The 144,179-nt window shown below is 44.4% G+C and overlaps 1 protein-coding gene and 3 long non-coding RNA genes across 4 annotated transcripts; 1 reads left to right on the top strand and 3 right to left on the bottom strand.

Moving 5' to 3' along the window:
• Positions 1–14,444: 14,444 nt before the first annotated feature.
• Positions 14,445–16,227, bottom strand: LOC147582580 (uncharacterized). Its single transcript, XR_015249312.1, has 2 exons — positions 16,138–16,227; positions 14,445–15,871 (listed from the first exon to the last, which is right to left on the bottom strand). It is a non-coding gene; the product is annotated as an uncharacterized LOC147582580 (long non-coding RNA).
• A 65-nt stretch (positions 16,228–16,292) lies between these two features.
• On the top strand, positions 16,293–21,725 carry LOC147582579 (uncharacterized). The gene is made up of 3 exons (XR_015249311.1): positions 16,293–16,679; positions 17,093–17,178; positions 17,344–21,725. It is a non-coding gene; the product is annotated as an uncharacterized LOC147582579 (long non-coding RNA).
• Positions 21,726–66,190: 44,465 nt separating this feature from the next.
• On the bottom strand, positions 66,191–69,453 carry LOC147582578 (uncharacterized). Its single transcript, XR_015249310.1, has 2 exons — positions 67,924–69,453; positions 66,191–66,941 (listed from the first exon to the last, which is right to left on the bottom strand). It is a non-coding gene; the product is annotated as an uncharacterized LOC147582578 (long non-coding RNA).
• A 6,265-nt stretch (positions 69,454–75,718) lies between these two features.
• On the bottom strand, positions 75,719–143,088 carry MRPS9 (mitochondrial ribosomal protein S9). The gene is made up of 11 exons (XM_086701445.1): positions 142,931–143,088; positions 131,373–131,552; positions 110,347–110,409; positions 110,231–110,261; positions 98,317–98,396; positions 88,353–88,438; positions 87,219–87,294; positions 84,500–84,668; positions 83,398–83,506; positions 79,153–79,322; positions 75,719–76,926 (listed from the first exon to the last, which is right to left on the bottom strand). The coding sequence occupies exons 1-11, from the start codon at positions 143,045–143,047 to the stop codon at positions 76,835–76,837; spliced, it is 1,173 nt and encodes a 390-aa protein (XP_086557571.1). The 5' UTR covers positions 143,048–143,088; the 3' UTR covers positions 75,719–76,834.
• Between the last annotated feature and the right edge of the window lie 1,091 nt (positions 143,089–144,179).

Raw genomic sequence — 144,179 nt, 5'->3', positions numbered from 1 at the left:
GTCGGTTAAGTGTCTGACTTCAGCTCAGGTCATGATATCATGGTTTGTGAGTTCGAGCCCCGGATCAGGCTCTGTGCTGACCTCTCAGAGCCTAGACCCTGCTTCGGATTCTGTGTCTCCCTCTGTCTCTGCCCCCAACCCCCCGCCACGTCTGTCTCTCTGTCTCTCAAAAATAAATAAACATTAAAATGTTTTTCTTTCAGTTTTATTGAGATATAATTGTCCTACAGCACTGTGTAAGTTTAAGGTGTACAGCATAATGACTTAACTTACATGTATCATGAAATAATTCTCACGATAAATTTAGTTAACATTCTTTGGGGTGCCTGGGTGGCTCAGTTGGTTGAGCATCGGACTCTTGATTTCGGCTCAGGTCATGATCTCACGATTTGTGAGATTGAGCCCTGTATCAGGCTCTATGCTGACAGCGTGGAGCCTGCTTAGGATTCTCTCTCTTCTTTTCTCTCTCTGCCCTTCCTCCACTCATTCTCTCTTTCTCTCTCAGATAAATGAACTTAAAAAAAATTCTTCATCTCATATAGATTTAAAAAAAAAACACCAAGTTTTTTCCTTGTGATGAGAACTCTTAGGATTTATTCTCTTAGCAACTTTCAATTATACCAAACAGAAGTGTTAACTATAGTCATCATTTTGTACATTACATTCTTTGTAGTTATTTCTCTTATAACTGGAAGTTGGTACATTTTGACCACCTCATCCAGTTCCCTCACGCTTCAAACCCCTACCTCTGATAATCACAAATCTGATCTTTTTTTCTGGTGTATATATGAAAATATACAAAAAATATCTATCTATCATCTATCTATCCATCCATATGTTAGATCATACAGTATTTCTTTTCATAGTCTTTCTCTGGTTTATTCCGTTCACATTTAGTTGTTACACAAACTGCAAAACTATTTTCCTGAGTGTAACATTTCACATTCCCATCCGCAATGTATGAGAGATACATTTTTTTCCACCTCTTGCTAGAATTTGATACTGTTCATGTATTTTATTTATCTGTTTTGATAAGTGTGTGGTGATAGCTCATCAGGGTCTTAATTTGCATTTCCTTGATGGTTTGTGATGCTGAATATTTTTTCATGTGCTTATCTGCCATAAATATAGCCTCTTCAGTGAAATGTCTCTTCAGGCAACTTGTTTTCTAGCAAGATTGTTTTTATACTGTTGACTTTTGAGAGATCTTTATGCATACTAGATAAGAGTCCTTTGTCAAATATGTGGTTGCAAATATTTTTTTTTTCCTGTCTGTATCCTGTCTTTTTAACTTTTCAACAAGGTCTTTTACAAAGCAAACATTTCAAATTTTGATGTAGTCCAATTTATTGATTTTTGTCTTATGAATTATGCTTTTGGTGTCATGTCTAAGAATGCTTCACCAAGCGCTCCTATGTTTTCCTCTAAAAGTTTTATATAGTTTGGTGTTTCACATTGAAATCTGTGATCCATATTGAGATAAATTTTGTGTTTTTTTGGTTTTTAAAAAATTTTTTTTTTAACATTTATTTATTTTTGAGACAGAGAGAGAGCATGAACAGGGGAGGGCCAGAGAAAGAGGGAGACGCAGAACCTGAAACAGGCTCCAGGCTCTGAGCTGTCAGCACAGAGCCTGACACAGGGCTCGAACCCACGGACCGCGAGATCATGACCTGAGCCAAAGTCGGACGCTTAACCAACTGAGCCACCCAGGCGCCCTGAGATAAATTTTGGATAAGGTATGAGTTTTAAGCCAAGGCTCTCTCTCTCTCTCTTTTTTTTTTTTTAACCCGTAGATACTCAATTGCCCTAGCACCATTTGCTGAAAGAACTATCTATCCTTCATTGAATTAATTTTGAATCTCTGCCAAAAATCAGTGCTAGGCTTGTGTCGCACTTTCCGGGGGTTCTATTCTGTACCACTGATCTATGTATCCATTCTTCTGTGAATACCACAAAGACTTAAATAGTCACACCTGTATACTATCTTCAAATTGGGTAAACTAATTCCACCCATTTTATTGTCTTTTTTCCCCCAAAATTGTTTTAGTTATTGTAGTTCCTTTTCTTTTCTGTATAAATTTTAGAATAATTCTGTCTATATCCACAAAAACTCTTCCTGACAGAAATTGTATTAAACACGCATATCAATTTGGAAAAAATAGACATTGTTACGAAGTTGTATCTTCCAGTCTAACCCAGTACGTCTCTCCAGTTATTAGATTTTCTTTCATTTCTTTCATGGGTTTTGCAGTTTCTAGCATGTAACTGTTGTATATACATTTTTAAGATTTATACCTAAGTATTTTATTTTTTTTAGTGACTATAGTGTTCTATTTTTTGTTTTAGTTTCCAAATGTTCTTCACTAATGTCTAGAAACGTAAATGACTTTGGTTTGTTAATTTTATGTCCTGTGATGTCACTTATTAGTCCCAGAAAAGGTTTTGGGAATACCTTGGGATTTTTTACGTGGAACATTGATGTCATCTGCAAATAGGGACAATTTTATTCCTTCCTCTATGATCTGTGTGTCTTGTATTTCCCTTTCTTTCCCTATTACATTGGCTGGAACTCTCACTACTGTGTTGAACAGGGGTGATGAAAGTGGACGTCCTTGCTCCCATTAGGGCAAAAGCACTTTCACCATTAAGTTCAATGTTAGCTGTAGAGTTTTTGTAGATGTCTTTGTCAGGTTGAAGAAGTTCTCTTCTACTGCTTGTTTTCTGAGAGTTTTAATTGTGAATGGGTATTAGACTTCGTCAAACACCTTTTCTGCATTAATCGATACCATTATGCGATTTTTCTTCTTTAAACTGTTAATATGGCAGATTACACTGACTGGTTTTCATATAGTGAACTAGCTTTGCATACCTGGTATAAACCCACTTAGAGATGATACAATTCTTTTTATATATAGTGGATTTCTATTTGCTAATACTTCATAAAGGGATTACGCACCTGTATTCATAGGGTTTGTTTTTCCTTTTTGTACTGCTGTTTTCTGGTTTTGATATCGGGGTAATAATAAATTTATAAAAATAATTGGGAAATGTTCCTTTCTCTTCTGTTTTCTGGAATATATTTGTGTCTAAGTCTCCCCTCCTTCCTCTCTCTTCCTTCTTTTCTTTCTCTTCTTTCTTTCTTTCTTTCTTTCTTTCTTTCTTTCTTTCTTTTGTTCTTTCTCTTTCTTTTCTTTCTTTTTTTAATTTTTTTTATTTAAAAAATTTTTTTGTTAACTTTTTTTATTTATTTTTGAGACAAGGAGAGACAGAGCATGAACAGGGGAGGGTCAGAGAGAGGGAGACACAGAATCTGAAACAGGCTCTAGGCTCTGAGCTGTCAGCACAGAGCCCGACGCGGGGCTCGAACCCACGGACCGCGAGATCATGACCTGAGCCGAAGTCAGCCGCTTAACCGACTGAGCCACCCAGGTGCCCCATCTTTCTTTTCTTTCTTTCTTTCTTTCTTTCTTTCTTTCTTTCTTGCTTTTCTCCCTTTCTTCTCTATTTTCTCCACTATTCAGATTGGGTAATATCTATTAACCTATTTCAAATTCACTGATTTTCTCCTCCCTTTCCTTCACTTTGATGTTAAGTGTATCCACTGAGATTTGTCTTCTACTTCTCGTGTTTTTTAGTTCTAAAATTTCCATTTCATTTTTATTTATATCTTCTATTTCTCCCTTGAGATTCTCTCCTCCATTTGTATCAAATGTGTTCAGAATTGTTCAGACCATTGTTACGAGGACTGGTTGAAAATCCTCATCAGGTGATTCTAAGATACGTATCATCTTAGTGTTGGCATCTGTTGGCTTGATTTCTTTCACTCAAGTTGAGATTTTTTTGATTCTTCTCGTTATGAGTGAGTTTTGATTGAAGCCTAGATGTTTTGAGTGCTATGCTATGAGGCTCTGGGATACAAAAGGCAAGATAAAATTCAGGGAACTCACCACCACGTCCTTCTTCAAGCTTTGAGGTTTCCAGTGGGTCTCCCTCCATCTCTCCACTTTTCAGAGTTTTATGTTTGTTTTATACCCAACTCTCAGTGAGTTTTATCTCTACTTAGCAGAAAAGACAAGGATAATTACTTACACTCTATCTTTCTGGAAGCAGAAAGTCATTTTTCTTAATTAAACCATATTTCCCCTCGTTTTAGGAGTCATATCTGGCTCCTTCATTTCCCTCCATTCCCGATTTTGGAACAACATTTGAAGATTCCACCCCCTCAATACTCCGGGAGTTAAAAGTATGTCCCTTTCCATGGTCCACGCCTTTGTCCTGTTCAGAAACTGTTCATTAGCTCTTGCTGGAATTATTTAAATGGCTCCCCGATTGGTCTCTAAACCGACAGTCTCTCCCTTTCTTCCAGTCTCTACTGTTCTACAGATTGTGGCCAGGTTTATTTCCTTAGGCATAAATCATTGTGCTTTCTTTCTCTTCCTCCATGATCTTAGACCACTGGCTACTTAGTAAAACTCAAACTCCTTAGCTTGAGGTTCAAAGCCATCACTATTATGGCTCCTCTTCCTGTTGACAGCCCGATCATCCTCTGCTCTCACACATGATCTGATGCTGCAACACAAAAGGATCACTTCCAGACCCCAGATACCTGCTGTGCAGTTTGACCCTAAGCTTCCATTCATGCCTTCCCTCTGCTTGGAACGCACCCCCTCACCCACTTGGGTTGGGGTCTGTCGCCTCAAGGAAACCTTCCTTGACCACCCAAATCAGAACCAATACCTCCTCCCATCAACAACCACAGCCCTTTGCTCACAGTTCTCTTTAAACGTATTTTCCATCCATTTCACAGAGACGAGACAGAATGTATGGTTTTTGCAGGGTCTCTCCTTTTGTATAAAACCAGGCCTTCTTGGCTTAGTGGTCCAGGGAGCAGAGCAGGCCTGTCAGTGGGTGGCGAGACTGGAGCTGGCTTCATCAGGAAACAGGAGGTGTGTCGGTGAAACATTTGCTTACTTCTAGAAAACGTGCTGATTTCAGGAGACTCTGTTCTGTCCTGGGCTCCTCTGAAGAGCCGGGGAAGGAAACTTTCGAGATAGATCCACCATGGTTGTCACGAAGTCACTTTTGGAGACATTCCAGATCAAAGGTCCCTTGCCCTTCATTAGCTCTACCTGTCATATCTGTGGTATGGACAGTCTATCCTTTGGGGGGCTGGTGTTTTCTCTGTACAGGGGGTGGAGGCAGCAAAAGGAACAAATGAAAAGAGGAGATACTGGGATTTAAGTCTGAGCTCTGCCCCTTCCTAGCTGTGTAAATTCTGGACCTATTCTTTAACTTCTTTGTACCTCAGATTCGTCTGCAAAATGGGGATAATTATAGAACCTACAGAAAATCACATAAAAATGCCTCGAACAGTTTTGGGCACTCCATACGTGCTAGCAATGACCATTTTCAATGTTTTCCACCAACGTGCCCGAAAGAGTAGGGTATTTGTGAGGCTCGGGACAATGCCCCAAAGTAGCCCCTATTGGCTTGAAATTTCTTTTAGGTATTCTATTTCACATTAAATATTTATGCAAATAGGGGCGCCTGTGTGGCTGAGTCGGCTGAGCAGCTGACCTTGGTTCAGGTCATGATCTTGCGGTTTGTGAGTTCGAGCCCCGCGTCGGGCTCTGTGCTGACAGCTCAGAGCCTGGAGCCTGCTTTGGATTCTACGTCTCCTTTTCTCTCTGCCCCTCCTCCATTTGTGCTCTGTCTCTCTCTATCAAAAATAAATAAATGTAAAAAAAAAATAAAAAAAATATTTATGCAAATGTTGCAGTCTACTCAATTAGGTAGTTTGTTGAGTTTGTTTTAGTATCTGACTATTTCTTTTGCAGATGTATTTAAGAAAAGTGTATACTCTAGAAAGATCATTCTATGTGCTACCCTTGGCATGGGGCAGAGCCTCTCGGTGACATACTCCTATCGTTTGAGATACACAGTCCCAGCGGGCCTTGCTTGAGCCAAAGACACAGAAGACTGAAGCCGAGGCCAGCACCGCAAAGTGTTTCTCACTGATGAGTTCTGTGTGGGGTTCATCCAGCCCCTATGCCCTCCTCTACGGACCCTCCCTAAACTAAGAGTCAGAGCGTCAGGCCATCTTTCCTCATGCGGGAGAATTGGCCCCTTGTTGGATATGTGAAATGTAAGCAATGTGGGCACAGAGATAAAAATCTTGGCTAGTATTTCCCAGGCTATGATCATCAATAAAATAGGGCAGAAGAGAGCTATAATCTAATGTACTATATTACTGTAATTAGAGCTTCATGCATAGAGCTCTCTCCCGCCCTCCCTCCAAAATAATGAAACCGTTTGAAATAAATAGTAGTGACTTTATTCTCCATCATGTGGTGTTCAGTGATTGGGTAATTATGGTAACAGCATACAGTTAGTGGTTGAGTTCAGAATGTAAGAAAAGAGATTTGGGGGAAACACAAGGGATGGGAGCACAGAATTGTAGCATTGCAGAGCTGGGAGGCGTCCTGGCAATTGGTATCTAACATCCCCACCCTTTCAAAAGAGGAAACAAAAGAGACGCAGAGGTTGCAAATGTGAGACGCTTAGACGGAGTGGAGTCAGAGCTAAAACCCGGGCTCCTCTCTCCTGTTCAATGTTCTTTTCAACTCACATGTCTCTGGGAAACCACTTAAGGCAGACTATTCTAGAAAGCTTTCTACATGGCAAGTAGACTTTGCTCCCCACACCTGCTGAGGTAGAAGACAACGTTTCTGTGACTTAGGCTCTTGTCTGTCTTTTCATCTTCTCTGGACCCCAAAAGTCATGGCTACTGAACATCAACGCAAGTCAGCACTGAACATTTGAAACATTTTTTTGTTCTATCCCTTTTCTTCCTTTGATGGAATGGAGAGGAAAAATTAGCAAGCATACAAATTAAGATTTTGTTTAGCTTACTCTTGATGAGGCTAATTGTTTATTTTCGGTTAGATTTTATTTCTGTTATTACATTGAGAACATCAGATAAATAGTAAACTTTCTCATAAGAATGCTTACATCTCTGTACATTTCCATGTAAGAAATTCAGGAAAGGGCAACGCTTTTTGTACTGAAGGCACAAGGGTTTCCCGTGAAAACAAGCTAAGGGTCCTCATGGAACAAAAAGGAAATGGACTCCAGCCTACAGATGCGTAAAACAGGTTCCGAATGACACAAACGTGCCCCGTTGGGACATGAACGTAACCCATGAACTCATGAACCTGTGAGCAGAAACACGATCACGGCCAAAGTCACCCACAGGCTCTGCCTCTCATCTCCTTCTCCATCCTATAGAAAAGGAGAGACTGATTCAGCCGGCGAGAAAGGCATGAGCTCATCTCTGCCACTAATCCCAACTGACTCTGTCATTTGCTCCTCAACCCCAGGATAGCCACACCTAGGGCCTGGGGTAAGCCGTCTCCCTCCTTCCCACCCTGTCCAGTAGCCATCCAACGACACTCTCACCCCACCGCTGCCAGAAGCTAAGCCCAACCTGAACAAGGTGGACGTGGAAAATCCAGTTCTGCCCATGATGGGACTTGGCAGCACCCCGGAAAGAGCAAAGCCGGAAGTGGTCACTCGGCAGGAAGCAGCAATGCAGTTGGGAAACATTCTCTACAGAAGTAAGGTCCACGCCATTACGTGCACGGAGAGACACAGACAACACTGAAAAGTGAATTTCTCATAAAAGATAACGTCCTCTATGTTCTTCCTTGCTCCAATTCCAACCCTCCCTGAACCTTGAAACAGCAGCTGGGGCTCCTGTGTCTTGATTAACAGTCATTCAGATGTCAAGGCGAGATTACGAAGATGTCAAGAGGGCCACTGAGACGGAGGACATAAACATGGGAAGACCCCTCTTCGTGGGCACCTCTGCCTTCTCCTTAGGGTCACCGGACGGTGCCACCAGCACACGGCCCACTATATAGGACGTGGAAGTGCCCAGGTGACTTACTGCGGCCATATGCATTTCCAGAATCCTTTCCCATCATAAGGTGTTTTCTCAGTCAAAACTTTGTTCACTGCCCAGTGGTAATGTAGGTGCCATTGTCTTCACTCACTTGTGAGGAGACTGAAGCACAGGGAGGCTGGCACACAGTCAGGGAGGGGATAGAAGACACTAGAATAATGTATGCTAAATTTCCGAAAGGCTGCTCTGTTCCGGACACTTAGTGCCTGACCTAATTGGTCTTCTTGTCTGTAAAATGGGTCTGAGAATGGCATCTCCCTCATAGAGTGTGGTCAGGATCCAAGGAAATAACACAGCAGAAATGTCTGGCTTGGTGCTTGACACAGGAAGTCTTCAGTTTGTTAGCGGATCCCTATAATATCCTTACCAGTGTCTATTATGATCTCCACCTTATAAATCAGGAGAGTAGGGCACAGTCAGGAAAGTGACTCACTCAATTAACCAGCATGTTAGGCCTCAGACGTAGATCCACATGACTCCAAAACCTGTCCACTCAAGAACACAGACATTCCAGAACTCAGGCTGCCTGTTCCCAAGTTCCATGCACTTTCGCGGACCTGTTCATCCCGATTTGAGACAGTCTCCTACCGAAAGTGCTGTGACCTGGTTCGACAAGCAAACACAAAGCCTTCCGTCGTAGAAAATACACAATTTGCCATCATTTCCACAAAAACCCAGGCCATCATTCATGTTCCATGAAGACTTTGATGACATGAACAAAGAAGCTCATGGCAGAGCCCGCAGAGGAACTAAGCAGTTCTGAAGCCCAGTTGGATGTCTGAGGCCAATAACGAATATGAAAGTCGAAAGAATGTTCTCATCCGCATTCCCGCGATTTCACAAATTCTTTGTCTTTATTACCTAATTTCCAACTCACTTCCTGTTTTTGGTAAAATGTTGAGGAGCTATAAAAAAGGTAATTGGGGGGAAAAAAACCCTTTCTTATATCTATGGCTTCTTGCGTGTAGTACGCATTCCACAAATGCTTGCACGATGTATGGATAAACTGAGTGTGAATGAATGCATCTATTTTCTTCTTGTGAATCGGCTCCCAGGGCCAATCCTACAGGGGCTGACAAAAAACTACATCCCTGAGAAGTCACAAGTGCCCAGTAATGCTGCGCTGAAAAGCATTACTGTCTTTACGTTTTCAACGCCCCGGATGCAAGGATATCCCCCACGAATGTGGCCACCTCCTGGGTGGGCCAGTGCAGCCAGCGCTCACAGCTGCTTTGCAAGCATTCAACCTGAACTTAAGTAGGAGGCTCCCACGCTCATGCCAGGACCCACAGCATAGGCAGGGAGCGTGCCTTCCTTTGGTGTCGTAGCCATTATGTGCCATTTGCTGGCGACTGGCCAGTTCTGATCCCATTTCCACCCACCTGATGGTTCTTCAAAAGAATCCACATATTCACAAGATCTGCGGGCTGACATCTCTGCAACGCGACACGGGGAAGCTCTGCGGGGAGCTCCACCACTGACAAGTTCTCCGGTGGGAAGCACCTGCTGTCGTTGGAACACCTGAGTCACAGTCTTGGCTCTGTGGGTGCAGCAGGGAACGTTTCTCCTCCCCGCCCTTGTCTATAAAAGTAGCCAACGAAACAGAACTTCTGTGTCCAGAAAAAGTTTGTGAAAGCGCTTCATAAACAACAAAGAGAGAAGCTGGCCCATCGCCAAAGACCATTACCACCAACAGAGGGACAGACTTGGAAGGAAAAATAGCTCCTGATATACTCTCAACAGCTAGCAACTTCAGATTGCATTTATGCACCCCACTCTCAGATATACTGAGCTGGAGTCACCCTACAGTTGGCCATTTGGGTACCTGCCATATTCACAAATTTTGGCCATAGACAGCTGAGTCTCGCCTAGGTTATAATTTACCTAGTATTTCTTCTCACATCAGATTTAAGTGTTTTATTTCTGCATGGTTTCATCTCATTTTAATCAATAAAGCACAGGTTTGACATGCCAAGTAACATGCGCTCCTGTGGTGCTTACCATATATGGGGAAACACTGTATTAAGTGAAAGATCACTGCATTGCCTATTCAGACAGGTGTAGGAAAGGGAGCCCGCCGAAACTTTTTGTGGGTTGGCACAAGGGATGACTTGGATGTCTCCAGAGCGGAGCAAAAGAGCAGTCCTAACACGCTGAAAAAGCCACCTGAAACTATAATCCAGTGTCTATCCACATACAGTAAGAATTACTTGCCTTCCTATAGCACTTTACAGTTCTAACAACACATTCATTTTCATTTTACAAGGGGTCTTGACCCCAAATCTGGCGGCAGGTGGGGTGGCCAATACCATCCTTTTGCACAAGGCTATATGAGATCATGTTAGAAATAAGGAGCAGCACCATTAACACCTCTGTCTTCAGATCCTTTCACTGTACCCTCCTCGGGGGGGCGGGGCGGGATATTTTTACAAGGATTGCTTTTCCCTCTTTAGACAAGACAACTCTTTCATGCCACTTTGTATCCATCTACTCTTTCACCTGAACATCCAGTTATCCATCCATCCACCCATCCATCCATCCATCCACCCGTCCAACCATCTGTCCACCCGTCCATCCATCCATCCATCCACCCGTCCATCCGTCCACCTGTCCTTCCATCAGTCCACCATCCATACATCTGTCCACCCACCCACTCACCCACCCGTCCATCCATCCATCCACCTGTCCATCCGTCCGTTCATCTGTCCATCCATCAGTTCACCATCCACCCATCCATCCACCCACCCACTCACCCACCCATCCATCCCTCCATCCATCCATCCATCCACCCACCCATCCATCCACCCATCCCTCCACCCATCCCTCCACCCATCCCTCCACCCATCCACCCACCCATCCACCCATCCGTCCATCCGTCCATCCATCAGTCCACCATCCACCCATCCGTCCACCCACCCACCCATCCATCCACCCACCCATCCATCCGTCCATCCATCCATCCGTCCACCCGTCCATCCGTCCATCCATCTGTCCATCTGTCCACCCACCCACCCATCCACCCATCCATCCGTCTGTCCATCCATCCATTCATTCATCAATCCACCCATCCATCCATCTGTCCACCCGTCCATCCATCCATCCGTCCATCTGTCCACCATCCACCCATCCATCCATCCATCCATCCATCCATCCATCCATCTGTCCATCCGTCCACCCATCCATCCATCCATCCATCCATCCATCCGTCCATCTGTTCATTCATCTACCCACCCACCCACCCATCCATCCATCTGTGCATCCATCCATCCATCCATCCACCCATCCATCCATTCGTCCACCTGTCCATCCATCCATCCATCCATCAGTCCACCATCCACCCATCCGTCCACTCACCCACCCATCCATCCACCCACCCATCCATCCATCTGTCTATCCATCCACCCACCCACCCATCCATCCATCTATCCGTCCATCCGTTCATTCATCCATCCACCCATCCATCCATCTGTCCACCCGTCCATCCATCCACCATCCACCCATCCGTCCACCCACCACCCATCCGTCTATCCATCTGTCCATCCATTCACCCACCCACCCATCTGTCCACCCACCCATCCGTCCATCCATCCATCCATCCATCCATCCACTGTTCTACTCATCTATTCTTTTATCTGCCCTTCCAAACATGTATCCACGTCCTTGCATTCATCTACCCATCCATCCACTGATCCATCCAACCACTTAGCCACTTCCCCATCCATTCATCCACCCAGTCAATATTTGGAGACCTCCTCTGTGCTCCTTACTCACTATACAGAGCACTGGAATAAAAACCACCAGTTTTTATTCTTATAAAATGAAAAGTGTTCCCTGTGAACTGAGGTAGCAATAAGAGTAATGTCTACATCTATTTCCTCTGATTTGAAAATCTACACAGATTTTCCCTGATGGTAGCAAAACATAGTAATGTGCTCTACTTCCTCCTGTCAAATGAAACAAAATACTCAGGAGTATAACAACAAAAGAAGCAGGAAAAGACCTAGTTAATAAGAGTCCTCTCCTTCTTAAGTGCGTTGGAAGTACAATAATTATGGTTATGTTGTTGGATCACTTTAGATGAAAAGGGCACACTTCCAATTACTTCACATGAGTAACAAGTTCAAATAATTAGACATATATCCCTGATAGAGCCTTGGAACTTTTTGGAAGAGCTAATTTAAGCATCTAGGTGTTTTTTCGGCTGCCATTCAGAGTCGAGACTCACTTATCTTCATGATTGCACTCTGTTTTTGGTATTTTAATTCCTCCATTTCAGAGTTGAGGGCAGCAAACCAATTATCAATGATGCAGGTGGCCTAACATATTGAGAGCCCATAAAGGGATGTGTCTCAAAGTAGATAAAAACAGAACTTCAGAAATCATGTAGAACAGAGTGAGACAAAAGAGGAATCCATTACCAACTAATACATAAAAGAGACACATTCAAACACACAAAAAAATAAGTCAGTGAAACACTGGAGATTCGAAATAAAAAATAAGGCAAGGTTTAACACTCTTGGTACATTTTTTAAAATTTACCCCAAACAGGCTATAACTTCAACGAAATTGTTTTCGCCACGCTCTCCAGTCACCAATGATTTCCTTATCGACGAATGCAACAGAGCGACGGTTCTCAACTCCAATGTACATCAGGACCACCTGGAAGGCCGGTTAAACCACAGATGGCTGGGACCCACTCTCGGAGTTTCAGATTCAGATTCAGTAGGTCTGGGGTGCAACCCAAGAATGTGCATTTCTAAATTCCTGGGTGCTGCTGCTTCTGTGGTTAGTCTGGGGACCCCACCTCGAGAAGCACCACGACAGAACACCTCTAGTCCTTGTCTTGCTTCTTAGCTGTGTGTGATGCCGGGGACCACTCCCCAGAACTCTGAGTGCCTGCCATCTCGCCTTCTCCTTTTTAGAATCCTAGTGTTCCTCAGGATGCTATGCCAGGCTTCTGTCTTTTCACTGAAATCTTCCTGAGCAACCTCTTTGACTCCGAAGCCTTCAGTTAACTGCGTACATCTGGTAGACCCCGGGCTGCAGCTCGGGCCTGATATAATGTGAGCTTTGCAAGGGCACGGTGCCTTGTCTTGCTCACAGTGCATCCCAAGTGACCAGAGTGTGCCTGGCATGTAGAAAGCGCCCGATAAATATCTGTTACAACTTCCTGGTAGATATTTCTACCTGAAAGTTCCACAGGCTCACTAGCAACGGAAATTAAATGTATTTGGAAAGAAATATATCAAAGAAGAGTATTACACAAGCTAGAGTCTTCCCCCGTATTTCTGATGGTACCATCATCCACCCATTCTGTGAGATCTAAGAAACCCAAAGGTCATCCTTGAACCCTTGTGTGTCAGGTCCATCCATTTCCCCCCAGTCTCATTGCCACTGCCTAGTCAAGGCCACCGCACCCTCTCACCTGGATGCCCATGGCAGCCTCCCACCGGGCCCCTCCTATAATCTCCGCACCACACAGTCAGCTGAGAGATCAGATCTCATTCTGCACACCTGTGACTAAAGCCTATCCAGCGACTCTCCTTGACCTTAGAGCAAGGCCCAACCCCTCCCCATGGCCTTAGTCTTTCCGACTGGCTCCCTACTGCCTCTCCAGCTATATCTCCCATGCTTCTCCCCAACCCTGTACTTCCGTCCTCTCCGACTTGTTTTTGTTCCTTGAATACGCCGTGCGTTCTCATTTCTGAGCCATGGCTCGTGATACTTCCTTCCACCTGGAATACTCTTTACTTTTCTTCCCCCTACATGTTTTAGCTGACTACGTTCTACTCATTTCTCAGTTCCCAACTGAAATATTCACATCCTCCAAAAAGCCTTCCCTGCTCCTCTCATAAAAACAAAACAGAATAGAACAGCCCCCCAAACTGGGCTACGGCTTGCCTTGAGTTCCTATGACCTTCTGCATCTGCGTATACAGTATTACCCCTGCCCGTTTAATTATTTGCCTTCTTTGCTCTCCAGGAGAAGGCTCATGCCTACACAGTGCTGGGCCCAGGGCCTGGATTCGGTCATCACTGCTAAAGGGAGAGGCCAACCAGATTTAACAGGGGGAAATTTAAAAGAAATTATTTTTTGTATGTTGAGAGCAGTCAGACGAGCAGTTATGTCTGGGAGGGACATGAGGGGACACTCCGGGATGGTGAAAATATTTTGTATTTTGTTCAGGTCAGAGGTAATGTAGGGTAAACATAGATAAACGTATATAATACAGGGTAAACATAGGTAAAAATTCACCAAGCTGTACAGTAAGGAGCGATGCATTGCACATACGTAAATCAGACTTCGATAAAAGAAATGAATTATTTTAAAATTGTGGTATAATTCATATGGGGATATCAAAATTCACAGGGGTTAAAACAGCTCACGTGGGTGTAAGACCAGAATTCAGCAACAACCCAGGGCATCGAAGTTCCTTAGGATGCTAATATTTCCCAAAGATCCAGAACTAAAAACACGGTGAAGGAATTCTTTAAGTCTTTGTTCTAAAAATGTCACTGCTTTCAATCGACTCCGCCTTACTTAAGTTTGAGGCCCTGAAGTATTTTTAGAAAGGCAGATAACTTCAAAGTCACTCTCCACAGAATCACATATACTAAAAAGCCCCATTTCCCCAATTAGACAGGTTTAAGTTAATGACGTACAATTATATTTCAACATTTGAGGTATTTTAACTCGGGCTACGAAAACTGCTCAGTTGGGTCCACATTATTGTTAAGACGGTCACTTTTCTTTTTCTCCGAGTAGGAGAGGACCCAGGGCAAACCACACGTGTGGCTCATCACCCTGTTTAACAGGAACCTTGCCACGCTGACTGTCCAAGCATACCAAGCAATTTAGGACCGTCTAGCTGCCTTTCTCGGTCTAGAATGTAAGACACGGAAAGGTCAAGACTCCTTTTTCGCCCTAGTGGGCCAAAATGCAGAGCGTTTAGGATCTTGTGCTCCGTAAGGTGCTTTTCACAAGAAGATCCCTGTGCTCTGTCGAGCTGGGCTTCCCAACAATCCCTCTGGCTGGGTTGATATTTGCTCCCACGGCTCAGCAGTCCCTTGGACCAGGTGAGTGCCAGCTTTGAAACACAGCAATTTAAACATTCTTCCGGTAGGGTGCAAAGCACTTAGGGGCCACTACATGCATCCCAAATAAGGACATCTACAACCGCTACCCACGAAAAGGGCACTTTCTGCACTTGAGACGAAAGTCATTGCGTTCGGCCGTCTTGGGTGATTTTCCTACAGACATACCTGTTTTGCTTCTATTCTTGGTATGATTTTAGTCGAAGTTTCATTTTCCTTAGCTTCTATTTGCTACTGGCATTTTGCCATTCAATAATCAAAGGAGAGGAGAACTGAAAACTCCGGGTTATTTAACCCAGTGAAAATACCACTTTACCATATGAACATCTCTCTCACCATATGAGAGAGAAAAAATGTAATCTCTAAAACCCTTTCCGGCACCGGATTAGAAAAACCGAAAGCTTGCCGGCCATCACAGGCTGACTGTGAGGAACGGAGCACCCCTGTGGTCCTTTTCCTGATGGGAAAACTGAGGTCGCGAACGGGCAAAGGAGAGGCGCCCGAATGTCCCACAGCAGAGGTACTTATTCCTAATTTGGAGCACGCTGTCGCCGTTTCAAAGTATCACCCAGGAAAAGGAAATAATCTGGTAAAGTTGACGTGACAGGGGGGAGATGAGAAGGGAGGGGAGGTCCGGGACAGCTGGGATGGGCGACGGGCAGGGATGGGGATGGTGATGGTGGTGATGGTGATGGTGATGGTGATGGTGGAGGCGATGGTGGCGGCGATGGTGATGGTGACGCTGGCCGGCTCCTCTCCCGTTTCTCCATCACTGCCTGTCCTCTCTGCCTCCTCCGTCCCCGCGTGGCCTCTGCCCGGAGAAACACAGCCGCCAGGATTTGCACCCACGCCGCACGGCCTCGGGCACAAGGCTGCGGCGCCCCGAGCCCCGCGCCCCCCGCGCCCCCCGCGCGCCGCGCTCCGCCGCCCGCACCGCCTCGCGGGGCGCGCACCGGCCCCGGCTCCCCGCCCGCGCGCCCGCACCGCCCGTCTGGCCCGACACCCGCGCCGGGAGCGCCCGCGCCCCCCGGCCCGCTCCCCGCCGAGCCCCCGGCGGCCCGGCCACCGGTCACTTACGCCTGCGCCGGGCCCCGCCGCCCCGCGGCCCCGAGACAAAGGCTGCGCGGCCGCTGCGCCGCCGGCTGCTCCTCCAGCCGCCGCTGCCGGGGACCCGGAGGAGGGGGGTGGGGGGGCGGAGGAGGCGAGGAGGAGGGGACGGCGGGGAGGGGCCGCCGCGGCGCCGGCCACCCGGCTGCAGCGGCCCAGACCCCAGTCCTGCGAACCCGGCCCGCAGCTCTCCAGGGCGCCGTCCTCCCCGGGTCGTGGGCCCGAAAACCTCCCCCAGGGGACCAGGGGACCGCCCCTTGAGGGGGGGGTGGGGGAAGAAGAAGAAGGAGGGGTGTGTGTGTGTGTGTGTGTGCGTGCGCGCGCGTGTGTTCCTTCTTTCCACTCCTGATCTCCTCCATCCACCCCCGCGGCCCCGAGCCATCTCAGGAAAATGCCAGACTCTGCCTCCCCTGTACAACTCTGGGGGCGCGCCCACGGACCTCCTTTCCGTCCACGCACCTGCCCGCCGGACGTCCAACCATTTTGTGGAGCGCAAAACTGAAACCTGGAAGGTGAGGTGCCCAAAGACGCCAGGTGGGAGAATGCCAGCCTCGCGAACCCTTCGGGACCCACACGTCTCACTTGGTTTCCTTTCCCGGGCTTAGTTTAGCGCCAATTGCTTGAGCCCCCCCCCCCCCCCCGCCCCTCCCGCCCCAGGGACCGGACAGGCTGGAGTGCTCCCCTCCATGCTCCTGCGGGGGAGTCGGTAGGCTTCCCTTTCTGGGAGAAGTACCACTTTCGCTTGGCTCAGGCATCTACATCTTGTCAAGAACAGTGGCTTTGATTTAGTTTTATTTTAAAAACTTTTCATTATGGAATTAAAAAAAAACATCAAAAGTAAGATGCCCTAAGGAACCCCTAAGTGGTCAGCTCCAGCTTCAAAGATGGTAATACTCTCTCCATTCTTCTTTCATTTATCCCCCAGCTCTTCCCCCATCCCAGAGACTAAGGACTTGAAAAGAACGCGATCACGATACCTTTACCCCACCTTATCGAATTGAGAATAATTCCGTAAGTATCATCTGCCTGTGGCTTGTTACCAGCTCATGGTTATTCGTGAAGTAATGGTTATTGCCGGGTCTGTGTGGAAGGGCCTTACCAATGCCGCTCGGCTTGGGCGTGGGCCCTCAGTGTCCCCAAAGCCGGTGGTAGAGAAGGTTGTCTACCTTGTTGCAGGCCTGCAGTGACTGATGGAGCAGGAACAAGGCACTGCGGATCTAGCGAGGGCCAGATACTCCTTACCGGTCCCAGGCCCCTGGAAAACTGTGATTGAAGCCTGTCCTTCCAGGAAAATGCGCCCACAGGATTCCGGGGGTTTGATCTCACTTCTCACCGGCCGCCTGAACCCAAGTACGGGTTACAAACTACAGAGCTGGGCTGAAGTGTTCCTTGCAAGCCCCTGGAGCCCCGTAGATGGGATTCTGAGGGTTCTGCTGGGTTCCCCTCTTGTTTGCTGAGAGTTCTGGGGCCCAAGGACAGCGAGGGAGTCACGACTCGGTTGGGGGCCTTTCCCCCCTGGGAGAACCCTCAGTATTTAAGTCCTATGCGAGTGCGGCACGGGAGTAGATTCTTAGCTGTCGCTCGGGAGAGCCTCTTTCGAGGATGAAGAGACCTGAGTTGTGCCAAGGGCGTCGAAACACTTGGCTGATCTAACCTTCCCGGTGGCAAAGCCGGAGTCCACCCCTGGGTGCCGGGCTTTGCAGGGAGGGGTTGTTAAGCGGTGGGCCCATCGGAGCAGCCAGGGTGCACGTTCTGGACTCTGCCCGGCTTTGAAGTCAGTACCTCTTGCTAGCCTTGTGACCTCGGGCAAATTACTGGACATCTCTGGGCCTGTTTTCTTATTGGGAAAAAAAAAAAAAATAGGGTCGTCGTTCAGACCTGTCTTGTTGGGCTGCCGGAAGTGGGGGGCGTTTACGCAGGTTCAGTGCCTGGTTCAGAAGGGTTGAAAAGGTGCTCAGAGCATTCGTGCTGCCTTGTGTCCTCTAAGTGGGAGAGCCGGTGACTGAGACCCAGAAGGACCTCTGCTGCTCCGAAGGATACACAGCCGTGGGGCGCCTGGGTGGCTCAGCCGGTTAAGCATCCAGCTCTTGATTTCAGCTCAGGTCATGGCCTCACAGTTTGTGGGGTCAAGCCCCATGTCAGGCTCTATGCTGAGTGTGGAGTCTGCTTGGGATTCTCTCTCTTGCCCTCCCTCCCTCTCTCAAAATAAATAAACTTTGCCACGTAAGATTCACAGCCACAACTGAAGCCGACAGAGAGGGCCCACGGCTGCTTTCCGGGGCAGCAGAAGCACCTGTGACAAAGTGGCTCTTCTCTCGATTACTGGCAGGCCTCGGCGGAGTTCCTGAACACTGCGGGTTTCCCTAGGGACCTGGGTCCAGGAAATGATCTCCGAGATGCCAAAGGGGCGCGTGTAGTCTCTCTCCGCTCACCCCGGTCGGACTGGTCTTGGTCAGTGGAACCTGACGTGCCCTCTCCTGCTTCTCCAAGCCTTACTTTCTCTGTGAAGTCTGATGACCTCAGGCAGCAGAAAATCTCCCCCATCTGAGCTCTTGGGCCTGTCCTGCGTTAGTGATTCGCGCGGTCAGTTGCTATGCCTGTTGCGTGGGTCTGCCTCGACGGCAGATGTGTTGAGAGCGGAGATTGTCATCAGCTGCCCCAGCATTGCCCATAATACCCTGTTCCTTGCCCAACCCAGCATCGGAGCAAAGAATGCTTCCCGTAATGTATGCAGATTATCGTTCTCCCAAGAGGGTTCCACCCAGGCCAGGATTTCCACGTCCCGTGGCCAGCCCAGCAACTAACCAAGTAGCTCAAATCTGCTCACCTGCCAGCCCTGCCCCAGGGCAGGGCTGGGTCTGAGGATGAAGGGGCGTGTCCCTGGGCTGGGGCATCCCAGTCACCTTGATTATGACACTCTGATTCCTAATCTTCATCTCCTGCTTGCTCTAGAATCTCGGTCCTGACCTAGAGAGCATTGTCTGCTTCCCTGGTGTGGCTCTGGATTTCGGTGACCGTTTTCTGGAGAGAACCAACCTTTTGCTTCTCTCTGTATCTTCCCCCATCTCTGCACCCCTTCCCTTCCCTCACTTACAAATCTCTTCCTTTCCTAGCTCGTAATATGGATCGTATTGATTTCTCTTTTTCTTTTTCTTTGTTAATTTCATTTACTTATTTTGAGAGGGAGTGAGAGAGCCCAAGCTGGGGAGGGGCAGAGAGAGGGAGAGAGAGATTCCCAAGCAGGTTCCGCACCGTCAGCGCAGAGCCCCACACGGGGCTTGATCTCACAAACCGTGAGATCATGAACTGAGCTGAAATCAAGAGTTAGAGGCTTCACGAACTGAGCCACCCGTACTTGGCCCGCATCAATTAGGGAGAAGGTAGGTGAGGAGAATCTGGACTGAAGTTTACATAGAATGATACGAACAGATGAAAGGTAGCGTCTAGTTGTGCTCCGGGGAGACGTGTTCCCGTGGAGGTCTTCTTACAGAATGTAGAATATTTTAGGGAGACTCAGACCTTGTGGGTCTTCTCGGGAATAAATTTACCCGAGAGCCCTCGGGTTAACACAGAACCCAACAAAGAATATTATTGCCATCCGTTTGCTCTTTGTGGACAATCCGACACTCTGTGCCAGCTCTAAGAAAAAGCTCTATAAACTATTAAAATGACAAAGAACTTCAGTCCTGCTAAAGAAATAGAGTTTGGCTTAGCTAAATGGAGCACCAGACAAATGCGAAGGACGGCTTGGGGTGATGAATGGATTCACGGCAATAAAGATGAACTTACAGAAGATTAATAGAAGGAGAGATGGATAATATCGGGGCTTCCAGCTGTTGATGAATGCTAAACTTATTGACATTGAAGATAAGCCTAGATAAAAGGCATTCAGTCCAAATGGAGAGAGAATGCTTCAAAAGAAGCCTAATGCTCACAACTAAATTAAGGCAGTAAATATATCTGTGGTTCCAGCCCATTTGTTATGATAGAGACTACAGATCATTACAATGAGAGGCAGATTATTAACCACAAAGGGCCCCGTGCATCACAGGGAATTTGAGCCACCCGCTCCCCCACGTCCCAGAAAATCCACTTGGTCGAGAAGGAAGCCTTCTTCATACACTAGTTGGAAACTAAGACGATTGAGAACGTCACGTGGGGGTGGTTTTAAACCCTCAAGAGGTGCGGTCTGTGTCCCCTCCCACCCAGTCTGGATGGGCTTGGTTCAGCTTCGCCAACAGGGCAAGGCGGAGGAGTCCATATAGGTGATCTTCTGGGGGCAGATCATCAAAGGCATGCAGTTTCCTTCCGGCTCCGTTGGAAGGCTTGCCCTGCGGTGCTCCCTCTTGGGGTAGGCCTACCCAGAGCTTCCAGATGATGCCGGTGCATATCCAAGAGCAAACAAAAATACGCCAGGTGACTTAGGAGGTTTTGCCTGCAAAGGGTTTACGGTCTCAGCAGAGATCAGCGGGATATAAGCTGGACCAGAAGGTTGGGGTCTCACTGAATTCTGGGCTGTACTCTGCCCTTCCCGTCTACGTGGGAAAGTGGTGGTCTCTGTGCCCGGTGTCCCTCCCCCCGTAGAGTCAAACAGTTGTGAAGAGTGAATACGCATGAGGCATTTAGAACATGATGACTATCCCATAGATGGTAGCCGTTGTTAAGGTTATCGTGTCCCGGGACACTGTGACGCAAAGCAGAGAAAGGGCTCCCGGACCTGCTCACATCATCAGGTGATTTGTTATTCAAGAAAAGCAGATGTGTATAATGGATTTGATTAATAGGCTCTATAGTTTTATAACCAATTCACAGCCGCTTCCTTTAAATCAGGGCTTTACCATCTTTTTTGGACTATGACCCACGCTAAGAAATACATTTCCCGTTGTGACCTGATACACACAAGAATCCCCCCCCCCCCATCAAAGCATATAAACATCTTCATTGGGCAACACACTCTGGTATTTTCGATTCTGTCCTCTTTCATTTTTCAAAATCCACTAAGTCGATCCCCTAGCCCATTAAATGGGTCAAAATCTACAACTTGAAAAGCGGTGCCTTCCGTAAACGACTTTTATATGGCTTCCTTGCCCTAACCTTTTCACTGTTTTTCGCTTTGTCGCCCAGCTCTTCTCCACTTTCTGGAAGTCTCGCTTGTCCAGGACGACCGGTCTACTGCCTCCCCGTCCTGATGGGCGGCCACGATGAAGCCGGACCCACCGGTCCCAGCACAGAATGTGGCACGTGTGGGACAAGGATTTTTGAACTGAGTTTAGAACAGGGATTCTAACTCTGTTTTTCTGCTCAGGTTTTAAGTGGGCTAAGCACTTAGTTCTCAGATGATTTCTAGGTTGCTGGTAACGCACTGTAAGTGTCAGGGAGAAGAGACTTGGCTGGCAGCCCTTTCTCAGATGTTCCAAGCAAACATGCAAACGGTTCTCAAACCTTAGCCTGGTCTCAATGCCCGTCTTCCCTGAAAGCTGTTTTCGCTTTATAACCACAGGACGTTTCAAATCAAATTCCAGAAAATGCCTCGCAATTAAAATTTTACACTGCCTGTCGCTACGTGCCAGCTTCGCTACTGCTTTTCGTCACTGCCCATTATAAATAATGACCCTGGCATGCGTTTTGTTACTAGAGCCATTAACCCAACTAACCGTTCCGCTCACATGAAACAAGCCGTGCATCTGCTAAGGTGACTTGGTGGGTAGATTTCTTTTTCCTTTTGTTTTTTGTTCTTTGGGTTTTTTTTTTGTTTTTTTTTTCCTTCTGCAGAACCCGATGACACACAATAAAATGAGCAAATGGAAATTTCAGGGAAATGTACATCAGAGCTACCGATCCTTCATGGGGTATCTACGTATGGCTTATAGCACGAAACATTTTTGTCCACTCTTGGGGCTGCCGTGTTGACAAAATGAGATTGCTTTTGCACAGGCGTGTCCCACCTTAATCTCCTTTTATCTGCAGATAAAAGGAATTACCTTCTCTTCCCGGGGAGCCCATGAAGGAGTAGAGAGCAGGTGGGGTTTGGTTTCACACAGACTAGGGTGTTGGCTTACAGCTCTGACATTCATTAACTGAGCAATTAGAAGCTTCAGATCTTTGCGCCTCATTTCCCTTGTCTGTAAAACGGGAATAATAATGCAGATAATAATATACCTCTCAGCGCCGTGAGAAAAGCTCACCACAGGCTGGCCAGTGGCCATGGCATGGCCTGACTAAAAAAGTCACTAGATAGTGATGAATAGCCCCAATCAAGTAATTTAAAAAATAACTTTATTCGAAGAAATGAGTACCCCAAAAGTCCAGACAGTGGGTGTGGCAGACAGAATAACAGTCCCCAGAGATATTCATATCCTAATCCCTTGAGTTTGTGAATATATTATATTTACAGACGTGGGTAAGTTAAGGGTCTGGGGACGGAGCGATCGCCCTGGGTTATCCAGGTGGACACCATGTCACCACAAGAGTCCTTTTAATCCGGGGGTCAGAATCAGGGAAGGGGATGTGAGGACAGAAGCAGAGGTTGGAGTGATGTAGAGCCACGGGCGCAGGGCTGCAAGCAGCGTCTAGGAGCTGGAAATCCATCGTCTCCTAGAGCCTCCAGAAGGGATGCAGCCCTGTCAACAGCTTGATTTTAGCCTGTGAGATGCATTTTTAGACCTTTGATGGTCAGAACTATACAATAATAAATTGGTGTTGTTTTAAGCCACTAAAGTCATGGTACCTTGTTACAGCAAAAACTAATCTGTCAATGGAGGAAGGGGACTGTCATGGGCAAGAAGTATACAAGGTCAGGTGGGCTTCTGGGGGGAATGGCCTCCTCCCGAGTTCTTGATTTGGGTTGGGGGAACCCAGACAAATGGGTATTCAATTTATAACTCCGTGTTCAATGTTAGATAAATGCTATGCATCTTTTTCTTCATGTAAGTTACATTTCATAAGTTAAACATAGTTCCAGTGGCTTTTTTACTTGGAAAAAGCTGGGATCTAGCAGAAAATAGAAGAGACCCTCATACTGGGTCATTGAGGAGAGTTTACAGAAGCGGATAGTTACCACGTTGTGGCCAAGGTTAGAGAAAGAAACAAAGGCCAGCACACTGGCCTGAGACTAGCAATGGAGGGAAGCCATCACCACGGGGCTGGAAGAGGCGAAGGAGAAGGACGTTCCAGAGCCTGAGAGGAGCAGCTTTGTGGAGAAGACTGCCAGACAGGAGCCGTCAGGGGAGGGACCTCTCAGTGGGGGAGGGAGGGGAGAGTTGCAGCCCACCGGCCAGCCCCTGCGGCTGCCTCCCATTGGCCGATCCCACCTAGAAGCCAGAGCACAGGGCCTGGTTGACGCCTCCCCAACGCAGAGCAAGGTGGAGAGAGTTGCAAAGTGGGTCTAGAGGGCCAAAGGAAAATATCCTAGACAGTCCATCCCCTCTTGTCATTTGTGTAAAAGAAAAATCATGGTTTCCACAGAGGGGACACGCACAGTTTTATCAGTTGTGATATCACCATAGGTGAAGTCAATTCAGCCATATACCCATGGGAAACCTAACATTTTTGTCCTAACAGTGCTCTTCCTATACTGAAACGTAGGTGGTGGGGAAGAGGGAGAAGGAAAACAATGAACAGAAACAGATCTGCTGCATATTCTTTTTCCGTGGCTGTGATGATGAGGCGTAAGTGGCATTATTACGCGACTTGCCCGTCTTCCCACACTATGTCCCTCTTCCTCTCCACCAGTGTCTCAGCTGGATGAGGAGGGTCTCTGATAAGTGATAGTAACCCAAACCCTCATACCTGAATGACTGGAGTCCTTGACTTCACTGCAGCTTTCCTTGGATGAGGACAGCTGGGGAGAAGTACCAAGAGGCTATATCCCCAGGAATCTCTTGGGCGAACCCCCTAAACCTCCCTGACCCGCTGTGTAACGATGATCCAATTTTTCCCTGGTAATTGAGATCCATCACTCTGCTCAGCCGAGTGACCTCTTGTAGGCTTTTGACTCAACAGCATGAGGAGATTCAAGTGGCCAGGGGGCAGTCTCGGATTCTAATTTAACAGTGCTATGAGTGTGTTCCTTGGTGACATGGTCCTCTGTTGGGTTCTAGGACTTCCAGCCTCACCAGTTTCAAGATCACAGGATAAGATGGAAAAGTCTCCGAATGGGTTTTGGGGGGATTAGGTATAAGAGACTCAGGGACACTGCCCTCTCCAGCCTTTGATTCCTAGACGCATGGATCTGGATAATGGGAGAAGCCACTAAACATTAGCCATAGGTCAGAAGCACATGCTAAATCCTATAGGACAGCTTCCAATAATTTTCAGGGTATTCCTCTCATCTGTTACCATGACTGAGCCTTCAAGAGGCTATTCCACTGTTCTATTGATGCCGCTTCTGGGTGGTGGTGGGCCATGGGGTAAGACTAGCCCACTTCATGAACCGCCATCATCGGAAAATGTGCCCTGGGTGGAGTGAAAGTTGTAAGGGTTATTATGACTACAAATGAGGAATTCTTCAAGTCCACGTTTGGGGATCTGGCAGAGCACTGAAGACAGAAAGCAAATCCATACTCAGAGTGTAGGTTATCATTTTGAAGACAGATCACTGCCTCCTCCATCGTGAAAGAAGCCAGTGTAATGAATCTCTTCAAAGGTAGCTGCTCTGGAGAACAAGTGGCATATCAGGGGCTCCATGTTGGCCTCTGCTGTTGGAAGTAGCCAGATCCTTGTCGGTGAGGAGAAGACCCTCTGGCCGAATGCTACATAATCCCCATTTCTGCCACCCGGCCACACGGTCATTGTACCGGGTGGTGGGGAAAGGGCTGGCACCTACAGAGCACCTCATCTTGTACACCTGATCGTGGAGAGCCTTACTTTGGGTGAATGACTCTTGCGAGGATTTGCAGAGAACGTAAATCGCTCCACATTCCATGGAGGTTGGCCACATTCCAAGAGGTTACCACATTCTTCTAAGAGCTCCTTCCACCGGTTCTTCAATTTTCCTCTTTCCCAACCCCCACCGGCAACTCCTCTGTGAGTCACAGCTCACGAGTCAGTGTAGATCCAGATCTCTTCTTCCGCACCGATGGACAACAGCAAGTTTTGCCCACTGTGGGGCGATTCCCTTCACCGGTGATTTTTAGGACCATCCCTGAGTGTGACTGCAGTGTCATCTGTCTCTAACTATCCGGCTCCCAATTATTCCCATTAAGATCGGGAAACCTATTCTATTGCAGTATCTCCCACCCTGACCTTTAGCCTACAGAGGACACCACCACAGAGTCCTCCAGGGGTGCTGACGGCCCATTTCTTTACACTGTGGTGAGGAGAGTGTCCCTTAGACCCTCCCAGGGAGTGTGCTAAAAAGATGGATGTGTGGGTTGCACGGAATCCATGCTTTCAAACTTAGTCACTTCCCTGACCCTATGAACTTCTTTTACTATGGGCCATCTGGGCATTCTGAGACTTTACCCTTACTAACTGTAGGCGTTACGGAGTCCGTGGAGGAAAGGGATGATGGTGGGAAGTATTAGTGTGGCTCTGAGAGTACTTTTTCTCACAGAGACAGAGGCCCAGTAGAATCTGGCAAGACACTCCTCCCTGAATATACATGGAGAGCATGTTTTCTGGGCAGGGCAAGGGGTGGACTGTGATAGACATGGAGAATGGCTCTTCCTATATGGCACCATCTGTGCCCAGTGTGAGGAGCATGGGGTGCAGACAGCCTTTGCTCATCAATCAGCTCCTTGATAGTCCACCTCAGCTGCAGAAAGCCACCTAGCCTGAGGTCACAGCCATACAGATGAGAGCCCTCATCTGGCGACTGAATGAGGTGGAGCACGAAAGTACGGGTATTCTGTGATTTTGGTGAATTGTTCCTGCCCCAAAGCTCCCTGCCAGCTTAGCTAAGACTTTGGGGGGTTTGCATGGTGGTTGGGCTTCTCCTCTGCCTGATACTTTTTCCTCCCCTTCACAGGTGTTGACCTCTATTAGTCAGCTTGGGCTGTCATAACAAAATACCACAGACTGAATGGCTTAAGTGACAGAAATAAGTTTTCTGACAGTCCTCGAGGGTGGAAGTCCAAGATCAAGGTGTCAGTGGGGATGGTTTCTCAGGAGGCCTCTCTCCTTGGCTATAGATGGTGGTCTTCCTGTGTCTTCATGTTGTCTCCCCTCCGTGTGTGTCTGTGTCCTAATCTCCTTTTCTTATAGGGACACCAGTCATATTGGATTAGGTGGCACCCTAATAACTTCACTGTAACTTAATCACCTCTTTTGAGACCCTAACTCCAAATACAGGTCAAGTCTGTGGTACCAGGAGTTAAGGCTTCAACATAGGAATTGGATTTGAGGGGGAAGGGACGACACAGTTCAGCCAATGAAAATCTCGATTGAACGTCTTGCGCCCCAAGCCCCATCAGCATCTGCTTCTAGAAAATCCAGCCTGGGACACCTAGCTGACACATTAAGCCCTAATTCCCCATGTTAATCGGCTTAGCCTGATGGAATCTTTGATTCCTTCCATTTGGTCTACTGCCCTTGTAGTGCACCAGCCATGCTCCTGCTGTCTCCCCTTCCCTCTTTCCATATAAAAACTACCTCCTTCTGGAACAAACCGTCACAGATGAAGCCTTGCTATGTCGATCTTAATGTTAATGTCTTAATACTTATTTAATGTGTCTCCTCCATTCCGTGACTACTGCCTGGGTTAAATCCATTGTCATTCTTAGCCTAGGTTTTTGCAATAACATCCTAAATGGCCTGTCTCCCATCTTGCCCATGTTTAATTCATTTCTTGCACTGCATCCTGAGTGATCTTCCTGAAGAATTCTGCAGGCATAATCTCTGCGTGATATTAAATAGATGCATTTTTCCTTTCACGTAGGTGATGTAGGCTTTCCTTCCATTGAATCAGTGGCATTCAGAGCTTGAGAGGGAGGCTAAAAACTCCCTAGAAAAGGGGTACGTGCTTGGGTCTGCATGACAAATGAGATATTTTAAATATGTGGCAAGAACGTATTCTTATAAGCCTGGCTGAAGGGAGAAAGAAAAATGTTATTTGTTTTTTATTTCCTTCCATGTTTCAAAATTCGATTCCCTTGGAAACCAAGAGCCAATCGAGAGTCGAGAGTCGTGAGCAGGGTTTGCTGAGGACATAGAGTAGGGGCGGCCTGGGACATGAGATTTTTCCCACTGGGGGGCTGCAGGGGAGTCCTTCTGGAGCCGGAAGGGGAGCTCGTAGGAGAGAGGGTAGGGCAGGGGTTCAAAAGTCGAGACTCTGGGTAAGACTGGAGTTAATTCACCCACACCTGAAACTTCTCGACAGCTTTGGAGGAAAGTACTGGACGGGGGAGATCTCTCTTCTGTCCACTGAGCACAGCCTGGGAAGGCAGGAGTCCGGGCAAGGGTTGGCCCCTGGTCCCCATTCATAGTTTGCGGGAAGAGGAGAGGCCTGAGGGAACTGAGGACCCCGGAAGGGACGAGCCCCAGGGCCGAGAGGAGAAAGTCTCCAAGGTCCAGGGTGTCAGCGAGGAGGCTGGATCAGGCCGTGGATTTGGGCAGCTGCTGCCGGCCAACACCCGGAGCGTAGACCGGAGGGCCTGCCTCAGTGACCAGCAGCCTGGGTCACACTGAGGAGTGACATGCTAGAGAAGCCACAGAGGGAAGTGTGTGGACCCCAAGCTTCTCCTGCCAACCCTGGGGAGGGGACCTCGGCTGCTCCCTGGGCCCAGACCCTGTCTTCAGAACTCGGGGGGATGAGGGAGATGCCCTCAAAGGATAGGAACTGCTAGAAGGACATTTTCAACTTGGTCAGGCAGAATCTGCCTCCTCCCCTCCCCTGTGGTCTCTCCATCAGTGAGAAGAGAAGACGCAACAGGTAGTTGTTTACGGAAAATGTCCTTTCTCCTTGCTTCCATTGTTTCTTCTCTCTCTCCCTCCCTTCTTCTCCCCTGTCCCCTCCTTCCTTCTGTCTCCTCCCTGTTTCTCTCTCTCTCTCTCTCTCTCTCTCTCCCTCCTCCTTTCCCTTCTTTTCTTCCCCGCCCCCCCTTCAAATTTCAGTTTATTATGTAAAATCTGACCCTTCTCTGAACCACTTCTGATCATGTCGCTTTCCCGCTAGGGTCCCCGCGTTCTCTGCCAGTGGCAAACCCCAACACAAACCTTTGCTCCAAAGAAACTGCCCATTGGCTCTGGGGCGTCTATAAAGGAAGGTGCACAGGGGAGAAGGAAGCTGGGAAGGACCATGGTGAGCGTCTTCACAGAGATCCCAGTTTACCAAGTCAGGTCGAGGACACACAATGCGGTTAGACTCCGGGAGGGAAGACCCAGAGATGCCCCTCGGGGCAGGTGGCTTCCAACTGTGTGACCGTTGGAACTGTGCACGCTTTAGCCACTTGGTAATAATTTGCCCACCCTGGTGGACAGACTGGTTATACATATAATCGTTGCGGTGATCAAACTCTAGGATGGGCCCCCCACGATCCTTGCCTCGTGGTGTATAATTTGCCCCCCTTGAGTGGGAGTGGGACCCGTGCCAAGAACTGAAACTCAGGGTCGGCTGGGAAGGAAAGATTAGAAAAGCAATTCTTTGCACCCATGTAAAGCACTCTTTCTGGCGGTGAAGGCTCCTTTCTAGATATTAGCAGCACGTATTATACTTGACCTAAGACAATGGGGAGTGAGCAGGACACCGGGGATGTCCGAGGAAGCCAGCACTCCCCGAACCCAGCTTCAGGCGAAAGTCTGTGCGTGTAGACGGCTCTCCATCTGTCTTCTGTCAGAAGTCAGACCACCTGTCCCCTGGGGCTAGATTTTGGCTAAGGAACGGGGCTTGGAACACTTTTTCCAGCTAGATGCTTATCCTGTGACTCATTTATTTTGTCTGAATTGAATCCCCCGAATATTAAACATACACATAATCAAATGGAAGTACAAGCCCACATTTGAAAGTCAAATATAAAAGGTTTCTGGATTTGTATCATTTTGCATCATCCAGGCTTCTGCTTTCATCCATGAGAATGAATAAATAGGAGTTGTCTGAGACCAAAATAATTTTCTGGGCAAAGCGGAATAAATGTATTAAAATGAACGGGGGAGGGGCGGGAAACCCCCGAAGATGAAAAGGTTTTCACCCAAGATTGAGCTGGGAGAGATCGGATCTGCCTGTTATTTTCAATTTTGATCACTCGGCCTTTTATTATCAAGGTAATGATAGGGGAGTACAAGAACAGCCCTGAGGGGGAGAAAAGGAAGCCACAAGGAAGGAACGGGGGCTGTTCATCAATTAGCCCCAAGCAGGGGCCGCCGGAGCCCCTGCCACCACCCTCGGAAAGTATTAGACCCTAATCAGTTCTCCTCGAGGTTCTAATCAGATTCCTTTTTTATGAAAATCAAATTTCTTCTGATAACTTAATCAGTACTTTCAGAGGGAGCTTGGGGAAGCAACCCGTTGAAGACCCCAAGTGAGGGGGATGCTCATGCAGACGAGGGAGGCCCTCCATTCCGTTTCATCCTTCCATTCTTAGAAAAGAGTAGACATTTTACAGCTGGAGGAATTTGGGAAGCCTGCTCGAATGAGGAGAGAGCACTTATTATCTTTCAGCGCTTAGACTCTTTCAGCAACGTGGTATTTTTCATCTCGGGTTATTTAAGAGGCCCTGTCTCTATTTTTGAAAATGGCTTTCGCGATAACATTTGTGTAAGAATCAGTTCTATTTTTAACTACGCACGCATCTCTCCTTGTTAGATTTAATAGGCGCTTTGATTAGAAAAATGGAATCAGTGGCCTGAAAGTATTTTTAGAAGGGTCACTTGGATTGTGGCTGCTTCTCGGAACACAGAGGTTGCAGTTTGTATTGTGAACTATAACATCCGTACAGATGTGTGACGTTTAACAGACCCTTCCAAAGTAAAGAGCAGATATAATCACTACCTGGATCAAGAAGTGGAGCGTTATCAGCACCCCCAAAGCCCCCCACCCTGGGCTCCCTCCTTCACCCACAACCACTGACTTCACTGACAGGCATGTCCTTACATTTCTTTGTATGTTTCCATCCTACATATGGATCCCTAAATAAAGATAAGCTTCTCTCTCTCTCTCTCTCTCTCTCTCTCTCTCTCTGTCTCTTTGTCTCTCTCTCTCTCTCTCTCTCTCTCACACACACACACACACACACACACACGCTCAAATGGTCCCAGTTTGACCAGAGAAAGCCCATCAGGTGCCTTTTCCGTCCTTTTAACTTCCCGGTTTGGTCTTTAAAAAACCAACCTCACCGTAATAGTATTTACAGAAAATGAAATGCACCCATGGTACCTGTGGAGTCCGGCAGCTTTGACAAAGGTGTGTACCTGTGTGACCTCTGCCACCATCACAGAGACAGTTTCTGGCACCCACAAACTTCTCTCGCACCCGCATTATCTGCTTTGATCAGCATTGGCCAGTTTTGTCTTTCTCGAGTTTCACATCAATGTTGGAATCCAGTGCGGGTTCTTCTGCGTCTGTTATCTTTCCACTCCGCGTAGGGTGTTGGAGATTTATTCCCATTACTGGGTGAACCCGTGGTTGATTCCTTATTATTTCTGAGCAGCACTGCCCTGTCGGATACACCACAGTTTGTTCACCTGTTGACTCGGGTTGTTTCCAGTCTGGGCTTCGGGAGACTGAAGCTCTATGAAGTTTGCATACCCAAAAGTCTTGATTTGGATGTAATTTTCATTTCTTTTTTTTTTTTTTTTAATTTTTTTTTCAACGTTTTTATTTATTTTTGGGACAGAGAGAGACAGAGCATGAACAGGGGAGGGGCAGAGAGAGAGGGAGACACAGAATCGGAAACAGGCTCCAGGCTCTGAGCCATCAGCCCAGAGCCTGACGCGGGGCTCGAACTCACGGACCGCGAGATCGTGACCTGGCTGAAGTCGGACGCTTAACCGACTGCGCCACCCAGGCGCCCCTGTAATTTTCATTTCTCTTGGGTAAAAACTCAGGCACGGGATTGCTGGCTTGCGTCTTTGGCCAATAAGCCACTGGCACAAGGGGACCCAAGTTCATCTTGTCCGTTCCCGGCAAAGCAGCCATTTCTCCAGTGAGTCCAGATTCCTTGCCGGCAAAGAGCAGTATTTGGCAATCAGGATCAGGAGCTGAGCACGCTGATTGCTAGCAGCAGTGCGCTGCATGGGCAACGGCCGTACCGGTAACAGCGTCGCTTCTGGTGGCGTAGTTTTATCTGAAATACCGTTTCCCTTTGTCCCAACCGTCGTAGGTCACCCTGCATCCCTGGCTTCCATGCAATAAATGCCAGGGTCATCTCCCAGTCATGAGAACACACACACACGCGCACACACACACACACACACACACTGAGAAAGCCCCTGCACATTTTCCATAAGGAGGTACGACCCCTGTTAAGAGGCGCCATTCTATCTACAGCTTTCCTACCATCAAATGGACCTATCGATCTGCATGGACACCGATGTGTTCTTGGGTCCCTCCTGTTACGACAGAAGAAGCGAATCGTTTCCTCCTCCTGTCTTCTCATCTCTTACATCCCCAGGGCTTCTTTTCAGCATCTTTAGCATCACCTTCCCCAACATCTACGCTTTCTCCTCTGTCTTCACTTACTCCCCCATCCCATTAGAAGTCAACTGCGCCCAGGCCTCCCCATCTCAACGCAAAACCAAACCATCCTGGGGCCCCACGTCCTCTTCGGCCACAGCCTTCCCTCTTGTTTCCCACTGCCTGGCCCCCTACTCAGATCCTCTCCCTCCCCCCAGCATGGCTTCCTTCCCCCCACCCAATGCACCTGTTCTGGCCAAGGTCGCCAACGATCTCACTTATACCAAATCTAGCTGACACTCTTCAGTCTTTACTTCTCTTCTGCCCTGAGTTGACCCTGCTGATCCCCCCTCTCCCTTCCCATGGAGGACTACCTATCCTTGACCTCTGGGGATAGGATCTACCTATCCTTATTCTGTCTCTCTGGCTGGTCCTTCAGACCCTTCCTCCTCTTCCCTCCCCCCCCCTTCCTTGTCCTTTAAATGGCACTGGACCTCATAGGTCTTTTCTTTTTCACTCAACATACTCCCCTCTCCTGAGAGATATCATTCTCCCTCATGGCTTCAGATACCACCTGCATGCCCTCCCCACCCCAATCCAGGTATCTAGCTCTAGCCCTTCTCCGGTGCTCCAGACCCTTCCCTCTCTGCTCATCAGACGCCTGCCCGTGGATGGCTTGGCAAGCGACCTCCATCTTTCTTTCTGCCACTCTAACTTCTAATCAAAGTGGCAAGATTGACAGACTCTACCTTCTAGATCATCTCTCCAGGCCGCCACTTGGTTCTGTGGCCGCTACTCCAGCCTGCACCGCCTCCTCTGGGACTCACGTGATCCTGGGAATTACACTAAATATACATGGTCTTCTCCCTGTGTCTGGCGCAGGGCTCCTAAAACCCATGGGGTTTCCTAAGTGACAAAGGGGTCTTCTGTTGTCTGTAAGGAGCCCCTTTTGAGCACACCTGAGTTTACGTTAATGAGGTGACAGGGTAGGGCCCCAAGATCTCCTCAAGGATGGGGCTGGTCTCTAGAAAGACCAACCCGTTGGGGGGTTGGAACTTCCAGCTTTTCCCGCCAACCTCTGGGAAGGGCTGGGGGCCCCACATTAAGCTTTGTAAAAATTCCTGAACAATGTGATTTGTTGAGCTTTCCGGCTGCTAAATGCATCTGCATGCTGGGAGGGTGGTATGGCCTAGTTCCACAGGGGCAGCAGCTCCTGTGCTCTTGACCTTTCTAGATCTCACCCTGTGTACCTCTTCATCCGGCTGCTCATCTGTATCCTTTATAACATCCTCTGTAAAGAACTGGTAAAGGTAAGTGTTTCTTTGAGCTTTTTGAGCCTTTCTAGAAAGTTATCAGGCCCAAGATGGGGGGGTGGGTGATGAAAACCCTGATTTCAACCAGTTGTCTAAACATGCAGGTGACAAAGCGCCTGGGTGGCTCAGTCTGTTAAGCGTCCTGACTCTTGATCTCAGCTCAGGTCTTGATCTCACGGTCTGTGAGTTCAAGCCCCGCTTTGGGCTCTGCACTGGGCATGAAGCCTACTTAAAAAAAAAACAAAACCAAAACAAAACAAAAACAAGACGTACAGGTGGCAACCTGGGCTTGAGATTTGTGTTTGAAGTGGGGGCAGTCTTGTGGGGCTGACCCCTTTACCTGTGGGATCTAACGTATCTTTGGGTAGCTGGTGTCAGAACTGAGTTAAATTTGTAAGACACCCATTCAGTGGTCACTGGAAACTGGGGACTTGCTTGGTAGTGTTAGAAAACACACCAGGATATGCCAGATCTTCAGAAAAGCTACCGATCACAGTACTTAATACTATTTGCAATTACCACATTTATTTGTGAGCTATTTTTAAAAAGCAGTGATGAGGGGCGCCTGGGTGGCTCAGTCGGTTGGGCGTCCGACTTCGGCTCAAGTCATGATCTCACGGTTTGTGGGTTCAAGCCCCACATCGGGCTTTGTGCTGACAGCTCAGAGCCTGGAGCCTGTTTCTGATTCTGTGTCTCCCTCTCTCTCCGCCCCTCCCTCACTCATGCTCTCTCTCTCTCTCTCTCTCTCAAAAATAAAGGAACATTAAAAAAAAATTTTAAAGCATTGATGATTTATTTCCACTACTAAAATATAGGCTCTGTGAGAGAGGGATCTTGCCTGGTTTACTGATTTGGTCTCAGCACCAAGAACACTGCCTGGCATGGAGGAAGGGAGAGAAGGGAAGGATGAGGAAATACAGAATGATGTCTGATTGAGTTTCTCAGGAAAAAAAAAAGAAAGACTGAAAGTTTCTTCCAGGTATGGCACAGAAGAATCTGGAAGAGTATGAGGAAGTTAAGTGTGGAAACTGAGTGATGGGCTCAATTCCATCATGAAATTATATTTTTCATGACTCAAAGATATACCTCTTGCAACAAACCTTCCTTGGTGAATGGTAACTACATTTGAAACTTACCTTGTCCTCCGATGTCCATTAAGTCCTCTCAGCATGCATGCATATTATATATTTATTTTTTCTTATGCAGTAGTGGGAATTTAATAGAAATTTGTGGAACTAAACTGACTTTTGTGTTTTACACATCTAGGTGAATATTATATATAAATGTATCAGGTATGACTATGACTCCGTGAGACTAATTCTTAAGGAAATTTATCGTGTATTACTATTCAAAAGATTTTATGTCATGGGGCACCTGGGTGGCTCAGTCGGTGAAGCATCTGACTTCAGCTCAGGTCACAATCTCATGGTTTGTGAGTTCGAGCCCCGCATCGGGCTCTGTGCTGACAGCCCGGAGCCTGGAGCTTGCTTCCCATTCTGTGTCTCCCCCTCTCTCGGCCCCTCCCATGCTCATGCTCTGTTTCTGTCTCTCAATAATAAATAAACGTTAAAAAAAAAAAAAAAGAATTTATGTTCTGTGTGTTAATGAAACAAACACCTATTGGCTCACCACCCAACTTCGTCAGCCCATTCCCAGTACTATCAAACTCCGTGTCTGCTTCTGACCGGTCTCATCCCCCTGCCCTCCCCAGAGGTCATCGTACCTTGAGTTTCGTGTTTATCACTGAAATATTTCATCAGCAATCATGCCAAACATAACCTAGCCCATGAGAGTTCACCCATTCAAAGTAGTCAGCTCACCCCATTCAGAACATTTTCTGTTGTCCCTTATGGAATTACCTTAGGAGTCTCACCCACATACTTTGAACATCCTCTCTTACAAGGATTTAATTTTTCAAAACAGTAAAGCGCTAACAATGCACGCTATCATTTCTCCAATATTTATTATATGTCAGGCTCTATTCTATGCTCCCTGGATTTATAGCTTCCTTAGTCCTCACTGTGTCCCCGAGTCTATTTTGCAGCTAAGCAATGGAGACTTCGCTCGGTGAATAACTCCTCCCGAATCATCTGGCTAGTAAGTAGCAAAGCTGGGTGATAATCGGTCACTGTGAAACCCCATCCTACTCACTGCCCCATGACCCCGGTGACCCTGCAAAAGCCAGCTTATGAATAAGGAGAAAGGTAGGGTTAATCAGGACAGGAGATGCCATCTGTGATTTAAAAAAGGGGCGCCTGAGTGGCTCAGTTGGTGAACCATCTGACTTGAGCTCAGGTCACGATCTCGAGTTTGTGAGTTCAAACCCCGTGTCGGGCTGACACCTCCGAGCCTGAAGCCTGCTTCGGATTCTGTGTCTCCCTCCCTCCCTCTGCCCCTCTCTCTTTCAAAAATAAATTAACATTAAAAAAATAATAAAAGCAAGACAACACTAGAAGTACTGATTTTCTTCAGTCCTCCTGACTGTAAAAGGAAGTTCACAGAAAGGGCTCAGGGTTTGAGAAACAGTCTGAAGTTGACTGCCTTAGAAGGGCTCAGCATGGGTTTGAGGCTTGTTAAACTGTAACACGATGCACACAGACCTGTCTGACCGTCTTTGCTAGAGTGCCCCTCTCCTGCTACATAAACCACCTTCACTGGCAGTCCAGCACCTCGCACGGACCTTCTGTGTTGATAAAGAGGAGGACACAGAAGGAAAACACCCAGGATTTGATCTTGGATTTCTCTTCAGAAACGAACACTGCCGCGCAGGTCTATGATCAAACGATGGAACTCTCTGTGACCAAAAGCACAAGAGCAATTCACTGGAGGAAGGATGGTCTTCTCGACAAACGGTGCTGGGCCATAGGACACACACAGGCAAAAAAAAAAAAAAAAAAAAGGAGCGGACCTTGACTTGACATCACACCTTATACAATGAAAACGTCCTCAAAATGGGGTCACAGGACTTAAAAAATGCAAATGTAAAGACTGTGAAACTGTCGGGAAAAACAGGAGAACCTCTCTGGGAGAAGCGTTCTTAGACTTGACATCAAAAAAAGGACCCAAAAAAGGGTAATTTGACCCCATTGAAAGGCAGGAGGTCACGTGCTTTGCTCTCTGAAGGATATCCCGTTACAGGATGAGAGGACAAGCTACTGAGTAACAGAAGGCATCAGCAAACCACGTATCTGATAAAGGTTTATAGCTGCAATAGATAAAGAACTCTCAACAGTCAACAGTAAAAAGCAAACAATCCGACGAGAAAAGGGGCAAAAGACATGAATGGAGTTATGACACGTCTTCATGGGGGAGAACAGACAGCTGGCAGAAGAGCACGTGAGAATGCGTTCAATGTCATCTGTGCCATCGGGGCAGTGCACATTAAAGCCACAAGAGGATATCAGTTCACACCTACGAGAACGGCTGAAATTTAAAATAGCGACAACACCAAGTGCCAGCAAGGATGTAGAGAAACCGGATCACTCATGCACTGCTGGTGAGTGACACAGCCACTCTGGCAAGCAGTTTGGCAGATTCTTATAAAGCCAAACATGCAGCTGACCCAGCAATTGGGATCCTGGGCCGCTGTCCCAGAGAAATGAAGACTTAGGTACACATAAAAACATGTGCACGGACACTCAGCATTTTCATGCAACCTCAATTTGCAGTAAAGGATATTTTAAGTCAGAGAAAAAAATTAACATCGGCCATACACATCAGTGCTTGCAAAACTAACTCCCCTCCCCACTTCATACAGTCAGTAGCTAAAAAATGGCTTTCATAAAATTCTTTTCTGCTTTGTTGATGGTGCAGATCAGTGGATGATCAGGGACAGTTCTTATGTGAAAAGAAGGGAAGTTTTCCATTTAATTTCTTAATACTCTAAGAGGAGTTCCAAACACCTGAAGTGGCTTTTGAGAGAAAGGAGTGGAGAGCAATGCCCCGTGGTTTAAATTCAGAGGCTCTGCCAGACCTCAGCCAAGAGCGGCACGTTTCCTCCCGGACAACACCCTAACTCCTCTTGCCACGTAGATGAATCGTCAGAAATTCCAAAACCCCAGAAACTTTAAATTTTTTGCTAATGTTTTTTTTTTTTTAATTTTTTTTTCAACGTTTATTTATTTTTTTGGGACAGAGAGAGACAGAGCATGAACGGGGGAGGGGCAGAGAGAGAGGGAGACACAGAATCGGAAACAGGCTCCAGGCTCTGAGCCATCAGCCCAGAGCCCGACGCGGGGTTCGAACTCACGGACCGCGAGATCATGACCTGGCTGAAGTCGGACGCTTAACCGACTGCGCCACCCAGGCGCCCCTTTGCTAATGTTTTTAAAACAAACCTTGCTATCTTATTTGCATAACATCAAAATATTGCTTGAAATCTCACGCTTATCTTGGTTAACTTCAAGCTCGGAGACACGAGCACTGAGATGAGTTAACACCTCCTGTGACTCTATCTACTCTACTCTGTGCAATCCAGGCCCCTGGGCCGGACACTCTTTTCATCACTGCCCGGGACGCCTGCGAGGCGGGGAGAAGGGTCTCCAACAGACAAGCCTGTGCATTATGTCTTCCAGGATTAGAGGTATTTCTCCCTTGGTTTAGGGCCAAGTCAAAGACTTACACAGCTTACCAGGTGCCAGACCCTGTTCTAAGCATTTTATATATGTTAATTTTTTCCTTATGACCACCCTATGAAGTAACTAGTATTCTTATCCCACTTTACAGATAAAGAAAGTGAGGCACAGGAAAGCAAATAACCTAAGATCACACAAGCCGGTGGCAGAGATAAAATTCAGACTAACCAATTCACATCTAGACTCTTAGCTATGCTGCCTCCCAGATGAATGAAAGAGTAGATGGCTGGCTGGCTGACTGTTTAGATGGATGGATGGATGGATGGATGGATGGATGGATGGATGGGTGGTTGGATGGATGGATGGATGGATAGATGGATAGATGGAAGGATGGAAGGATGGAAGGATGGATGGATGGATGAATGGATGGATAGATGGTTGGGTGGTTGGAAGGATGGATGGATGGATAGATGGATAGATGGAAGGATGGAAGGATGGAAGGATGGATGGATGGATGAATGGATGGATAGATGGTTGGGTGGTTGGAAGGATGGATGGATGGATGGATGGATGGATGGATGGATGGATGGATAGATGGTTGGGTGGTTGGAAGGATGGATGGATGGATGGATGGATGGATGGATAGATGGAAGGATGGAAGGATGGAAGGATGGTTGGATGGATGGATGGATGGATAGATGGTTGGGTGGTTGGATGGATGGATGGATGGATATACAAATGAGTGAATGAACAAATGAACAAGCTTGTCCCCCCAAATAGAATCCCCATTAGCCTGGGATCTCTATGGTTCTCAGGGCCTATCTGTGGCCTTGGCATGTCTGCATTTGGCCTTGTTCCTAGCCCAGGACTTTATTTTTCATGAATGCCATAGCTGTCAAAGTATGACGTCAGGATTCCAGGATTAGGAGGCAGGAAACCTGGGTTCTTATTCTGGCTGCACCACCAACTTGTGTGTTTTCAGGTAAATCGATGACCTATTTTCCTACCTGGAAATGAGAGAGTTCAATTAGAATAATCTCCAATATTCCACAATTCCATGTTTTGAATCGTCCAAATGAAAGTCCATCAACAAGACCAGATATATAGGAGGTGGACATGAATCAAGTATCACAGACACGGACAGTGAGGCACTGGAAAGCCCTGCAGAGGCTGAGTGTTGTCCCAGTTCATGGTCCAAGAGACCACAGATTACTGTTGTATGGTTGCAGCTCAGGAAGAGGTAGCAGATGAGGTCAGGAAAGGTGAGCTGAGACTGATCCTCAAGGACTTGGAGCACATGCTGTGGTGTTGCAACTTTATAGGCAGTGGGGAGACACTCAGATTTTTTTTTTCATTGTGGTAAAAAATACATACAATTTTTCTTTTTAACCATTTTTATGTGTACCGTTCAGTGGCATTAAGTACGTTCATATGGTGCAGCCATCACCACCATCCATCTCCAGAACTTTTCCATTTTTCCAAACTGATTCTGTGCCCATGAAACACTAATTCTCCATTTGCCCACCCCTCACCTCTGGCAGTTACCATATGACTTTCTGTCTCTAGGGACTTGACTATTCTGGGTACGTCATAGTAGAATCACACAGTATTTGTCCTTTTGTGACTGGTTTATTCTATTTACATAATGTCTTCAAGACTCATCCATATTATATAGCATGTGTCAGAATTTCCTTCCTTTTGCAGGCTTAATAATATTTCTATCACCCGTATATACCACATTTTGTTTATCCATCCATCCATTGATGGCCACTTGAATTGTTTCTACCTTCTGGCTATTGTGAATAACGCTTCTAAAAAGGCGGATGGATAAATATGTTTGAAGTGAAGGATTTTGAGTAGGCTACAGGTGGGACCAGATTTTTCCTTTAGAAAGTTCTACCTGGCAGTGCAGAAGATGATGATGATGATAACAGCAATAAACATTAAATGAGTGCCTACTGTATGCCAGGTACCGTCTCAAGTACCAGACGTGTACTGACTCCTGTAATCCCATCTCACACCTACTCCCTTGAGGTAGATGGCTGTTATTTTCTCCATTGCATGTGAGCAAATGGAGAGAAGCTGAAGAAGCTGCCCAAGATTGCACAGATAGCAGAAGATTGAGTGACTGAATCCAGAAAATCCACCTGTACAACCTACCTGCTCTCATGATGGACTGGGAACATGGGCAACAGAATGGAGGCCATTCGTGGTGCTGTTGAAATAATCCAGGCAGGAGCTGACAAGAGTTGTGGAGCGAACTCAGGAAGTGGTGAAGGAGGGACATGAGGAGAGAGACTGGAGAGCTTTAGGATGTGGGATGGACAAGCTCCTGGTGGCCCTGGCTGCGAGGAAGGGGAAAGAGTCTGAAATGACAGACAGCTTCTGACCTCGATCACATAGGTGGGGAGTGGTGTCATTCATTACGAGGATGTGAATAAACTGGCAAGTAAGGTGAGGAGGGAAATGATGATTCTATTCAGTACCTGCTGAATCTGTGGTACCAGCAAGACCTTCAGACAGAGGTGTCCACCAGGCCCCCGTAAGGTAAGAGCCAAACTCAACAGAAAGACCTTTTTGGAGGCACAGATTGGGAAGCCATTAGCCTAGGGGACAAGTACGATCTTGGAAGCAAATGAGCCTATTCATGGTTCATGTGTAAAGAAGGAAAAGAAGACAGAGACTGAATCCAGGATTGGGAATCACAAAGCCAGGGTAGAGGACACACTAGGGTTTGTAAATTTTCGAACCAACATGACAGCATAGAGACAGGGTGTGATGCCCCATTGCATTGTCCTATGTACCATTTATCTCATTTGGGGGGAACACCAATGGTTAAGGGCTGGGTCCACAGAGGGAAGACAGCAGACATTTGCAATGAAGCAGCAGCACGGAAGGAGGACGTGGAAGCCAAGGCGGGAGAAAGCTTCCAGAAAAGTGGTATCAAATGCCTCACAGAGAGCAAATGAGAAGTACCTCCAAGATGTTCACTGACTTTTGCAGTTAACATCACCGGCAACCTTAGAAAGAGCCATGCCATTGAAGAAGTGGGAGCAGGAGCCACACTGCCTGGAGTGAGACATGAAGGGGAGGTTGGAACATACACAGGGTATGGAAGCACACCCAGGGAGGAGACGGAACAGCCCTCGGGGCTGCTGGAGGGCCCCTGGGGAAGTGTGGGCACATTTACAGAAAGAAGAGGAACGGTTCTGAGGGTAACCAGAAGATAACCGGGGGACCTGGCCTGGGAGGTCAGGGCATGGGGGCTGAGATAAGGTATACACTCTCAAGGTGAACACCCCCAGAACAGAGAAGGGCATTAAAGAATGGCTGCGTGTCCGCTGGGCAGACTATGTTGGAAAGCTGGAGCCTTCTGAAAATGAAAGTGCTCAGCACCGACGTGGACACAGTGCAGCTGGCACACTCATGGGGGTGAGCGGCAGGTTCCTTTTGGGAAGTTGTGTGACACGAGGTATAAAGTCACAGTGCATGCCCGTTGACTCGATAAAGTCCCTTTGGGGAACTTCCCCTCGGGATAAAGGAAAAGAAAAAGCACGCATTCAACCATGCTTGTGGCATATTATTTACAGTATTATTTTTAAAAAGCGCATGTGGCTAACGGTATGGAACCTGGTTAATTATGGAACATATGCTCAATGGATGGAATATTATGAGGTCATTAAAATCCTAATTATGATGCTTAGAGCTGCACAGAAAAGTGATGATGACAGTAATGGAAAACCAGTTTTAAGATCCGGTATGTAGAGGTCTCATTGCAACTACGTGAGATAGGCTTTCACGCACAAGTATACGACAGTAGAATTCCTAAAACTGAGACTAGCTGTTGGCTGGGGATATTGGTAAGATTACGGGTGATTTGTTTTTTCTTTCCCCTGTAGTAGACTCCTTCTGAATCCTAACGCTACAGTGCTGCTTGGAAGGATAAAAATGTATCCTTGTATCTTATGAGTTATTACCTTATTCAAAAGAGAACATCGCTGATTTTCCCCCCCCTATACTCTGATGGTACTGAGGTTCAATAAGATGGGTTTTAGGATGCCTGGGTGGCTCAGTCAGTTACGCATTGGACCCTTGATATTGGCCCAGGTCATGATCTCATAGTCAGAAGATGGAGCCCTGCAATGGGGCTCTGTGCTCGCGGCTCAGAACCTGCTTGGATCCTCTCTCTCCCTCTCTCTCTGTCCCTCACCCACTCACGTGCACATGTGCTCTCTCTCAAAATAAATAAACTTTAAGAAAGATGGATTTTTTGTGGTGTAGTGACTCCATTAGAATACCCCTCTCATCCAGTGTCAAGGTTGACTGTTGATAGTAACTAATGTTGGGGGGAAGGGGAACTCCTCCCTACCAAGGCAGCGTAGGTCATCAACAGCCCACAGCGTATTGGGGTGCTTTGCATAGAGAACACGCTAGCCCCACTTTTTAAAAAAAAAAATTTTTAACGTTTATTCATTTTTTTTTTTAATTTTTTTTTTCAACGTTTATTTATTTTTGGGACAGAGAGAGACAGAGCATGAACGGGGGAGGGGCAGAGAGAGAGGGAGACACAGAATCGGAAACAGGCTCCAGGCTCTGAGCCATCAGCCCAGAGCCCGACGCGGGGCTCGAACTCACGGACCGCGAGATCGTGACCTGGCTGAAGTCGGACGCTTAACCGACTGCGCCACCCAGGCGCCCCTCCGTTTATTCATTTTTGAGAGACAGAGAGAGACAGAGCGCCAGTGGGGAAGCATCAGAGACAGAGAGGGAGACACAGAATCCGAAGCAGGCTCCAGGCTCTGAGCTGTTAGCCCGATGCGGGCTCCAACTCATTGACTGCGAGATCATGACCTGAGCTGAAGTCGGACACCCAACCGACTGAGCCACCCAGGCGCCCGTATGCCAGCCCCACTTTGAACGACATTCTCAGTGACATGCCAGGAGGGGCTGTGGGTGGAAAGCAGGAAAGGGAAGAGAGGACTCTCTTGCCAATCCGGGATCCACAAACCGTTTTCATTCTGCGGGGGCAAGACCTTGCTGTCACCAACGCTCTCATTTGCTTCCCATGACCCTCTCCCCCAAGCCTCAGGATGGAATGCGGTCCTTATGCCTTGGTTTTGGGTCTCAGTCTCTTACCATTGGTCTTCTTCTTTTTCTCTCTTTTTTTTTGTACACTAACAGAGAGTTTATTAGCCGTTCCAAACGTTGATGTAAATATACATTTTGAAATGGCCCTAGAAGGCCAATGGTAGCAATTCTTTGTTGGGGCAGCTTGAGGTGGAAGCCATGGGTACCCGACCTCCGTGTGCCAGAATGTTCTCTCATTAGAATAAGCTGCTGCTAAGTACAATTTTGGCTTCTAGTCTTCTCTAACAATTTACCTTGTATGAGAAGAAATCAATTTAATAAGTGAGATAACTGTAAGTTCAACATGTAAGCATAAGAAAAATCAGAATTTAGAAATTTATCTGCAGTAGATGAATTTTAAAATACAATTAATAGGCCTGATGTGTTTCAAGAGGCGTTACAATGCACACGAATCACCTAGATTAAATTCTGGAAGGGGGCAGAGTTCCATTCCCCTGCCTCTCTCTGCATTGAGTTGCTTATTCGATTGTAAACTACTCCATCTTGTGGTTGAACAAGGGTACTCATAGCTAGAAATGACCCTTGTCACAGAGAAAATCACTGTATTCTTTCCCGTTATAAAAACGATGAATGAGCTGTAAAAAAAAAAAAAAAAATCCAAACTATACCTAAAAGAAAAAAGTAGCATTTATCAATAATTTCCTTGTCTAGACATATCTACACACATATAAGTCAAATACGGGGACATAATACTGGTACATTCTTTCATGTAAGACATAGTAGTTACTGTTATGCCCAGAATTCGTGATCCCCAAAGACCACCAGGGAGCCGAGTCCGTTGCAAAAGCAAAAGAGCCTTTATTCGAGCTAGCTCGAGCTCAATCCCCTACCTGCACCGACGCAGCGGTGAGATACCAGGGAGAGAGAGCGAGTTTCAAAAGCACAAAGGTTTTATAGGGGTCTAGGGGCAGCTGATTGGCTGGGGAAGGGGCGTGGCCTCGGCAGATTGGTTGGGGAAGGGGCGTGTTTTGATCAGGAAGTTTGAATGGGTGAGCGGGAAGTTACTCAAGGGGAGGAGGCGTGGTCTAGGTGAAGGACACACAACAAGATGGAGTCGGCCGGCGTAGGCCCGCCCTTTCATTCCCCCCTTGTCATGTAGCTTATGGACCCAATCATGGGACCGGCTGCATTTATGGTGACAAGGGGAACAGAGTTTGGAGGTTTTACGCTAAGTTCTGGGAAGCATGTATCCCTGGGGTGGCTCTGGGAGGTCTGATTAAGTATTGTCCCTGAGCTGGTGTCTATGATCTGCCAGGTGATGTTTTGGGGGGTGTGGGGACTCCCGGCAGCATGAGCAATGACAAGCAGAGTTGACAGAGTTACCAATATTAGGTGGGTCAAATGCGCTGTAGCTTGAGCTTGAGCGGGTTGTGTTGGTCCCGACTGATGGCCCATCGTGTGACGAAGTCCTTCCGGATCGAGGAGGGGTCCGCTGGCCAAACGTGGGTGTGATGGACCCAGGTCGCGATGCCATCTACTTTGAGAGCGGTGGGGGTTGTCAGCACCACGATGTAGGGTCCCTTCCAGCACGGCTCGAGAGTCTCTCGGTGGTGCCTCTTGACATAGACCCAGTCTCCCGGCCTGTAGTGATGAGGTGTCGGGGTCGGGCCAGCCTCGTAGATGGCACGGAGGCGCGGCCAAATGTCCTCATGCGCCCTCTGGAGCCCTCTCAAGGAAAGAAAAAGTTCTTGATCTTTAAACTCAGCGATAAGTTCAGCTCGAAGGCTGGGAATAACAGGGGGTGGCCTGCCAAACATGATCTCGTAGGGAGTAAAACCCAGAGTGTAAGGAGTGTTTCTAACCGGGTAAAGGGCGTACGGTAGGAGAGTCACCCAGTCCCCGCCAGTCTCCATGGTTAATTTGGTAAGGGTCTCTTTTAGGGTTCTATTCATTCTTTCTACCTGTCCTGAGCTCTGGGGCCTATAAGCACAATGTAATTTCCAGTTTTCCCCCACCGCCTTGGCTACTGCCTGTGTTACCTGCGAGATAAAAGCTGGTCCATTGTCTGATCCTACCATGGCAGGAAAACCATACCTGGGTAAGATGTCTTCTAGAAGCTTCTTAGCCACCGTCTGAGCCGTTTCATGCTTGGTTGGGTATGCCTCCACCCAGCCAGAGAAGGTGTCTGTAAATACTAAAAGATATTTATAACCATACTTTCCTGGTTTGACTTCAGTGAAGTCGACTTCCCATTGGGCTCCCGGTCTGGTGCCTCTGAGCCTGGTTCCTTTTTTATTTGATGTGGCTCTCGCGTTGGTGAGTTGGCAGGTCTTGCAGGCAGATACAACTTGCTCTATTTTGGTGTCCTGTTGGTGAATCTTGATTCCGGCATGTCGGATTAAGTCTTTTAATTTTGGGGCCCCCATGTGAGTAGACCGATGCATGTGCTCTAATATTGAGACTCCGAGCTGGTCTGGCAACACGAGCTCCTTGTTATGTGTATACCACCATCCCTTTATCTCCTGGGCCATGGGGAGTTTCTTGATCCGCTGTAACTCCTCCTGGGAGTACTTGGGCTGGTCTGCTAAAACTGGGTCTCCCGGGTCTGGTAGTTGTATGGTCATGGTGGGGACTGGAGTAAGGGCTACTGCCTTGGCTGCCTGGTCAGCCTTTCGATTACCTCTAGCTACTGGGTTATCAGCTTTTTGGTGCCCTTGGCAGTGGATAATGGCTAGCTTGGCAGGAAGCAATAAGGCCGTAAGCAGGTTAAGTATCTCCTGCTTATTTTTTATAGTCCGTCCTTCTGCCGTCAGTAACCCCCTCTCCTGATAAATTGCCCCATGAATATGAGCTGTGGCAAATGCATAACGGCTGTCTGTGTAGATGTTAAGCCGTTTTCCAGCTCCCAGCATCAGCGCCTTGGTGAGGGCTATGAGCTCTGCTCGCTGGGCTGACGTTCCAGAGGGTAGAGCCTCCGCCCATACGGTGTCCGTTTCGGTGACCACCGCTGCACCCGCATACCTGTGTCCGTCTTGCACAAAGCTGCTGCCATCGGTGAACCAAGTAGCCTCGGCATCGGGGAGGGGCCGGTCGGTCACGTCTGTCCGGAATCCATGTACTTGTTCCAGGATTCCCGCACAGTCATGTAGTGGAGCACCCAGGTCCTCGTGTAGTGCCTCGTCGAAGATGGTGGGTGAATTTTTGAATCCCTGAGGTAGCCGTGTCCAGGTGAGTTGCCCACTGTAGCCCTCCTCCGGATCATGCCACTCAAAGGCGAACAAGGGTTGGCTCTGGGGTGCCAGCGGCAGACTGAAGAAGGCATCCTTTAAATCTAGTACAGTATACCAGAACCTGGAGGGTGCCAAGGAGCTCAAGAGAGTATATGGGTTGGGAACAGTTGGGTGTATGTCCGCGACCCTCTTATTTACTTCCCGGAGGTCTTGTACCGGTCGATAGTCATTTGTGTGAGGCTTTTTGACCGGCAGTAGGGGGGTGTTCCAGGCAGACTGGCAAGGAACTCGTACCCCTAGGCTTCGTAGTCTCCGGATGTGTGGCTGGATCCCATTCCGGGCCTCCTGAGACATGGGGTATTGTTTGATCCTTACTGGACTCTCTCCTGGCTTGAGCTCTAACCAGGACTGGGTTCCTGTGAGCGGCTAGTCCTATCCCCCCCGTCTCTGCCCAAACCGAGGGGAATTCTTGTAGCCATCTGTCTATATTATCCTCTCTCGGGAGCGCCTCCTGGTGGAGGAGGTATTCATCCTCCAGTTTCATGGTCAGGACCTGGATGGGGTGGCCCTTGCCATCGGTGACCTGAGGCCCCCCCTTGTCTGAAAGTTATCTGAGCTCCAGTCTTGGTCAGTAAGTCCCGTCCTAACAGTGGGTAGGGGCATTCTGGTATTACCATAAAGGAGTGGGATACCCGGCCCGTTCCCAAATCTACCGTTCTTCGGGTAGTCCATGAATACTGGCTCATACCAGTTGCCCCTTGTACCCAGGACTTCTTGTTGGCTAGTTTTCCTTGTGGGGTGCAGAGGACCGAATGTTGTGCTCCGGTGTTGACAAGGAAGTCAATAGGGGTCCCCTCCACTTTAAGAGTTACCCTGGGTTCGGGGAGAGGGTCCGAACCCCGACTCCCCTAATCACTTAGTTCATCTAGCTCTAGGACTTTTACTCGATCAGTCTTGCTTCCCTTCCTGCCGGCCCTTTTTGGACAATCTCGGGCCCAATGCCCTATCTCCTTGCGGTATGTGCACTGATCCTTCTGCAGCCTCTGCTTCCCCCCCCTTGGTGGTTCCTTTACCTTTTCTTGCATCATCTGCCAGCTGCCGGAGACGGCGGTCTCGTTCCTCGGGGAAGTCAGCAGTGGTAGCTAGTAGTATTCTGGCCAGGTCTCGAGTCTGCTTACTGCTGGCAGCCGCCATGGCGCGAGCCTGCTTGTCCTCAGGAGGCTCCCGGTTATTATATACCTTTTCGGCTACCACCAGTAAGTCCTGCAGACTTTTTTCTCCTAGTCTATTTTCTGTAATTTTCTCCTAATGTCTATGGCCGATTGGTTTACAAAGGCCATGATAACAGCTGCCTTGCTTTCCGGAGCCTCTGGATCCATGGGGGTATAGGTATGGAATGCTTCCATGACCCATTCTAAAAAGGCAGCCGGAGATTCATCTTTTCCCTGTTGTACATTTCCTACCTTGGCCAAATTGGTTGGCTTTCTAGCAGCCATTCGGAGACCCCCCATTAGAGTCTGGCAGTAGACCCGGAGCCTCTCCTTACCTTCTGCCATGTTGAAATCCCACTGGGGCTGAGTTAAGGGGAAGGAGGCATCTATCTGAGCCTGGTTGGTGGTGGGATTCCCGTCTGCGCCCGGAACTAGTTTTCGGGCCTCATTGAGGATTATTTCTCTTTCTTCAGTCATGAACAGGACCTGCAAAAGCTGCTGGCAATCGTCCCACGTGGGCTGATGGGTAAAAAGAACAGAGTCTAATAAATCAATAAGCCCTGCCGGTTTCTCGGAAAACTTAGGATTCTGAGCTTTCCAATTGTAGAGGTCACTAGTGGCGAAAGGCCAATAGTGATGGGGCTGATTCCCCTCCGCGTCTGGGGGTCCGGTGGCTCGCGGGGCAGAAGAGTGGAGTCGGCAGCGGAGGCGGATTGCTCCCTCTGAGCCCTTTGTCTGGTAAAGGGCGGGCTTCCCCCTGGAGCGTTTCCGCCTCCCGCTCTCGGAACAGCATCTGCCTCCCCCGGAGGGGGAGGATGGTGTTCTTCCGGCATCCTAGAGGGGTTATACGGGGGAGGAAAAATTAATTCTTCTTCAGTACCCCCCTGTAAGACAGGGTAGAGGGGTGCTGAAGGCTGGATAAGACTTTTCTTCTTCTTTGACCCCTGCAAAGCAAGAATAGGTTTTGGCTCTGGAGGGAGGGGGGCTAGGAAGGGCTTAAGCCAAGAGGGTGGGTCTTCTACAAGGTCCTGCCAAGTGATAATGTAAGGGAGCTGATCAAGATGGCCCGTCTTAGGCCGAGAGATGATACTCCTGACTCGGTGGATGGTAGGGAGGTCGAAGGATCCCTCTGGTGGCCATCCGACATTGAAAGTTGGCCACTCGCTAGAACAAAAAAACTGCAACCGACCCTTTCGGACTTCCACACTGAGGTTGTTAGCTCTTCCCCTCACATCCTTAAAGTGATCAATCATAATACTTAGAGGAGTAGTCTGAGTCTGTCCCATAACGTCCGTCCAGTAAGTCCACAGAACAAAACAGAGAAACACAAAAACAGACAAACAGAGGGCCCCTAGAAAGTCTTCCAATTCCATGGAAGCAAAACTGCAAGCTAGCTTAGACCTTTGAGGGGATTCCATGTCCCTCCAAAACCGATGAGGGGATTCCATGTCTCTCCAAAGATGACGGCCTCACGCCGACCAGCGGGAGCGACCCGCCTCGTCTTAGACCTTTGAGGGGATTCCACATCCCTCCAGAAGGGAGAATCGGAACGTCTTCCGAAACTCCCGGCCCGTGGTCCTCCAGTGCATTCACTTAGACCGCGTCGGGCACTACCAGAATTCCAGAAATGAGCTCACACAGAAAAGACAGAACAAACAGACACTAACTGTGGCCAGTCAGGCTCTCCGGGTCGGGGGTCCCTCGGGGGTCTTGGGGATCCCGGGCCGAGCCCCCAAATGTTACGCCCAGAATTCGTGATCCCCAAAGACCACCAGGGAGCCGAGTCCGATGCAAAAGCAAAAGAGCCTTTATTCGAGCTAGCTCGAGCTCAATCCCCTACCTGCACCGATGCAGCGGTGAGATACCAGGGAGAGAGAGCGAGTTTCAAAAGCACAAAGGTTTTATAGGGGTCTAGGGGAAGCCGATTGGCTGGGGAAGGGGCGTGGCCTCGGCAGATTGGCTGGGGAAGGGGCGTGTTTTGATCAGGAAGTTTGAATGGGTGAGCGGGAGGTTACTCAAGGGGAGGAGGCGTGGTCTAGGTGAAGGACACACAACAAGATGGAGTCGGCCGGCGTAGGCCCGCCCTTTCAGTTACCATTTCATTTGCTTGTTTTCGCCTCAACGGAATCACCATCTCAACACGTTTCAGGAGAGAGCTCATCAGTGTTTGGTTAGCAGGTTGGAATAAAAACTGAATATTTTCAGGGGCGCCTGGGTGGTTCAGTAGGTTAAGCGTCTGGTTCTCGATTTCTCCTCAGGTCATGATCTCACCGTTCAAGAGATTGAGCCCCCGGTCAGGGTCTGTGCTGAGTGTGGAGTCTGCTTGAGATTCTCTATCTATCTTTCTCAAAATAAACATTTTTTTTTAAAGCTGAATATTTTCCTAACAGGGTAACCACAGCCTCCATGGGCCTCGGCTTCCTGATCCATCACAGGAGGAAGGGGAGGGTGTCAGAGGCTGAGTGCCAGGGAGTCCCAAATCTGGCCCCCAGACCTTCTGGTGCCTGTGGTCTCACACTGTTCAACATGTTTATGTTGCCTCCCTGGGGAAGTGTTTGGTCTGCAACTTAAGAATTAGTTAATGGTTCTTGGGGCACCTGGGTGGTGCCTCCTGCTTCGGCTCAGGTCATGATCTTGCACTTTGTAAGTTCGAGCCTCATGTCGGGCTCTGTGCTGACAGCTCAGAGCCTGGAACCTACTTCAGATTCCGTGTCTCCCTCTCTCTCTGGCCCCTTTCCCCCGCTTGTGCACTCTCTCTCTCTTAAAAAACAAAAAACAAAAAAAACCTTAAAAAAAAAAAAAGAATTCGTAAATGATTCTTACGTCCGCTCCACTTGAGACATTCAAGGGTTCTGTTCCTAGCTTTGAGAACTAGTGGTTCTCAAAGTGCGGTCCCAGGACACTGGTATCATCTGCCTCAGAAATGCAAATTCTCCGGCCTTTTCAGACCTACTGAATCAGAAATTCAGGGAGGTGGGAAGCTGGATGCATCCTAACAAGCCTTCCGATGATTCTGGTGCTTAAGTCTGACATCAGTGAAAATGGGCCGTCCGTTCCTATTCACTTCTCTCTCAGCTCCTCATTATTAATTTTCAAATTTTCCCCTCCACACAAGGATTGGGCTACTTCAGTTCAACTGGTTAAAATGTGGGCTATACTATGAATTGGTCTGGCGGGTTAGTGGCAAGAGTGTCGCTGATAAAGTAACAGGACAGAGTAACATCAACTTTCAATAAATCCAGAACGGCTTGAATTGGGACTTGGCTTTCAAACTCCAGAGGCTGCACCTTTTCTCCACCTCCATTGCTAGCACCAGGTCCAAGCTAGCATCATATCACCCAACTTGGCACAGAAGCCCCCCACTTGGCCTCCCTGCCCTCCCTCCCCATTTCCTGCAGTCACTCCTGGGTGTAGCAGCCTCTGCATAGAACGCTCATGACTCCCCCGAACCTTCAAAAGAAACCACTGCCTTAAATAACTTCAAGGCACCATGCTCTGCCCCTACCATGGCTCTGACCTCACCTTCTACTATTTCTACCCGCCCTCCCACCCTCTGCTCCAGCCATATCTGCCTGTTCCTGATCTCACCTCAGGGCCTTTGCATAAGCCCAGCCCTTGCCCGGAGCCCTCTGGTCCCAGAGGTACCTGTTGCTCACTGCCTGGCTGCCTTCACGTCTCCGCTTCAACGACTCCCCCCTGACAGCCCTGTTCAAGTCACAGCCTCTCCACCCTCACCCCTACCCCCTCCTTCCCTGCTTCCTGCTTCCTGGCACTTTCCACCACACGCAACACCACGCACCTGATTTTTTTTTTTTAATTTTTTTTTCAACGTTTATTTATTTTTGGGACAGAGAGAGAAGAGCATGAACGGGGGAGGGGCAGAGAGAGAGGGAGACACAGAATCGGAAACAGGCTCCAGGCTCTGAGCCATCAGCCCAGAGCCTGACGCGGGGCTCGAACTCACGGACCGCAAGATCGTGACCTGGCTGAAGTCGGACGCCTAACCGACTGCGCCACCCAGGCGCCCCGCACGCACCTGATTTAATTTATCGTCGGTTTCCCAGCTGGAGTGTGAGCCCCATGAGGGGCGGAATTTTGCTTTCTGCTCGGGAACATCCTCAGGACGTCCACGGGGCTACAGGTAGTAGTGATCGCTAAGCATTTGCTGGATAAAGAAAGAGCGTCTGGGGAGCTTTGGCTGAGGGGGGTTCCCACTCCTCTCGAGATAGGGTCAGCCCATGAACAATAGGAAGACCGAACTAGACTAGGGAAGGAAGTGCTACCATGACGCTTGTGCAGTGGGACTCTTTCCTGTCCAGCTGAACTTGGACTCAGAATCCTCCCAGTGCAGAGATCCAGGCAGCTGCACCGAGGCAATCCATCCATGCGCCATATGCCTACGACTTTGGCCAGACTTTCATTTTTTGTTAGTTTGTTTTGGTTAAAATTCACACATCACCAAATCAAATCTTTCCTTCTGGAAATAAGTCTTGATTGGTGGAGCCATTTGGAAGGTGTGAAATTACCCCACACAAGCTCTTCCCTCAGGCCACCTGCCACAGAAGCAGCCCAAGAGAAGGCTGTCTCCCTCGGTTTCATTTGGGAATTTCAATGTACGGATCTTTCCCAGAAGGCCTTGCCTCCTGTGACTCCATGATGTATTTGGACCTCGAGGTCTGGCGCCAGCTTGACCTCATTCTTTCCAAGACTCTGGTATAAAAGTAACAATAACATATACTCCATACACACCTGTGTTAGTTTTGTACGCCAGCTGTAACAAATTACCACAAGTTTAATGGCCAAACACAGCACAAATTTACTGTCTTTACAGTTCTGCAGATTAGAAATCCACCTCTGAAGGTTTAGTCTCACCAGGCTAAAATCAGGGGGTGGGCAGTCTGCGTTCTTTCTGCAGGTGCCCACTCCCCCTTAATATTAAGGCTAGGGATTTATTTTGCTGATTAGATCAAAAGTATAGACTATGACCTCAATGATTCAATGTGTAAATTCTCTTATTTAGTTTTTCTGACTTAAAGGAAATGGGTAGATTTACGGAGCCACAAGCAAGTTTTTCTTACCCTGCAAATTGAGCTCAGAGGTTAAGCAAATTGTTTTGACAGTACTCGGAAAGAGTTGAGTGCTATAATGAGTACTGACAGCCATATACTAGGTATGTTAAAAAAAATTTTTTTTAATCAAAGTACAGTTGACATGCAAATGCCCTATCACTCTGTGTACAACACAGTGACGCCACAAGTCTATCTGTCATGCTGTGCTCATCGCAAGCGTAGCTAACGTCTGTCACCATACATGCTATTATCGTGCCATTGACTATATTCCCTAAACTGTCCCTTTCATTTCTGTGGCCTTTTTTCATCCCATAACTGGAAGCCTGTCCTTCCCCCACTGTCCTTCCCCCACTCTGCCCATCCCCTGCCTGCTCCCCTCTGGCAACCACCAGTTTGTTCTCTGTTTCGTGGGCCTGTTTCTGCTTTTCCCTTATTATTTTGTTTTGTTTTGTTTTTTAGATTCCTCAGATAAGTGAAATCGTGTGGCATCTGTCTTTCTCGGTCTGACCTATTTTGCTTAGCACGATACACTCTAGGTCCATCCATGTTGTTGCAAATGGTAAGACCATTCTTTTTTAGGCCTGAGTGATACTCCACTGAATGCGTATTAGGTGTGTTAGAAATTAAAAACACCAGGGCGCCTGGGTGGCACAGTTGGCTAAGCATCTGACTTTGGCTCAGGTTATGATCTCATGGTCTGTGAGTTCAAGCCCTGTATCAGGCTCTGCATTAACAGTGAGGAGCCTGCCTGGGATTCTCTCTCTGCCCCTCTCCCACTCATGCTCTTTCTCTCGAAATAAATAAATAAAACTTAAAAAAAAAAAGAAGTTAAAAACACCCATCAATTTAGTCTCGAGCCACTAGTGTCTGTCACCCTCCTCCAACCTCACAAGCCCTGGGTCATGCTTCACATGCAGTATGGCCTCTCAGCTCCCGTTTTAGTGTTACCCATGAGTGGGCTCTGTTGTGTGGAAGGAGCTAAGTTTGTAAAGATCTGCTCTGGAGTTTTGGGTGGCTTACTTTTGGTCTTCAAATTCTCCCTTCAAGCCCTCTGAAATCCAAAAGGGTCTCTACCCATCAGCCAGGCAGTTCTAGGAAAGGAGCGGCGTGTGGAGACAAGGGTAAAATGCTGGATGGTGAGCTGCCCCTTTGTCTGACATACCGCCATTCGTTCATTCAGATCCCAAGTTCAGAGGCAGGCTGGGTGGGAGGCAAGTGGAGGAGGGAATCTGGGAAGTTTGGGACCAGGAAGAGACCTCAGATGGCGATACCATTTGGACAGTCAAAAACACCTATCACGTACACGTGATGGTTTCTGGGGCTGGTATTTAGGAAGCCTATAGACAAAGGCCAAAGTCAATCCACTGTGCTTTTTTAAACAAGCATTTTAAAGGTAGGAGCAAGAAAATCAGAAATTAAGTAAGTTGACCTTACGATTTTGAATTCGTCCCATCTCAGTAATGAACTCAACGGGAATTCTTAGCTTGGTGGTGGGTAGAAGCCCCAGTCCCCAGGTGAACCTTGGGCTACTGTGAACCTCTCAACATTTTTGTATGGTATTGCCAATTCATGACGTTTTTCCAGGGCCAGAGTCCTTTGCTTTCATCTAATCCGATTACTCTAACACGGATCAGTAGAATTTTTATGTGGTTTAAATTCACATTGTTTGGAAAGAAATTGAGCGCTGACAGCGTGCATGATGGCCTCTAGCGGGGACAATATTTGTTTGCAAAGATGTCGGTAGAGAAAGCCTCCAACACCTGTGTGTCTGGCCACAGCTGACAGGCCTTTCATAGTTTGTGAGATAGGTCAAGGCAAAGAGAAACAAGAAGAGAGAACATCAACACGAACTTCAAGCCAAGTAAAGGCAAACCAACTCACATATGAAGAAATAATCATAGCATGGTCCGCAGAGACCCAGTGACACATCAAGTCAGGATTGTTTTCCTATCGATTCTGTTCTCAGGAAGAGGCCCAGAAAGAATGAATAGCCACGTCACAGGCTTCTCTAAATGCTCGCTGCCGGTCAGGGCTCACTTTTCCCCCCAAAAGCAGTTTTGACTTTTTGGGTCAACACTGGTAACATCTGTAGGGAAAAACAAACAAACAGAAAAACCCACAACTGACTTTTCTTCCCTTTTAGGCTTTTTTGGCTGGCCCAATAATTACATTGACACAAAACAGATTAATGGGAGAAAAACAAGCTTTAATTTTGTCCATATAAAAGCTCGCAGAAATATGAGATCCCTTGAAGTGACCAAAGCCAATAGCTTTTGGTATCTTTTAAACAGAGAAACACTTATTTGTGAAGAATTGAGAAGGGGTTTGGGCTTGGGGTAGCAAATAAACGAAGACGTTACGAGGTTTGTTTATAAAGCCTTGGTGGCCCTGAATGCCCTATTTTGGGGATAAGGATGCCTTCCACCCTCCAGGTGCAGGGAGGGTAGCCTTCACATGAGGAGTATTTCCTGCTTTCAGGGGACAAAGGAGGGTCGAAGTGTCCGTTTTGCACTGTTTCTTAAGTAACTGTATATATTTTTAAACTTTATTTACTTATTTTGAGAGAGAGAGAGCGAAGGCACAAGTGGGGAGGGGCAGAGAGAGAGGGAGAGAATCCCAGGCAGAGGCTCAATCCCATGAACGGTGCGATCATGACCTGACCTGAAATCAAACGGTCGGATGCTTAACCAACTGAGCCACCAGGCACCCCTGTTTCTTAAGTAACTTTGATGCAAAATGATCAACATACCAAAGTGGCATATTTTGGGGTGGCCAGCCCTGAATCCCATCAGTTCCCTCATCTGAAACTTCCCAGGAAGTGCACACATTAAAGCTGAGCTGATGGTTGTAGAGAGCAGAATCAGGTTAGTAGCTGAGTGGTAAGAGGTCTGTGAAGGAAGAAAAGAGTGTAGATTAGAATGAGGATGGACAGATAAGAACAATGGAAGTAATTTTGTGCGCAACTCATTAAACCACCTCCCAGTCCTGGGACTTGATCAGTGCAAAAAAATGGCTGTGCTTCATTTAGCTGATGCACAGAGTTCATCTTCTCTTTCAATAGATGTACATTAGACGCTACTTGTCCTGTTTGATTTACATCACAGCAGCATTTTTCACCGATGATTGCATATGCTACTCCTCGCTGGACAGTGAGGGCTGGATGAACGTGGAGGACAGCAGAGGCCAAAGCTGTTAACTTCTGACTGGGTAGCTCCCAAGTTCACGTGATGGCGTTGAATTCTTGTTCTATTACCATGGAAAGGTTTAAGATCACCTTTTCCAATTCATAATTCCCACAGCTTGGGAATGAGATCCTCAATGCTACAAAGACCTTGCAGTGGTGATACCCAAGCAGATTTTCTACTCTGGGATGTTTATGTGGCCTGACTTCATGAACAAGGGGGCCCAAGTCTGCAATTTGACCAAGACTTAAAAAATTTTTTTTTAATATTTATTTTTGAGAGAGCAAGAGAGAGAGAGACACAGAGCGCGAGTGGGGGAGGGACAGAGAGAGGAAGGCACTGAATCTGAAGCAGGCTCCAGGCTCTGAGCTGTCAGTACAGACCCTGACGCGGGGCTCAAACTCACGAACCATGAGATCATGACCTGAGCCGAAGTTGGACGCTCAACCGACTGAGCCACCGAGGCGTCCCGAAATTTGGCCAACATTTAAGGAAGAGTATGTAGTGGCAGAAAGAGCCAGACATTCGAGTCCATATCATGCTAACCATTTAGCTGGGAACCCTTTACGTACCTTGCACCTTTACATACATACCTTTACATATATAAGATAAAAAGACCAATGTGATTCAAAGGCAAGGTCAGAGTGGAATCTGTAGTATATCAGATCTGGGGCTTTCTGTGACCTATCCTGCTAGTAATGTCAGCATCCACACATCTGCGTTTTCTCAGTTTGTAAGACCAGAACATCTGACACGGGAAGCCTGTACTCTGGCTTTGGCAACTTTATTCTTGGTTTTGTCACCTGGCCAAGTTAGACTTTTGGTCCACTCCCATATAGCCTTCCATATAGTCAGCTTACCACATAGTCAGGTAATCCAATCCAGGAGGAGCTGAGATACCCCAAGTCATACAAGGGTGGCCTGAGAACTACCTAAAACATTTGGTGACTTGGCAAACATCTGTGCCATGGGAGGTAGTGCTAAGAGTCATTTTCAATCTCCTTGACCTGTTGGAAGATGCCATCTATGGACTCAAACCACGGGGTCTGACTGCAACATCGTCCTGGTATGTCACCCAGGAAAGGTCCAGTGGCATGTCTTTATCTGGGAGAGGGACCGTCCTTGAGCTCCTATAGAGGTTTTCCCAGACCTAAATCACCCACCCGAAGAAGAGGCGGCGGGATCTTTTTCTCGTCGTGGATACCATACCTCATCTTTCACCCATTTCCCATTACTTACTCCACCAGGTGTTCACTGGCAGGAATGAAACCAGTTCAGGTTCTTTCACACTATCTAGATGTTGACATAATGAGCGGTCATATTCATCAGTCCCTGCAGCCAGGGTTTAGTAAGCCGGTTAAATCTAAGGGGACCTGACAAATGACAATAGATTATAGGGAACTCTGCCCATCCACGCTGCGGTGCTTAATACAGCCTTATATTCAGAGAAAATCATGGCGTCTACGAAGACATTGCGTACTGGACCTAACGCCTTTTTTGGCATTCCGTTAGGACTTGAATCCCAAGACCAATTTACCAACACGTGGAATGGCAAACAATGGGCATTCCAGTCATTGCCCCAACAGTAGCTCCATAGCCCCATAATTTGTCATGGGATGGTGGCCAGAGATTTGAAAAAATGGATATTGCCAGAGGAAATGGTGCTTTCTTATGAGGTAGATGTCATGTTAACCTGTGATGATGTATCCTCCCTGTCTCAAGCAGCCACGTCACTCCAGGAGTAGTTAAAGTCACAAGGATGGGAGGTAGATGCTGTCAAGATCCAAGGTCAGGGTCAGTCAATACAGTGCCTGGGTGTCCTTTGGTTGAGTAAGACACAGGTGATGTGGGAGGCAGTTATCCAGAAGATCTGAGCCTTCCCAATCCCTACCATGGTAAGGGTATTACAGGCTTTTGTTGGCTTATTGGATTACTGGAGACCTTTTATTTCCCATGGAGAGCAGCCGTTAAGACCTTTATATACCTTGGTTAGGAAGGGAAGTTGATGGGATTGATGTGCTAACCAACAAAAGGCTTTCTTAAAGGCAAAAATGATAAAGGCCCCGGGGGTATTGATGCCACGTTCGAGTTGTGAATGAGCTGTGAGTTCATATCCAGAAGGGCTGTCTGGGGCTCGTGGCAGGGACAAAATGGGAAACGAGCCTTCTTAGCTGTGGCCCATCTCAGTTACGGAAGAGAACACCAGTCAGGTATAGTCCCATCAAGAAACAACTATGAGCTGTGTATCTCGTACAGCAGCAGCTAGCAGTCCTGCTGCCTGACCTGCCTGTGATGATGGCAGGAACCTCTCTGCAGGTGGGAGGATGGATGAAAGACATGTTCAGCAAACCTAAGAGTGCCTGCGCCCAGGGAAGCCCCTCGCAGAAACGGCACCCTTCCCCCAACAGACATTATTCCCCAAGGAAAGGAAGGGGGAGGCTGGCCTCCAGCACCCACATGGCACACTGATGGCGGCTGCCGGGGAAAGCCCACCCCAAATGAAGTCCCTCTGCCATCCCACTGCACTCTGATGTGCTTTGGTTCAGAGGAAGAGATTTGGGAAGGATGCGCTGAACCCGACGCAGCCGTCCAAGTATGGCAAGTGTCCACTCAGCACCCACCCACACCACCAGGTGGTCATGAGGCAGATCCACAAGCTGTTGACAAGGACTGTCCCCGATGCCACCGCCGGTGACAGCCGGGGCACGTCGGTCGGACCACATTGCAAATAGATGGCACAGGCCCTCTGCCGGTATCGGAAGGGCACAGATACGCGCTGACCTGCGCAGACAGCTCCACAGGGCTTGTACCAACCTTTGCCTGTAAGAGAGCCAGCCAGGCTGCAACTATAAAGGGATTAATAAACCAGAGGGCATGTGTGGGACTTGACTCGGATACATAGGAATCAAGGGACTCACTGTACCGGCTGTGAGGGTCAAGAACGGGCAGAGGCCCGGGACATATTATGGACTTTGCATCTGCCGGACACTCCATTGCTGCAGGACTAACTGAAAGGATGAATGGACTGATCACAAACATTTTCAAGACTTTGTCACCAAATGGCCTCCTCAAAGGATGGTCTCTATGACTAATGGCAATTCCATGCCATGACACCTCACCCACAGCAGGACAGATTATCAGCATACGATGGGTAACCAACAGCAGCCCCACACCTGGGCGCTCAGGTGCAGGACTCTCAGGAGGTTGAGGCCTGTCTGGTTGGAGGAGGGACTCAGTTTGCAATTGCTACAAGCCCTCCCACCTGGTAAGGCTTCCGTTCATTGGAAGTTAGCTTGGAGTGCCTCTCTAGGGAGCCTGGTGTCCTAATGCCTTGGGGCCAACGGCTCACAGCTGGTATTATTCTTTTTAAAAATTTTTTTTATCAAAAATTTTTTTAATGTTTATTTTTGAGAGAGAGAGAGACAGAGCATGAGTAGGGGGGGTGCAGAGAGAGGGAGACACAGAATTCAAAACAGGCTCCAGGCTCCGAGCTGTCAGCACAGAGCCCGACGTGGGGCTCGAACTCACAAACCGTGAGATCATGACCTGAGCCGAAGTCGGACGCTCAACCGACTGAGCCACCCAGGCGCCCCACATCTGGTATTATTCTTAACCCCTGGACATTGGTCGGGGCCCAACACCTGCAAATAACTTCTCAACCTCCAACTCTTCATGATGAGGCAGGGTTGTTAGTATGGGTGTCAACCAAGATGACAATATAGACACACCCTCTCATTATATTAAGGAGCGACATCTATGGTATCATCCCCCACGGAAAATCCCTAAGCCAATGGTGGTGTTGACTCACGGGGACCAAACTGCTGTGTTGCTCTGAAATGAAGATTTGTCAAAGCTATTGTTGTAAAACATTTCTCTTATCGCCCCTACCCTCACATTTCTGATGTTCCTCTCCTATCACGTCAGGAAACCTCCTCCTGTCATGGGCCACCACTTACACTGAAGTTCACCATCCCCCTGTGGAAAGGACCTCTTTACTGGGTCGCTGGGGAACCATTCTTTTTTTCCTTTGCGCTTAAAGGTATATTAATGTTGCTGTTGTGGCACAGGGGAGCAAGTCACATCCTGATACCTGGCTCTAGGGTCATCATAGAAGGACAGGAGATTGTACATGCTGTAAAGATGGCAGAGGTGGAGTGTAGGAGTGCTGACAACATTGACTCCATCTTGGGCCTTCCATCTTGTTCATGCCCCATGATGACCCCCCTCAGGGCTACGTGTTCCAGGCCCCGTGGAGGTTAATGTACACCCTGACTGGAACGTGGGAGGGCTTGTTCTGGTCTGCCCTAAAGTGGTGCGCAGAGGGCATGTATTACTGGAGATGGCTGGTGTGCCGAAAGTCCCACTTTGGGTAACTAGTGGAGATCCTCTGGCGCATAGACGGTGCCGCTTTAGAAAACTGCCCTGTGACCTCACCACCATGCCCCACACTCCAGAAAAGCTGGGGATTCAGGTTGGTCTGGGCAGAGACGAGGGATGGAGAACGGCCACGTACTTCTTGGATCCTCCTGCCTGCCCGATCTCCACATCAGTAAGAACCTGGAACGAAACTCTGCGTAAACGGTACGCACAGTGTCTTGCTTCAGTTTTCAGTCTCAAAGTGCCTTCTCTGTGTGGAGGATACTTTACTGACCCTCTTCCACTTTCTATCACTGTCTGTTTCAGGAGCCTGGGGATTGGCTCTAGAAATGCTTCCTTGAAGGTCACCTGTAGGGGCTATCTTCCAATTATCTCAGAAGTGATGAGCTGGGTCTTTTCTGGCATAGCTTGCATGAATCCAGAAGGACTTTTTTTTTTTTTTTTAATTTTTATTGCCGTGTAGGTGGTCAGCAGTACTCTGTAAGGTCCTTCCCGGTGAGGTGACAGTGCATGTTTCCTTCTAAAGACCTTGAGATCTCTTGGTCTTCTGGTCAAGAGCGATGGTGAGGCTTGTCTGTCAGTGGAGGCCATGCCTCTTTACCTGCTGGTGATGCGCCTCAAGGATGTTAGTTAGTTCTTATATATAGCTCGTCATAGCACACATGGTTCCCTTAATTCCCACAGTGTCCACTGAATCCAGGAATGGAAGTGTTTTTGTTTTTGTTTTGTTTTGAGAGAGAGATAGGGTACAAGTGAGTGAGGGGCAGAGAGAGAGAGAGAGAGAGAGAGGGAAATGGGGCTCACCCAAAGCAGGGCACAAGTGCATCTGACGTGAGGCTCGAGTTCACGAACCATGAGATCATGACCTGAACTGATTGAAGTCAGATGCTTAACCGACTGAGCCACCCAGGTGCTCCAGGAATGGAAGTTTGTGTTTATCTATTTATGTATTTATAATTTAAAAAAAAATGTGTATTTTTCAGAGAGACAGCGTGCGAGTGCGGGCAGGCAGAGAGAGGGAGACACAGAATCTGAAGCAGGCTCCAGGCTCTGAGCTGTCAGCATGGAGCCTGAGGCTCTGGGCTTAAACCCACAAACCATAAGATCGTGACCTGAGCTGAAGTCAGATGCTTAACCGACTGAGCCACCCGGGCACCCCAGGAACGGAGGTTTTTAAATGTCAGGAGGCATTGGATGTCCAAGCACTCTTTCAGAAGTGATCAATCCATCTCTCCTATTTTGGAGTATTCTGGATCTTTACAAGGGCCAGGGGCAGCATCTGGCCATTTAAGTCCAGTTTCTTGACTGGTCTTTTCTAGAGTCCTTATGTCTCAATTTTTATGTTCCACTTGCCCTGATGATCGAGGACGGTGTGGAGTCCGAAACTGTAACGGGTATCTCCGAGTCTCTCCAAGCAGGTGGTTTATCTCTGTTGTAAAAGGAATTCCTTGGTCTGACTCGATCCATAAAGGAATGACAAAACACGGATTAATCTGTTATTAGTTTCCTTACATTACTGCGGCAACAGCATATCAAGTCAGCTAGCATTCAGTCTGTCCAGCAAAGGTACAAAAACCAAACAGCGAGAATAGCCCATGCCTGGGGGCAAATCTATAAAATGCATTTGGAACACTCCCGAGGGCGGTGCGGCCCTGGGAGGACTTCCCAGGGAATGTCAATTTCTTCTAGAAATTTGGTGAGGCTGACAAGTGGGCACCGGGAAATAATCTGGGCAGCAATTTTGTGGATGCTGGGGTGGAATCAATTGTCTTTTAGTTCCTTACCTACACCCCACCTGCACATGGGTCCCATTCGATGGGAGAGAAATACAAGCCAACAAGTTCAAAAGAAAGGGGCTACAAAAGTCCATTTGGCCCAATGGGGAATCCATCTGGTAACTTGTTTGCTTTGGCAGCTTTTAGGATCCATTTGTCTTTTTCAGATTGGGGTAGGGAGGAGACATCAGTCGAGGAGAAAGGCGGGCTTAAAAGCTGGGCAGAGATAGGAAGGGACTTTTCTTGGGCTGCACACTTAGCAGCTCTGTCCGCCCTATTCCTTTCTAAAGATACAACATCCATTTCCTTAGTGTGGGTTGAGCAGTGAACAATGGGGATTTTAGAAGGAGGGGAATAGCTTGTAACGAGGCAGCAATCATATACACATTAGCAGCAAGAGGACTGCAGAGGTTAAGAATCCGAGGGATTTCCAAATTGCGCCAACAGCACGGCAGACCCCCAAAGCCTATCTGGAGTCCGTGTGAAAACTGGCAGTTTTCCCTTCCACCGACGTACAAGCTGTGTTGGGAGCTAGCAGTTCAACTGCTTGGGCTGATTTTATAGCAGGTAAGGAAGGAGTATGGTGCCAGTGTTTCACGTGGGGACACTATGGCATAGCCGTTTTTTACATTTCCCTGGGAATTTCATTTCTGGAAGCCATGACAAACTAGAGGTAAATCTGGGCTGCCTCTGGGGGGGGGGGCGGCGGGTCTAGGAGGTCCCCCCGTGGCTTTGAGACCATTTCTTTTTTTTTTTTTTCCAACGTTTTTTTTTTTTTTTTATTTTTTTTTATTTTTGGGACAGAGAGAGACAGAGCATGAACGGGGGAGGGGCAGAGAGAGAGGGAGACACAGAATCGGAAGCAGGCTTTGAGACCATTTCTATAGTTGCAAGGCAACCATCATGGTGGGGGGTGCAGGGGGTGCAGTGAACATGGTCGCTGGATTGAGAGCATCACAACAACTTAAGATGGTAGAAAGTCAGTCACGAGGACTTGGTCGTAGGTGGTCTGTCGCTGTGTGGAGAGATGCTGGATCTTATGAACTTGTCAGACGGCAGACCCCTCACGGGGAACGTGGGCGAATGGGCGAGCCTACTGAAAGGCTTTGTCAATCAAGGAGGCAATGGTGGCTATAGTGGGCAAGCGGGGGAGCCATCCCTGATGCCACAGGGCCTGGCAGACATGAGCAGTAGGCCGCAGGATGAGTCTGAGAGGCAGAGGCTGTCCTGGGACCCTGTTATTTTCATGGCAGTACAGATAAAAAGGTTCGTCTGAATTAGGTAAGTGGAGAGCTGGGGGTGTGGACGATGTTTATTTTAAGGCTTCAGAGGAGGTTAATGGCTTCAAAGGCTGGTCAGCAAACTGGCTCTGGGGTGTCCTCTGGGAAGAGGACATACAGAGATTTAGCAAGGGCTGCAAAACTAAGAATCTATTGGTAGCAGTAGCTGGTTGCCCGTAGAAATTTATGTAGCTGTTTTGGTTTTGGGAAGAGAGACAACATTGACTCAAGGCATTTTAGGGTGAGCTTTTGAACACCCCGAGGACTTCTCACGTCCTAAGTAGGTAACAGTTGCTTGGACCCACTGAAGTTTAGATGGGGAGGCCTGATGGCCTCGTTCAGCTGGTGCCTTTAGAACGATGAGGGGGTCTGTAAGAGCGGTTGGTCTTGTGTCTTTACAGCATAACAGATCATCAACAAACTGAACAAGAGGGGGGCCTTGTGTGAAGGCTACAGAATCCCAGTCGGCTTTAAGGACTTGGGAAAATATTGAAAGAGACCCATAATATCTTTGAGGTATGCGAGTTCACGTTAACTGCTTCCCTAAAGAAATCTTGAGTCAGGGCACGGTGGGATTAAAGAGAAAGCCAAGCAGAGGTCAGTCACTGTGAACCAGATGGCATTTCTGGGAATTGAGGTAAGAGCACTGGCCGGATCAGGGACACAGGGTAAGGAGGGGGTGCAGGACTTTATGGCTCTTTGGTGTTCCAGAGGTCGATAGATTTGGTTCCTGTCTGAGTCAAATTTACCTTCTTTCTTTACTGGCAAAATTGGAGTGTTACAGGGTGAGACAGTAAAGACCAGTGCAATCTCCTCCCAACGAATCTCCTACAGGCTCAACTCCTCTCTCTGTGTATCTGGGGATAGGGTGCTCCTGGATGGAAAACGGCTTACTTTCCAAGAAACGCACCTGGCTCGGCACTCAGTGACAAGCCAGACTCACCTCCATGTGTGGCCCAGAGACAAACCGGGCGTCTTTTCAAGACCCCTCCTCTCCAGAGGAATCTAAATCAAGATGAGTTACCATGTGGTCTGAGGGCAGGGAAATGAGCACCTGTCTCGTTATGCTTTACAGTGGCGTTGAACTTCCATAACAACTCTGTACCAGAAAGGTTTGCCAATGAGCAGCTGGACCCCACCAAGGCATGTTGGTTGAGGTGGTTGAGACAGGGGCCATGGAATGGGTGCCCGGAGTCTCTGGTAGCTTGAATAGAATCAGGTGACAGGCAGAGATAAATCCTCGGAGGGGATGGTAGGGCAAATCACACCAAGGTCAATTTAAACATCCAGTCCCGTAAGACGCCTGGGTGCCCCCGTTAAGCATCTGACTCTTTTGATTTGGGCTCAGATCACTATCCCATGTTTGTGAGATCGAGCCTTGCATTGGGCTCTGTGCTGAGTGTGGAGCTTGCTTGGGATTCTCTCTCCCTCTTCCTCCACCCGTCTCCCCAGCTTACATACACATTCTCTCTCTCTCCCTCGCTCTCTCAAATTAAAAAACAAAAATCCAATTCCAGGTCCTCTATTTTCAATTTAACAGTGGGCTTGGGTGTGACTGAGGACCGGCTGACCCTGTGAGTTGATGGTGAATTGTCCCACAGGAGAAAAACTGACCTTCTGTGGACACCGAGGTCCCAGAGGATTGTTTCTTTGACTTTTCTCTTAAGGGTAGGACAATTATTGTTACAATACTATTTGTTATACTATCCGCGAATGTCTAGGGGCAGATAGGGAGGGTCACAGTGGCCTTTGAGTAGCTTTGAAAGTTACGATTCTGTCGCTCTAAAGATTCAAACTGCAGAGAAAGAATAGTTGATTTTAACTTTTTTTTTCCCTGCCAGCTATTTTCAAAGAATTTAGTAGCTGCTTCTATTGTGACATTTATAGGCTGGCTGGCCCATCCAACTACATTATTTTGAACTTGCCTCTTTATAATCAGGGAGAAAGTTTCCTACTAAAGTGGAAATTAAAAGGTTTTTACATTCTGGAGTTTCTGGGTTCAGTGCAGTTACACGTTTGAAGAGTTCGTATAAAGCATTCAGCCAAGGCCTCTGGATGTTCTCCTTCCCTCTGAGCTCACAATTCAACCTTAGACCAATTCACTTGAGGGAGAAAAGCCTCTAATATTGTTCCTATCAAGCCTTGAATATCAGCCTTCAGCTGAGCCACATCCTGGTCATTTGCAGAAGGGCCTTGGAGAATTCCTGGCCATCTGTTTCCTCCGCGAGGGGGTTTTTCCAGGGGGCTGTCTGGCCTGCCTAATAACCCCGGTATAATCACGGGAGGAAAGAACACTCTTAAGCAGGCAATCAAGGTCTCCGGGAGTAGGGTTGTGAATGGCCACTAATCTTCCTAATTCCTCTCTAAATTTGGTAGGATCTTCTGAAAGTGGAGGTAAAAGGCTTTATAATTTCAAAGGTTTGCCGCTGTCCAGGGGATGTGAATTCTTTGTGGTGGGTGTACCAGGATGCATCCATAAAGGACATTGATAGGAAGGCCTGCGGCTGGTAGGGTCTGCGTACAGAGCCCTGGAAAGTAGGAGGAGCTGTAAGGGACAGTAAGCGAGCCTCATCACCTGCCCCAGCTGCTTCTGCTATATATATTCCCTTCTTGACGTTCAGCATTTCCACAGATAACCTGTATACCCTGGGCCGGGAAGTCAGGCCAGAGCGCCCTCAGTAAAACTTGTAGGGAAAGAGAAGTTAAAACAGGTAGCTGGGTGTTTAAGGGATTTTTCTAGGGAAGGTGGAAGAGTTTGGGAAGCTAAGGGAACTTCCTGGGGAGCTGGGGCTGGCTTCTGCGAAGGGGGATTTTGACCCAGTGCCTGGAGATCCAAAAGATCTTCTGGAGGGTAGGGGACAGGGAGATGGGGAGTAAATCGGTGCACCAGAAGTTGGGGACAGGGGATTTGTGTTAGATGTGGATTTTAATCTTTGTTCCCAGTCTAATTTCTGTTCTTTCGTCTTGTTAAGGGAGCCCCTAATGTTAGGCATTGTATTCCCTGGTGTCCTGTTCTCAATCCGATCTTCCCAGAGATACCAGAAAGATAGCTCTGTAGGAGGAGAGCTCATTACATTTGTTTTTGTTTTTTCATTTTTAAATTTTGAAATTTTTTTAATGTTTATTTTCCACAGAGAGAGACAGAGAGCATGAGTGGGGGAGGAACAGAGAGAGAAAGACACAGAATCGGAAGCAGGCTCCAGGCTCTGAGCTGTCAGCACAGAGCCTGACACGGTGCTGAAACCCATGAACTGTGAGATCATGACCTGAGTCAAAGTTGGATGCTTAACTGACTAAGCCACCCAGGTGTCCCACATTTGTTTTTAAATATAGAAAATTTTCCCATTCAAAACATCCCTCATCTGGCCATTGACGAGTGGGGTCTCCATTAGTATATTTATTCCAAATGTGGCTCAATCCAATAAGCCTTTTTAATGGAAAGACCTGGAGGTAACTTCCGAGGCTTAGAATAAATCAGTAAGTCTTAGTCATGGATGCAAGTGGCATCTCCAAAGTGAGTACAGATGACAGAGCCCCCACAATCCAAAGTCTCCCGGAGTTACCCTATGAAAGCACAGACCTTTGTTGTCACAGGCGAACAGTGTAGTGAAAATGGTGTCTCTGGTCTGTCATGGGAACATGAGACACCTGCAGTCACAGACCCGCTAATCTGTGACATGGGGCAGGTGCCCCAGGAATGGGGCTTATGGGGCTTTTCTAACATTATTTCAAAATAATGAAAGTTGGGGTGACAAAGGCCCCCTATGGGCTGGGACCCCAATAACAAACTCCCCTGAGAGCCGGCATGGAAGGACAAAGAGACCACTGCCTGTGACCTCGTGTCTCAGATCCCCAGTCTCTTGGACTGGCCACCAGATGCACAGTGGTACATGTACCTTCTAGATGGTGGATGCCAGCAGGAATACTCTCACTGGTCACAAAGCCAGGCTCTCAGGACACAGAACAAGGCAGAGGAAGACCTCATTCACTTTTTACATAGGGGACCCACAGCAAAGTCGGTCGAAAGAGACGCTGGTCTGGCGAGAACCGTGAACTTCTCGGTGTCAGGCCGCTGGAACGGCCGGCCGATGGGGCCCATGTCTGTGTTCCACTATGGGGGTTTCTTCCCTGTGACAAACAACACAAAAGACAGACAAAAGAAAGCAGTGAGCATCTGTGGGAGGAACAGAATCAACAGAGGGCAAAGTACCCCTGACAAATCTTTACCAGAGTCGCTGTACCCAAGGAACTAGTGCACACAGATGTTTTCTCCTAAGGAAAGGGCTCTCACCGTCTTGCTTTTAGGGGACCCTGCGGGCAGAGCTCTGGGAGGCTGGGGGTAGCAAATAATTGAAGAAATAACGAGGTTTGTTTGCACAGCCTTGGTGGCCCTGAATGCCCTATTTTGGGGACAAGGATGCCTTCTACCCTCCAGGTGCAGGGAGGGTAGCCTTCACATGGGGAGCATTTTCTGCTTTCAGGGGACAAAGGAGGGTCAGGGTGTCCTTCTTAAGTAACTTTAATTCCAAAAAATCAATATGCCAAAGTGGCGGCCCGTCCTGAACCCCATCACACACATTCACCAAGAACGTGCCCACATCAGGTACTCTGCTGGGTATTTTGCCCATGTTTGTTGAGTGTCCACAGAACCCCGGAAAGCAGAGACAGTGACTCCATTTGTCCGACGAGAAAGCTGAGGCTTGGTGAAGGCAGTCATGGTTTCCCAAGCACCTAATACGGGCCAGGCCCTCCGGGCTCAGAGCCCGTGAGCCCAGAGTGTGGAGGCCCCATGGCTGTCACCTCTGGTGACTGTCCTGGTTGTGCCCTCTGCTCTGACTCACTCCCTCACAGTCAACTGTTTGCCACAGTTGCAGCAATCGCCTGCCTTCTAATTGTTTTCTCTAGTTGAGACTCTGGGGACACAGCTCTGACTTGATCATTTTTTTCATAGCCCTGGAAAGTAGGAGGAGCTGTAGGGGACAGTAAGTGAGCCTCATTGCCTGCCCCAGGTGCTTCTGGCCTTTGGGCCGGACCCAAAGGAGTTCTCAGTGAATGTGGGTGGGGCCACAGAAGAGTCCAGACTGCACAAGGCAGACAGGCAGATCGCTACCGTTGAAACTACCTGACCGTTTTTATGAGGAATCAGTGATGAAGTCCTTGAACTCTTCCTGTCCCTTCTGTGAGCCAGGCCGTGGGGCACGAAGATGAGCTGAACGTTCTTTCTGCCGTTGCTGAGTTTACAGTCTGGTGGGAAGAAAATACATGGACAGGCACTACCAGCTGAGCGCTGTGACTGTTGCATGGGACCAGTGCTGTGAGAGCAGAGGAGATCGAGGGGGGATGGTGAGGCCAGGCCTCAGCACCTCAGATGGCTGTTGGGAGGGTGTTGGAAGGAAGAAATAAGCCCAGAAAGGTGGGTAGAGGCCATATTCTTTAATGGTCAGGGGCTCCCAGCAACTGTGTGGCAGAGAGAGCATTCAGACTGCCTCCTACAGACCTTCAGTGGCCGTTTCTGTTTTAAGATGGCCCAGGGGTGACCCTGGGATACACGGTTCTTTTGTCTGTGGCACCACTGCCTTCTGGAATAGGACCTGCTGTCTTCTAGTTGTTGTCCCGTCTCCTGCTCCAACCACGGCCTTCCATGGGAGCTGCCACAGTTCCAACACGAGCCCCGCTCCCTGCAGCCACCTGGAGGTGGGCTCATGAGTGGTTTCTTGGCATCGCTGGAAGCGCCTTGAGAAGCAGGAGATACGAGAGCCAGCAGGAGTGTTTCTTGCCTGCGGGAGTAGCAGTTGTGCGAGAAGGGAAGGAAGCAGAGGGCGCAGTGAGAGTTCTGGAAGCATGGCGTCCTACAAACCTGAGGCGCTACTCCCTTCCTGCAAGATGGCGGCGCACCTCTTCCTGCAAATAGGCCGGATATCCTGAGAGCTTCCTGGAAAATCCCCTTTGCGGTAGAAAGTCCAAGTTTGGGGCTTTTGCTGCCCACAGCCAGGAGAGTCCTAATAGCACCTAATCCTAAGCAAACACCACTACCGACTGACCCGATACTCAGTTTCCTTAACTCTATCCATTAAACACCCCTGTGAAAACCTCTCTTCCCTCTGCCACTTCCTCCCCTCACTTCAGAGAAGCAATGCTCGAAAATTATAAAAGAGAAATTCACCTTCATACTGGGGGTCACTGTGAGGGAACAGTTTCCTCCAGAAGCCGTGGTGGCCTCAGTGCGGAGGGCTTCCAGGAAGGTTACATACAATTGTGAAGAGCTGGGTAGGAATCTTTTCATTCCTGACCTTGAGGTAAAGGCCTTACACTGTGAGGCTGGCTCCCCTGGAGAGGTTTCAATCTCTTTTAGGATGAGTGCAACCAGGTGCTGAGAAAATGCAAAAGGAATAAATTTGGACTTCTCATGAACAGTTTTCCGAGAAGATCCCGAAGTGCTTCTAACTTTTGTTAAAGCTGAAGCAAGAGTGAATTAATGAAAAGTAACAGGGGGGCACCTGGGTGGCTCAGTCAGTTAAGCTCCAGACTTCAGCTCAGGCCATGATCTCGAAGTCCGTGAGTTTGAGCCATGCATTGGGCTCTGTGCTGACAGCTAAGAGCCTAAAGCCTGCTTCAGATTCTGTGTCTCCCTCTCTCTCTCTCTCTCTGCCCCTCCTCTGCACATATTCTGTCTCTCTCTCTCAAAAATAAATAAACATTAAAAAAAAAAAAAAAAGGAATTTACCACCCTAGGAAAGGGTGGTAAATTGAATAACAAAAAGCACTAACATAGAGAAGTTACCACAATCGTAGAACAGAGAGGTCATAGTATAGCAGTGCCTTTCATGGTTGAAGCCTTGTTGACCATGTAGGTTTTATTATGATTCGGGTATGGTGAGGCCAACAGATCAGGAGGTGACTGCCATGGGAAAGTCTTTTGTCACAGTTCCCGAGAGGAATGGGCACGCAGTGCCACACTGGGCCATGCAGGGCAACACCAGGGGCAGCTGGGACACATAGCCTTGAGGTGATTAGGGCAGGAGGAGGGTGTCCTCAAGAGTGACAGCCAAAACAGGTGGTGGCTGGGGGTGTGGAGGCTGGACGGGTTGGTTTGCATATGAAAGGTTCGCTGGCAGGCAGGTCTGGCCCCAGGATGTGAACGCATCAGAAACACATGGTTAATACAGGCCTCTGCTCCATAATCATTTATGACTTACACGAGGAAACTTGAAGTGTCTTCTAATCCTAGTGAAATACTTGATCTGTGGTTCCTTTCATATATATCATATATATATGATAATTATATCATGATATATATATGATACTAATTTCATTGATTTAGTTTTTGTTTTGTTTTCTTTGAGAGACAGAGAGTAAGCATGGGAGGGGGGAGACACAGAATCCAAAGCAGGCTCCAGTCTCTGAGCTATCAGCACAGAGCCTGACGTGGGGCTCAAACTCATGAACTGTGAGGTCATGACCTCAGCCGAAGTCTGATGCCTAACCGACTGAGCCATTCAGGTGCCCCATACTGATGCTTTAGTTTAAGAAGCTAACGGTTTATGATTGATGGACGAGTAATACTATGATAGCACTTGAATTCTTCTTTGAAAATCCTTTGCACCGCAGTAATGATTTGTATTCTACTTCCTGTAAAATGACAGCAAAAATTCTTTGCTAAGACTTTGTGCAAGTAGTGATGTTCAGTAGCTTTTATAGGTCAGTGTTCAAAAATTATTTCCGGTTTTTAGTTATGCGTTAATTGTTTTAGCCAAAGGCTTAGAATAGGAGAAATTTCCGTTGTTTTTCACCACACAGTTGTTCACCAAAGGGGCAATAATTTCTGTGAGGTGATGATTTTTATTTTTATAGTTCAGTGCCTGTTAATTCTGGGGACTGTGTTACAGCCTATTAAAGGCACTTGACTTCAGTGTTTGCAAAACACAACCTACTGATCCTTCCTCGTAAACGCCTCTAAGTACCTCGCCAGGTGCCCTCTACCATGGCCCTGGGGGCTTTCCCAGGCTGAACACACCCAATGTCTGTGTGTCCCTGGATCCAGTCTGGCCTGGACACTTGCTTGTTCTGCAACATCAAATCGCTCCACCATTTGTGCCATCGCGTTTCAGTTTGTTCTGGGTAGCCCGTGAACTTTGTGCCACACGAGGAGGAAAACACCTACCGAATGACGTGGTCCTTCATTTTCAAGGAAACCACCTGCTGACATCACCACTTCTTCTAAGCTCGTGGGTCACCATGCACTTTTGTTTAGCCGAATGACAGAGGCGAAAGAGGGATCTTTTGATGAGAGTCACAGCCAACGTTTATAGAGCACTTCCTGTGGTTTCAGGACTCCTCGTGATCCTTGGATGTGTGCCACTGTTCTCCCCACTTCGCGAATGAGCAATCAAGGGGCAAGGAGGTCAGCTTGCTCGAGGTCACAGTCACGAACTCCAGAGACTGTTCTGAAACCTCCACGGACCGCCTCAGGGTGGCCCTGCAGTTACTTTTATCATGTAACAATGCAGAATGAGAATCCAATGTATCACCTGTGGAAGGCGTATTAAGTGGACACCCATGGACCCATCTCCCCAACCCTCTGCCCCTACCGGGTGCAGCGCCTCTCCCCAGTGTCCTACAACACCTGCTCTGCCTCACCCACCGCATTCGGGCCTGCCCCCAAAGGCCAGGCTTGTTTTCCTTAAGAAAAACAAAACAAAAACCTTCTGCCAGTGGTCCTTACCATTACAGGGAGGGACCCCTTTGGGCATCTTGTGAGAGCGATGGACTGGACCTACGCCCAGGAAAAATGACAGAGCCACAAGACCTTGGAAAGGACTGGAAGGTTTCACCTGTGCCCTGAAGTGTGGGGAGCAAAAGACAGAACTACTTAGCAGTTCTACTGAGATAACCAATTATAATGAGGGGTGGAGGCTGGGCCATCGTGGGCAAACTGGTGGGGGTCTCACCTTCCTCTGGCTCCGTCCCTGGACTGCTGTCGTCGTCCACGCCTCGCCTAGAACCTTCTCCCCAGGCATCTGGCCCACCACTGTTGTCCTAGTGATCCCATCTCGATGGCGTGGCTATGACACCCCTCTTTGGATGTGATGCAGGCTCTACGTAGGGTATAGTACAAATGCGAAGTAATCAATGCTTACCTGTCCATTAGGATCTGCCGGAAGCCCCGCCTCCTCTGTCAAATCTTCTGACTGCACCAAACAATGTGGGCCATGTGAGCACAGGTGGTCGGGGCGGCTCACGCGCTCCATCCTGTCCTGCCTCGGTGGGTTCAGAGCACACATGCTGGAGCCCGATTTTCCAGATTTCAACCTGGCTTGGCTGCTTCCTCACTGTGTGACTTTGGGGAAGTTACTTAACCTCCCTGGGCGATGATTTTTCTGTGTCTATCTAACAGGGTTCCTGCAGGGATTAAATTTGCCAAGTATTTAGAACAGTATCTGGCACCGAGTAGGAACTACAGAAGCCATTAGCTCTTGCTGTTATCTCGAGGCCATAATCTTGTCAAAGGCCTACTTTAAGAAACTGGCTCTTATCAGCCCTTCCCAACGCTGTCCACACACGCAGTGGGTGGGGTGTTCCAGACACACTCCCCAAGTTTCCGAACAAGGTGGCTGAGAAGGTCACGAACCAGAGGCTGGAAAGCCAAGTGCCTGCTGCTCCTGCCCTAACCACTTGTTTGCAAAAGAGCCCGCCTCCAGCTGAGCAAAGAAACAAGGGCTTGGAGCCGATTTAATCCTCTTGGTTGGCTGCCCCATCCCCACACTCGGATGGCCCGGTGCCTGGGCTGCAGTTGGAACAGGCTTTCCCACTTTAACTTACTTGATCGGGGCGCTGCCAGGGCAGACCATGACCCCACCCTGACGTGAGGAAATTGAGACTCGGAGGGCAGGGTGATCCGCCGAGCACACAAACCCGCGTCTCCGCCGGAGCCAGCACTTGCCTGGCCCGCACGGGGAAGACACCAACAGCTTCACCCCCCAGATGTCCTCCTTCCTCCACCGTCACTGGTGCTGCTTCTGGCTCTTCTCCCTACCTCAGGCTTTAAAGCCCAGAGCGGAGTCTCTGCCTTCTTTCTGCTGTGCGTCCCTTCCAGCAGCACTGCAAATGCCCCACCATGTGACGGCCTCCCCAATAGGTCTCCAGCCTGACACACGCAAGATCCGCAAGATCTGCGAGATCCGAGTTACAGCTTCTCGGTTCCCAAGTGTGTGCCGGGCAGCACCACTCAGCGGTCCCCAAACACCGGAAACTCCGCAAAACCCAAGCCGGCCCCTGTCGTGTCACTGTCCCCTCTGCCACCAACTGCCCTTCCCAGGTTTGTGGTTCTCGGAATTACCAGATGCCCGCTTACTCTCCTGCTTGGTATCTACAGCCCCTGCTTCCTACAGCAGTCTCTCACCTTTGTCCAGGCCATCTCTGGAACATTCCACACACCCATCCCCTTTCTAGTCACTCTGCTTGCTCCCTCAGTGTCACTGCAGTCTCCGGAGGGGTCCCCTACTTCGAGTCCCTCTTGCTCCTGCAACAACTGTGATCTGCATGAGGGACAGATTTCACAGCGTGTTCCCTAGAGCTGCCTCACAGGAAGGTGGCACTTAACACTCACATTCTGTTATAGGATGACCCTTGTACAAGTGGGGGCTCGGGGCGCTGACCCCGATGCAGGAGAAAATCCGTGTGTAACTTCTGACTCCCCCAAAACTTTACTAATAACCTACTGTTGACCGGAAGCCTTCCTGATGACAAATACTTGTTTAACACATCTTATGTATATTTATTATATATTCTTATAGTCAAGCTAGAGAAAATGTTATTACAAAAAATCGTAAGATATATTCACAGTACTGTGCTTATTGAAAAGAAATCCACATGTAAATTGGCCCGTGCAGCTCAAAGGACAACTGTATTATGTGCTATGATCCTACCTAATAGCTAAAATAAGGGAGTCGTGTGGCTAACAGTTTGAAATCCTTGTTCTAATCTCAGCCCTCGTTGCTATTCTCTCAAAGGCTATGAATCCCCCTGGGCGGTGAGCAGGGACATCTCTCCAACATTTCCCGCTGACGCAGACCTGGCTGGGTTTCCGTGGCAACCTACCCCACCGGCAGCACCCCAGCCCTCAGGTTTCCTTCAGTTCCCCCAACATCCAAACGTCCATGAACTTGCCTCCTGCCTGTCTCCTGCTGCCGGAGTCTGCACTCCCACGTCTTATCCCACTCCCGTCTCTGCTGGGTTTCCTGTCCTTCAGGGCCCTGGTCAGTGGCTCCATTCCTGGCTTCACTGTGACTGCACCGCTCTCCCACGAGACCTCCTCCACTTGGTCTCCTCCACTACACCGAGGGACCTGCCAAGGAGAGCCTCCGGCCGGCGCATGCGCGGTCGGCCCTGCCCATCCGGCAGGAGGGCAGCAGGTGCTAGCCCCGCGCCAGTGGCCCCACAGCCACCTACAAGCCCTGAGCAGACCCGTACCGCACGGCGGGGCCACACGTCACTTCTCTCTTGTCAAGGTGAGAGAAAGCATGCTCGGACAGGCAGGGGCTGAGCAAAACCTGCCAGGGCTTCACAAGAGAAGGACCGCTGCAGAGGAAAACAACAGAACATGTTTCCTGCGATTCCATGGGAGATGAATAGTGCACTGGGTCCGATGCGGTGACACGCCTCCCACGTTTCATGTTACCGTACCCTTCAAGGATCTGAAGTGTGTACACGTTTCAGACCTTATCCTAGATTTTTTTTAAGCCAAATTTACAAAGAAACCAGCACTAGATAACTCTCTACAGAAGGAAAACTGAACACTGAGGGTCTAATTCTTTAAGTATTGTATTTATTAAAACAACCGTATTAAAATAGATTTAAGGTACCTCTGACACCAATTACCTTTTCCCCCGCCAGAAGCCTACTGCAAAATTGCAATAAAGTTAAGATCCAAGTTTCTCAAAGAACTTTAGGAATCCTATAACCAACTCAAGTTAACATTTACCTATGACTAAGGAGTCTGTCCAGCTGTTGGCCAAAAACCTAAATGTGATCCTTCAGACCCAACACAGGCACCAAGGCTGTACCGGGGAAGCAGCCCTCCCCGCCGCTGACCTGCAGATGGCTACTGCGCGGCCGCCCCGGGGGTGGGGAGGGGTCACCTGCAGTCAAGGACTCCACACCTGGGCCCCCACCCCTGCTCTTCCGCCTCTGAATTCCCGGCCTCCCCACCTTCCTTCAGAGCCTCTGGATCTCCTGCCTCGGACACCTCTGCTGAGACCTCTGTGGGCTGGGGGAGCACCTCCCTCCCCTGGGTTAGTCTCTTGTTGACACTATAGCAGTGATTACAGACTCTAATTCCATTTGGCTCTCTCTGCAGCTTTACTGAGGTAGAACTGACGAAGTTGTAGTAATATATTTCAGATGTACAGTGCGACGCTGTGGTATCCAGTAGTCCCCCCCTTTTTTTTTTTAATTAAAAAAAAATTTTTTTTTAACGTTTTATTTATTTTTGAGACAGAGAGAGACAGAGCATGAACAGGGGAGGGTCAGCGAGAGGGAGACACAGAATCTGAAACAGGCTCCAGGCTCTAAGCTGTCAGCACAGAGCCCGACGTGGGGCTCCAACTCACGGACCGCGAGATCATGACCTGAGCCGAAGTCAGCCGCTTAACCGACTGAGCCACCCAGGCGCCCCAGTAGTCCCCCTTATCTGTGGTTTCAGATACCCGAGGTCAACCCCTGTCCGGAAGCACACGACCCTCCTGCTACTTTATCAGAAGGTCAGCAGTGGCCTAACACTATGTCCCAAGGCCCAGGGCACACACCTCACTGCATCACCTCGCGTGGGCATTTTATCATCTCATGGCAGCATAAGAAGGGGGGATACGGCGCAGAAACGTATTTTGAAGAGACCACATTCACGTAACTCTTATCACAGCACATTGTAATTGTTCTATTTTATTACTGTTAATCTCTTGCTATGCCTAATTCATCAACTAGACTTTATCATGATATTTATGTGCAGGATAAAGCCCCGGTATGTACAGGGTTTGGTACCATCTGTGCTTTCAGGCATCCACTGGGCGTCTTGGAACAAATGCCCGGGGGGTGGGGGGTGGCTAGTGCACATATACACGGCTTGTGAAAGGGTTCCTACCATCAAGTTAATGAACCCAACCATCACCTTGCAGAGTTACACCCCCCCCGGCCCCACCTTTTTTGGTGAGAGTGCTTCTGGTCTACTCTCTAAGCAAATTTCCATTGTAACAGTACAGTATCATCATCACCATGTTAGATCCTCAGAACTAATTCACCTTGTAGCTGAAAGCGTGTACCCGACATGGAGAGTGTTACGCTCGGGGCAAGAAGCTGGATGAAGGCCAACAGCACGCGGTATCACTTCTATGTAGCATCTTTACGAAGTTGAACCCATAGAAACAGGAGGATGGTGGCTGCCAGGGGCCGGCGGGAGACTGGCCTGTTGTCTGAAGCCACTCCTCTGACGCCTGGCAGCCCAGCCCTCTCTGGCTCCTGACAAAGACGCTAACAGCTTACTTCATTCTTCTGAACAAGCATCCTCACCTCTCAGTTTGAAAAATATGGGATAACAGCCGCCGTACGGGAAAACCACAGCAGCAGGAGAAGCGAGTTCTGGTCTACCTCTCTTGTTCAGTTAGCAGTGTAGCGCTGTTGGGTCCCTTCATTTTGGAGGCCGGGCCTTCTCGTCTGCAGAATGAGGTTACTTGACTAGATTTTGTTGAATGTTCCTTTCAGATCTAATATGCCAAAATTCTATGAATCATGCTTCTAAAACTACCTTCTGAAAAAGTTTAAAAAATAAAGCAGCAGAATGAAGCTAAACATGTTTTAAAAACTGTATTTACAGGGTAACCTTTACGAAGTAGCATTTAAAAATAAACCGTCTCACAACTCAAACGCCCGATAGTGTTGCCCTCACACTGGCCGGCAAATATTTATCATATGTCTGCCGCATGCCGGGCACATATACACAGCGTTTCCTCTCCTCTCCTGTGAAAGAACACTTAGCGCTTCTTCCAGGTAAACTTTCTGCGGGCTCCCTCCTGGCCTGGCTTCTTCCGTTCTCTGACCCGTGGATCGGCAGTCAGCAGTCCAGCTGCAGTGTAGAGAGAGAGGCCTTTATGAACCATGGAAATAGCACGCTGCCTAGCCGGAAAGCAACCAGACCTGTAATAATTTACCAGCCTGGAATAAATCTCATGAGAGCAGTTTGCTTTCACTCTTTTAGGACATTCTCCCCATTTCGAGACAAACACCAGCTACGTTGTTTGAGTCTGCTCTCCTTACTTATCCCATGAGGGCCATGGGTTCTTGTAGTTTTTAAGCCTGTTCAACTTAACTCTGCTCTTATGTGGGCGGGCACTCTTCACTGTGACTGGACTTACGTCGCCGACTTATTATTACAGGTGTGGAAGTTCGAATGGAGAAGAGGCAGAAAAGCAGCACTGTATGGTGAAGTAAGAGGGAGTATATGGGCACGATAGGTTAAGAACATGAGTTCACAAACACATACAGTATGACTTATCAAACATATCTGAGAAAAGAAACTTCTGGAAGCTTCCACTCTCTTAATCATCAGGAGCTATTAAGATTTCTAGGCAATTAATGTGCCCCAGTGGTGGCTGGAACCACAGATTTCAAGAATACCAGTGATAAGAAAGCTCTTACATTGCTTTTATAAATATGTAAACAGACCCCAGTCTTTCAGTGTCTTTCTCACTCTTCCAAAACTAGCACTTCTTGTCACTGCATACAGGTGCAGGTATCTTATTAGGAGTATGTGAATGGCCGTAAAGCAAAGGGAAACCTCAATCACTTGTTATATAAGTTTTCGCATTTACTTGTCTTTAAAAGGCATGGAATAAAACAGTATTTTGGACAAAATGCAGACATGACTTGTCTAAATTCTAGTTTGAATTATAAATAATAACACTTTCTTACTTTTTAATATACACAGTAAGTCAAACTAGCAGAACTGTTAAGTAAGGTCCTACAAGTTACTTTAATGACTAGATATGAATCCCACAAAACAGTGGGTTTCTTTTTTTTTTTTTTTTTTAATTTTTTTTTTTTTCAACGTTTATTTATTTTTGGGACAGAGAGAGACAGAGCATGAACGGGGGAGGAGCAGAGAGAGAGGGAGACACAGAATCGGAAACGGGCTCCAGGCTCTGAGCCATCAGCCCAGAGCCCGACGCGGGGCTCGAACTCACGGACCGCGAGATCGTGACCTGGCTGAAGTCGGACGCTTAACCGACTGCGCCACCCAGGCGCCCCAACAGTGGGTTTCTTAAAAATCAATTTGTTTACAGACTTTTAAGAGACTTAAAAACTCAACTAACTTAAGCCCTAAGCGGTGCTAATCTGCAGCACGGAGTGAGGACCCATCGGCTCCTGTGGGAGGGCCGGGGGTGCAGAGGCCAGCTTGCGTGCCCAGAGAGGAAGTGCAGGCACAGAGGCGCTAAGTGACTCGCCCAGGCCATGCAGCCAGCGCTTTCTTCCCTTTGTGAACAGTTCAAGGGTGACCTTCAGCTAGAACTGCCCTGATTTGTAGTTAAGTGTGAAAGTGGGGCCCTAATGGACATATTGACTGTGTATTCTTTCTCACACTGCACAGACTCTTGTATTCATGGTGAGGTGACAAGAGTGTTGCAGTGAATGAGACAACATAAAATTCACAGCCACATCACAGTGGAAAAACAAAAATCTCCAATGATGTTGGAAACAGTATGGGCTTGGTTATTACACCAAACAGTTACAAATTTCTATGATAAAACAATCACCGGGGGGCGCCTGGGTGGTTCAGTCGGTTGAGCGACCGACTTCGGCTCAGGTCATGATCTCACGGTTTGTGAGTTCGAGTCCCATATCAGACTCCGTGCTGACAGCTCAGAGCCTGGAGCCTGCTTCGGATCCTGTGTCTCCCTCTCTCTCTGCCCCTCCCCCACTCATACTCTGTCTCAGAAATAAACAAACATTAAAAAAATAAAAACAAAAAACCAAAAAACCAAAAAAACCCATCACCGGTTCACCTGTGAAACACAATGGAGTAGCGCTTGCTACACTGGATAAGAGGTTAGGCCTTAAAGGCCAAAAGAAACTTTCCCGGACGCCGGGAGGACGTCCTTTTCTTTTTTTAATTCAAACTCACCTCACAGAAATCAAAACCGTAAAACACTGTTATGATCCTGGAGCACGAAAAGAGAAGCCAGCAATCTGCGATACCAAGTACTCTCTGATTTCCGGTAACTGGTGCGGGACTCCGTGAGAGTCCCGCGGAGACAGCTGCCCCCCCACCCCCAACTCCCACCTCAGCGCATACCTTGTCTCATCCACTCGACCTCTTCCTCGGTGACAAAACTGCACAAGGCTTTGGCCATCGCCAAGCGTATGGCTCCCGCCTGCGAAGACCGCCCACCACCCGACACGGTGCAGGTCACATCGTGTTTTCCAAGCCGGTCCAGGAAGTGGAAAGGGAACATCAGCTGTTCTCTAAAACGCGTCACAAGGAAAAGGAAGTTTACTGTAAAGATACCCGCTTTAGGAACTGCTCACATTCTCAACATGTATACAAAGCGTATGAGGCTTGCCAGAGATCATACTTCATGGCCAAACCCATTAAGTGAAGGACGACTGGTATTTCTGATACTTGGAATGCGAGGTTGACTCCTTCTTCCTGGATACGGCGATATACGCTCTCTCACTGCTGACCCCTTTTTCTCTCACGAGAACCTTGCGAAGCTCGAGGATAACCTCGTAAAGAAGCCTCAAAGTGGGGGACCTCCCCTCATCAGCTGAATCTCTCTGGATTCAGTTGGCAAGCAACGTCAAATGCCATCTGGACTCGCTGAACAAGGCATACCATAAATACCTGTCTAGTGTATGCTGTTCATCCTGGTGTGGTTGGTTTTTAAAATTCTTGGCACCACATTCCACTCCTCTCACCCCCACGCTCCCCCCGCCGAAACACCCATTCCTATTACCAGTTCTCGAAGTGGCGGGGTCCCACTACCCGCCGGGTGCCAGGTGACACCGCACAACCCCAGCCAGGCCTGCTTCCCGCAGCAGTCAGGGAGTGCCCACTTGGGCACGGGCAGGCACCCCCGGATTAGAGACCAGAACACAGACACGACACGGCCCTGGAGCTTCTCTTGCTCAACCCAGCAAGTATTCGAACATCATTTATGTACCAGGTACAGTGTTCACCACTGCCTCTGTCAGGGACTTGGATTTTGCTATTTTTTCTTTGAAGTTTTTTAAACCTTTATTTATTTTGAGAGAGAGACAGAGTGTGAGCAAGGGAAGGGCCGAGAGAGAGGGAGACACCGAATCAGAAGCAGGCTCCAGGCTCCGAGCTTTTAGCACAGAGCCTGATGGGGGGCTCGAACTCACGAACTGCAAGATCACGACCTGAGCCGAAGTCGGATGCTCAACCGACTGAGCCGCCCAGGCGCCCCTGCTATTTTGCCTTAATACCTCTACTGAATATTTAGCAAAGCCGATTTATATTGCATTTGCTTGCTTTATCTGACAGTGTGGCTTTTTCTGGACCCCAAATAAAGCTTATTGTCCCACAGTGATGCTGAAAGACTGATGCGGACGGGACATTCACATTGTACTCCTTGGACTGCATGAGAAAAATAATCGTATGCAGATACATGGGCAGAACCTTCTCTCTGAACAAGACCTTCCAAGAACATAGTTAACTGGAGTTTGCAATAGCACTGCTTCAGTAGGGATGCTGTTTCCATAGCACACGGAAGGTCTCTGCACTGCCCAACGCAGGTAAGCGGTCAGTGACAGGTAAGTGACATTAGTAAGAGAAGCTCTGGTCACCCACTTGTTTGGGAGCGTAAACATTTATCTGTCTTAATTCCTAAAATTCTAAGCTTCCCTAACAAATGCTTACATAAAGAAACCTAGACTAAAATTCAGAAGACATACATTTTATCATCTACTCCAGATATACTACAGTGACTGAGACAGACCAGTCAAGGTAAGACAGACCATCGTGAAGGGTCTGGACGGTTGGGAAGCTGGTGCACACGGAGGAACAAAACTAAATTTATACGCAGATGAAAAAACACCCAAAGGGAAATGATTATCTACAGCTATCAATTTTCGCTCCTCTGGACTGCAAACGAACATAGGCAAAACCAGCCTTCATCTTCTCTCAGGCATCTCAGAGGAAATCCTGGGTTAAAAGAATCAAATTTGGGGTGCCTGGGTGGCTCAGTTGGTTGAGCGTCCGACTTCGGCTCAGGTCATGATCTCACGGCCTGTGAGTTCGAGTTCCGCATCGGGCTCTGTGCTGACAGCTCAGAGCCTGGAGCCTGCTTCAGATTCTATGTCTCTCTCATTCTCTGCCCCTCCCCTGCTCATGCTCTGTCTCTATCTCAAAAATAAATACACAGTAAAAAAAAAATTAAAAAAAAAGAATCAAATTTGTTTTGTTCTTTGTTATATAATCAAAGTTATTTTGAAAAAAAAATAAAAATAAAACGATTTCCTTTCTATCTTCTCTGAACACTACCCCTTATGGCACCAATTCAAAAGCCTGTAACTTAGCATCCGTACAAACGCATACTTTTTTTTTTCTGTAACCACTTAGAATGCTAACCTTATCTCCCCTATTACATGGCTAGTGCTGTGTGAGGAACGTGTTTCTTTTGTACAGATGATCAACTCAGAGTTGCTTTAATGGTTGGCTGATGGAGCAAAGGCCTTTCCAAATCAGAAGGGCTATTAATCCTTGTATCCCACAGTGCTAGGCACATAGTAACAAATGTGTAAGTGACACATGAACGAATGAACAAGTTTTCTGATAACCCTGGGAAGGCAACACAGTCAGTGCTCCCAATGATCTGTCTGCTAGGTTTGTGCAAACAGCCTGAAGAAAGGGCCCCGGAGAGACAGCTAGCAGTCCAGCGGACTTTCAGAAGAGCATCTGAGAGATGAAGTCCAATTCTCTCCTACTGACTAGCCAAGTGACCTTTAAGTATCTGGGCAAAGGTCACACAACTAGAAAACAGAACTAGAAGCAAGATCATCTGATTCTCCATTCAGCTGTCTTCCTACTGGTCAGTGGTCGCCTCGCTGCGGAATCTGTAAGCTCTCGAGCTGCTTCGGCATGAGGAAAGGCCAGCCCACAGCTAGCACAGCTGCCCCAAATCCCTGCAACCGCTTAAAGACGAGATGGTCTGGGGGCCCATTCCCGCCAAGACTAGCCTTAGGCTTCCCAGAGAAGAAGTTTCTTAATGACAGAAATCGTTATCTTCAACAGCTCTGATCTCTTCACAACGCCCAGAACAGGACTGCGTACACGGACAATCCTTAGCAGATGCCTGCTGAATTCAGAGTGAAAAACAAGTTCTAAGGATTGTAAGACTACCATTTAATTATGAGACCAAGCCATAAACTGAGACTTGTTAAATCATCGGGAGCTCTATCTGAAAGCAAACTGACAGTTAGGGTCAAATGCCATTGCTCCAAGCAGTTCCCAATGCTCAAGTTCTGGGTCTCTCTTTGGCTTTTCTGAAGGGAAAGAAGGGCTTCCTCCACCCATCTCCCTGCAAGAGGGACGGCAGAATTAGTTCACTCCGTGAACTACAAGCTGAACGGACTTGGTTACTCTTTGACCCAGACACATATGGCAATAAAATAAACATACATTTCCTGAAGTAAGTATGCAGTCCAGAAGCTTGCACTACACTAACAGGGTTCTCTTTTCCTTGCATAAGCATGGGGATCGTAAGAGCTCCTGCCCCCTTTCACCTTAAATAGCACACTACCCATTCAGGGCACAGGAGGATTAAAGAGGAGGGCCTGATCATGCAGAACTTGTGTTACCTGTGGATAAGGACAGTAACTACTAGAAAAATAATAACCATCTCCAAAAGAGGCCTTTAGATAGTGACTCTCAGAGATCAAAGAGGATCATGTTTCGAGGACTTGAATTCTGATACCTGTTTATGATTAACGTCTGTTTCTCCATGGGCTACAAAGTTCCAAACATAAAGCTGCCATATTTAGCCCTGGGAACTAAAGCAAAGCCTGATGAGCTCCTATTTTAACACATAAACATCAGGTTTCATTGCCTGCTCAATATATAATCAATTTCCTCTGAGTAGGAAAAAATCCAAAGTGACAAAGCAGACTTTTTCTAATATTTCCCATGTAAGGGCCAAGGTTGGTTTTTGTTGTTTTGTGTGCATCCACTCCCCCCACCCCCCCCCCCCCCACCCCCAACTAGGGAAACACAAGGTGGTAGTCTACTCTTCTTTCATTCTGGCATAGTCTGCATTCCAGAATGTGAGCTACATCCCAAATACTCCACTTCCAGTAGGAGCTGATGAAGAGAGGAGGAAGATTCAACTGATGAGGAATTCTAGAGATGCTTTTCCAAAACCTGAAAAGCTACATAAAGAATAGTGGTAGCTTCCCTCTAGCTAGTTTGATACATTAATTACACTGGTAAAGAGAAACCATCATTCAGACATACATAATCGGAAAATCGGAAGCCCCCTTAATATAAAGACGAAAAGCAAACGCAAAAGCAGAAACTAACCTGTCTTGTGTCACTGGGAAGTAAAGCAGATAATCGATTCCATTTACTTTTATTCTTCCACTTCCACGCTCATAAACAACGGCTTCTGCTTTTGCACTCTTTCTTTTACCTTTAAAATATAAAATTTCTACCAGGGAAAGTCTTTTAAGATATTGGCCGTTAGGCCAATGCTTTGAGACCGATAAAACAACATTAGATTCCCCCCCACACCCCAGAATGACAATATATACAGGGGGTGTAGGGAAGTTCTAGAATTACTGTAAGTCAAACAAAAACAAAACGGGTGACTACACCATAATCCATGTAGTAAAGCTTATTATGGGGTAGTTTCGTTCCTCAATTGCGTTTTAGGAATACCACAATGATTTTCAATCAGTTTCAATAAGCAGTGAGATAATTCCTATGTATTTATGTTACTTGAGAAAAACAACCAATTTACAGTGTTTGTCGTTTACAATCCATCAGAGTGTATTTAATCCGACAGCTTTTACAAATATATGAGGGGTATGAAAAAATATCATCAGTAGAAATGAAAGGATTCCTCAGGATAGGTCCCATTTCTTTGAAAACACTCGTTTCTTCAATTTTGAAGAACTGCAGGTCTATCATGTAACAGGGTCGGTCCTTAAAAGCAGCAGCAAAATGAATGTCCGCCTGGCCACAAGGAAGAAGGGAGGCAAGGACCACGTTTCACGGATTCGGTATCTGATAAGCAGATTTCCCGAGCATTTTCATTTTACACAGGAAACCTTTATTAGGAACATTTTTTCTTTCTGGCAGTTGAAAAGGTGAAAATAAAAAGATTTAACATAGATCTGCGAAAATAAAGTGTTAAGTGATTGTGTAGGCACACATCCACATTTTTTTCTTCGGGCCTTAAAAGGTTCAGATTTTCAAAACTTCAGTAGAGCCTTGAAAATCAGAAAATCCAATGTGGCAGCAGTGAAAAACAAAACAAAACAAAACAAACAAACAAAAAAAAAACACAAAGAAAAAAACCCCCAAATGAACCAAATGAATACCAGGGAGCAAGAGCAAATAAAAATAACTATAGTTTCTCCGTTTTCACGAAATTAATTTTCTCTCCCCAGAGTGTCATTACCTTCGCTTGTGCTGAAGGCCATTCCTTGCCCATCATACTGCAAGGGTTCAATCAGCTGTTTTCTTGATTGAACAGTTACACTCCTACGAAACCTCTGCACAAACTCTTCTTCTTCGGCACTGCACTCCACTGTCAATAACCTTTCTAGCAGCCGAATGAACTGTGCATACTGCAGACAATAAAATAAAAATTCATTAGAAGATGCAAGTGTAATTGCATTTGCTAAGTTTTTTCTATTTTTGTATACTTGATCTTTCCGATGCTGCTTTTCTTGATGAATTTTGACAGGATGACACCCGTGCACCTTCACATGCTGCTTTTAAACAGCGTGCAGATGCAACGCTTTCCCTGCGTACCCGCCGTGCCCAGGCTTTTCTCTTAAGAAACAAAAGACACTTACCATGCAAAGAAAAGTCCATTTCTCTGTATTCTAATTACATGAAATGGAGACTTAAATTCGTTTAAAAACATATTTAGATGATCTTCAAGGGTAATTTCTACTCTTTTATTAACTGGATCAAGAGGAGGTTCCAAAATAATTTCCAGTAAGTTATGTATCGTAAAATGGGAAGAGTTTGATTTTGAGAAAATGTACCTCTCAAATTATATTTCATAATATATTTGGCAAATATATCTTTAGCTGTTCAAGCTGTGTTACTTTAATGTTTATGATTTCCTTTAAAACCGAACAATCAAGCTATTTAAAAATTCAAGAGATACTTGACTTAAAGGGCAACCTCTTGAAATAAATTATCCCTGCTACTCTGTGCGTTTTTTTTAATAGTTCTTGAACATGTGATTAGAAAGTAAACAACTTGGTATTAACCCCTTAAAATTAGAAGCCACAGTAATCACTCTAAAGTGTTTACGCAGAAGGAGACAACTAACACTGGAGATCCTTAGTTAATGTGCAGTGTGAGACTCAATTTTTGATAACCTTATGTATGTTTTTGTCAGCCCTAAAAATCACACTCCTCTGTCACCTCTGACTTCATTGTGAACATCCGCCATTAATAATTTGAAATGTGGAGAAATCTCACCAGTAAGATTAAACAGATGGCTCCAATGACTGCTTCCTGTGCTGTTACCGCACAAGAGAGGGGAGTTTTCTGAGTAAGGGTGACATACTTTGCCACCTGTGGTACCCGGCCTGACAAAGCTCCGTTCTCGCCCTCCATTTACAGGCCTGCGTCCTTGGCTCTCAGTGCTTCTCTGAATCCCACCACACACTGACTGTGAACGTACAAAGGAGTACCTACAAGTACAGCATTGCCTTTCTCCGGGACCAGGCTGAAGGTTTAAGAAGTCCCTGCCTCCCTCATCTGGATACCAGCCATCCGTTTCAGGATTTCTGTTGCTATCCAGGACCCTAAAAGTATAGAAGACTATCGTATGCACTACATATACTATCTATGCATGTGATATACACGTATTTTATATATATACATATATATATATATACACACACACACACGTGTATATATATATATATATACACACACACACACGTGTATATATATATATATATATACACACACACATGTATATAAAATGTATCTATTTGTTTTGTCTTTCCTGTTGCATACCTGTAATGAAGTCCTTGGGATGTCTTCAAAATGGGAGAAAACAAACAAACAAAAAACTAACAACCCCAAACTTGTAGTATAAAGATCAAAGCAGCCAGAAAACAGAGGACACAATGAAATGACACGTTCAATGAAGAAGCAAAGAGAGATTTTTCAGTTAGATCCATGCAGCAATACCGACTTGGCAGTTAGGATATTAGAAATTAACTCCAGATCCACCGCTCACCAAATGCCTGACACCTTGTTAAGCAAATTGCAACGTTTCCAAATCATTAATTTCTTCAATATGTTAAATGAGAAAAAGAGCAATTTAAGTACATGACTTAAAATCAACACGGGTGGCAAGGTACTAACAATGTTAGCCAGTGCCATGGAAGAAAAAAACCCTTCTTGGAACAATCTGTGAAATTTACATTCAAATCTTCTAGAATAATCTAAATTTGGAACACCCACATATGTAAAACATCAAATTTCCTCTGATAACATTGGCATGTATTAGAACATTTAGCAAAAGACTCCAATTAAAACCTAATGCGGGAGCACAAACTTTATAGGGTAGAATACTCCCCAGGGAGCTGTTAAAAATAGGAATTCCAGGAGGACACCCCTAGAAATTCTGAGGTAGGTCTAAATCTTGGGAAACCGCGTTTTCTAGCCAGCATTTCAAATGACTGATGCAGGTGGTGTTACAGATTCCAAGATGAAAACTACTGTCCTTACAGATCCTGCACGCGGGTCAGCCGGGGAGCAGCAAACTGCATGAAAGTAACCAACCGTGTGCTCCGTTCTTTTCTGACTTAACCTCTGAGGATTCCTTCTACTTACCATTAGCTTATACAATCAGCTATCTGCTCCACCGGAGAAAGTGAAAACTGACATCTGCCACAGTCCCCTAGAACAACTGGCCGAGCACACAAAGGCACTTACACACGAGGATCTAGACACCAGGCATGTCACTTTCCTGACCACAGTAAGGCCCTGTGGCAGAAATCAGCTGTAAATATGTTCTAGAAAGGAAAACTGTCTTAGGAACACCTGCGTCTGAGAAACATTACTATGACGATCCTAAAAACAGCAATTGTCTGCATTCTTATGGCACAGGTCCCCTTAAATTTAAAAGATTAATTACTCACATCTTGATCTGACAGTTTTTCCACTAACATTTCTTCTAGTTCCTCCTTAATCAGCCATCTGCTGCCAATCAGATCTCTGTTAAAATATCACATATATTCTCTTTTAAATTAACCATGCAATTAGAGTTGTATCACAAAAGATCACACATGTAGTAGCGATTCTTGATTAGAAAACACATTTTTGTATTCTAAAGCCTTAAAACCCAAGTAAACTATCTTTGAGAAGTGTTAGCTCATGCCCTTATTCTACTTTAGAAAAGATACGCCATCTAGCAAATGCTTTGTTTGAGGATTTAAACATGCCACTGTGGAACTCATGTGATACTAAAAGGTACCAGGGTTCTTAAAAATTTAAATGGTGCTTACTTTTCATAATTCATTTCAAAAGAGAAGTTATGGACACAAAGTTAGCCTGTCAATGGACTAAAGTAGTATTAAGTCCAAAGAGCTAGGGGAAGGATTTACGACTTAAACAAGGGATGCTCAAACATTTGTCTTCTGCCTAAGAAAAAGTTAAGCGAATAGGCCAAAATAACCAGGTTGACAGATCTAATCCATCACAGTCTTTCACTGTAGATCTAATCTGATTCCACTGCCACATGGAAGTCCAAATCTTTGTTTTTGGTATTTCAGTGAATAGGCAGCTATATAAACAAAAATTCTAAGGACATCATCTTCAAATATAGAAATTAAGTGTCATTTAATACATAAATCTGGAATGCAGATTTAACTTTAATATCAACTTCCCCCCAAACAAAAAACTCACCTATTATTCTGACTCCTAAGTTGAATGATTAATGCTGAAATAGCAAACAAATTCCTAGCCTTTAAATATGCCTAAAAACACCAATGACAAGTGTCATGTTTTTCATTCAAATTTTTCATGTTATTTTTTTTAATGTTCATTTATTTTGAAGAGAGGGAGAGAGTATGAGCGGGGGAGGGGCAGAGAGAGAGGGAGACACAGAATCCGAAGCAGGCTCCAGGCTCTGAGCTGTCAGCACACAGACCAATGTGGGGCTCGAACCCAGGAACTGTGAGATCATGACCTGAGCCGAAGTCGGACGCTTAACTGACTGAGCCACCCAGGAGCCCCAAATTTTTCATATGTTTTAATGCAAGAGAAGAACTTACTTGGTTTTAGTTTTTTCTGAAAATAGACCTTTGGCTTGCAACTGATTCTGACGTTTTTCTACATCTAGTAGCTTTCCATATGCTTCCTGTGGCAAATAAAATATACACACTAAAATAAGAGACACAGTACATTATTTCTACTTCTTACCTTCCCTGTGAGCAGCCTTCATTTCAGAAGTGACCTCACATAATCTAGCTGCACAGCAAATAATACTGAAAGTGCTTTTTAATTATACTATTTCTCATTCAAACTAAAGGACAGTAACTTCAATGAGAATTCTGTATCACACGCAGTGCCACACTTTAACTGATTTTTAAATAACCCTGTAAGAAATTTACTCTGTAAAGAACTCTATATAAAAAAATTCCAGTGAAGTTGGTAAAAACAAAACAAAGCTATGAACTATCTTCCTTTAAGTTCCACGAGTAGGACCAAAAATTTTCCTTTAAAAAAAATCATAATTTATATAGCAATATGCACTTTAAACTTAGGGAATTAACCAATAAAAGTTATGGCATTTGTAGCTGAACTACTTCTCTAATATTCAATATTTACATAATATTTAAGTCCTCACCATGTTAGTCTGTATCTTAAAAAGTTTGCTACTACGTTTATTTTTCATTATTTGATTTCTTTCCATTAATTTACTTTCTAACAAAGACTGAGTATTATGTCACTTGTTAAATTATAATGCAAACGGGAAAAACTGCCATTTTGTTAGAACTTGTAAAAAGCAATAATCTGGCAATGAAGATTATCTAGAAAATACATTTTCCAAGAAATGAGTTGACAAAAGCAGAATCACGTAAATTGTCTCCCAGTTTTTTTGACTGAGCAAATTTAACTGAGGACTCACATCCACTATGCGTGTACTCATTTATAATTTTTAAAAATTTTTTTAAATGTTTTACTTATTTTTGAGAGACAGAGTATGAGTGGGGGAAGGGCAGAGAGAGAGGGAGACACAGAATCTGAGGCAGGTTCCAGGCTCCAAGCCACCAGCACAGAGCCTGACACGGGGCTCGAACTCCTGAACCACGCGATCATGACCTGAGCCAAAGTCGGACGCTTACCCAACTGAAGCACCCAGGCACCCCCATGCATTTATAATTTACCATCATCTACCATACGGATACCCAATGAGTAGACATTTTCAAAGCATGAGATGGACATGACATGACTTTTATTTTCTTGCTGAGAATGACCCCTTCCAATATCATTAGCTAATGTCAGGTAATGAAGACACAGCTTATTACCAATGGATATGTCCATTCATATCTCAGTCCTGAGAATTCCAAATTTGTGAGATGCGACTTTTTTTTTTTAATTTTTTTTTTAACGTTTATTTATTTTTGAGACAGAGAGAGACAGAGCATGAACGGGGGAGGGTCAGAGAGTGGGAGACACAGAATCCGAAACAGGCTCCAGGCTCCGAGCTGTCAGCACAGAGCCCGACGCGGGGCTCGAACTCACGGACCGTGAGATCATGACCTGAGCCGAAGTCAGCTGCCCAACCGACTGAGCCACCCAGGCGCCCCTGTGAGATGCGACTTCTTACACACACACACACACACACACACACACACACACACACACACACACAATCACAAGGTTGTTGACAGAGTCTGTTCTAGGAAAAGGGTACGTGTCCCTTTGCCCTGGTCTGTGTATGTACTGGTGTGTACATTAACAGTGTACGTATCTCAAACAGAGTGAAACCATCGCTGGGTCAGTAATTCAAAGGTAAATTCCCAGGGAAGACGCAGCAGCACACAAGCCTAGCACTGGTTAGAAATACAACCTCTCAGGTCCCAGCCCGTACTTTCAGATGAGGAACGTCTGAGGGGGCGCCCAGCGACCTGTTTTAATGATGAGCCCAAGTGATATACACTGCAGTTTGGATGTGAACGCTAGAAGTACCAAGAGTCTAGTTCAACACAATACAGCGAAGGGACAAAATCAGTTAATCGTACTCTAGTGTGCACATTAAGTGTAACAATGTCTACAACTACATCCGAAGTACAAATGTATCACCTGTAGCGGCACAACTACAGCGGTCTACCCCAAAGAAAGCAAAGGCAAATGTGAACCACCCACGTGTAGCATGTGTGCCTGCTACTCAACTTAAAACAAAAGTTTACCACTTCTCTCGCAAGAATTATGGTGAAGCCTCATTTGACTGTGCTGCAGGTGCTTTTAACTCACTTTAAAAGGCTAAGATACTGGGTTGTGACCCCAGCTGGATGCCACCATATCAGAATCATTTCTGTGCAACTGTTTCTAGAAAGTAATTCTCAAGTGCTCTGAACAGGTCAAATAAAGGAACAGGTAAACCAAAGGAAGAAACGACAACCTACAAAACGAATCCTGCCCCACTTGTACGAAGCAGAACAGACACGGTGCCGAGAGCACCTCACCGTGCACCTGGCATGAACCCGTCAGCAGGCAGGACATCAGCCATGCTGCCGCACCTTGGCGTCTGGGAAAGGGATGGCGCCAGTCTCTCTGGTCTGCTCCAGAGTCTGGAGATTCTGAGAATATGTAAGTCAGACACGTTGTATCTTTCAAACACAGCTAAAAAAGTTGTCCAAGAGAACACCAACAATAGTAATAACGATGCCCTCCCCTGCTGGTAAGGCTCTTTTGTTATTTTCTGTAATAACTAAGGCAATAATAATAATAATAGGCCTGCCTCATAGTCAAATTTTTTTTTTTAACTTTTTACTTATTTTTGAGACAGAGAGAGACAGAGCATGAACGGGGAAGGGGCAGAGAGAGAGGGAGACACAGAATCCGAAGCAGGCTCCAGGCTCTGAGCCATCAGCCCAGAGCCCGACGCGGGGCTCGAACTCACGGACGGCGAGATCGTGACCTGAGCTGAAGTCGGACGCCCAACCCACTGAGCCACCCAGGCGCCCCCTCATAGTCAAATTTCAAGTCAGTGTGTAGGCTGCTAAAGTCACCACCATTTTCCAGTGACTCTGGGCCAATTTTTAGGCCCATACTCTTCTTCCCATTTTTTTTCACTATACTATTATTACCTTCCAGGGTTATATTTAGCTCCATAATAATTTGTTAAGGGGCGCCTGGGTGGCGCAGTCGGTTAAGCGTCCGACTTCAGCCAGGTCACGATCTCTTGGTCCGTGAGTTCGAGCCCCGCGTCAGGCTCTGGGCTGATGGCTCAGAGCCTGGAGCCTGTTTCCGATTCTGTGTCTCCCTCTCTCTCTGCCCCTCCCCCGTTCATGCTCTGTCTCTCTCTGTCCCAAAAATAAATAAATGTTGAAAAAAAATAAAAAAAAATAATAATAATTTGTTAAATAGTCCAAGTGAAATAATCAGAAAAAAAACTGTGTAATATGAAAAAAACACCCATGAAAAGTACATGCCAAATTTCAAACACGGTACATTCTATTCATTTAGGGCAGATGCTTATACTTTGATGGTTGTAACCCATCGATTTACACGATTCTCATTACACCACCCCATGTACTTCTTCAAACAGGAAAACACACGTCAAGTACTTAGCACAGTGCTTGACCTGTAGTAACGGTCAAGAAGTGACAGCGGGGGGCCGGCGGGGGGGGGGGAGGTGTGGCATTCAAGAGTCTAACAATCGAAACAGTTTTACCGGTGTACCATTTCTATTTATTCTTTCTCTTCTCTATATAATAAAACCGCTCTTGAGATTCTATCTTGGTTAGTTAGAGACAACAGTTCTCTGGAAAGTAGATTGTATAGCTTCAACTCCCTGAAGAGATGTGTACTAACGTGTATCTAAAAATCCTTGAGGGTATAAAATATGCCAGGAACTGTCAACATCACAGATCATCACTGGTAGCTTCTGGTATATTGTTAAGTTTCCACTTAATTTTTAAAGGACACTAGAGAATCAGAGTGACCCCACCTACACTAAGTTTATATACTGTATTTAATAGTATAATTTTCAAATATGACAGGAATAACCCAGATGTGAAATGCTGAATCATTAATCACAGCTATGATTAATATTTCATAAAATCAAAGCAAGCCTATCCACCCCTCGTGTCATCAGATTTCCATAATGTATGAGTCAAATTTAGAAGGTGCCTAATTTGAAAATACCAGATGCTCAGGTTGCAGAAAAAGGATACTTAAACCAAGCCCTCCCCGAGCATAAGCAATATGATTTTTAGTATCCTTCTAAAATCTGTTTTGGCTGTATTAATCATGTAGAAATTCCAATTTTAGGCAAGGTAAACAAATAAAAATTTCTCGTGGGGGTGGTATAGGAAGTCAACTGTATTTTGATACCCAAAACATACAATAATAAACTAATAGTAATTACCATCTTAGATACTAGTTAAATAACAGAAAAGTAACCGACTTAAAATATGTTGTTTAAAAAAAAAACCCACAGAGAATTCAATTCCCTAACTAGCAATCTTCTCAATTTTTTGGCTACTGGCATATACAAAATGAAATGAAACAAACATAATATATAATTCATTTGTCACAGTTACTGCTATTTACCTAATATTCCAGGTGACATACTACCCTAGACCCTTGCTATCACTCTGTTAACACAATAGAGCTACAGAGTCTTAAAAGAGCATGCAGAGATCATGTCAGCACCAATCTGGAGCTTTTTAAAAATCAGCACTTGGCATAGTTTTAAAGGAGTTCTTTCATCATACCTCACTGTGAGAAGGATCACTATTTTAACTCCATTTTTTTTTTTTTTAAATTTTTTTTTCAACGTTTTTATTTATTTATGGGACAGACAGAGACAGAGCATGAACGGGGGAGGGGCAGAGAGAGAGGGAGACACAGAATCGGAAACAGGCTCCAGGCTCCGAGCCATCAGCCCAGAGCCTGACGCGGGGCTCGAACTCACGGACCGTGAAATCGTGACCTGGCTGAAGTCGGACGCTTAACCGACTGCGCCACCCAGGCGCCCCTTAACTCCATTTTTAACGATAAGGACACTATATCAAAAATTTTAAATTTTTTTTTTTCAACGTTTATTTATTTTTGGGACAGAGAGAGACAGAGCATGAACGGGGAAGGGGCAGAGAGAGAGGGAGACACAGAATCGGAAACAGGCTCCAGGCTCTGAGCCATCAGCCCAGAGCCTGATGCGGGGCTCGAACTCATGGACTGCGAGATCGTGACCTGGCTGAAGTCGGACGCTTAACCGACTGCGCCACCCAGGCGCCCCTATATCAAAAATTTTAAATATTCACCACAGGGTTACAAAGAAGACGTAAACGACGTGAGAATTTTGTCATACTAAGTCCCCAGGACTTTGGCTTATTGGGAGTCTGGAATCTTCACATAATGAAGCCGCATGCTTCTGGGGCTGCTGTTCTCGCGCTTTATGAACACAGAAGGTTACTGAAGTCATTTAAAATAAACCAGAGAATTTCTAAATAAGTCAGCCTTCCTTCAAAAGGCAAATGAATCCCATTTATGCATAAGTTATCAGGATTAGAATTACTTGGTTTTCTTTCAAATTTTAACCTTTTGTTTTTTTTTTTTCACTTCAGCAGAATAGTTTAAATACATAATGATCTACTTATTCCTTAGTTTCATACTTTTTTGGGTACAAATTCCCTATGTGGCCACGTAATTCCTTCAATTTATAGAAATACTTTGAAAATCATCCATTGTTTACTGCAAACTAGTCCTGAACGTGAGGTTTCTATAAGATGCGCAATTCCCAGAGCCGTTTTTAGAGATGCACAATCGTATCTTAAAAATTGGGGTGAGGGGGCTCCTGTCAAAGTTCAAGCAAATGCCTAATGTATCTGACACCTGTTTGCAACATCAGTGCCACCTTTCCCAAGTACTGGTCTCATGGGGCGTTAACAGGTGTTGTGGGTAGGAAGGGTTCCGTGACCCATTGTTTGAGCAGCAGTGGGTCACTGCAACAGGTTTCTTTACCGAAGGACTTTATCGTGCTGTCGCATAGCTCCTTGTTAGAGCTCCCCAGGGTGCAATACACAGCACTGCCAAACTCACTCAGTTTCAGAACCTTTCTCATGACAAATAGTTGATAATTTGTGTTTCTCAACAACCACTTTGGGAAAGACTGCAGAAGACACGCCTGGACTTAACGAATCATCTTTTACAGAGGGTTCCCACTCCAGAGTCAAATAATCACCTCCCGTAATGAAATTTAAATAGTTTTCAACTCACTTTTAGTGAGCGAACTTAAAATTTTTCAAAAGCGTGTGTCTGCATTAACGAGTGACCCGGAATTCACATTTCCCTACAATTAAAGGCCCTGCCCAAACTCGACCATGACTGTCCAGGCTGCAGGTGCAGTTGTCTTGCTCATGGGTCCAGCCTTCTTTGCCACCAGCACGGTCGGCCTGGCCAGGCTCCGGCTGCTGTGAACAAGGGGTACGTACGTAGCCCCGGCAGGCTGGCCGACCCAAAGGCAGACCGCCCTTCCGGCCCGTCCCTTAACTATGTACACACGGTCCTCCTCATCTAGCCCTCAGCTACTCCCAGCTCAGTCGGTCCACGGTACAGCATTTTCTTTTCTGCACAAACACGTGTATTCTCTTTAAAAACTCTTCCCTTTCCTTTACACTTGGGCTTGGCTGTTTCAGGAAAGTTCTCTCATTCTCCCTTTGCTTCCTCCTGCTGCGGCTGAAACCCTAAACTGAAACTCTAAATCATGTCTGAAAAGCATACAAGTGCTACTCGTCACATGGCTATTAAGGAAATGGAAAGCCATCCATTTTGGGTGAAAAAAGACAGATGAGCCAGTGCCAAGCAAGCGTGGAGCTCCCTTTTCAGTACTCAACCATCCTTGGAGAAACTCCCTGAGTGTCTTATTTCTTCTTCCTTAAACCACTTTTTACTGCTTAAGACACGACCTGTTTGTACTGTTCTATACTTTTTACATTACATAGGTACACCTTATTCACTACTGGGTAAAAGAAGTGTTTTTTTTTTATTGACTTTCCCAGGAGCCTGAGGACATACATTGTCTCCGTAGGAAAAAGGGAGTTCCAACGAAGGGGGTAACATCCTTTAGAACGTAAAACACATCTACGAAGTCTGAGACTGCCACGGATCGGCACGTTTCCTCCACTTTACGCTTTCCTATCATGCTTCACTTCTGGGAACAATAAATTGCTTTCTTCTCGTCCTCATCTTCCCTCAAAATCCTCCCGCTTCTCCACAAAGCCCGGATGGACTAATGATAGGCCAGTGGGAGACAGTGTTCACTAAAGCATTATATGTTCTCCCTCACCGTAAGCCACACCAGGACTCTCTCGTATTAGCCGCTGTAAGGTAATAGATAAGCTCCATACACATACAAACGGCGACCAAATACTCAAAAGAGGAACCGGCATTATTACAGACGATAAAAAGGTTAACTGATGTCAGAAAGGTCTCCTGGCAGAACTGCATACAGGATCTAGATCTGTGGGGGGTTTTTTTGAGTTCTGTTTCTGCTTTGACTGCCATGCCTCACACAATTACAGTTGGCCAAGGATGAAAACCGAGACTGGCTCAGGGTCTTTTTACCTGGTCACGTGGTAAGAAATTACACCAAAGGGACACGGTAACAACGACGATACATTTCCAAGTGTTTAGTGCCTGCCTCGGTCTCTGGGGGCCAAGTCCTCGCTGCGTGGGACAGCAGCACGGGGCTCGCTCTCCCACAGAATGGAACACCATCCACCCCCCTCCAAGAGAAGGCAGAACAAAGGAGCCGGCAAACACACGAAGCGGCTTCAAGTTGGAACCTTTTACTTCATACCCAGTGCGGCCTTCCCCCACAGAACCACTTCTGTAAAGTGGCCAGTCAGTGAGTATTCATTCAGTCACGTACTGTTTCGAAGCAACAAAGGGTATCTGGCATGATCTGGAAAACGAGGCTGGTAGGACTGCAGTTGTGAATTCATAATAAAACTGGCCACACATGACGCTGAAGTGACTGGCGTATGTTTAGGAAAGCATTTATCCTTTCTTCCCTACAGAAGTTCACCTTAAAATTCCATTCGAGAAAGTTTGGGAGATACAAGGTTTTACTAATTATCTGAACTAAACGCTCAAGTTAAGCCCGAAGATCTGTGATTCGCGGGTGTAAGCGAAGCCCCACGCTGCGAGGGGAGTCAAAACCCCCGACGAAATAAACCGGACCGAACTACTGAATTTAACTGACACAGAAAAGCCCAAAGAACTCTGCTCTCTGCGACACAAACTGTATTACTCAAAAAGAAAAACAACAACAACAACAAAAAAAAAAACAAGCAAAAAAACACGTTTATTAATGTAATTCGACCTTTGAGTCAGACTATGGTAGTGTTTCATCTACGGAGAAACCGACCGGTTTCTGGAGCGGTACCTTTCCAAAACACACACGGCAGCCAAAATAAAAGTTGGGCCTCTTTTGCAATGTGTAATTTCTTCATTATGATGGAACGCAACAAAATATCTTGCCCTTGGGTCGCTCAGTTTCAGCCCAAACAAATGCAAATGGCTTGTCAGATGACAGCTGTTTGATAAGGCTCCTCTACAAGACCTGCATGCTTTACTTTTTTCCGTGAAACTTGGGATGAAAGGCAGAAGGCAGGAAGAGAATTAATGTAGCATACAGTCTAAAGGCAATGCTACAACCGTGATTAAGTAGAAAAGTTAAAAGGCACAGATTTTCCACAGCTTCGCTGCGTGCAACCCATCCGTGTAACAAGTTGACAGGCCGAGCGCGTCAGCTCCATCATCCCCTCCGACAGCTAAAACGCGGCACCGCATCCCTTTTCAGAGAAAATTTGCGTCTGCACCATGAAGCGTTGTACATTATTTCTTAGCACTGCAGGGGGCTCAAGTCCATATGGAACCTTCACAAATATTACCACAGATCAAACCAGCGGCGTTGGGAGGCAGATTTGACATACCTATTTAAATGAACAGCAGGGGTCCTCGGGCAGCCTCCGGCGGCGCGGAGGAGCTCGGCGGAGCGCCAGCCGCTGCTCCATTACTCAGCAAAGACACCCTCTACATTTATCATTCATTTCATTTCTGCCAGGGCAAGAAGCTCATTTGCCCAAGGTCAACAAAGAGCGAAAAGAAGGTTTTCTTTTTTTTTTCTTTTTCCCCAAGAAATAAATGTACCTGACAAGGGGGAATTTTTGTCCTGTGGGTTTGTGGCGCACAAATAAACACCGGGGCGTCCTGAAACAGCAGAGTGAATGTGTGCCTGGGAGTCAAGCAACCTGAAATCTGACGGGGGACGGGGGAAGCCCGGTGAATGTTTTCGCAACTTTTAAAAATGACATAATGAAGAAAATAAAACTTGACATCGTGTTCTTACGGTGAACGGGTTCTGCTGTTGAAAACTGGATATTAGCATCCAGGCCTTTCATTCGTGGTACCCTAGGGACTTCCCAAATCTGCCATCAGACACCTCTAGCTCTGAAACAAAATAAAAGCGGGTCCCAGTCCACTCAAATGCGGTTGCAAGTCAAAGTGTAATAAAATCATTTCTTAGGTCTTGTGGAGTCACAAATTCTAGATTCCTACACTGCCTTCGCTTCTGAAAAGCAAAAATTATGTATGAATAAACAAAACGCACAGACAACAATTGGACTCTCTCCCACGGTAAAGGCCTTACAGCCCCTGACAGCAGCATATACTTGTCCCCTTCCCTGCTTCGCCCTTTACCTTTGACGCACACTCGGGCCTTATTACTGAGCTGAGCACCTATCCCCTAAAATGATCTTAATTTGGAAGTAACAGCCTCTGAAGGTCAAACCACCCTGATATAAATTCTGTGATGTTTACCATTAGCAAAAATGAATTAATAAAATATAAAGCTTTTCAACACACTGCCTTACCTCTAGACGTCTTAGTTTTAGTTCAATATGAAACATACAAGGTAAGTTCTGAAGCTGACTAATCTCTGATATAATTAGTCACTTACCTTACAGTTCATATTATTAATCATAAATGTAATATACTTACGTGCATTAGTGAATAATACGACTGTTTGCCAGTATAGAAGAGAAAATGAAATGGACGGCCATCTTCTCCCCACTGGATTGCTAATGAAAAGCCAGATGGAAAAAAAATAAACAAAAATAAAAATATACACAGAGAGAGCCCAAAGAGCTGTATTTAACTGAAGGTAAGACAGGTCTATAATTCCGATTAACTTTTAAAATAACAAAACAGCATTAATATCTAGTATTTTAATACGTAGTTCAGCATGTTTAACATGTAAATATTCAGGATATTTAAAATTCCATATTCATTAACATAAAACAACGTTTATATCTGGTAACATATTCCTATATATTTCACCATGAGAATTTCTAGAACTTGTTTTAAATAAACACATATAAAATAGCCCAAATCTTCTTGTTAGAACAAAAACATTTAAGTTTGGCTGTAAATACAGTACGCCCCCATATTCCTTAAAAGGAAAACGGATAAAGTCAATGACATCGTACATTCAGGACATTAGGAAAAAGCACACTATAACAAAGGAAAACACTAAATGGATTTTTCCATGCCACATTATTTGTTCCAACTCTGTGGTGACATACCTCTGAGAGTTTAAACGTCTAAAACAGAAGGGGCCCCTGAAGGTGTTATGTGTAATTCCTTTTGAAATACAGATGGTCATTCACATCTAATAAACACCAAATAAACTGAGGAATGGAGTCACTGCACTACATAAACCAAACCTAACTCCACATCCTTTGCCCTTATTTCTACTGAGTTGTTTCTTGGTTAACCATTTGTGGGAACACCAATATGTTAAAGGTACACTCCTTTGTCCACTACATAAGTTGAAAACTCTTTTCTCCCAATCTGTCACCCACCTTTTAATTTGGTTTACAGGTCTTTCATAACCAGTAAGTTTAAAATGTATATATATGTGTGTCTATAGCATGTGTATATATAGCATGTGTGAAACATAGCACGTGTGACACAGTCACTTCCTCCATGGCACCATTTCTTGACTGTTTTTCACTATCACCTCTACTAAGAAGTCTTGTTAGACATTTCCCGCTCTAAATGCCTCTGTCTCCATGAAATTTCAATACCACAAATACACTGCATATTTGTTGATGTACATGGTGGCCCTCTGGAGGGCCATAAACATTGTAACAGCTCAGACTTTTCTCACCTCCTATGCACCCTTTTATGCCACCTCAGGGACAACATCACTCCTATTGAGCGAGCATGCTTCAAGGCTTTGGCTTCCTAAAAACTATTTTCCTATATTTTCTTCTGGAATTTTTATTTTTTTCATGTGCAGAAATTTCACCTCTATGAAATTTGTGTTCGTGAGGCAGAAATCCAAGTTATTACTTTGTCCAGCAAAGAGCCATTATCCCATTACTCTTCTGATACTATGCTTTGTTGAAATACCACCTGTACAATAAGTAGGATATTTTTGTCTTCTGAGGATAGCTGACATTACACATAGGCCACTTTAAGTGAACATACGTAAAATGAAGACCAAAATTTCTAATAAATTATGAAGGAAAGTCTTGATAGGGATTTCAGCTTGAAAAAGAAAACCAAATTCTTATTTGCCAATGGCTATGGATGAATTAAATACTTCTCCCACATCATTTTCATAGACTTCATGAAATCCTGCATGCATATCTTCCAAGATTTAGAACTTTACTCTGCAATCCGTTTTCACTGTATCGTTAAAGCATTCAAGTCAGAACGTGCCCTAGAAAGATAAAACTCATGGCTGCAGATACGACTCTACTGTAAAACTTGGAGGGGTTTCTGAATTGGGTCTCATTTCATGAGTGTGAGTGCGTGAGTATGTATGTGCGTGCATGTATATATATTTGATTTCATGATATTTCATTCAATCTAAAGATGTTCCAGATTTTAAGATGCCCTATCCTGTATGTTCTATAAAGAGAGAAGGAAAAAAAGCTGATCATCATAGTTTACGTTAATTGTAAAATGAGTCCCGTTGTCAAAGATCTTAAAATTGAAAAACTGTCTTGGAATTCACATCAACAAGCATGCTGACGCTGAGTCCTCTAATCTGGTCCACTGGTCTGTCTGTCGGAATACTGCACCACTACCCCACATGATTCAAAGAAGCCTTTGCTGCATTTTGATAGCTGGTAGGGTAAGTTTCCTTCATTATTCTTATTTCTTTTTAAATACTTCTCGCTGCTTCTTGCACATTTACTCTTTCGAATAAAGTTTCTGAGTTTCCCCCAAAAGTCCTACCAGGACTCTGATGAAAATTACGCTAATTAATACTTTGAAAAGAAGCAACCTTGCAATCTTTCCTTACAGGAATATGAAGTCTTTCTTCCCAGCTATTCAGATTTTCAATTATGATCTTGAAGCTGCATAATTTTCAACATGAATCTCTTGCATGTTTTTGTTAACCTGTGTCTGTGTTTAAGTTTTTGTTGTTCTGGACACTGCCCCCTCCCTCATTTAACTATGTTTTCTATAAAATTAACTTTACACAATATACTCTCCTTTCACTATTTTCTTAGACTTTTTGGTTTAGAATATTTCACAGCAACAGTGAGAGGAAGGTAGAGATTTCCCATATACTATCTTTGCCCCCACCTATGCATAGCCACCATCATTATAAACATCCCCCCCCACCCCCTGCCACTAGTGTGGTATTCTTGTTACAAGTGAACGTACTCTGTCTGGCCATAGTTTACATTAGGGTCATTCTTGGTGTTGTATACTCAGTGGGGTCTGGATCCACCAGTATAATATCATAGAGTAGTTTCAATGCCCTAAAAATCCTCTGTGCTCCACATACTCCTCTCAATCCCCGGCAACCACTGACCTTTTCATGGTCTCCATAGTTCAGCCTTTTCCAGAATGTCCTATACTTAGAATCATACGGTAGGTAGCCTTTTCAGTCTGGCTTCTTTCACTCAGTAATTTGCATTTAAGTCTCCTCAAGGCTTGACAGCACCTTTCTTTTCAAAAGTGCTGAATAATATTCCGTTGTCTGTACCTACCACAGTTTAATTATCCATACACATACCAAAGGACATCTCGGTTACTTCCGAGTTTGGGCAATTACAAATGCAGCTGCTTTAAACATCTGTATGCAGGTTTTTGTGTGGTCTTAAGTTTTCAAGCCTTCTGGATAAATACCAAAGAATACAAGTGCTGGGATCACAGGGAAAGAGGATGCTTAATTTTGTAAGAACCTGCCAAACTATATCTTTCAGGGTGGCTGTCCCATTTTTGCATTTCCACCAGTGAAGAATGAGAGCTCCTGCTGCTCAACATCCTTGGCATAATTTGATAATGTCAGTGTTCGGGTTTTGGCCATTCTAAAAGGTGTGTAGTGGTATCTTAGGGTTGCTTTAATTTGCATTTCGCTGATGCGAAGCATCTTTTTATATGCTTATTCGCCACGCATAGATCTTCTGTGGTATCTACTAAGAACTTAGGCTCAGATTTAAATTGGGTCATCAACAGTAAGAAATTACTGTTGAGTTGAAGAGTTCTCTGTGTATTTTAGGTAACTGTCCTTTATCAGATAGGTCTTTTCCAAATATTTTCTACAACCTCTTTGTGGCTTTTCATTCTCTTGACAGTGTCTTTCTCACAGCAGACAATTTTAATTTTAATGGAATCCAGCTTATCCTTTGGTGTTGTATATAAAAAGCCATGGCCAAACCCAAGGTCTTCTAGGATATTAATTACTGATTCAATTTTCTTAACTGACATAGGCCTATTCAAAGTGTCTACTTCCGGAGTAAGTTTTGGCAGATTGTATTTTTCAAGGAATCGGTCCGTTTCACATAGGTTATCCAGTTTGTAGGTATGGAGCTGTTCATAGTATTCCTTGATTATCCTTTGAATGTCCTGGTATCTGTAGTGGTATCCTCTCTTTCAGTTGTGGTATTTGTAATCTGTATCCTCGCTCCTTTCTTTTAGTTAGCCTGATTAGAGGCTCATCGATTTTACCGATAACATAAAACGGATGTATACAATCTATGATCAAAGAACCAGCTTTTGTTGATTTTCTCCACTGATTTCCTGTGTTCAACTTCAATGACTCCTGCTGTAATTTTTATCATTCTTTTTCCTTTACTTACTTTGGATTTAATTTGCTCTTTGTCTAGTTTCCTAAGATGGAAACTTAGATAAGTGATTTTAGATCTTCTTTTCTAACACATGCATTCGATGCTATAAATTTCCCTCTGAACATTTCTTTTACTCACTCCTCTCATACAGATTAAATATTAGAATTCTCTTGCCAGAGGCAAGGTTAAAGTTTACAGCTCTGGACTCTCTCAGTATATGTATATGTGTGTGTGTGTGTGTGTGTGTACATACACACACACACACACACATATATACACACACCTACTGAAATAGAACTGTCTGCGTGGTTTTTTTAAAAAACATGAGTGATATTAAGCTGTATTTACCCTACATACTTGCTATAGACTCTTTGTCTTCCCCTGCCCCCCAAAATTCATGTTGGAACCTAATCCTCAATGGGCTGGTATTTCAGTGTGGGGCTTTTGGGAGGTAATCAGGTCATAAGGGCAAAGCCCTCATAAATAGAATGAGGAGTGCCCTCACAGAAAGAACCCCAGAGATCCCTGGTCCTTTCACCATGTGAGGACATAGGGAAAGACAGTGGTCTATGAACCAGGAAGCAGGCCTTCACTAGAGTGAGATTTTGGATTTCCCAGCTTCTAGAACTGGGAGAAATAAATTTCTGTGATTTGTAAGCCACCTGGTATGTGGTAGCCTGAATGGACTAAGACAATACTACAGCATTTTCACTTGCTTTTCTCACCCAACAGTGTGCCTTATCTGTACTAACACAACTAGAACTACCTCTCTCGATCATCAGCATATTACTCCACAGTAGGATTCTCTGACAGTTTAGTTAGCTATCCTGAATTGGTGAACATTTAGATTGTTTCTAGTTTTTTGCTGACACGTAATACTTACAGCTTCCAATCTGATAAGGGATAATGGTTTCTTCTCATTGTTTTATAGAGCATGGTTTCTGATCTGATAGTTTCCTATGTTTACTGGTTGCTTGTATTTTCATTAATGAATCGCCTATTTTTCTCTTAAGCTGTTTTTAACTTTAAGAGTACTTATTCTAGATAACAGACCTCTGTCTTGTTTCAAATTTTCTCTAGTTTGTTGCTTTTTTTTTTTTTTTTAAGCTTATTTATTTTGAGGGGGTGGGGAAGAGCAAAAAGAGAGGAAGAGAGAGAATCCCAAGCAGGCTCCATGCTGTCAGGGCAGAACCCGATGTGGGGCTTGATCTAATAAACCGTGAGGTCATGACCTGAGCCCAAATCAAGAGTCTGACACTTAACTGAGCCACCTAGGCACTCTAGTTGCTTTTTAAATTTATAGTGTCTTTTTTCCAATTCAGAAGTTCTGAATTTTAAAACAGTTTATTGATCTCTCTCCTTTGCTTTTCTTGTGACTTACTGGTATAATCTTACCCATTATTTGATAGTTGTATGTTTATCCTTCAACTAGCCACTTTAATTCTATTCTAGAATCTAAATCTCTTAATTCATAATGAACTTTTTAAGTCTTGACCCAATTCTGTCATCTTACGGATACAATTTTTTTTTAATTCCGTTGAGTGGATTAAGAAATAGGACACTTCTGTCCACAGAAATGCAGACACCTATTTCCATCTATTTTTTAAAGACTGCTACAAAGTTAAAACAGAAAATGAGAATAATCCAAATGTTCAGCTCAAGAAATTTTGTGTCTATGAGCCCTCTTTGAAGAATCTACTAGAAAATGAACTCCATTCAACCAAGAGATGACAAAGGAAACTGTAGCAAAAGGAGTTATGGGCAGCTTTTAATAATTTAATTATAGATGTAAGATTAGAACAAAGATGAGTAAGAGGTATACAGAATAAAATGTTACCCGAACCAAAGGCAAAACAGAAGGAAAGGGTGAAATGCAACACTCTAAACTGAATTAAGTATCCTCAGACAAGCATTTGGGTTTACTGGAACATACCCTGAATCAAATCTTCGAAACATGGGATCATAATGGACAAAAAACTAAAAGAAATGAAACAACTTAATCAGAGAAGAAACAGAAGAAAAAGCTAAAATCATCAGAAATGTAGGGGCACCTGGGTGGCTCAGTCGGTTGAGCGTCCGACTTCGGCTCAGGTCATGATCTCACGGCTCGTGAGTTCAAGCCCTGTGTCAGTCTCTGTGCTGACAGCTCGGAGCCTGGAGCCTGCTTCGGATTCTGTGTCTCCCTCTCTCTCTCTGCCCCTAACCCACTCACATCCTGTCTCTGTCTCTCTCAAAAAATAAATAAAAATTAAAAAAAATTTTAAATCATCAGAAATGTAGACTGACTTATACGTTACTCAAAGAAGAATTAGATTAAAATATAATAAAGGACATTGGGGGAAAAAGTAGAAAAACAATCAAGAAAATGAAAAGGAGACAAAGGAAGAAGAGGAGTCAGACAGACAGACCACGACTGATGTGGGAAGCAACCAAAGAAGGAATAACATTTATATAATTGGAGACTCAAAGGACAAAAAGAAAAAATGGAACAGAACTAACATCTATAAAACTTTCTGGATGTAAAGGACCTGAATCTACATACTGAAAGAGCTCATCAGCAGCACAGTAAGCTAACCTTTACCAGTCAATTCAATGACATACTTTCATAAAGTTACTAAACAAAGATAAGGAATCTCTAGGACCACCAGGGGAAGAGGTTAAATGACTCCTAAGGAAAGATAACTAGACTGATATGAGATTTCTCAAGAACAACAGGCAAAGCAAAGCAACAACAGAGCAGCACTTTCAAGAAACTCAAGAAAAGAAAGCGTGAACCAAAGATTTTTCCCTCCAGCCTCGCTGTCCTTAAGTATCAAGGCTATAGGAAAACAATTTAAACACATAAGAGCTCTAGAATTTTTGTATCTATGAGCCCTCTTTGAAGAATCGACTAGAAAACGAACTCCTTTCAATGAAGAGATGACAAAGGAAACTTTAGCAAAAGGAGTTATGGGCAGCCTTTAATAATTTAATTATAGATGGAAGATTAGAACAAAGATGAGTAAGAAGTATACAGAAGAAAAGTATTTAAAAAAATAGAATACACACAGACACATATTTTTGTATGTGTACACATAGACATGAATTTATTTGTAATGTTGTAATTTGGTGTTTTTAAAACAGCTCCTGTCCACCAAAATACATACAGGCAGAGAAAAAAAAAATCGCAATTTATTTGTTACCAATGAGACCATCATGTTACTTACTAGATCATCCTTACGCTCCATTCCATACTGGTTTGTGTGGTTTTGACGACCTCGTCATCAACTGGCAGGATGCTCATATCATCTCTGCATGCTTAGCATTTCATCCTTCACCGATACTGCGGCATGTTTTTGTAACGGAGTATCATTTTCAAAAATTAGAATAATTGATAATTTGAATGTTTCCAATATTCAGATATTTAGATAATGATATTCTACTGTAAATCTAATGTAGTTTTTAAGTTTGTGGTTTTGTATTTTCTAAGTGGGCAGTCCTAACTTCTATAAATAATAATTGACTTATTCCTAATTTCGGTGCCTTTCTTAATCCTACTGCTTAAGCCTTTCAAAACAATACCGAGTACCAGGGGCAAGTGGAGACATACTTATTTCTGAACTTAAGGTAAAGGAATCCAATGATAGCTTTTTTTAATTTAATGTGTTTCTGTTTCTCAAACTGGGAAAGTTTCTGTTTACTTCCAGTTTAAGAGTTTCATCAAAAAATAAAATAAATGCTGGGGGTGCCTGGGTGGCTCAGTCAGTTAAGCATCCCACTCTTGGTTTCAGTTCAGGTCAGGACCTCACAGTGTGTGAAATCAAGCCTCGGGTCAGGCTCTGTGCTGACAGCAAGGAGCCTACTTGGGATTCTCTCTCTCTCTCTCTCTCTCTCTCTCTCTCTCTCTCTCTCTCTCTCTCTCTGCCCCTCTCCAGCTCATGCATGCACACATTCCTTCTCTGTCTCAAAATAAACATTAAAAAAACCCCAAAACGCTGAATTTTGTTAAATTACCTTTTTTTCATCTATGAAAATGTTTTTTCCCCTGACTCAAATAACACATTAATAAATTCCTAATATTAAGCCATCCTTATATTCCTGGGGATAAAAAGGTTCTGGCACATTTTTCATATAATGCTTTATTTGGTTTGCTATCATTTTATTTAGTGAGAACAGACTACAGGTATTTATGCGATTCGTGTCTAGATCTAATAATTGTGTGAGCCTTTAAAGTGACTCTGCAAGCTTTCGTTCTTTTTTTCTCCTCTGCAACATGTTAAAAAGTTCAAGCTTTAGCCAAGGTATGACAGACCTCATGGACAGAAGCTCTGGGCTTTGCTCCTCTCTGACTACCTGTGACTTCTCTAGCTTTGAGTCTAACCAGTATTCTCCTGATTAGGACAATTTGGGGAATCATATTTTTCTTTAAACTACCTGTGTGAGAGTCAGTGGGGTGCGGCAGTGTTTTGGAGCAACGACTGCTGGGGCCTGTGCACATCCTGCCTCAGTTGCTTCCTAGCTGTGTGTCCTTGGTGTTTCAATTCCTTCGTCTGTAAGATGAGGCACACGATGGTATCTACTTAACAAGACTGTTGTGAGGATTAGGAGGACATACCTACAAAGCACTAAGAGCTGGGCCTGACTTGCTCTATGTCTCCATAAATACTGGTCATTTTTATTACTTAGGATACTCTTCAAATTAGAATAAAGCTACCCCAAAACAATCTTACACTTTTTTTTTTTTTTAATTTTTTTTTTTCAAACGTTTTTTATTTATTTTTGGGACAGAGAGAGACAGAGCATGAACGGGGAGGGGCAGAGAGAGAGGGAGACACAGAATCGGAAACAGGCTCCAGGCTCTGAGCCATCAGCCCAGAGCCCGACGCGGGGCTCGAACTCACGGACCGCGAGATCGTGACCTGGCTGAAGTCGGACGCTTAACCGACTGCGCCACCCAGGCGCCCCAACAATCTTACACTTTAATAATACCCTCTGAATATTATTTTAAAATTTTAATACTGTCCTTTTATGTTTTCCTTTCTCCTTGACCAGACTTGCCAGAAGTTGATCAATTTTCAAAGAACCAGTTGGTTTTATTTATCCTACCTCTTCTTTCAAATTTCTTCATTCAATAGAGTTCTTTTCCTACATTCTTGAACTGAATACTTAGTTCATTTACTTCTAGTCTTTCTTAATGTCTGCCAAATACATGTTTGCCTCTGTATAACACCTGCCCATATCCCACTGGGTTTGCTATGAACCGTTCTCATTGTTCTACATTTCTAAATAATCTGTAATCTCAATTTGGATTTCCTCCTTAATCCAACAGTTTTATGGTTCTGTTGATTTTAAGTCAGAAAATCTAATCTATATAAATTCTTGGAATTTGTTAGATTTTTCTCTATGACCTATATAATTCTATTAATATTCCATTAGCATCCATACAGAAAAATGTATTCTTTGTACTTGTATGTGTAGCTATAAAATCATGCTGTGTTATTCAAATTCTTTAGAGCCTTAGTTAACAGCTTTTGCTATGAACATTTCAATGCTAAATGCTTGGTACAAAAAGGTTCATGGTCGTCAAAACCACTTAATGGATATTAGATCCTATCAATATAAATTAACATTCTTGTCTCATCGAACCATTCCCCGACCTCCTTGAATTCCATTTCATCTAGTATTAGGTGCTATTCCTTGAGCCTGTCACCAATCTGGTATATATCTTTGTTTTTTCCGATATTTTTATCACTTGCCTGTAACAGCAGAGCAGGATTTTTATGTTAACTCAATCTGGAAGCTTTCATCTTTTAATAAAGAGGTGGCACTTTCCAAACATCATAGTCTAGTCAAATCTAAATTTCCCTGGTATTTTTAAACATAAAAAAATCAGTTTGCCTATGTTTACAAAGTACAGCAAAACTGGTAGGTAGGTGGCAAAAGGAAATTTGCTAATTCTCAAGGAGTCCTGTTTAAATACAGTTAACTGCAGTGTAATAAAATCCTACTGCTACTGACACAGTTCCAAAATAACAAGCATTCTGCAGGGATCTCTAGAAGTTTCAGTGTTGCATTCCAAGTGATGTAATAACAAACTTTTAATACTGAGAAGCTGGTGAGATTTGAAAGAAACAGCCTCAGAGGGGCGGATGCGTAAGAGATGCAAAGAGTAGAGATACACAGAACAAAGAGAAGAAGACACGTAAGTGAGGAGCCTGTGAGGTTGAAAAATAGACAAGCCACTAAAAATAAGAAAAAAAAAAAATCAGTTACACATTTACAGAAACACCACTAGGTTTGGGTGTGTATGCCTTGTATATGCAGTTTTATTTCTAAAGTGAGCTGCATCTTTAAATTTGACCTGTACTTGTAACACAGCCTTCATGTATGATGTCTCCAAGAGCTATTAATTGAATTGGTGTTATAGTTTACAATCAACCATGTCAAAGAAATGAGAAAATATAAAAAGACAGAATGTATTTATAAAAAGACCCCTAATACTTGTAACGGGATTCAAAATACAAGTTCTCATTTCGAAGAGAGAAGGGAAGCAGCAGAATGAAAGAAGGCCTGGCTCTGCACACAGGTTAAGACTTAGCAGAAGTATCAAGGCAACGCAAATACATTTTTTATAGAAATATCTGCTCTCCTACCAATCTCTATTTAATCAGCTCTAATTAGATACTGAGTAATGAATGCTGCCTGCACATCGAGCATCTGCGGCTACTGGGCTCTTCTCTATCGGGCACATTTTTGCTGCTGAGTTACATGCTTACTAAGGGTCAGTTGTGTTCGTTCCCAAACCCGTTTATTACAATTGTACCTCCTTCTGTAGTTACCTGAGTTAAGTATTACATAAACGGATGAAATATGAGTGGAAACAGAAAAGACAGTTTTCGCATCTATGAAAATGAAGTTGAATGCTTTAGAAAAACTGAAAGGCAGGTTACCAAAAAACCAAGTTTGTCCATCTTCAGTGTGGTTAGAGAAAAAGTCTGCAGAAGTGAAGAAATATTTTGCACTCAGATTTCTTGGAAAGTCTAAGTTCTGTGCTCCACCGTGAGGAAACCAAACCTAAAACACTTTGATGATACGTCAACGACAGCAGGGTTATGCCAGAGAAACAGGGAGAAACAGATACCTACTCAAAGAAAAATACCCTCTAGGGTTATAGGAAAAGATTGATGAATAAATGTAAATTTATAGCAAGTGTTTTTAAGAAGTGATTTCTGGCTTTAGTACTTTTTAAATTAACTGACAACCAGTAAATACATGATTTCCTGGTTTGTATGTCTTCTTCAAGATGTAATTTTACACACTTAAAAAATAAAGAGAAAAGCTTAAAAGAAGCCAGAGAAAACAGAGGGCCAGGCAAGAATGATGGCTAACTGCTCATCAGAAACAATGCAAGACAAAAGACAATGGAATTATATCAATAAAGTAAGAAAAGATCAAAAGGGGGGGGGAGGATCTATATTCAGTGAAAATATGCTTCCAAAATGAACAAAAATTTTAAATTTTCAAGTAAAAAAAAAAAACTGCATTAGGCTTCAGCAGATCTGTTCCACACTCTTCCTCAAAAAAGCATATTAGAATGCAAACGGATTAGTATGACATTAGTATAGGCATGAACTCTAACCTGACCTGATTGTAATATAACTTACTTTAAGAAAACAGTTTGTAAATTGCAGTCATTTCTCATTAGGTATAAAATATCACTGGCTGACTTCACGATGGCCATGACACAGGAGCGCATCTCCACCATGTGCGAGCGGCTACAGATACGCAACGCAACACTGCAGTACAGGAAGAGCTGTTCATTCATTCTTGAGCCAACTTACCTCTCTGTTTTGGAAAAATCTGTTCAGGATGCTGTAAAATAAATTAAAGTGCATTAGATAAATTACTGTAACATAGAAACCGAAGTGAAATTTTTAAAAAATATTAAGATAACTACCTTCATTATTGGCCTGGCTTGCTTCTCAAACAAACCACTTGGAAAAAGGTAAGCAATAGCTCTCTGAAAAGACACACAAAGGTTCATTAACAGTTAATATAAACACAAGTGACTGAGTGCTTACTACATGCCAGATTGCAAAGTAAGAGTTTCATACACATTATCACATTATCTCATCTCATAATCTTTTCAATGGGATAGTAAAATCACCACATCCACATCCCCCCAAATAAAAATAATTTGTAACTATTAAACTGGTTATTAACAACTTTGAAACACGGAGGTGATACCGCAAACTTCTCTTTTTTGAAAGCAAACGAGAGGCACTCGTCTACAACCTCTGTGCTCAAGAGCACCCCTTCGAACTCCCCGCTGGCGGTGCAAATATCAAAGACTGAACAGCGAAAAGAGCAGGCTCTAAGTCTCATCCACCGTGACAGCCCCGACGTTTTCTGACACTCTTTGAACTCTTCCTAGAAGTTGTGAGAGGCTTTTAAGCTACATTTTTTCCAGCCAAGTTCTCCTAAATGTCTGTTTCTCAATGGGGATGCTACTGGCATTTTGAGTGGGACAGCTCTGGTGCAGGCAGCCCTCCCCTTCCCCTGGACTGCAGGTCACTCAGCACGCCAGCCCTTCTCCACAACCTATGCCAGTAACATCCCCGGTGCCTGTGACAAATCTCACCCCCACGTTTCCAAATGCCCCTCGCCTCCCCGTACGCCGCCACCTTGACAACTGCGTAAGCCATTCATTCCAGCGTCTTCTTCTCCAACACCGCTCCTCACAATGAAAAGCAAACCACGTGCATTGTCATTTCTGTTGAAGGGTGTCGGATGAGAAGTCTGTGGCCTTGGATCTTATTAGCTCTGTATCTGAACTCTAAATGAACTGGCAGCTCATGGAAACACAGTGCTGCTCTTCTAGAGAGGCTGTTCTCACGATGGGCCTCTCCGCCCACCCTCCCAGGAAATGTGCTAGACCAGATTCTGCCCCCGAAAGTAGGGGCCTGTAATTTGGGGCTTGTAAATTCCATTATATTAGGGAGCCCGTCTGTGACTCTGGGTCGAGCTTCATTCTCCCATTCGGCCTCTTGGCAATAAAACCGACACTGAAGACACTCTTAGATCAAACATCAGAGGGCTCATTTTGTGAACTTTTTTTCTTTCTAAAACCAGAGACTCCTCTGCCTTCCTTCTCTGAAGGAGAAAAGGTGGACTTTTTAATAAGTGATGTTGAGAGAACTGATTGCCATTTGGAAAATGATAAAAGTGGATGCAAACCCGACAGCATACACAAGAATAAACTTCAAATGAGTCAGACGGCTAAACACAGAGAATCAAATCAAACAAGTACTAGAAGAAAAAACATGGTGAATTCCTTTACAAGCTACACCCCCACAGGCAAAACCAACATACAGCTTATTCATGGATTTATAACAATAAAATATGAGAAACACTCAGCACCGCCCCCCCACCCCCCGCCAAGGTTGGTTGCATAAATGATGGCACACCCTTGCCATCAAGCACTCGAGCCATAAAAAAAAAAGGTAAAAGCAAGATGCAAAAGAAATGTACTTAGAGTGTGACCTGGTGTAAGAAAAAGAAATAAGATAATACACATAGGAATGGGGGGGGTATACATCGGCTTCTTTCCACACGTAAAGTGAAAACTAAAAAAAACCATCATCTATTAAGGGGTGGGCAGCAGCAGGTGAGGGGCACGGGGACGAGTCCTCTGAAGCGTGAATATGTCGTATACATTAAAGACTAAAATTTTCAAAACAAACTCTAAAACTTAATGCAGACATAAACAAATAAACCTAACTTCTAATGACAAAAACAATTGCAAAGAAATCCCCAACTTTATTTGGAAGGCTTAGCGTCAGGAATATTAATACTAAAATTCTGAAATATTATGTGTATCTTACATAGCATAAAGTAAATACATATATTAATTTTACAGTGACCAAAATTTTACTGTAGAGGAGATACAAATAAAAAGAAATGTCAGTTTGAATGAGACAAATCAATACACACTCATGATCTTTAAAAAATATGATTTCCTACATTATTCCTCTAATATTTAAAAGATACTAGTTTTTAGTTGTGTCCCCTGAAAGCGCATAGAAGCAATGAAACTCTAGGAACAATGGGTGGCCCCTAGCATCCAGATCTTAGTTTCTAAATACAATTTCTTAGTACAAGGAACAGCGTATGGCAGAGAAATGGTTAGGCCTTAGGCAGGAAAAGTATAAAATAAGTCTGAGACACTTTCCTGTGCCAGAAAACAAGGAAGTGCTCAAAAAGACAGAGAAGCCAGCTTCAAGGAGCTCCCACTGGCCATACCTGGGACAACGCGAACATCAAAAAGAACAATGACTATGCCTTGTAACATGCTCAATATGTACATGTTGAAGAGTGTGCTTGTGAACACACACACACACACACACACACACACACACACACACACACAGGCTCAGTGGCTTTCTCTTTTTTCCAGAGTTCTGAAGTAGGGGGCGAGGAGAAAAGGAAAGCCTCTGTATGAAAGAATACCAGTTAAATCAAAATATAAGGAATGGCGGAAGTAGAAAATCATTGTTTTATAACTTTCAAGGTAATCACCAATTTCAGCCAAGGATCACCAGTGGATGCTAAAATCATTGGCTGAAAGGTTACTGGGGAATGGAATATTCAAATGAATCCAAAGTATCACCCTAGAGATTACCTGCCAGTTACAGGCGGGGAAGAAGTTCCTTTTACAATAAAGAGGTCTAGCGGTTACTAGTTTTAACCAAGGGATAAGATGTACAATCAATAAGTGGGACAAACTCACGATGTGCCTCCCGGCGTGAGGGAACAAGAAGTACACAATATCATGGGAGAACTATCTGTATATACTCTAAATCTAATCACAAGGAAGTAGAAAGCCAGAATGTGGGGTAACTGTAGAAGACAAATAGTCTGAGTTCTACAAAACTAGCTGGCTATAAAGGCATTTGGGAGAAAATTGAGAAAATTTAAGTATAGACTATATAATGCATGACATTATAGAATTATTATAATTGCATTTAGGTACAATAGTGGTATTGTGGAAAAAATGGTATAAAGGTTGTATGTATTTAGCGGTACATGCTGAACCATTTAGGGGTTAAGTGTTATATCTGCATTTTCAACGGCTTATTCAAAAAAAGCTTTAATGTACAGAGAGAAAGGGAATGTGGCAAAACGTTAACTGGCAAATCTATGTGAAAAGTATACGTATATATGTATGTGCATGTTTGTATTCGTTGAATATTCAAATTTCCTGGAAATTTGAAAAATGTCAAAATAAAAAACTGAGGAAAATGTTAAAAATTAAAAAATAAGCCAGATCTTTCCAAATCTAACCGGTCTCAGCAGGGCCACCAAGAGCCTACAGCACCTGTGGGCCACCTAGACTCCAGGCCTGGTTCCCACAGTCGGACACAAGGCTGGTCAGACATCTTGGCCAAGGGGCTACTGACCCCAGGCCTGGGGGAGAGTATTAGCGGGGAGGACTAAAGGACAGCTCTTCAGCTGGGGGTGAGCGCTCCATAATTACAGGGGGGAAATCCAACCAACTTTCAAATTCGGTTCAAGCTGTTACTGGCATCATTTTCAAATATAAAACTTACCATTAACTTAGGAGTCCAAGAAGAGAATGAAAATGTAAAGAATTCCATCCCACAGCCGGATTTCTCATGAAAACTAAGACTCAGATAAGTCACGAGGAAGTTAACTGGCAGAACTTGAAAATAAAGTGTTGGGGCGCCTGGGTGGCGCAGTCGGTTAAGCGTCCGACTTCAGCCAGGTCACGATCTCGCGGTCCGGGAGTTCGAGCCCCGCGTCGGGCTCTGGGCTGATGGCTCAGAGCCTGGAGCCTGTTTCTGATTCTGTGTCTCCCTCTCTCTCTGCCCTTCCCCCGTTCATGCTCTGTCTCTCTCTGTCCCAAAAATAAAAATAAACGTTGAAAAAAAAAATTAAAAAAAAAAAAAAAAAAAAAGAAAAGAAAGTGTTGACTGCAAGGGGCGTCTACGTCTTACAGGCAATCTCAGTTTTAAAAAAATAAAAGCAAGCCAATAAAGAATCTGCTAGAAATACTCTGCAGTTTCCTGAAAGGATGAGGAAAAGTAGCACTGTCTTAAAAAAAAAAATCTCAGCTAAAAGCAAATTAACACATATTTACTAATTCATAATTCCTCACCATATTATTAGGTGATAATATAGTCTGAGATGATAAAATACCTACACGATGGGATGAAGTGAGGTGAGTGATGTAGACACTGTAACGTAGTATTAGGCTACTAATGACCTTCTGATATGGCAGAGAGAGGATCATGTGCTTCTGGACTGGGACTCACCACAGATCACTGGAACCACAGAAAGCAAAACCACAGACAGAAGGGTAATACTGTACTCAAGGGATAAATCAAGAACCAAATTGACTGCAGAGTCGTCAAGTGAATCAACTAGAAAAAAAACATTTTATAGACAATTAGGGAAACTGAAATACAGATTAATATATAAATGTTCTCACACCCTGCTACAGACTATATTCAAATTAATTTTGTTAAACGTGATAATGGTATTGTGGTTGTACAGGAAAACATCCCAATTTTTTGGAGATATGCACTCATGCATGAAGGGCTAAAATACTCTAATGTTTGTAATTGACTTTAAGAGAAAGTAGTTCAGCCACAAAATATGAAGGTGAAGTAAATATGGCAAAATGTCAAGTTATTTAAACTAGGTGACGGTCATCGGGTATGCATTGTACAATGATGTCTCCTTTTCTGTATGACTGAAATTTTCACAAGAAGAAGTATACAAATTCATGTTTACTGCTATTGCTATTAGCCTAGAATATTTCGCTTTTTCAGTTCTGGTTTCTACCCCCATGTTTAATATACCTACATAAATACATAGATGTGTGTGTGTGTGTGTGTGTGTGTGTGTGTGTGTGTGTGTGTGTGTATATACACAGATACATACACACATACAAGTGATGAATCTTATTCTTTTACAATTGAACTGAAATTGTTTTCAGTTCAGATAGAAGCAACTATTGTCAGATATAAACAACTGCTGTTTCAGTCAGATATAAGCAACTATTGTCTACACTTCTAAATTTCTATTGATTCTTTCAGTGTATTTTTGAACTCTTTTCAAAACCAGTATTTCAGGTATTTTGAATTGTTTTAATGAAAGACAAAATAAAATGAAATCACAGAATGATATTACTTATACTTCCAAAGTGTTCTCTTTCTTTCAAATAAGACAAGGCAAAAAATACAAATTCTCACTTGGGGGGAAATGACGGAGCAATCTTCTGGTCAACACAGTCCAAAGGAAGTCTCTCCGATAATGGAAATATTCTATAATCTGTGCTGGCTGATACGACAGCGAGTAGCCCACGTGGCCATGATGCATTTGACACGTGGCAAGTGTGACTGAGGAACTAAACTTTTAACGTTAGTTCATTTTAATGAACTTGATAGCCATTCCTAGTTTTCTCTTCTGTGAGGTGAGGGCATTTTAATACTCTGGATCTGTGATTTGATTCCTTGGGGGCTTGGACGGGGAACTCAGCATCAGGGAAAGCTGTAGAAAGTCGAATTTCCTGACATTTCTCTTGATACCACTGAGGCCCTCTGCTACTAACCAGAATGACTTTAACTTAACTGTGTCTCAGAACTTGGATTCTATACCCCATTTCTGCCTGAATTTGAATGCTGGGGACAGGAGGCAGAAACACTTATATACAGTAAGTGGCAGGAAAACCTAGGCATATACATACACACACGAACACTCACGTGGGGTGAAAATGAAAGTAATATCACAAGACTCCACAGATACCCAATTAGTCCTCTTGTAATGTTTATTAATTCAGGGGCCCTTATTACAGTTGGCGGCTCCTGCCACCCCCGTTTGTTCCTTTCCAGTTAATCTTAACTTGCTACTGGAAAGAAAAAGATGTAAATACCGAGTTGTGACCAACACTGAAAACTCCTGCTTGTTTTGCACCCCTTTCCTCCTAGGAACAAAGCAAAAGGAAGAAAAAAACAACCAAAATGACAAGCATCCCCTCCTTTCTTGTGGCCTCGGAACGCCCACCTGACGGAACAAGGTCGTCCTCCAGAGCCCATGAGGACAGAGCCTTGTCTGCAACATGCCCTCCAGGGAACCCTCTCCCAGTGTCTGCAGCGCATTCAGTCCAGGTCCCCACCGCCACCTTAAAGGCAGAAATGGTGAGGGGAGGCAGGCACCCATCAGCTTTCTCTACCGCTGCTGGTAGTGACACCGCTCCTGGACACTGTGCACGTTTGCAAAGTATGAGACCCTGCGTGTGCGCTGCAGTCTGCTGTGCCAGCACCAACCTCCGAGCACGGTGTCACCCAAGTCACTGCCATCTCGTTACAGAAGCTCTGCCATCAGCTGTAAGGGTACCGGCCCCTGCAACGAGAGCGAGACCCACCAGGGAACACGACAGCTTTCCTGCTTCCTGCCTTTCAGACTGTCTCCTTACCCAGGGATAAGATTTCACCTTCCTTGACCAGGATGACTTGTGTGTAATCAAGGCCAGGCAGGCACATCCCAAACCCCTACAGGGGTCTGTTAGGGCACAGGGACCTGACACTTCAGCAGAAAGGGATTTGTGCAAGCCCTTCCAAATATGGCATCTACCTCTCCACCTCTCTCCATACCGCCACTAATTTGCCCTTTTGGCTTCCTCAATCAGTTTCTCTCCAAAGCCACAGGCTCGAGAGACTTCCCCAAGCTCTCCCTGCAGATGGCATACAGCTTCACCCTCACTCCTTAAAACGACAGCCTCTGCCCCGCACCTGAGAAATATCTCACAGAAGATAAAGTCTTCCACGGGCTCACGCCTTGAGTCCTCGGGGCTTCCCAAAATACACAATACCTAACAATACTATTCCTAATTCAACATAAGGCTAAGGACCGTATTTCAAATAAGTATAACAAAGAAGCAGCAGCAAGAATGGTTAGGGGCAGAAGGGCTTTTTCACACAAAATTTTGAATTAAGGTGGGGCGCCAGCGTGGCTCAGTCAGTTGAGCACCTGACTTTGGCTCAGGTCGTGATCTCGCGGTTCGGGAGTTCGAGCCCTGCGTCGGGCTCTGTGCTGACAGCTCAGAGCCTGGAGCCTGCTTCAGATTCTAGGTCTCCCTCTCTCTCCTCCCCATCCCTGCTTGTCCTCTGTCTCTCTATCTTTCAAAAATGAATAAACAGTAAAAAAATTTCTTTTAATTTTAAATTAAGGTAAAGATTTGGTTGGGAAAGTTTTAGAAGTACGAGAAACGAAAATGAGAAACAAAGGCAAAGAAAGTGTTAAAATACTTTTTGAAAAAAGTTTTCCTGATGTTATTCAGAAGTGTCTATATTAGCATGATAAAAAAACGGAGAATTGAAATGTTAAGAGAGGGGAGGTTAAGTCAACCAGAAAATCAGCGAAGGAAGGCGGTGAGAGAAATACGTGACTCTCTGCTAATGTAAACTCGTCCCCTGTAATGTTCCAGGGTTCCTGGCACATGTGTGGCACTTACTGGGCACTAGAGAAAAAGCACCAGCAGGACATGGCCTAGGACCTCAAGTATCTTCAAATTAGAGGAGAACTGGCAGTTCGCATCTGAACTGTGGTTTAGCCCACTTGGACCACACGTATCAACTACAGTAGAATTAACGGAAGTTTCCTAAGCATCTGAAATAAGCATTGTGTCACTTCTAAGCAATCTGCATAAAAAACTATTACGTAAACTAAGAAACAGCCAATTCTTCCACAGAAACAAAAACCAGAAATATATGCATTTGACCAGTGAACGACACAGGTTTCAATTCCTGTGAGTCTCTGGTATGCGCAGTTTTGTTCTGATAAACACAGTGCAGTACTTGTAAATGTATTTTCCTTGTGATTTTCTTAACACTCTCTTTTTTCTAGTTTGCTTTATTGTAACTGCATAGTGTATAATACGCACAACATACAAGGTATGTGCTAATCAACTGTATCGATACAAGGTATCGATAGAGCTTCTGGTCAACAGGAGGCCATTAATAAGTAGCTAAGTGACATTTAGGGGAGTCAGAAGTTCTCTGAGGATTTTCGACTCTACAGGGGGTTGGCACCCCTGAACCCTGTGTTGTGGAAAGGCCAACTGTGTATCAGTAGGGGATCAATTTTCTTCAAGAAGCTTGAAAACAATATTACTAGCTCAACATCGGTACTTGTCTTAGGCTAGCATTTGGGTTTCAAGAGAACCTTTTCTTAGTAGGAACCAGATTCTGGGTGCAGCTTGTAGTTGACACTCGTGTGCAAACATCATCAATGTCTACGATTATACACCTGAAGTAGATGCCAAATCATTGCCTGACTCTGATTTAAGGTTGCTGATGACTTAATCTTTCAGACTTAAGTTCACTCAGAAGAAACTCTGAGCCATAGGGATAGGGGGAAAAAAAGTATTTTCTTATAATAAGTTCTAGATTAACATTTCCTATATTAAGTTCTGGAATTCAACTTGGCAAAGTTCTTATTAGGTATTTTAAATATTAGGTGTTACATCAAATTTGAAAAAAAAACGTTATATACATGATGCAGGTTCAATAGTTGGTTGTCACAAAAACAAAAAAACAAACCACAAAAATTCTGCTTCTTTTGCAAATAAAAAAAGTGGAGCATACATTTAATGATAACTACAGAAACCTTTAAAAGTTTAGAGGCACCTAAGTGGCTCCATCAATTAAGTCAACTCTTGATTTCGGCTCAGCTCATGACCTCACGGTTTGTGAGATCGGGCTCTGCGCTGACAGTGCAGAGCCTGCTTAGGATTCTCTCTCACTCTCTCCCCCCGCCTTTCCACTCTCCCCCTCGAAATAAAATAAAGATTTAAAAATATTTATTGGACGACAGCATGGTTTACCTGAATCTAAAACAAAAAAGTACTGACAAAAATAAAGAATGTAAATTTAAAAAAAATTCATCCACATAAGTCACGGAGTAAGGTAATTCTCATCTTGTAAGTATGTTTCTTACATTTCTAGGTGTCTAACTAGAACACTGGGTAATTCAAGCGTTCTCTAAAACGAAGGCAAAGTATTTAACTACATTCTTAGGCTTAAATCAAAGTATAAAAGGACTGCAGGCTCAACCCAGGAGGAGCACCGGGTCAGGAATGCAATCTCTATTAATTAGGTATCCCAGCTGGGCAGTGGGTTTGCAGCTGTTAACTTGATCAATGACTTACCTAAATGTCATCTCTACTGATTCGCTTATAAATTACCAGCAAGTGAGACTAATGTACAGGTGCTAATTTATTTAAACTGTTCTCTACAGTTCTACATAGCTTTATAAACTGCATCTGGCACCTAATGTTAGCTGTCAGTTGTACTTAGACATGCCTGTCCTAACGACTCTGTTCATTAGAAGTGAGCACAAATTATGAAATATTGTGAAAAATGATACATCAAATGGAATGGGCACAGCAAATCAATTAGAGAAACTTCATACAGCATATTCACACTTAGGAGAATAAAACATTCTGGTTTCAGAATGAGGTCTATAATACCAATTAAAAAGTAATTGGTAGACTTCAGCAGTGTTATATATCAATTTGCTGGCTTTTTTCCTGAAATGCTATAGTAATGTAGAACTTAACTTTTAATTCCCAAATAAAGACATTAGTAAATGCAAGTGCAATTCTGTATCCATAACGTTTAACACAACCGAAATGTCTCCAACTTAAAACTGGTAAGTGATACTACTTAATTCAAAAAGGGAAATGCAAATAGCAGTGGTCCTCAACTTCTTTGGGTGCTGACAGCATGATTTTGAAATAACCGTAACCCACTGTCTACTCTAGCATAACAATGTGTTACAATGTCACTGGACCAGCCTTTTGCCTTGGGTCACTAAGGAAAACGGATGCAGCCCTGCCTCCGTTACACGCTGGGGGCTTATTTCTTTACACTCTCCGTACACATAGTCTTCTCTTGGCCAAGTTGGAACTGTTTCACATTGAATACAGAACCCACTCGGCTCACTATTCAATCTGACAGTTCAATCCTCCTCATGGTAACCGTACGGTTTATAGACCAAAATATTTTTTACATGGCGATCAACATTTGGCAGTAATCTGTGAAAGGTTTAAGGAACAGGAGTTGAGAACCACAGGATTAAGACAGATTTTCAAAACATTCAGCATAGCTTTTAAGTATTTCCAGCAAGTGACCATATACACTACTGCCTGTGAGAGGGGACCGACCCTCTCAGATCTGCTGGAGGTAAAGTAGCATCATAGTGGTTCAGTGGGGAAGTGCAACGAGTGGTTTCTTCCTTTTCAAAAGAACTTAAAATAGTAGGCAAAAATTAAACTATCCCGAAATGCAGAAAATCTACTTTGCCCGTGACTAATTTCTTTCTAGTTAATTTGTTATTTCACAAACTAAAAATTTTTTTCACATCAATACAATACCAAGATTGAACATTAAATACAGCAAAGTAATTTTGCACACACACAAAAAAATGCTAGCCAATATACAGTGCTGTAGCTTTAATAATAAACTTCTAAATAATGTAACTTTTAAGTAAATATTAAAAGTGACAAGAATTATTTATTCATAAAATTTTATAACATATATACCTCTTTTTATTTTGCAAATCCACAACTGTAATCTTCTTTTTAAGTATTTTTTAAGTTTATTTTGAGAGAGAGAGAGAGAACATGCAAGTAGGGGAGGGGCAGAGAGAGAGAATTCCAAGCAGGCTCCGCACTCTCAGTGCAGAGCCCAATGTAGGACTCGAACTCACAAACCGTGAGATCGTGACCTGAGCTAAATCAGGTGGACACTCAAGTGAGTAGACACTCAAGCGAATGAGGCACCCGGGGTCCCCTGTACTCTTTTTTAAAAGCCTTTATACATGCTATACATACATAGCATGTAAGATTAGCAAGGTATAATTTCACATATTCTATATGCTGCACTCAGTAGGGCCAGATTTCTATTCAAGTTCAGCCTTCTGCAATCAAGTTCTAAACCTAGAAATCCACAGAAAAATGCCTACAAAGAGCTGAATTAGCCGACATAAATTCACGATTTTACTTAGTAGGAAGGACACGCAGGTCCTCATGCCAAGTTCAGTGGCTGTTAGTTTTAATTCTCAGGCCTAACAAGTTTAGTTATGCCAGAAGGCTGGAGGGGAGAGCAGCCAGAGGCAGACTCACAGACATCTTGACAGGAAAGGAGATGGCAGGGATCAGCAATAAAGCATAGCCAGGCCACTCAGTACAGGGACAAACAGGAACGACGAGCCACAGTCAGGGTTATCACAGCTCAACAACCATGCTAAAAGGAAAATCCTAAGGCGTAGTAAGGTTAAATTACACTCCCTATACTCTGCTAAATAAGGCTGGGGAGACCATCATTTATTTTAGAAAATGTTACCCCAAAAATTAATCTTCGAAAGTGTGGAAAAACAGGCTTTGCATACAGAAAGACCTGGCCAGCCCCGGATTCCTCAACAGTAAATACTGACCCCATAAGGTTTTTATAAAGATTGAATGTGGTAATGTATAACAGGCTCCCAGACAGCATCTTGCACATACATAGGAGGTTTTTGATAAGTGGTGGTATTTTTCATTACAGGTAATAATTAAAAATAGTTTCCCTTATCTGGAAACTTCACTGTTGCAGATTGTCTAATTTCCTCATCATATAAAATAAGAGAAAAATTACTGTACCTGGTTTTCAATTCTTAAACACATTACAAAAAAGCATTACAACTTCTAAATATGTAAAAGCAATCACAGTGTTCTTCCAAAAGATTATCTGGAAGTTTAAAGCATTTTCCTGATTTTGGGTATCTGAAATTTATTTGGTTTTGTCTTTAGAAATAATTAAGCATTGTGTCAGTATGGAAATGCTACATAAGACTCATCAGCTATATACTCTTTCAGGTTATATATACCGCCAAATCTCAAACACAAATAATAGGTTTGAAAACACACATACAAACAGGAGCTGCAATAGGTATATATAATTTTAATTCTTTGGTTAAAGAATTGAGCTGGTTGTCTCTGTCCTTTTTTGCTTTTACATCTACTTAGATGCCAAAGACAGTCCACTAAATTTAATAAAATGCCCAGAGCTAACTGATTTAAATGTGAGACTTAGTGAGGCAGATCAATCACTTGCAGGGAAGTCCAACACTGCAGAATTATGTCACTGGGGTCACCATTCACTTCCACACAGACATTTAGGCAGTGTGCTAGGTGAGACCAAATCCAACCTGTGGCTACAACGCAATCTCTGGTTCCACTCACTCAGTGATAAATCAATATACTCAACGGCACTTCCTATTATTCTCCTCGACATCCAGTCTTAGGTGGGATGGGAGATGTGTGTGACAAAGGTAATTAGAGAACTAGTGAATGATTCAAATTATAGTAGATTTTACTTATGACATTTAACAGTAATGAGAACAATAACACGCTGCATTAATCTTATACTCTACTTATATTCTGAGGTAGGCAAACAGGTATTATTTTAGAGATGAAAAAATCAAGTGACAGAGTGCTGTGACTTGCCAAACATTATAGTGGTTAGTGACACTGCAAGGAATCTCCTGATTCCAGGTTCTGCATCTTGCAAAAACATCACTTCAACTACAATGAATCTCTTTAAAAAAAAAAAAAAATCAACTTAAATTTAACAACAAAGTCCTATATGTTCCGTAGATATATGTATTCCTTACAACACAAGAAATTCCGCTTCATTTTAGAAAATTTTAAAGAAGCAGTTGGATGGCTTTCATGTTAATTCATGATTTTATCACTCTATTGGCTAAATCTAAGGGAGATTTTTACTATATTCTATTAGCAAAAGGACACAAAATAACATCAAGTTACCTTCACCATCTGCATACACACATCAGTTTTAAAAGTACAGAGAAGCTGTCACCTCTCACATTCACATACTGATTTTAAATACCTCTTCTCCGGAAAGCAATTCTATATTGTAAGAGCCAGAACAAAACATATTGTTTCAACCTGACTGAATGATAGGATCCTTTTAGATTCCTCTAATAATACAAAAAGAATACGCTAGATGGAGACACCCATGTGTGTCTGTGGCAAACACCTTAACAAATTTTAAAGATATCTTCATATATGAAAGTTGTTTTCAATCTTAAATATTTTTGCTTAAGTACATTTTACAGATAGTTTCAGCTATCATTATTTTAGCAATTGGATAAGTAGTACGGAAAAACCAATTTCTAAAATATATAAAATAACAAATCGTTTAATCTGAATATAATGGCACCTAATTTACCAATGTGAAAATTACACAGTGAGCCTAGACTTTCAAGCAGGTAAATGAATTAAATTATAGACTGTGTCTGCTACCTAGAAGTTAAATCCTCTTGGAAGTATTTTCAACAGGGGCGCCTGGGTGGCGCAGTCGGTTAAGCGACCGACTTCAGCCAGGTCACGATCTCGCGGTCCGTGAGTTCGAGCCCCGCGTCAGGCTCTGGGCTGATGGCTCAGAGCCTGGAGCCTGTTTCCGATTCTGTGTCTCCCTCTCTCTCTGCCCCTCCCCCGTTCATGCTCTGTCTCTCTCTATCCCAAAAATAAATAAACGTTGAAAAAAAATTAAAAAAAAAAGTATTTTCAACATCCCAAACTAATATTCTGATTAAGTATCTAAGCAATGAAATAACCACTCCAAACAACACAGTTAATTTTTAATACTAACAGTGTGAAAATGGTTATCTTCTCAGACAGAATTACAAAGCCACTGAAGGAATTTATTTCTTTCTATAAGCTAAATATGCCCCATATGCCCAGAAAGGTAGTAAAGATCCTCAAAAATGCCATAGTGGTAAACTCAGTTGGGTAGTGGGATCCTCTTGCTGACAACAGTTACTCAGGGGCACACAGGTCCCAAGAAGAGACAGGAGAACCAGTTTTATTGTTTGTTTGTTTTTTTAATTTTTTTTTGGAATCTTTGTTTATTTTTGAGAGAGCGCGCGCGAGCATGAGCGGAGGAGGGGCAGAGAGAGAGACACACACACATAGAGTCCAAAGCTGGCTCCAGGCTCTGAGCTGTCAGCACAGAGCCCGATGCGGGGCTCGAACTCACGAGTGGTGAGATCATGACCTGAGCTGAAGTCGGAAGCTCAACCGACTGAGCCACCCAGGTGCCCCGAGGAGAACCAGTTTTAAATGCAAACAGCAGCAAAAAGAAAACCAGCCACAAAGAAATCCCAGGCCCAAATGAATTCAACCAAATATTTAAAGAATACCAACTCTTCACAAACTTTTGTGAAAACAGAAGAAAACACCCACCAACTCTTTCAATGAAGCCAAATATTACCCTGAATTCAAAATGAGACGAAGACATTATAAGAAAACCACAGATCAGTATCAGTCAGATACAAAAATCCTCCACAAAATGCTAACAAACTAACTCCAGAAACACATAAAAAAGATGACCCACACAAAGTGAGATTTATTCCAGGAACACAAGGTTAGTTTAACATCCATATCAATTTATGTAAATAAAATAATAATAATAATTAGAAAATCAGCATTTGTTTCCATCAAGTCCAGAACAAATCTGTCGGTAAAATGAGACCCTCCTTTATGACTGACTTTGCGATTTGCTATGTCATAATATTTTTTTTTTTTTGCTTATGCTTATCTCTTCAGTTTTACAACATGAAAGTAGCTGTCACTACTCTAACTTAATAATGATAAAAACATTAAAAAGTCAACTACAGTGACATACCATACCAATAAAAGGCATGATCGTCTCAATAAAAGCAAAAAATAAAAATAAAAAGCATTTGACAATATCCAGTACCTCTTTACAATAAAAATACTCAATAAATTGGGTATGGAATTTCCTATGCCTGATAAGAGTATCTGCAAAAAGCCCATTGCTAATGTATTTATTGGTGAAAGACCGAATGCTTTTCCCCTAAGATCAGAAACAAGATGAGGATGTCTACCCTTGCCATTTCTGTTCAACATTACTGGAATGTCTAGACGTGGCAATTAGGGAAGAAAAAGAAATAAAATGGATCCAGACTAGAAGGAAAGAAGTTAAGCTGTTTCTATTTGCAAGTGAGAGCATACTGCGTGCAGAAAACTACATGAACAACCACAAAACAAGTAACAAAATGGCAATAAATACATATCTATCAATAATTACTTTGAATGTAAATGGACTAAGTGCTCCAATCAAAAGACATACAGTGACAGAGTGGATAAAACAAGACCCATCTATACGATGCCTACAAGAGACTCATTTCAGACCTAAGGACACCTGCAGACTGAAAGTGAGGGGGAAGAAACTTCATGTAAATGGATGTCAAAAAAAAAAAGAGCTGGATTAGCAATACTTACATTGGACAAAAACAGACCATTTTTTTAAGGTTATTTACTTATTTATGAGAGAGTGTAAGCAAGCGGGAGAGGGGTGGGGGGGGTGGGGAGAGAGACAGGGAGAGAGAGAGAGAGAGAGAGAGAGAGAGAGAGAGAGAGAGAGAGAGAGAGAGAGAGAATCCAAAGCAGGCTCTGTCTGCACGGTCAGCACAGAGCCTAATGGCAGAGGTTGAACTCATGAACCGTGAGATCATGACCTGAGCCAAAATCAAGAATCAGACACGTAACTGACTGAGCCACCCAGGCACTCCACAAAAATAGACTTTAAAACAAAGTCTATGAAAAGAGACAAAGAAAGACATCATATAATAATAAAGGGGACAATCCAACAAGACAATATAACAACTGTAAATATATATGTGTACCCAACATGAGAGCATCCAAATATACAAAATGATTAATAACAAACATAAAAGAGCTAATTGATAATAACACAGTAATAGTAGCAGATTTTAACACCCCCACTCATAGCGATGGATAGATCATCCAAACAGAAAATCAACAAGGAAAATAGTAGCTTTGAATGATACACTGGAATGGATGGATTTAACAGATGTATTCAGAACATTCCATCCTCAAACAGAATAAACATTCTTTTCAAGTGAATGTGGAACATTCTCCAGAACAGATCACATATTAGGCCACATAACAAGCTTCAACAAATTCAAAAGGATCAAAGTCATACCATACATCTTTTCTGACCAAAATACTATAAATTTAGAGACCAACCACAAGAAAAAACTGATAAGAGCACAAATAAATGGAGGTTAAATAACATGCTACTAAACACTGAATGAGTCAACCAAGAAATCAAAGAAGAAATCAAACAGTACATGGAAATAAATGAAAATGAAACACAACAGCCTGAAACCTTTGGGATGCAGCAAAAGCTGTTCTGAGAGGAAAGTTTATAGCAACACAGGCCTACTTCAAAAGCAAGAAAAATCACAAATAAACAATCTACTCTTACACCTAAAGGAACTAGAAAATGAAGAACAAATACAACCTCAAACGAGCTGAAGTAAGGAAATGACAAAGATTAGAGCAGAAATAAATGATATACAAACTAAAAAACAACAGATCAATAAAACCAGGAGTTGATTTGTTGAAAAAAATCAACAAAATTGATAAAACTCTACCCAGACTCATCAAAAACAAACATCAAACAAAAAACAAAAAGCTCAGATAAACAAAATTACCCATGAAAGAGGAGAAATAACAACCAACACCACAGAAATACAAACAATTGTAAGAGAGTATTATGAAAAACTATATGCCAACAAATTGGACAATCTAGAAGAAATGGAAAAATTCCTAGAAACATATAACTTACCAAAACTGAAGAAACAGGAAATAGAAAATCTGTGCAGACTGATTACCAGCAAGAAGATTGAATCTGTAATCAAAAAACTCCTAACAAACAAAAAGTCCAGGGCCAGAGGGCTCCAGAGACAAATTCTACTAAATATTTAAAGAGTTAAGACCTGTTCTACTCAAACTATTCCAAAAAACAGAAGGAAAATTTCCAAATTCATTTTATAAAGAGAGTATCACTCTGATACCAAAACCAGATAAAGACACCACAAAAAAGGAGAACTATAGGCAAATATCTCTGATAAACACCGATGCAAAAATCCTCAACAAAATACTGGCAAACAGAATCCAACAATACCTTAAAAAAAAAAAAAAAATCATTCACCACAATCAAGTGGGATTTATTCCCAGGATGCAAAGGTGGTTCAATATTTGCAAATCAATCAATGTGATACATCACATCAATAACAGAAAGGATCATCTCAGCAGATGCATAAGAAGTATTTGACAAATTATAACATCCATTCAAGATAAAAGCCCTTAACAAAGTAGGTTTAAATGAAATATACCTCAATATAATAAAGGCCATAAAAGAAAAACCCACAGCTAACATCATACTCAATGGGGAAAAACTGAGAGCTTTCCCCCTAAGGTTAGGAACAAGACAAGGATGTCCACTCTCACCACTTTTATTCAACATAGTACCAGAAGTCGTTGCCACAGCAATTAGACAACAGGAAGGAAAAAAAAAAAAAAAAAAAAAAAAAAAAAAGGCATCCAAAGTAAAACTTTCACTATTTGTAGATGACATGTACTACATATAGAAAACGTTAAAGACTCCACCAAAAAACTAGAATAAATGAATTCAGTAAGGTCACAGGATACAAAATCAATGTGCAGGAATCTGCTGCATTTCTACACACTAATAATGAAGCAGCAGAAAGAGAAATCAATACAGTCCCATTTACAATTGCACCAAAAACAATAAGATACCTAGGAATAAACCTAACCAAAGAGGTGAAAGACTTATATTCTGAAAATTATAAAACACTGATGAAAGAAATTGAAGACGACACAAAGAAATGGAAAGACATTCCATGCTCACGGATTGGGAGAACGAGTATTGTTAAAATGTCTATACTACCCAAAGCAACCTACACATTTAATGCAATCCCTATCAAAATGCCAACAGAATTTTTCACAGAACAAAAAAGTCCTAAAATGTATAAGGAACCACAAAAGACCCTGAATAGTCAAAGCCAAGTTTAAAAAAGCAAAGCAAAGTTGGAGGTTTCACAATTCCAGACTTCAGATTATATTACAAAGTGGTAGTGATCAAGATCATATGGTACTGGCACAAAAACAGACACACAGATCAATGGAATAGAAAACCCAGAAACAAACTCACAATTATATGGTCAATTAATCTTCAACAAAGCAGGAAAGAATATCCAATAGGAAAAAGTCCCTTCAACAAATGGCGTTGGGAAAACTGGACAGCTACATACAAAAGGATCACTTTCTTTCACCATATACAAAAATAAATTCAAATGCATTAAAAGGGCGCCTCGGTGGCTCAGTCCGTTAAGCATCTTGACTTTGGCTCAGGTCATGATCTCACGTTTTGTGAGTTCGAGCCCCACTTTGGGTGAGCATGAGTCCTGCTCTGGTGAACACAAGCCTGCTTTGGGTGAGCCCTTCTCCCTCTCTCCTAATCTCTCTCTGTCTCTCCCTCATGAGATTCTCTCTCCCTCTCTCTGTCTCTCCCACTTTCTGCCCCTCGCTCACTTGGGCCCCCTCTCTCTTAAAATAAAACAATAACAAAACAAATAAAACAAAACAAAACACCCAAAATGGACTAGAGACCTAAAAGTGAGAATTGAAACCATAAAAATCCAAGAAGAGATCCAAGCATAGGCAGTAATTTCTCAGACATTGGCCACAGAAACATTTTTCTAGATATGTCTCCTGGGGCAAGGGAAATGAAAGCAAAAATAAACCACTGGGGCTATATCAAAATAAAAGCTTCTGCACAGTGAAGGAAATAACAAAGTGAAAGGCAACCTATGGAATGGGAGGAGATATTTGCGATTCATTAGTATCCAAAATAATAAAGAACTTCTATAATTCAACATTCAAAAAGCAAATAATCTGATTAAAAATGGGCAGAAGACATGAACAGACATTCCTCCAAAGAAGACATCCAGAAGGCCAACAGACATGAAAACAGGGAAATGCAAATCAAAACTACAATGAGATATCTATCACCTCGTGCCTGTCAGAATTGCTAAAACCAACAACACAAGAAACAGCAGGTGTTGGGAGAGGATGTGGAGAAAAAGAAGCCTACTTGTACTGTTGGTGGGAATGCAAACTGGTGCAGCCACTCTGGAAAACAGTATGGAGGTTTCTCAAAAAGTTAAAAACAGAACCACCCTACGACCCAGCAATAGCACTACTAGGAATTTATCCAAAGGATACAGGAGTGCTGATTCATAGGGGCACATGTACCCCAATGTTTATAGCAGTGCTTTCAACAACAGCCAAATTATGGAAAGAGCCCAAATGTCCATCGACTGATGAATGGATAAAGAAGATGTGGTTTATATACACAATGGAATATTACTCGGCAATGAGAAGGAATGAAATCCTGCCATTTGCAACAACGTGGATGGAACTGGAGGGTATTACGCTACGTGAAAGAAGTCAGAGAAAGGGAGATATATGTTTTCACTCATATGTGGAACTTGAGAAACTTAACAAAAGACCATGGGGGAAGGGAAGGGGAAAAACAGTTTCAAACAGAGAGGGAGGCAAACCATAGGAGACTCTTAAATACAGTGAACAAACTGAGGGTTAATGGAGGGGGAGGGGGAAATGGGTGATGGTCATTGAGGAGGACACTTGTTGGGATGAGCGCTGGGTGTCGTATGTAAGTGATGAATCAAGGGAATCTGCCCCTGAAACCAAAAGCATACTGTATACACTGGATGTTAGCTAACTTCACGATAAATTATTTATATCTATATATCTATATCTATCTATCTATGTATAATAGAACTACCCTATGATCCAGCAATGACACAACTGAGTATTTACCCAGAAAATACTAAAACGCTAATTCAAAGGGATACACACACCCCTATGTTTATAGCAGCATTATCTATAACAGCCAAATCATGGAAGCAGCGCAAGTGCCCATGGATAGATGAATGGATAAAGAAGATACGATATACACATACACACGGAAGAATATTATTCAGCCATTAAAAAGTATGAAATCTTGCCATTTGCAATGGCATGGATGGAGCTAGAGAGTATAATGCTACGTGAAATAAGTCAGTCAGAGAAAGACAAATACTATATGATTTCATTTATATGGTATTTAAGAAACAAAACAAAATGATCAAAGGAAACAAAGAGAAAGGCAAACCAAAAACCAAACTCTTAACTATAAGGAACAAACTGATGGTTACCAGACAGGAGGTTGGTAGGAGGATGGAGTTAAATAAGTGATGAAAGAGTGCACTTGTGATGAGCACCGGGTGTTGTATGGTGTTGAATCACTATATTGTACCCCTGAAACTAATATAACACTATATGTCAACTATAATGGAATGCAAAATAGAATAAAAAAAACTTAGAACAAGTTAGAAAGTTGTTAAATTTTAAGTATCTTTGTTAACTATGTTGGGACATGTCTAGCAAAAATGTATCATTACTACTTTTATGAGAGTTAGAACAACTCAAGAGTGGAACAATAATAGAGTTCTCTCAACTCTCAAATCATTTAGGACATGCCCTGACTTTGAAAATTTATGTATAGTTAAGATAATAAAAAACACTTGACTCAGGTTTACTTATGGAATTTCCTGTATACTTGACTATATTTCCATCATCATTTTGCAAGAAAGTGGAGTTTAAGGCTACACAACTGGATAAATGTTTCCAAATTGTGTATAAGCATTCATAGTGGCTCCTAGGACCTTGAAACAATAAAGTTATCCATTTCTCGTTAAAATCTAAAATTCACTCTGCTTTATAATGTTTGAAATACAGAGTAGCATCTCTCTCTTCGAAAGCTTGGTTCCAGCATGCAACGCATAGTGGTATTTGTCCTTATTCTGACAGTTTGATTAAAATTTACACAGAGCTAAAGAACTCAAGCTGGAGAAAAGTAATTTCAACAGTTAAAACTACAGTAATTAGTTTCCCAACAGAGTAACTATACTTACATCAATATCCTCTTGCGTAAAAGTTTCTGGATCTTCTCCCATCATGTTGGCTAAATGTCTCTTTCCTATGTTGAACTCTTCAATCTGCTTTTTAATAAAATCCACTGTGTAAGTTTCACGTCTTAAGGCTGCAACATTTTTCTTTGCTGTTACACCTGTGGTGTGTCTTAGCCTTAGTATCTAGCAGAAAATATAAACAAAAAGAAAAAAGATTTTAAAACAAATAATGATCTTGTCGGCCACTGTCTCTAGATAAAACAGGATGTTCAAACAGTTGTCTTTATTACAGTACTCAGTTGGCAAGAGTCTGGAAACAGGTAAAAGGCCTGTTAAGAAAGCTACTAGAAATTGTCCCCCACTCAAAAGCTTGCTTTTTAAAAGCTTCTGCTTACATAGCAGTTTAAACTACTAGCATTTCAACACATTAAAACCCAAAATACCTACAAGTGATATGCCACCTCCTTATCTATGACAAACATCCACATTTGATACTGATTGGTCAAAGACAACTAGTTGTGGTATCTGACACACAGGGAATGAAGAGGAAAATGCCACTCCCTTAAAAAGAGGCAAATGGAGAGGCACCTGAGTGGCTCAGTCAGTTAAGTGTCTGACTCCTGACCTCAGCTCAGGTCACGATCTCAGGGTCCTGAGTGCAATCCCTGCATTGGGCTTCTGTGCTGGGTGTGAAGCCTACTTAAAAAAAAAAAAAAAAAAAAAAAAAAAAAAAAAAAAAAGGCAAATGCACATGCAGGCAGAAACTAGCAAACAGAAGACATGGGAGGGAAGGGACATGCACTTGGGAATTAGCACACTTAGACTAGTCACCTGGTTCAAGGGTACAAATATAGCCCATCTTTCAATGCCTTAAAACAGTTTAGCTTAGCTGGAGACTCTTCTGCGGTCCTTATTTTAGGCTGATTCAGTGAAGAGACTGCTTCACTAAACACCAAGATTTATCATTAATTTGGTTCCACATGCTAACTGTAGAAATAAGGGCTTTCCCCTCCTTTTAAAGTATCGGTAATGGTATCACACTTGCTGCTGTGAATCATTTCATGCTGTGGCACTAGGAATCCCCCCCGCCTCCCCCAAGGCATTAATAGTTCACTTCCAATATGGGTGCTAAAGAACCAGAAAACTGTTTTCAAATGACCGCTCAAATACATTCAGCAGCTGGATGTAACTAGCACAGATACTTCTGGTCCTGGCTCTTCTCAAAACCTTAACCTGTGGTTTTCAACCTTCATCCCAGCCTCAACAGTTTTCAAACACTCTCAAGCAATTCAGATCTTAAGAACTACAATTCTTAGTAACTCATTCACTTCCCTTTTCATCAACATAAAAATCTCTCTTGCACAATACCACCACACCACCACCATCCCTCTCTCATCCATTCCCCAGCCCTCTGAGAAGCAGAGATTCAAATAACTATAATCACTTGTCACTACAGTTATAATAAAAAGTAGAAGAAAAACTACAGGACAAATATCACCGTACCCTATATCATGAGTAAAAATTATGTTCTTAAACTAACAAATCAAAATAGTGATAAAATGGTTTCTTGTCACTCTTTAATGAGTAAGATAGGGCAATTTAAAATTCCATGAAATTTTAGAGTTTATTTTTCCTTAGGGGAGCACAAAGGAGTTTCTCTCTTTATATTATTAGTCAGGAATCCTGAGATGCTTTATAAAGAAAGTATCACTACCAACAAATAAAGACACGACCCAAACTTCTTAAGTACAGTTAGCCTGCCCCTTTGTACACCCTGCCACCTCTCCCCATAGCCAAGTGCCACCAGGACCAAATCCCTGTCTCAGGAGTTTACCATCTTATTATTTTTACTTTTTCCAGGGTTTTGCTTCTGTTTTTTTTTTTTTTTTTTTCTGATTCCATGTCTTCTTTGAACACTGGAAGATGTTGCTTCCTATATTCAAAGTGAAGAGGAAATGCCTGTCTATCCCAAGAATCATGGCAAAGGCATGGAGTTGGAGGAGAAGGTAGCAGTCACTCAGGAGAGGAGATTCTCCCAAATATTCCACTGCCAAAAGGATGATTATGCTGCGGGTTTTGGAAGTCATATGACAAAATGTTTCCGTCCGTAGCTAAAACAACCCATGTGTAATACAGGTGAACCCACTACACTTCCCACCAATCACCAACCACAGCCCGTATGAGAAATGGAAGTCTCCCGGATTCACTAGGAGACTCATTCACTGAAGTAATGAGTTCTACAGGAAGAGTAAGATTAGGGAGGAAAGTGATGAGTTCAATTTGGGGCATGACAGGTTTGAGATGCTTGATGGGCATCTCCAGAGAGATAGGTGTCCGAGAGGCAGATGGCTCTGTGGGTGTGTGCACAGGAAAGATCTGAGCTAGAGATGCCGTCTGTTAATAATCAGCATGGGACATGATGTGACACCATCAATGTAGGGGAAATGCAGGCATTAGTGTTAGAATAAGAAACATCTATTCTACTATGCAAAGAAACAACACAGTATGTGAGAGAAGGCAGGCAGAAAGGTAGGATTACTTATGCCTTACGGCCATTATTTTTATAAAATGGGACGCGAGATGGGTCTGCAGAGTAAGGAGTGACAGGTTTGACGGACTGAATACCTCATATTCAAAGAGCAACAATACAGCAGTTATAAAGGAGGAAGGACAATTAAAGGAAGAAAATTAGAAAAAGAAATTTAAGTACCCCTTTATACTGGATGTGTGCCAGGAATATACGACCAAAGAAACAGTTATGAATCTACATCTATACAACAGCTACAATATTTTCTTTGTCAATTACCTTTTTGTTTCCTATAGATTTCCTTTGTATGTTTCAGTGGAATATTCAATGCACTACTTAGCTCAGGAGAGTTCCATCTTAGGGCAGACTGTACCCTTCAGCATTATAAAGTGTTCCATTCCCAGGCAATACTTTTATTTTTAATTTAATTCTACTGGATAATATTGCAACCTTTTCAAAGTTCAATTTGTATTTCCCAGGAATGTCACTGCCAGTACTTTTCATTTAAATTTTGAATAATTTTAGGTTTTTTTTGACCCAATCTGAGTTTTTAATACATTTAAATGGATTTCATAGATATTCTGTCTCATTTCTCATCTGATTTTATCTTTATTGTTTGTTATGCTTTCATTCCTGTTTTCTTTCTTTTACTAGATGGTCTGTAGATTTTTATATCTGTTTTTTGATATGGCAATTTGGATATTATAGAGCCTGCCTTTATTTCAGTAGTGATTACCTATGTCTCTGAATAAAATGTTTAAATGTATTTCTTCTATCAACTTCAGAAAGTAATACTCATTCAATTCTCACCTATTTATCTTTTCTTTTTCGACCATAAAAATTATGTTTTTCCGTCCTCCAACCGTATCAGCTTCACTTCTTTCTTACTTCTTGCTCCGCATTCTGTATGATTTTTAAACCTTTATTCCTTGGAGACGTGTGTGTGTGTGTGTTACAGTGTCAACTGTGCAGCCACTCTGAATTTTTACTTTTTAAATCACTGATCTATCTTCAAAAATCTTTCCTTAACTATTTAATTGTATATTCTTGTCTTATCCCCTGTTTCATACAGCTTTCCCTCACCCAACATTTTTAAAGTGTCCTTGACAGTGTGAAGGAGTTATAGCAAAAAAATTCTTTTATGTTGCTGAGTAAATATTCTTTGTTTTCTTCATCTCTCTCTCCGATTCGGTTCCTTTTCTTATTTTGTTCTGACAGCATTTTAGTATCACCTCAAGCAAAAGAGTTGATTATTGGCTGGAAGACTCATTTTTTCACTTGATCTTCACTTGATCTTCACTTGATCTTGTGTCTGTCTATATTCTTCGAGTTTGTGACAGCTGGCAGCTTTCTTAGTTTTAACATGAGTCTTAAAAGACTGTCAAAAAAAATTTATTGTTGTTCATTTAGAAAGAACTTTTTAAGAAAGTCCCTACTTTGTTATTTTTCATAAAAATCTCTTTAGGATCTTTTCAAAGACAAGTGTACTGCCTAAGAATATGACATTCTGGAAATTCATATTTATTAAAGTTACAAAGCCATTACAGCATCAGTACCAGAGTACTGAATATATTTATAAATGTTCTAAGTTATTCTAGCAATGACTCACACAAAAGTATTTACATTCAAAAGAGACCATTATTCATTAGTACAATCCACTAAATCAGATGAGGCTGAATCTGAATCGACTAGATCTTTAGCTATGAGAAGTCAAAATTCCTGGAGAGAATGTGCTTTGCTACTGGTAAGTACAAATCCCCAACCAAATATTCTATAGGTTCTATTTCCGACTGAAAAGCTGTGGCAGAGAATTTTCCTCACACTCTGTTTTTACGGAATGGTATAGATACAAGTTGACAGATTTGTTTCTTTTTTAAGATAATCAGTGGGTCAGACAACTATAATTTCAATCAAGCAGGTTTGCCAAAGAAGCAGACACATCCTGACAGAGCAGTGATGTCCCAAATTTGGCCAAATGCCAGTGCCACACACTACTCTAATGATACTACGAGAGTACTGAGGAGTTTCCTTTTTGTTCAATTGGATAAAAATGGAACAAAGAAGAATGCACCGCTAATCTGAACAGAAAAGGCAAAAAAAGAAATACTTCGAGGAATAAAAGATAAAGACTGAAGTCAGATTAGAGAAAAGGTGGAAAGAAACAATATAAGGACACCAAGAGAGAAATGATAGTAACCTTTCTGAATGAGTTTTTATTTTCATCAAGTAGAGGTCTCTGGATGCAAGCAAAAGAAAATATAGTCCTGCTATAGACTAGCAGGACTATAGTTGAAGCAGGCAGCTAAAAAGCAGGAACTCCAATGATCCACAGCACACTCAATGAAGTCTTGGCCATTAAGATAAAATGCTATTCCAATGGTCCTTCTCTCTCTGCTCAAGATCTCAAGGGAGGGACTATCTAATGGGGCTACCTTGGGTCAGATGCCCGAGATGATAGTTCTTCCAGGCTGTATCTAGTGGGGAAGAACTCATTACTCCTGAGAAAATAGGAGTGCCCTGATGAAGGGGAAATGGACACCAGGTTAGACAAACAAGGAAATGTCCTACACTACTTGAGCAAAATTCACCATTTATATTCACTCCACAAACTTATAGATTTAGAGCCTTAACATATTCACCAAATAAAATATATGCAATTTGTTGGAATCATGATTTAAACCAACTATAAAAGATTATTGTTGGAACAACCAAGGAAATTTGAACATGGAATAGGTAATAGATGATATTAAAAAATTATTGTTCTTTCTGTTAGATATGTGCATAGTGTATGGAAGCTATGTTCTTTTATTTATTTAAGAAACTTTTTTAATGTTTATTTTTGAGAGAGACAGAGAGAGAACGCAAGCAGGGGAGGGGCAGAAAGAATCCAAAGCAAGGGAGAATCCAAGGGAGACAGAATCCAAAGCAGGCTCCAGGCTCTAAGCTGTCAACACAGAGCCCGATGCAGGGCTCGAACCCATGAACCACGAGATCATGACCTGAATTGAAGTCGGGCACTTAATCGACTGAGCCACCCAGGTGCCCCAAGGAAGCTATGCTCTTTAAAAAAAAAAAATCTACCTGTTAAAAAAAAATCAAGTATATATATATATATATATATATATATATATATATAACAAAAAGCCTGAGATTTACACAAAAACCTACAGGAAGATAAACAGGATTGGTAAAACATTAATAATTGTTGAAGCTGATTGACATATACATGGGTTCCTTACAGTATTTTATTTTTGCAAATGCTTGAATGTGCTTTAATTTTTATAGTAAAATTCTAAAAAGTAAACTATTTTACACGTTCATTGAAGAAATTTAAGGAACTACTATGGGCCAGGCTATACACTGAATTTTAACAGAAATAACCGTCAAGCAGAATTGAGTGGTGTTAAAATGAGAACGTTGCCATACTGAGAAAAGCAAACATGAAACAAGGTAAAAATGCAGTTTTCTTATTTAAGCTACTATCTATCTGGCAAAAAAGAATGTGGCAGGTGTTCACACATATACAAATGTGCATACACACATGTACACATGCACATATCCCTACATGTAAGAACTCCTCACATGTTTAAATTTTGAAAAAATGTTTATTTACTTTTGAGAGAGAGAGACAGAACATGAGTGGGGGGAGGGGCAGAGAGTGAGGGAGACACAGAATCCGAAGCAGGCTCCAGGCTCCGAGCTGTCAGCACAGAGCCCCATGCTGGGCTCGAACCCACAAACCATGAGATCATGACCTGAGCTGAAGTCAGATGCTTAACCAACTGAGCCACCCAGGTGCCCCTAGAGCTCCTCACGTTTAATTCAAGAAATGATCCATGAGCATCTAGGAGGTGTCTGTGGGCACTGCAGGAAGCATCAGAGTAGGAATACAAAGGTTATGCTATTTTTCTCAAGAGGTTTAAAAAAACCAACTGTAAGGGAAAGACCTAAACACACGAGACATTGAGATAATAAAAAAGAAGTAAATGTGGGTCTTTCACAGCTGTAGGCAGCTTCCAAGATGGCTTCCAGTGATTCTACAGGTTGATATTCATCCTGTTCAATCCCCTCGAATGTGCGCTTGAGTAACTTGCTTCTGACGGATAGAACACTACTAAAGTAATAGAACGTCACCTCTAAGATTAGGTTACAAAAAGATGGTCTTCCCTCTTTCCCCCCCTCTGTTGATCAACTGATGGAAGCCAGATGTGGTGAGCTGCCCTACAGAGGCCCACGTGGCAAGAACTGAGGGTGGCCTCCAACCAACAGCCGGCCCAACAGCCTGCCAAGATATAAATCCTGCTAACACCTACAAAGAGTGAGCTGGAAGGTAGATTTCCACCCTCCAGCCTGGAGAGGACTAAAGCCACAGCCAACACCTGGACTGCTGCTTTATGGGAGACTGTGAGCACAAAACCCAGTTAAGCTGTGTGTGGAATCCTGACCCCCAAAACGACGACATAACAAATGTCTGTTGTTTTAAGCTGCTAAGTTTGGGGGTAACTTGTTACACGGCAATAAATAATGGATTCATCATCCTAATTACAACAATGAAGCACAGTACAAGGAAACTTACTTATTTGCTTTGTAAGGACAAAATAGGTGGGAATGATGGTAGCATCTATTATCAGCCTCTCTTTAAGTAAGAAACTACTACATGAGGAAAATGCTACTTTTAATGTCAATATTTTACTTTTAATGTCAATATTTTTCATAATGGAGTAATGAGGAACACACTAAATCTATCCTTTAAAGGACAGGGTGAGATCTCAAAAGAAACAACTTATCCCACCAAGGGGTTTTTATCTCCATTGCTAACAAAATGGGATTTTTAAAAAATTCAAAGTTACCTGGGGAAAAACATAACTAATTTACAGAACTGCATACAGCATTTGATACAAATAAATGCAAGTCGATTTTTAAATCTGTTTGTCGAAGAGTTTTTAAGCAATTTATCAATAAAGTTTATTAAGACCCTACCGTAAACCAACTGGATGCTGTGATAAATACAGGATAAGAACAGATACTTAAGACAAGGACAACAACGTTTTTCCAATAAAACCAAAATCTACAAGGGCCAAGCTCCCAAACTGCCACTGATTGTGCCTGTCATTCTTCAGCAGATAGTCCAATCCCACAAGGGAAGTATATTGGCTCAATAAAAACAGAAAGTGTAAGCACTAAGCGTTTAGTAGAAAATAAAGAGGGCATCTCCTTGACATTTGGCAATACTAGCTTTCAAAATAGAAACTGGGTGGCTCAATCGCTTAAGCATCCGACTCTTGATTTTGGCTCAGATCGTGATCTCACAGTAGCGAGATCGAGCCCTGCGCTGGGGTTCCGTGCCGGCCACGGAGCCTGCTTGGGCTCTCTCTCTCCCTCTGCCCCTCGCCAGCTCGTGCTTGCTCTTGCTCTCTCTCAAAAATAAATCATAAGTAAAATAAAAAATTGAAATTGGCCTACTGGTTTACTTATTATGAAAGTCACAAATAAATAATACTTCGGGAAACTAAATCAGTATTCTTGTCTTATACTGATAGAGGGTTTAAGAATTCACGGGTAACCTTTGCAGGACACCATGACTGTCAACTGCTTATAATAATGCCGGTGCTACTCTCATTAGCGAAAGATAAAAAAAAAAAAAAAAAAAAATTCAAGTACTTAGTACAGCAAAACTGACCATAACCTGGGCCCTGCCAAACTTTCCCGTCTCTCACCATTCTTGTAACTACACCAATTGTAACTGCTAGAACCAATTATTTGTTGTTGGCAAGAGTCCACACACTCTGTACACATCTGGCCCCTTCTGTAACCTATTTCATCTTCCTAGAACAGAATACCTCTCTTTTATCATGTAATTCCTCACTGCTCCTGAAGACTCTATCATCTCCTTTGAGAAACTGCCCACCGCACCACTCTACGTGTTACAACTCATTTGCATTAGGCACTGCGCATCTGGGCTCTTCTGTATTTACCTCTGCAAATCTCAGTACACTGTATGTAAGTCCTTGATATTCGGGGGATCATAATCTGAAGTTTTGCCATTCACACGCAAGACTCCTTCTTCCACCCCAAATTTGCAGTTGTAGAGAAATTAATACGAAATGCGTATACCACAAGAGTGGTATGCAAGAGGAAGTCTGCTGGTGAGGGTCCCAATTGAGCCCACAGGAATCCTAGTTTAACAAAACTTGTTTCTTTTTCCTTGTGGCATCAGTGCTCCTCAAACTTTTCTGACTGTGACCCACAGTCATAGCTATTTATATCACCACCTCGTCACACTTTTAGATATAAAAAAACTGCAAAAATACCCTGTATGAGATGTATTTATTATTATTTTATTGTTTTATGAAACATGGCCCCTAAGAGAAATACAACTATTAATGTTGGAGACAGAAGTGAAGAAACATTAATATTTAATTAAGACAAACAAGTTCTGTGCCAGAAAAAAGCTTCATAAATGTCTTCAACCATATATATATATGGTAACAGTAAGGGTCTGACTGGGGTCAGTTAAGTCTTTCAGTTATGTCTGAGTCCTACTTCACGTGGTAAAACATGAGCTGTGATACTATTCACGAATTTGGGGATTTGGCAGTCTCAGGATCATCCCTGGAGAGTGCTATGGGTCAATACTGTCTGGGTAATTATTCGATAATGATTTGTTTACTTCACAGTGCCTGGCTCAAGTAAAGTGCTCAGTAAACATTTGCCATATGGGGGGGGAAAAACCTTGAAGAGTGGTCAGGGAGATGAAAATTAAATTTTTCACTCATCTTAATGGAAAACATACCTGATGCCAGTAGAAAAGGGGGCACTCTCATACATGAAAGATAGAGTGTGGATTGCTACAGCCTTCCTGGAAAGCTATGTGGAAATACCTATTAAAATTTAAGATGTATTACACATACTTTGTAACAAGAATCTCACAACTGGAACTCTCTACTACACAATTAAAAGCAACAGTACCAAGAATTATGCCACGATGCTTACTGAACTCTTTATTCGTGGGAAGAAAATGGGAACAAAATAAATGGCCATCAAATATTAACTCTGACACATTCATAATAAAATATTATATAGCAGTTAGATACATAACAGGTGACCTGAAGGAATTTCTACTATATATGTAAGTTGGAGAAGCAAAATGGAGAAAGGAATCTACTTTTTTGGAAAGCATGCACGTGCATGGATGTTTGCACGCAATAAAAAGAACATAGAGAGGGGCGCCTGGGTGGCGCAGTCGGTTAAGCGTCCGACTTCAGCCAGGTCACGATCTCGCGGTCTGTGAGTTCGAGCCCCGCGTCGGGCTCTGGGCTGATGGCTCAGAGCCTGGAGCCTGTTTCCGATTCCGTGTCTCCCTCTCTCTCTCTGCCCCTCCCCCGTTCATGCTCTGTCTCTCTCTGTCCCAAAAATAAATAAACGTTGAAAAAAAAAAAATTAAAAAAAAAAAAAAAAAAAGAACATAGAGAAAGACACAGGAGGATACGCATATTCCAGAGTTTGAGGGAGAGAAAGTTAGCATTCTCCCCCAGACACATATTAAGTGTCAGCAAAAAAACATTATATATGCAACAGTCCCTTTTATAGATGACTATGCATACACAGGAAAAATATATTCAAATAAGATGCAGGAAAAAAATAAAAACTTCCAACATATTTTTCACCGAGAAAGTATTAAAAAACAAATGATGGACAAATGCATAGGTGGACTGGTTGATTTACGTTAAAATAGACTATTCTTTTTTTCAAGTTTTTTTTTTTTTTCACGTTTGTTTATTTTTGAGAGAGAGAGAGAGAGAGAGAGGGAGCGCTCAAGCAGGGCAGGGGCAGAGAGAGGAGGACAGAGGATCCAAGGCAGGCTCTGCGCTGACAGAAGCAAGCCCAACGCGGGGCTCGAACTCAGGAACTGGAAGATCATGACTTGAGCTGAAGTGCGAGGCTCAACCAACCGAGCCACCCAGGCACCCCTTTCAATAGTTTCTATATCATAATAATTGACTTCTTCACAATACTTGGTACTTCTTTATCACTTTCCCTACTTCATTCACCTGTTTTCCATGACACCACACTGTCTGGTTTTCCCCCTACTTCTCTGGCAGCTCATTCTCAGTCTCTGGGAGGCTCTTCTTCCTTGACTGTTGTCCTTCGGGGCCCTGTACCTCTACTTATTCCAATTCAGTACACCTTTACTAGGTGTTTGAATTCACTCTTAAGGCCTCAATTACCATCTACAAGGTAACAGAGGATTGTAAATCAGTACTCTTCTCGACCTATAAACTTGCCAATCTCTGAGCCTAGTGGAAATCTCCACTTGGACATCCCAATTATAATTGTATAATAAATATAATTCTATCCAAAACTGAACTCGTTTTCTACCCTCTCAAATCTTGTCCCTCCTGTTGGGATCCCATGTCAGTAAATGGCATCATCACTCAACCAGCTGTGAAGCTAGAATCTTGGCTTTTCACTGCCCCCAGGATGAGCGGAAACGTTCAAGTTCTGGGCTCCCCCTCTCCAGAGACAAGGTGTCGGGAAAATTAAGAAAACAGAAACTGCACAGATGCAAGGCACTTTTAAAGTCGCTATCAATCCTATCCACTGTGTGACTTTCTCCGTGAAGTCTTCCAGACCACTCACTGCAGGAGTCCAGTTCTCATTCACCGCCTCTGGCGCGGCCCTCCTTCCCACTGGACCGCGGGGAAGGCGGGAGGGACCGGACCTCACTCCACACCTAGGCACAGACTCCCCTTTGCCTGGCAGCCAACTCAAGAAAGGGGGTCGCTCTAGTTCCGTCTGCAGGTAACTTCCTCCCTCACTGCACACCCCGCGAAAACCAGACACAACCCCAAGTGGCCGCTGCAAGCCAATACCCATTCCTCTCTCAACCGCACAACTCTTCTAAATACCCAAGACCCTAGGGTCCCCGTCGGCAGGCACGCGAGACGCCAGGGGAAGGTAGCGGCGCCGGCTCCACATCCTCGCGCTACAACGGACCAGTGTTTCCACTTCTCCACTTCTCTCCGGTACCTACCTGCAACTCAGCAGCCGCGGCTTTCCAGACGCCCTGTCTGAGGGCAAGGCTAACCCTACCTCCGAGAAAGAGCCGGTAGGAAACCGCTGCGCCCCAGAACACACAGGGAGCCGCCATCTTGGCTGCTGGAGACCCGGGCTGGAGGGTGAAGGGGCGGGGCCTGGCGGCTGCGCAGGCGCCTGTGGGAGACGGGGGATCCCGAGGGTGTAGGGAAGGAGCAGGGGGCGTGCCCCGTGGGGCGGGGAGGCTCGTCGCTGATTGGGTCTGTGAACCCCCCCTCCCGAGGGGCGTGTCCGGCTCCACCCCCTGGAGTAGCCAGCTCGTAGTATCCCCTAGTTCGTAGTAGCCCCAAGCTGAAAGAGTATTGGCCTCTTTCACCTGCTGCAGCTGTTGAATTCTGTCGTTGTCTAAGTCTGGGTACGACTTCCATGTGGTTCTTTAACCCACCCTTCCTTCCCTGGCCCAGTGCTGCACCTCTAGCAGGCTCTTCCGGAACGGGAGAACCTGCGCAACCCGCCCGCATTTCCCTCTGCAGTCTGTTTCACCACGCTCCAACCCGGATCCTGCTCTCCTTGCTCACACAAGAATGGATTTCAGGCCTTGGCTCCTATCTATCTTACTAGTAGGGTTTTCCCCTCCTGTATACCTTTCCACGTTTTTCAGGGTCCAGGGTCTCCACCCTCCTGAGCAGCTGCCAAACCACTCTACGTTCCAGGGCACACACTTCTAATTGTATAACGTGCAGACTAAACCATTAACAGGTAAGGATGAAACAGTCTTACCCATCTTTGCACACCACTCCCCATAGTGTTAGTCCTAAGCCTTACTTGCAACCAATCAATTAAATCCACAGTCATGGAATAGAAATGAGTATACCTTGCTTTATGAGACTTGTGTGTTCTTGAGAGTAACTCCCAGGGTGCTTTCTACAAAATGCATTTTAAATAATGCACTAAACTGCTCTGAAAGGACTTCCAAACATTTAGACTTCAAGGATTAGTAAAATTAAAACACAAACATACACACACAAAATCTGAGTTCAGACAGAGTAGTCAAACAAATAAATACACCATAATTTCTTAAAACACATTTTGTCACTAAAAAGGTAGAAATGACATAATCTCAGGGGGGAAATGGGGGGGTGTTCCTTTAAATGAAATGCATTTCATTGTATTGAAAAGCTCACTCTGTTGTTTTTCTGTTAGTACCTTTTAGGCTAATAACTTCCATCAGAAATTGGCAGAGGTCT

The sequence above is a fragment of the Puma concolor genome, chromosome A3, assembly GCF_028749965.1.
Source record: "Puma concolor isolate L17-30 chromosome A3, mPumCon1.1.hap2, whole genome shotgun sequence".
Taxonomy (NCBI): Eukaryota; Metazoa; Chordata; class Mammalia; order Carnivora; family Felidae; genus Puma; species Puma concolor.
The sequence above is the reverse complement of the archived record's forward strand: the minus strand, read 5'-3'. Positions and strand labels throughout refer to the sequence as shown.

Coding starts and splice junctions, on each gene's coding strand:
- MRPS9 (XM_086701445.1), bottom strand. CDS start 143,047: ATGGCGGCTCCCTGTGTGTTCTGGGGCGCAGCGGTTTCCTACCGGCTC. Junction 110,262..110,346: donor AAGCCAGGCCAATAATGAAG/GTAGTTATCTTA, acceptor TTTATTTTACAG/CATCCTGAACAGATTTTTCC. Junction 87,295..88,352: donor TCAGAAAAAACTAAAACCAA/GTAAGTTCTTCT, acceptor ATATTTTAACAG/AGATCTGATTGGCAGCAGAT.